We start from the raw sequence: 134991 nt of genomic DNA on the forward strand, positions 1-134991 counted from the left end.
GTCTCTTAAAACTCACTCATTCGGTGCTTAACTAACCATTAGAATCCAAGGTGGATTCTTTCTCATTACAAAACAATCTCAGCCCTTCATATAGCTTGTTGCTAGGATTACGACACCGGGCATTATTTTGCCTTACAACCATATAACTTCTCACTTGGTATTTTAACTCAGTTATAGACTTACAATTCAACACTCCCCCTTAAGTCCAAAGCCGATTTCACTCCAAGTTTTCTTCTGAGAAGATTAAAACGATCCTTTGCGAGAGGCTTTGTGAAGATATTTGCTAATTGCTCTTCTGTGGGGGCAATAAACCAGGTCAATGATACTTTCTTGCAATGCATCTTTGATAAAATGGTATCTCCTGTCAATGTACTTGGTCTTTTGATTAAACACAGAATTCTTTGTAATAGCAATGGCAGAAGTGTTATCATAGTGAAGAGGGGTTGCTTTAGCTTGCAAGTCTCCAAAATCCTCTAGTACAAACCTCAGCCATATTGCTTGAGCTGTGGCTTCTGATGCACTTATGTATCCAACCTCTACAGTTGAAATTGCAACATAATTTTGCTTGACTGAAGCCTAAGAGAACACACCATTCCCAAAGGAAAATGCATATCATGATGTACTCTTGCATTCCTCTAATTAGCCACCTCAATCACTGTCACAATAGCCAATTAAACAAGTTTTTCTTCCCTTCACATATTTCAGACCATAATCCAGAGTCCCCTTGATGTATTTGAGTACTCTCTTTGTAGTTCCATAATGTCTATTAGTAGGACAGTGCATAAACCTAGCCAATAGACTTGTTGCATACATTATGTCAGGCCTTGTGGCAGTGAGATATAGAAGACTTCCCACAATACTCCTGTACATTTCTTCATTCGCAGATCCATTTCCATCATCTTTAACTAGCTTCTCAGTTGCTACAAGAGGAGTTGTAACTGTCTTTGCTTCATTCAAACCAAATTTACTCAACAAGGAACTTGCATACTTCTTCTGGTGAATGAAGATGCTCGAGCCAGTTTGTATCACTCCCATGCTAATGAAGTGATGAAGAAGTCCCAAGTCTGTCATCTCATACTTCTTTTTCATGTCTTCCTTAAATTCTTTTAGCATTAATTTACAACTACCAATGTAGACTATATCGTCCACATAGATAGAAACAGTCAAAACATCTTCTCCCATTGCCTTTATGTACAATGTTGGTTCACTCAATCTCTTCTCAAAACCACACTGTGAGAAGTAGGTGTCTATTTCTCCATACTAGGCTCTTGGAGCCTATTTTAGACCATAAAGGGCCTTGTGAAGTTTGTACACCTTGTCCTCCTTGCCTTTGACCATAAAACCTTCAGGCTGCTCAACGTAGACGTTTACTTGTAGAACTCCATTCAAGAAGGCCCATTTCACATCTAACTGGTACAATTTCCAGCTCTTTTGTGCAGCTAGGGCTATTAAGGTTCTAATAGTATCCAACCTAGCAACTGGTGCATAGGTCTCAATGTAGTCCAAACTAGGCTTTTGTGCATAGCCCTTTGCAACCAACCTTACTTTATTCTTCAACACTGAACCATCAAGATTTAACTTGGCTTTGTAAACCCATTTAACCCCTATAATAGGTTTCTTAGTTGGTCCATCAACAAGCTTCCAGGTACCATTCTTTTCAATCATAAACAGCTCATCCTCCATTGCTTTTAACCAAGACTTATCTTGTTTGGCATCTTCATATTTCTTTAGATCCATGATACACATATTACATTGAGCCAATACTTCATCCAGTTTTCTCCATTTCAGTGGTGTATGGTCAAATGCTTGAGTGTCCATTTCATTCAGATTTAAGATGTTCACAGGTTCACTTGAGATGGGTGTCTTAGATTGAGTAGAGTCTCCAATGCTAAGAACTATCCTAGGTGAATGTGATGTTGATGATGTAGGAGTTTGCACCATCATTTCATTCCTTTATGTGCTTGTGTCACCATAAACAAAACTTCCAGTAGTAGGAATAAGTTGATCCTAGTTCTCTTCCCAATTCCAGGTAGCTTCTTCATAAAAAAACAATGTCTCTTGACAAAACTAGCTTCTTAGATATTGGATCAAACACCCTATACCATTTTTCACAGGTTGCATATCCCATCAATACACATTTGAAACTCTTAGGCTTGAGTTTGTGTTTGTGCTAACTTGGAACATGCATATAGAACAGTGCACCAAATGTCTCAAATGTGCAATGCCCAGTTTTCTTCCAGAGTATGCTTCAAAGGGTGTGATATTGTTCAAAGCCTTTGTAGGACATCTATTTAGGATATACACTGATGTATGGACTGCTTCTGCCCAGAGATAGTATGACATCCTCTTCTCATGTAACATGGATCTATCCATTTCAATCACCATTTTGTTGTGGAATATCTACAAGGGTAAACTGTCTTTGTATTCCTTCTTTTTCATAGAACAAATCGAATTCAGATGACTTGAACTCCCCTCATTTATCATTTCTCAGGCACTTAACCTTGAATCCACTTTGTAATTCTGCTATAGCTTTGAATTTTTTAAGACAGTTGAATGCTTCAGACTTATGTCTCAGGAAATAAACCCAAGTCATTCTGGTGAAATCATCTATCAAGAGCATGAAATATTTATTTTCAGCAATTGACTCATTCTTCATGGGTCCACATAGATCAACATGTATAAGTTCAAGTGGAGCATTAGCTCTTTGCACTTGATCTCTTGGAAACTATTCTCTGTGTTGTTTCCCATATTGGCAGCCTTGACATGCATTGTGTTCTTCAAAATTAGGTAAACCATGCACCATATCTTTTCCTCTCAATTGTTTTAGACCACCAAAATGTAGATCTCCAAGTCTTTTATGCCAAGTCTCAATGGAAAGAGTGACATTAGCCTTCAATGTAAACTGATTTTCAGACAACAATGTCAATGGATAGCATCTGTTCAACTTCTTCTTTACTTTCAAGATCAAACAATCTAGTGATAGACCATCAAACACACTGCACATTCCACCAAGAAATATCCATGTTCATCTATTTGACCAACACTTAGCAAGTTTTCTTTCAAACCAGGAAGGTACATTACTTTTCTAACATACTTTCTGCCTTTATTTGTATTAATCACCAATGATCCCATTCATGCAACATTCACAAGGTCTCCAATTGGCATTTGAACTTTGCCAGCTATGTTAATTCTCACATCAACAAGCAATTCCACATTTCCTATCATGTGATTGCTACAACAACTATCAATGTACCATTCTTCATTCACCTTTGACTCAGTGATTATGCTATTTGCATAAAATAGTTTCCCTGTCATCTCCATTTAATTAACACTATTTTCCTTTTGCACTGATTTAGTTGCAGTGCATTCTCTAGCCCAATGCATAAACTTATCACAATTGAAGCATTTTGGTTTTCCCTTATATCTGCACTTACCAAAATGGTACTTAGAACACACCTTGCACTGAGGCTTTGTAACCTCTTGGCTAATTGATTGAGATGCATTCATATTCTGATAAGTATTCACAGAAGATTTTTGCTGAAACTTTGGTTTTGATTCCCATTTCTTGCCTTTGGGATTCCAGTTTCTCTGAAATCTGGATGAACCACAGTGAGTACCACCCTTGTTTTGTTCTTTTGGATTCACAAAGAATGAAGCAAAAACTCTCTCAATGGTGTCAACATTGTGTAAATCAAACTGTTGCTCTTGGCTTTTCAAAATTGCCACAACCTCCTGCAATTCAACAGTCTCTAAGTATTTTGTATTCTCAATAACCAAGCATATAGGATCATACGGCTTACTAAGGCTAATTAAGACCTTTTGTACTAATATCTCATTAGAAAGAATTTTACCAAAATCAAGTCATTTAGCCTAGTAAGATATCCAGACAGAGTTTCATCATCACGCATTCTAACATATTCGAACTCACATATCAGATTTTGCAATTTCACAGACCTTACTTGATCACCATCGTGATACTCTCCATACAGCAAATCCTATGCCACCTTCGCTGATTTGGCATTGGCGATTCGTGGAAGATTTGATCTGAGACTGCATTCTGAATAATTCCTAAAGCCTTTGCGTCTTGCATCAACACAACGATCATTTCTTCATCTCCGTCACCTTTTGATGATCTTTCAACCTTCTTCTTCTTCGAATCAGAGATTTTAACTCCATTCTCCACCAGATTCCACAACCTATGTGATTTGAAAATCATCACCATCTTGATTCTCCAGAACTCGTAGTTTTCACCGGAGAAAATTGGAGTTCCCACTTCTAAGTTTCTAGATCCAGACATCTTTGGTTTGAACAAGTTGATTCCTCTTCTCAAATGGTAACTGTACTCCGGCGACTTTCACCAAGCTTCGAGTGTGCTTCAATTTAACTCAGTGAATTCACAGATCTACGCCCAGGCTCAGATGATCAAACCTAGCTCTAAGGCCATGTTGTGATTTATTTTAAATTATGGTTATAAGATTAGCAATCAAAGAAAAAGAGTGAAAGATGAACAAAGAAGAATTTTCAGAAATGGTTTCTTACTCTCTGCAAAATATTGCAGAGCATATTCAATTGCTTCTTTGTCTCTACAAAATTCACTCATTCGGTGCTTAACTAACCATTAGAATCTAAGGTGGATTCTTTCTCATTACAAAACAATCTTAGCCTTTCATCTAGCTTGTTGCTAGGATTACAACACCTGGCATTATTTTGCCTTACAACCATATAACTTCTCACTTGGTATTTTAACTCAAGTGCATACACACATTAATACAAAGCTTATTCCTAATTAGCTATGGACTTACAATTTAGCATAACTGTTGCACAATTTTCTAAAATAAGAAACTAATCTAGCCGTTGCGATTTAAGTCTAACGACTACTTCTAAAAATGGCAAGTTCTTCATTCTCTTCAACTTCTTTCTGCAGGATTGTCATATGTAGATTGGCATTAAGCTAGTATGCAACTTAATTATCATCAGCCTCTCCTAAGCAACTTACTGGCTTTACTCCAAGCCTCAATCTCAACTCATTGAATCTCTCATTTGGCAATGCTTTTGTAAATATGTCTACAAGTTTCTCTTCACTTATGCAGAACTTCAAATTGATCACACATTCTTGTAGAGCTTCCCTTATAAAGTGATACTTTATGTTTATGTGCCTAGTTTTCTGATGAAAGATTGGATTTTTGACCATAGAGATAGCTGACACATTAATTATCACAGAATAAAGAAGTTACCTTAGTTTGCATTTCTCCAAAATCATCAAGGACAACCTCAACCAAATGGACTGTGTTGTTGCCTCAGATGCTGAGACATACTTAGCCTTAACAGTTGATAGTGCAACTATGTTTTGTTTCACAAATGCCTAAGAAAATACCCCATTGCCAAAACTGAACGCATATCCTGAAGTGTTTCTGCTATCATCTTCACTTCTTGCTCAATTTACATCTTAGAATCCAATGAGAATTGCAGACTTATCTTTCACTTACTCAATGCCATAGTTGATAGTCCTTTGCACATATCTTAGTACTCTTCTTGCAACTTCTAGACGCTTCTTTGTAGGATTATTCATGAACCTGGATAACAGACTCGCAACATGCATTAAATCAGGCCCAGTTGCTGTTAAGTATAGTAAGCTTCCCACTATTTTCCTGTAAAGCCCTTCATCAACCAACTTACTCCCATATACTTTTTTAAGTTTTTCACTAGTGGGCAGTGGAATAGATACTGGTTTGCAATCTTCAAGCCTAAATTTCACAAGTAATGACTTGGCATACTTACTTTGGTGAATGAACACTCCTTGATCAGTTTGTAGTATACCCATGCATGAGAAATGATGTAGAAGATCAAGATCTAAGATTTCGTATCTCTACATTATCTCTCTTTTGAACTCACCAAGCATCTTCTCACTGCTTCCAGTATAGACAATGTTATCAACATATATTGAGACAATTATCAAACCTCATTCATTATCAGATCTTGTATACATTGTGGCTTCAATTGTGCTTCTTTTGAATTTACACAAGGAGAGATATGCATCAATCTCACTGTACCAGGCTCTAAGTGCCTGTTTAAGTCCATATAAGGCCTTTCTTAACTTGTAGACCTTGTGACTTGCATTTTTCAAGTCAAAACCTTTAGGCTACTCAACATACACTTCTTCATCAAGCACACCATTTAGGAATGTTGATTTGACATCCAATTGGAATAGTTTCTAACCCTTTTGTGTTTCAAGAGCAATAAGGGTTCGAATTGTGTCTAACCTTGCCACTAGTACAAATGTTTCATTGTAGTCTATCCCAGGTTTCTGTGCATAACCTTTCGCTACAAACCTAGCCTTGTGCCTTTGAACGATTCCATCCAAGTTGAGCTTAGTTTTAAACACCCATTTCACACCTATAACTTGTTTATCAGAAGGCCTCTCAACAAGCTCTCAAGTATTATTCTTTTCAATCATTTCCAATTCTGAATTCATGGCTTCTTACCAAGCTATATAACTTGCTACTTCTTGATAGTTCTCTGGTTCTATAATGCATATGTGGCATCTTGTGTATATGTCTTCCAGAGTTCTTAACTTGATTGGAGTGGAGCTTTGACTCTGGCTTCCACTATTGCTCTCAATAGGTTCATCGACGTTTGTGTTTGTGTAAGAACCTCCAACATCATCAAATTGAGTTACACCAGTTAATCTTTGTCTAGATTCATTTTTTGCACCACTTCATTCAAGATGGAAAGTTATTGAGAAAGTCTCCACTTGGCTGTTTTCCTAATTCCAGTACTTATCTTCACTGAATATCTTACTTCTTGAGAGTACAATCTTCTTAGACTGCAGATCATATACCTTATAGCCCTTCTCACAACTTCCATATCCCATGAAAATTCCTTTTCTAGTTCTCTCATCGAACTTGTGTCTCAATGGTGATAGGACATGCACATAACAGATATAGCCAAATACTTTGAGATGCTTGATCCTAGGCTTTCTACTTATGAAGGTTTCAAAATGTGTTTTGTCTAACACAGATGCCGCAAAACATCTATTCTGCAAATACATAGCGGAAATCATAACTTCTGCCCAAAAAATCACAGAAATTCCTTTCTCAGCCATTATGGACCTTGCCATCTCACCAATTATTCTGTTTCTTCTTTCAGCAACTCCATTTTGCTTAGGGGAGTAAGTAAAGGTCAGTTGCTTCTCCATTCTTATGCTTGCACAGTAGTCCAGAAACTCATGTGAAGTGCATTTACCACCTTTGTCACTTATTAGCTTCTTCAAACTGAAACCATTTTGCAATTCAACAAGGGCTTTGAATTTCTTGAACACATTGAAGGCACCAGATTTGTTTCTGAGAAAGTATACCTAACACATTCTTGAGAAGTCATCAATGAATGTGATGAAGTACCTATTCCCACCAATGTACTCATTTTGCATTGGTCTAAACAAATTTGTGTGTACCAACTCAAGTGGATAACTTGCTCTTCACACTTTCTCCTTGTTAAATGGTTCTCTATGGTGTTTCCCAAATACACAACCTTTACACACACCTTTCATTTCTGTCAAATTAGGTAATCCAAGTACCATTTCCTTATGCTGCATCTTCTTCATACTACCAAAACTCAAGTGGCCCAGCCTTCTATGCCAAACCCAAGAGTCCTTAATCACAGATGATTTTCTTCCTACAGGGGTTATAGATTCTAGTGAGAGGGGAAAACATCTATCTCCAGTCATTATCACTCTTGCTACAACATTGTTGAGGCTGCTACCATAAAAGATTACTGCCATATTGCCCCCAAATAGAACTTAGTATCCATGCTCCATTATTTGACCTACACTCAGTAAGTTTTCATCCAAACCTGGAACCAGCAACCCTTCATTTATATACATTTTCCCTTGTTGAGTTTCAACCACTAAGGTGCCTTTCCCAGTAGCTTGTACAAGGTCTCCAGTGCCCATTTTTACCTTACATGTCACAGTTCTATCAATGTTTATCAAAGCAGACCCCTGAGAAGTCATATAGTTGCTGCATGCACTATCCACAAACCATACAGATCTATCTTATGCAATTGAAGTTGAGTGACAGGCATAGAACGTGGTTCCTGTGGTTACTTCTTCTTCCTTTGCATAGTTGGCTACTTGCTTGTGATTATCATAGTCCTTTGCAACATGACCAAATCAATTACATTTTTCCACACTTGGCTTTTCCTTTGTATCTGCACACACCAAAATGATACTTCTCACAAACTTGGCACTCTGGTTTCACACCACTTTGACTACTACTCCCTTACTTGTTCTGAGGGTTGAACTTATTAGTCTAACTTCCTCTAGGATTATTGTTCCAGTTTGTGCCATTGTTGTTGTTCCAATTCCGACTTTGAGACCAATTATTTCCCTTCTTATGTTGTCCCTGCCATTTCTGATTTTGCTTATTTTGTGAACCTTTGTAAGCTCCAGAGGCATGGTTGTTGCCAACTCTAAGATTACTAAAGGCTCTCTCAGTTCCTGTCAACCTATCCCTCTCATCATGCAAGTCTTTTCTTTTATCGTAGACTTTGACAGATGCCATAAGTTCTTCAATTCTAATAGTGTATAGGTCTCGGGTTTCCTCTATAATGGACACAATAGACTTATATCTCCTACTTAAACTCATCAACAGATTTTGCACAATTCTTTTTTCAAGCACATCTTCACCAATTGACTTCAGGTAATTCACAATTTCAAAAAACCTAGCCAAGTTATCATCTAGGGTTTCACCTTCTGTCATTCTCAAATATTCAAATTCAGTCCTAACTGCTTGAAGTTTTACAGCCCTTACCTTTTTATCACCTCTTAACTCCCACCATTTCTCAGTAAGTATCAATGAACCAACCAAAAAAGGAACCACTTTTATCCCTTATGGGAATTTCAAAGGGAGAACCTCACTCAAAGTTTACGCCCCTTCTTGGAATCGGACCTAAAGCTCTGAAACCATGTTTAAATGGTATTAGGCATAGCTTCTTAGGTTGATTAGTAGACGAAAGGTGAAAACTTTATAGCAAAAAGTTTAGAGAAAAGGATGAACACAGAGAATAGAGAATGCTCAGTATATTCATTGATTGAAATCAAAGAAGGAATATACAAGGCTATATCACCCCAAACAGTCAATTGCTCAAATCCTATTTTTCAGGGAGCAAGGACGCATCTCTAGCCATTCAGGCTATCGTAGGCTATGATCCTTCCACTTGGGAGAGGATCGGATGACACAGTATAATCCTAAAGAGATAAGAATAACATCTACAATTTTCTAAAATTAGAAACTAGTCTAGTTGTTGTGATTTAAGTCTAACGGCTACTTCTAAAATGGCAAGTTCTTCATTCCTTCGATTTCTTCATTCTCTTCAACTCCTTTCTGCAGGATTGTCATTAAGCTAGTATGCATCTTAATTCTTAACATCAAAACTCATACTGGATGTGGTAGTCCATTATAATAGACTTCAAAATTTGGGTGTAGTCAATTATAATTTTAAAAGAAGATTTAGATTCTAAAAGCATGGTGTAGTTAAGTAAGGATTAGAGATGATTTTAAAGAATACATCCAAATCCAGCGGTAGTCTATGCACCTTAGAACTTTTTGGTTAGTTAAAGTGGCTGGTTATAGGTGGTTGTGAGCCAATGATCTTTATTTTGGTTAGTTGATTATTATTTTTAATTATAATTCAAATGGGAAAGAGAAAGGCATATTTTATTGGTTTGTATTTCTATATCAATATAGTATGTTTATGTTATGTTTAATTTTTTTTTTCTTTCTTTTTCAAATTGTGCACTGGGAAAGAAATTCATTTGATGTTGTAGAAATCAACTAAAAAATCCTAAGAAATCAATGAAAGAAGTCCATACAAATTCATAGAAATCTACATTGGAAATCCATCTAAATCTGTCAAAATCCATATAGAATTGTAGAGTCTACTAAAATTCTTTGAAATTTATCACTTAAAAAAAGTCTATTAAAATCTTCTGAAGTTCAAATTGACTACACCCCTAAGTTATTTATGTTCTTTACACTCCTTTTAGGGATGGAATCAAAACTCATAATGTTTGTGGTAGTCCGAATTGGAACTACTCTTTCAATGGAAAAGAAGAAACACACAAATGGCTATCGTCATGTGGTTTCAAATTTTCAACTTTGTCCCTTTTTCATTGATGTTATCTTAAAGAATATCCTGGTTCAGTGGTTCCGTTATTTTTCAAGCAATCATGAGTTTTAATTAATATCTTATTCTCTTGCATTGTTCTCTTTCATTGTATCTTATTTGACTTGGGAGAAACTCCACTTGCTTTCTATGGCTTGGTTGGGTAGTGAATGGAAAAAAATCAATCTTAAGAGGAAATCTCTCTTTAACGTATTGAAGGGTTTGGAGAAATGAAAATATGATATTTTTTTTAATGCTTATTGTGCTTAAGATTGATTTGATTGGATTGGACAAGATTCAAGCTCAAATGAAAGATAGAGTGAATGATTTTTCATTTTTAAGGGATTAGAAGAAACTTATCTCATTTTCGTCTTGCTATTCCTCGGGAATTGAAAGTGATGATTCTTCTTAATTAGTAACTTATCTTATAATTTCACTTTCGACTGGTTACTGCAATTTGCAAGCATTCTTGTAGAGTCGTATCTTTTATTTTCTTGAAATGAAACCAACTTAATTAATCTTAAGCACCAAATGAGCATAAAAATATATCATATTTTCATTTTTCCGCACCCTTCAATACGTCGAAGAGAGATTTCCTCTTAAGATTGATTTCTTCCGTTCCCAACTACCCAACCAAGGCATAGAAAGCAAGTGGAGCTCCTCCCAAGTCGAATAAGATGTAGGGAGGAAGAGAACAATGCAAGAGAAAAATTTCCCATCAGTTCCCCTTCACCCTAACAACTAAGCATCTAACCACAAACTCTATCACTCTCATAACCAAAAGAACAATACTTGGTTACTCAACGGATGAGTAGGAATTCATATTTAAAACTATTTGTTGCCGATTCATAGAACTGTATTTTTTATCAGAACCGTTGATATTATAAATCGCTCTATAAATATCGCCTTTGCTAATAATCAAATAAAATTAAGGTCATTTAGTTAGGTTCTGAAATCTCTTTTTAAGGTATTGAAGGGGTTCTGAAATCTCTCTTTGTATTGAAGGGTTTGGAAATCTCTCTTTTGACGTATGGAAGGGTTTGAAAATCTCTCTTTGACATGTTTCAGGGTTTGGAAAAATTTATCCTAATGTGCGGTTATGTTTGTTTGCCAGTTTTCTCAGCACACTAAGGTCTTCGCTTTTTTCTCATATATATTATAATATATGTAGACCTGTTACTGTAAGCAATATCTTTTTCTCTTGCATTGTTCTCTTCATTATATCTTATTAGACTTGGAGGAGCTCCACTTGCTTTCTATGGCTTGGTTGGGTAGTTTGGAATGGAAGAAATCAACCTTAAGAGGAAATCTCTCTTCGACGTATCGAAGGGTTCGAAAAAATGAAAAAATGATATTTTTTTAATGCTCATTTGGTGTTTAAGATTGATTAGATTGGATTGGACAAGATTCAAGCTCAAATGAAAGATAGAGTGAATGATTTTTCATTTTTAAGGGATTAGAAGAGGTTGGATTAGAAGAAACTTATCTCATTGTCGTCCTGCCATTCCTCAGGAATTGAAAGTGATGATTCTTCTTAATTAGTAATTTATCTTCTACTATCACTTTTAACTGATTACTACAATTTGCATGAATTCTATTAGGGTCGTATTTTTATTTTCTTGAAATGAAACCAACATAATTAATCTTAAGCATCAAATGAGCGTAAAAATATATTATATTTTCATTTTTCCGAACCCTTCAATACGTGGAAGAGAGATTTCCTCTTAAGATTGATTTCTTCCATTCCCAACTACCCAACCAAGGCATAGAAAGCAAGTGGAGCTCCTCCCAAGTTAAATAAGATATAATTAATGAAGAGAACAATGCAAGAGAAAATTTACCCATCAGTTCCCCTTCCCCCTAACAACTAAGTATCTAATCACTAACCGTATCACTCTTATAACCAAAAGAACAGTACTTAGGTACTCAAAGGATGAGTAGGAATTCGTATTTAAAACTATTCGTTGCTGATTTATAGAACTGTATTTTTTATCATAACAATTGATATTATAAATCGTTCTATAAAGATCGCCTTTGCTAATAATCAAATAAAATTAAGGTCATTTAGTTAGGTTCTGAAATCTCTTTTTAAGGTATTGAAGCTTTCTGAAGTCTCTTTTTGTATTGAAGGGTTTGGAAATCTGTCTTTGACATGTTTCAGGGTTTGGAAAAATTTACCCTAAGGTGCGGTTATGGTTGTTTGCCAGTCTTCTCAGCACACTAAGGTGTTCGCTTTTTGCTCATATATATAATATAATTATGTAGACCTGTTACTGTAAGCAATATCCTATTCTCTTGCATTGTTTTCTTCATTATATCTTATTTGACTTGGAGGAGCTCCACTTGCTTTCTATGGCTTGGTTGGGTAGTTGGGAATGGAAGAAATCAATCTTAAGAGGAAATCTCTCTTTGACGTATCGAAGGGTTCGGAAAAATGAAAATATGATATTTTTTTAATGCTCATTTGGTGCTTAAGATTGATTAGATTGGATTGGACAAGCTTCAAGCTCAAATGAAAGATAGAGTGAATGAATTTTCATTTTTAAGGGATTAGAAGAGGTTTGATTAGAAGAAACTTATCTCATTTTCGTCCTGCCATTCCTCGGGAAATGAAGGTGGTGATTCTTCTTAATTAGTAACTTATCTTCTACTTTCACTTTCAACTGGTTACTACAATTTGCATGCATTCTATTAGGGTCGTATTTTTATTTTCTTGAAATGAAACCAACATAATTAATCTTAAGCATCAAATGAGCATAAAAATATATCATATTTTCATTTTTCCGAACCCTTCAATACGTGGAAGAGAGATTTCCTCTTAAGATTGATTTCTTCCATTCCCAACTACCCAACCAAGGCATAGAAAGCAAGTGGAGCTCCTCCCAAGTCAAATAAGATATAATGAAGAGAACAATGCAAGAGAGAATTTTCCCATTAGTTCCCCTTCCCCCTAACAACTAAGTATCTAACCACTAACCCTATCACTCTCATAACCAAAAGAACAATACTTGGGTACTTAAAGGATGAGTAGGAATTGATATTGAAAACTATTTGTTGCTGATTCGTAGAACTGTATTTTTTATCAGAACAGTTGATATTATAAATCGCTCTATAAATATCGCCTTTGCTAATAGTCAAATAAAATTAAGGTCATTTAGTTAGGTCTTTGTATTGAAGGGGTTGGAAATCTCTCTTTAACATGTTTCAGGGTTTGGAAAAATTTACCCTAATGTGCGGTTATGGTTGTTTGCCAGTTTTCTCAGCACACTAAGGTCTTCGCTTTTTGCTCATATATTTTATAATATATGTAGACCTGTTACTGTAAGCAATATCCTATTCTCTTGCATTGTTCTCTTCATTATATCTTATTTGACTTGGAGGAGCTCCACTTGCTTTCTATGGCTTGGTTGGGTAGTTGGGAATGGAAGAAATCAATCTTAAGAGGAAATCTCTCTTCGACGTATTGAAGGGTATGGAAAAATGAAAAAAATGATATTTTTTAATGCTCATTTGGTGCTTAAGATTGATTAGATTGGATTGGACAAGATTCAAGCTCAAATGAAAGATAGAGAGAATGATTTTTCATTTTTAAGGGATTAGAAGAAACTTATCTCATTTTCATGCTGCCATTCCTCGGGAGTTGAAAGTGATGATTCTTCTTAATTAGTAACTTATCTTCAACTTTCACTTTCAACTGGTTACTACAATTTGCATGCATTCTATTTGGGTGGTATTTTTATTTTCTTGAATTGAAACCAACATAATAAATTGGTATCAATTCATAATTTACACAAGTTGAATATAAGACGTCTCACTTACAAGAAAAAATATCAATAGAATATATTTTAAAAAAAATATCAATAGAATATGTTTTATTCTTTAGTTGTGTTTAGTTGTTTTCCTTCTTATGAGTCATGACCCACGGAGGACTTCACTTTTTGGTGTCTTTCGTGCCATGAAATTCTCTTTAAGGCAAAAAATAACTAATAATGTTATACTTTCCTTAAGATTTCGTAATTGTTTTTCAAATTTGCATAAAATTAGACAATTTTAATTTAATCTTGTCATTTTCTTACCAAATGAAAATCTGAAAGAGCACTATAAAATAATTTACCTATATTTAAAAAATTCAGGTAAATTATTTGGACATGTGTATTAGTAAAAAAATTTCCCTGTATATGTAATGATTCATGCAAAATAATTTACTTAAAATAAAAAATGTTATTTGATTCAAAATAAATTTATCTATATTTTATATAATAATATAGGTAAATTATTGCACACATATATATATTAGTAGTAAAATGTGCCCAATATATATAATAATGCATGAAAATAATTCACCTACAAATGAAGGAAATTTGATTAACAAATAATATATCTACTACTTTTTTTTTTTTTAATGAATTTCAATTTTTTTTTTTACTACAAACATAATGTACCTACAATATAATTTACCTATTGTTTAATCTTATAAGAAAATAATGTATCACTGTTTTTTGTTTTGGTCGAATATCTACTGTTTTATTTTAATGGAGATAATTTGTCTTGGTTTAATTTTTACGAAATAATTTAGGCACTGTTTAACTTTACCAAAATAATGGAACTACTATTTTAATTTACCTACAAAATAAATGTTATTTGATTCAAAATTAATTTACTTATATTTTACATATAAATATAGATAAATTATTTTTAACACGCATATATAATAACAAACAAAAAATGCTTAATGTATGTAATAATCTAGGTATTACCTACAACATAAAAGAATATTAATTGTTTCTTTGTTGTTTTTATCAAACAATATTATTATTTGATGCAAAATAACTGATTGTACAAAGGATTGTTTTTTTCCATACGAAAAATGTGCCCATAATTGTTTATGAACATGGATAAATTAATATATATATATATATTCTTAATATTTATCAAACAAGAAAGGTAAAATTTGCATATGGGGTTAATTTCTAAACATAATTAGGGCGAGTAATAGTATTTATTGACATAATTAGGGTTTTGTGGCATACGTTGTAAATATGTGATAATAATTGGTTACATATTTGTCTACATGGTACTCTATTTGAAATTTGGGTTTTATTTGGATGTTTAATATTAGGTGGGTTTTTGTTTGGAAAATAGGAGTTTCAATGACCTTTTTCTAAAGAACCCTAAACTTTATACTGCAATATAACCCATTTCAATGGAGAAGAAGAAACACATACTTGGTTTTCTTTGTATGATTTCAAATTTTGAACTTTGTCCCCTTTTCATGGATGTTATCTTTAGACAATATCCTGGTTCCGTATTTTTCAAGCAATCTCGAGTTTTAATATGATATCTCACAATCCTTTGGGACGGTTGGATAACCATTTCGTTATTAGAACCCTAATGGGATATCATTTTTGTTTAATAACCATCCTTCATTGCTTTTATACGATTGTGTGGACTTTTATGCCTTGACTCGGGAGGAGCTCCACTTGTTTTCTATGGCTTGTTGGGTAGTTTGGAATGGAAGATATGAGTTGTTGTTCTGAAAATAACAAGGTCCTTTTCATTGTGGAAAACCTCTCTCACGTATTGAAGGGTTTGGAAAATGTATATTAATGTGTGTGGTCATGGTTGTTTGCAAAGAAATACTATCTTTTAAGCTCACACACACACACACCAAAAAAATTATACATAGATGCATACCTTTGGTTGCTCCTATATATATATGATATGTGCAGACCTGCTATTGTAAGTTAAAAAAAAATGGATCACGGCTTCCTCCTTGTCCTCTTATTCTCTTTCATTATATCTACACCATACATTCATGCAACCAACCAAACTGAATGCACCTGTCTCCTGGCCTTCGCCCGCACTCTATCTTCTCCTCCCATAAATTGGAGTGGTTCTGTTGGTTGTTGTCGTTGGAATGGCATCACTTGTAATCAAGAGGGTTGGGTCACCCATTTGATCTTACCCTCCAAAGGGCTCAAAGGAGGTATGTTTGTCTCATCACTTGGAAATCTCACACATCTCACCCACTTGAATCTTTCCCAAAATTCACTTTATGGCACCCTTGAAACTAAATTCTTCTCGTCTTTGAATCACCTTGAAATCCTTGATTTGAGCTATATCCAGACAATAACCTTCTTTCTGGTGAGCTACCATTTTCTTTGAATAACCGTCTTTGAATCACCTTAAATTCTTCTCGTCTTTGAATAACCTTCTTTCTGGTGAGCTACCATTTTCTTTACCACCAAAAAATATCCAGACAATAGATTTGTCAAGCAATCACTTCCATGGTGCAATTCCATCTTCTTTCTTCCAACAAGCTTGGAACTTGACTAGTTTCAATGTCAGCAACAACACCTTATCTGGATATATCCCTTCATTTATTTGTCTCCAATCATCTCCTTCCATAAGAGTATTGGATTTTTCCTCCAATGAATTTAGTGGCAACATTTCTCAAGGGCTCGGGGGGTGTTCCGAACTGCAAATTCTTCGTGCCGGTGATAATAATTTGTCAGGATCACTTCCAGAAGATATCTATAACGCTACCAAACTTGTGGAACTTGCATTACCTCTCAATTCACTAAATGAAGCCATTAGTGAAAGAATTGCCAACCTTGCCAACCTCACAATCCTTGACTTCTACTTTAATAATTTGAGTGGTGTGCTCCCTCTCAATTTTGGGAAACTCTCCAATTTGAAATTCATGAATTTTGATTTCAACAACTTAGAGGGTAATTTGCCTCCATCTTTAATGAACTGCACAAACCTCCTAGAAATACATTTGGGATTCAACTACTTGGAAGGAGACCTCACCACACCTAATTTCTCCAAACTCAGCCACCTTAGTAAACTTGACCTAGTTGGGAATAATTTTACCGGTATCTTGCCAATAAGCCTTTACTCATGCAGGTCCCTAAAAGCAATTCGGTTGAGTGAAAATCCTTATCTAGAAGGACAAATACAACCTGAGATTCTTTCATTGAAATCCTTGTCCTTCCTCTCGCTTGTTGATTTACGGTTGACCAATGCCACTGGGGCATTGAAGATATTAATGCGTTGCAAAAGTCTTCGGTCACTCTTTCTTGGCGGTTCGTTTGGTCGCGAGGCATTGTTAGCTGATGATGACATGGTTGATTTTCATGGATTCCAAAATCTTCGATTGTTGAGTTTGCAAAGGTGTGGGCTCACTGGTCAGATACCTGGTTGGTTCTCAAACCTAAAGAATCTAGAGGTGTTGGATCTGAGTAGTAATCAAATCACAGGGCCAATTCCAAGTTGGTTGGGGACTCTTCCAAAACTCTTTTATTTGGAAATGCCAGACAACCAAATTTCAGGTGAATTTCCAAAACAACTTTGTAGATTACCAATGTTGATGGTGAATGCATCTCCAGTAGACAATTATGAATTTGAACTTCCTCTCTTCAGTCGCAGCATAGAAAATCCAAAATTTTTGCCGCGTAAATTGTCTTACTTTCCAGGAGCAATAGTCCTATCAGTCAATAACAGTAGTGGTAGTATACCTACTGAGATCGGGCAATTGCAACTTATTCGTGAGTTATATCTTGACAACAACAACTTCTCTAGCGACATTCCAAACCAAATATCTAACCTAGGCTATCTAGAGTATTTGAATCTCTCCACAAATCATTTGTCCGGGAAAATTCCCTCGTCAATGACAAGCCTTAATTTTTTGAAAGAATTAGATGTCTCATACAATAATCTCGAGGGAAAAATACCAACGGGCACGCAACTTCAGAGCTTCGACGCTTCTGCATTTGAGGGGAACCTTCAACTTTGTGGCGCACCACTTCCAAATGCGTGCAGAGACATTGATGCGGATAATAAGAATAGCATCGACAAAGATACGGACAATGAACGTGATGAGCTTCTTTGGTTTTACATTTTTGCAGCCCTAGGTTTCATTGTCGGATTTTGGGGAGTTTGTAGTTCTTTAGTTCTTAACAAGACATGGAGGTACGCGTATTTTCGGTTCTGGGATAATGTACAAGATTCACTCTATGTGAAGATGGTAGTGTGCATGGCCATGATGAAAAGAAGGATTAAGGAATAGATTGTACATTTCATTATGTATTTTCAGATTAAATAAAACAATTTGGGTCCTGTTGGCCGAGGAGTAAAATTTGCTGATGTCGCTTTGAGCGCGTCGTTGACTTCTTTATCTTGCCCGACAACATCATTCCAAAGCCAATGGGCCAAGTTTTGATTTTGTTTTTTGTGGCTTTGGATTCATATATATGTGATGATGGTCTTCGGCCACTTTAAGACCTCGGCCGACAATGAAGTTCCTCGGCCACGAAACGTATCTAGCTAATGTTCCTCGGCCCACTTTACAAAACGATATGGCCGAATAAAAATGTTGACCCTAAAAATTACAAAGCCTACGTGGCGCGCAGGCCGAGTAACTAATAAGCTAACTACGTCCTTCGGTCGAATGCGGGGCGTGCCAACTCGTCGGCTGAGCTCAGCTGAGGAGTAAAATTTGTTGATGTTGCGTTGAGCGCGTTGGTGACTTCTCTATCTTGCGACTGCGGCCGAGGAAGGAACAAATCTCGGCCTTTGGATTCTCGAGCCTGAAGACAAGGCTGCTAGTTCTACGAAGTTCAATATCAAATTCGGCTCTCAAGGTGCCGAATGTAGTAACCTGGTAACACCTCACTTCGCCGGGAAGGCTAATGAGATGACCTCTGCCAATAAGGATTTGAAAATCCTTCTCGACCGAGACTTGGATAGATAACCAGTCGGCCTCGACGCAGTGCTGTTTATCCAAACTGAAGGTGCTTCGGGAACGGCTGATTCTACGGCAACAGTGCTGTTTATCCAAACTGAAGATGTTCGCCGGTTGCCTTCACAGTGTTGTTTATCCAAACTGAAGATGTGTCGGCGGAAAAAAGAAAATAAAAAATCTCAAGATGTTTGAGAGGTTTTGCGCAGGGCAGTTGGGTGTTGAATTGGAGGTCCTCTCTATGGTGTTCGCAGCCTTGTATTTATAGAAGCAGATGTGTGGTGCGGCTTCACTTGTGTAGAATTTGATTTTAATTCAAACTCATCAGCTAGAGTCTAGGTCAAAGACTTCTCAAGGTAAGCAACAACCTATCTTTTAGATATCATTTATCTTTAAACGATCCGCTGGATATAGCCAATATTAGGCTTAGATAATCCAATATATATTAAGAGATAATATTATGATTAAAACCACAATATTATTCCTTAATAATAATTGAAAATTATCTCAACCACTTTATCATCCAACGGTCTAGAACTTTACTCATCTAACGGCCTTGATTGTATGGGCCGATAGCATAAATTTAGGTCCAAACAGTCCTGTTGAAAATGCTGATGGGTAGTGAATGCCCACAGTGTTTTGGTGGAGTTTTTCAATGCCCTCACATATTGGCTTTTAACATTTGCATTGTTTATGAATAAACATATACATTGTCAATTCCCAAGACAGTTTGAAAACTGACTCTGGGAATTCAGGATGTCATTTGTCAAAAAGTGTGTTGTAAATTTCAAATGTAGTAATACGAGTTGCTCTATAAATAAAGCACTCGACTGCAATCAAAACATATACAAGAAAATATAAGAAGAAGAGAACGAGAGAAAAAGATCAGTAACATCATCTATTCCTCTGTCTTTATTTGTTATCCTCTTGTGCTATATTTTAGTGTGACATATTACATCTACCTCGCACCTACCATTAAAATGGTTATCTATCTAACTTTGACCTATTTATAACAGGTCATATCATTGTATGTGGAATGCACCTATATTAGAGAATTTTAATTTTGTATATTTAAATAGTATGACATTTTCATTTTGTGGTTGTTTATTTTATCATGATGTAAGGTTTGATTTTTAATATATATGATAGTACAATAAAACTATTCGGACACACAATATTACCATTCTTGTTGACACAATATATACTTCTAGTACATGTGAGTTCTACCATTGTATGTAGGTTTCTCTTATATTAAAGTGTGCGTCAACATTAGTGTCAATTTGTGTGTCTAAGCAGCCGGAGTAAGATTCTTTCCCCTTCTAATCTCCCTTCCTTTCCCTCCCCTCCTATTTGAACAGTTATGATTAAGTCACGTTAACATCTTATGTTAACTTTTTTATAGAAAGATATAAGACAATATGAAAGGAGGAGAGGGAAGAGGATTGAATTAGAAGGGGAGAGAATTCTGCTCCTAATAGCCTCAACAATAGTAGTATATTCTTTCAAGTTTCGTCATGGTGTAAACCAAATGTCAAATCTGAGTAGTTTTTTTATATGAACAATTAACAATGTCCATATAATGACGACAATTAACATTGTGAAGCAGTGTTTATATGAACTTTGGAAATATACAAAATTTTAGTTTTGAAATTTTTAGTAATTCTTCATTTTGAAACCAACTAAACTGAAACATACTGTTAAAATTTTATTGAAATTCATTCAAATATTCTAAAATCATTAAGACGATTGTTGCTTAACATATCTACTAATATTTTTTGAGTATTGATAGACTCACCCTATTGTCCTATTTCTCCACCCACATTATAATTTCACCCATCTTAAAAAGTTAAAAAATTAAAATGCTATTCCCCCCATCCCCCATTATTCCTAAAATGACCTTTAATATATATTTATACATTTTTTACTCTATCTCATCCTTAATCGCAACACCACATTCACGACGACAGTCGAAGCCCCAGCCCGACCGTCCACTCACCACCAGCTCGCAACCCATTCACCACCACCTCTCAATACTCAATACCTTTCTCCCCTACCCACCACCACACTCCTGACCTCTGCCTCTCTGCCACCCAAACCACTAACGCACCCACACCACTAACGCACCCACACCTATCCCCCTCTTCACTCCATAACCAAATCCTTCTCCAATTACATAGCCAACCCATAATCCTCACCTGGATTTCAATGAATCTCATCCAACCTAGACCCTAGAAACCAACAATTTTTTGGGTGCAAATCTGTGATTGTCCAGAAGCTTCTCCATTGAAGTGGTTATGGTAGTTGATGTGCTGCGGCATTTACATGTCAGCTGCCCATTTATAAACAATGGTCAAAAAAAGATATATGTGTCAATAACATTTTGATTAAAAGGTGGATGAGAAAATAAAACAATAAAGTAAGCTTAATAGTACTTTTTTTTTTAAAGAAATTATATATTATTTCTATACTAAAACTCAAACCAGCGTGCACTGTTTATGAACAGTGTGCGGACAAATGCCCTCCAAATATTTGTCTCAGAATGGCTTCTATCGGCTTTTGTACAGTGAAAGGGCGGTTTTGCCCTTTCGATTCCACGCGTCCGTCATCGCTCCATCTTCTGTTCGATATTTTTCCTCCTCTTCTTGACTCTTCTGTTCGATATTTACAGGCGGATTGCGTTTCCAAGTGCCAAAAATACAGGGCCTGCCTCTTTGGACGTTTCCAATCTTTCAAAAATGGTGTTCATGGAGGTGATCTGACACGGATTTCTCTGCAACAAAATCCTCATTTGAATTTTCCTTATCATAATTATTTATGATCTCATTTTTATGTCTTAAGATAAGGAGGGGAATTTTGAATCCAGTTTTCAATTCAAATTGTATGTGAAATGTTATTTGTTTTCTTTTTTTTTTGTTTGTTTCTTTTTCATGCAATTATCATCATTTGGTCACAGCTGCTCGAGTTTGGTTTGTGTCCAACTTTCCGATTGTATTTTCTGTCGACAATGATCTCATTGTTTCTAATGTGGGACAAGGTTTGAAGTTCAAGAGGCCAAGAACTGGGCACCCTCTACAGACTGCAGTACTACTACTTGCTGAGGTCTATTTCAGTTCCTCTCTACTCTCTCAATCTTCATAACATGCTTTTATCTATCTATCTATCTTTCTTCACATTTATATATTAGAATTGACTTAAACCATTTACTAATTGGTTATAGGGCTATTTCCTTTAGCATTTATTTGTGGGAATGATTCATGTGGTTTCACCAATGAACTTGCATCCTCGGATGACAAGAGGACTCAATGGAGAGCAGTATACAACTCAAAATCCAGTAAGCTCTTGGATGTATTCTACTTGAAATCAGTTAAAATCTTAAGATTAAAACACTGATGGAATTACCGTCTATGATATCATAGTATTGAAATCTAGCGAAGATTGTTGATGCTCATTGCTCCTCTCCGCCATATACACCTGTGATTGAATAACAAGGAGAACGTGACCCGAATTGGCTCCAATCGACTCTTCCAAGTGACAAGAAGGATTTGATTATTGGGATTTCTTAGCAGGTAATAATGTTTCAATCTTAACTTATGATTGCGTTGAAGTAAAAGATTGGATTTTATTAATGGGTTTTGGATTTTGATTTTGATCCAATTTACTTATTGATACGTAAAATGGAGCTGGATGAGGTTATATGCTTTGATTGCACTTTTTGATGGATATAGTTGTTTTGGTTTTACAATTGCGCCTTTATGTTTGTAGATCACAATTGTTTTCGTTTTATAGTAGTCCTATATCTTCAAAACTCTTGAGCAAGGATATCAGATTCTATATATATATATATATATATATATATATATATATCTATCCAATTATTCAGATTTATATTTTAATTTCATATTTATTGGTTTTATTTCAGTAGTTCTACAGGTGATACGATTACAGAGGTACTATAGGAAGTTACAAGATTTCATGCAAACGATTAAGGTTGGACTCTCTCTCTCTCTCACCCTTTTTTCTTAAATGTTGATTGGGTTTTATGTATTGTTACATAATTATTTTATTTTAGTCTTTTTCTCAATCAAACATTTTCATTGAAAAATTCAGTTTATATTCATCAATAAACAAAAATAAGTTAATGCTAGTGAGGTGTCTTTCTGTCTGCGCGTTATCTTATCTCACTTCGTATGGTCTTAACAAATAATTAAGACTCATAAGAAATTTACCCTTTTAGCCTTGCCTTTAAATGATACAGACCATCTGTTTTCCTTGCTTCAGTATGACTATAGAAATTGTTTGGCTGGTTAGGAATATGTACCCCTTTCCTTGGGGTTTTCAGTGATGTGTTTTTAATAGAATTACATATTTGAGTAATGAGTTTTTTTAATGGTGTTAAATTTATGATGCTATTTGTAAAATTTAGTCAAAATTTTTTTAGCAATTATTATATCGTTTGATTCTAATTCGTAATTACTTCTTTTGTTAAATTTAAGCTTGATTATTTTAGTAAATCTTTATGCCTTATGTCTAAACACATATACCTAATACATATACAATACTGTATACATGTAGTTTTTATAATGTTGCTAAGCATTTTGAGTGTGCATTTTGTCTGTAGAGTGTGACAAAGGCAAAACAGGAAACAACTACTTCATATAGGAAGAAGAGGTGTTTAATTGGTTTTTTTTTTTTTTTTTTTTTTTTTAATTTGGTTAAATTCAAAGTTGGTTGGCTTGCGTCTAATTCGATCATTTGCTTGCACAGGTTGAAGTCCCTGGTTTTATTGATGCTGGTGTCTGAAATCAACCCAAGTTAATGTTAAAACGTTATCTACCTTTTCGTTATGATGAGAATTGAGAACTTAGAACCCTTTTTTTATATGGTTCCCATTTTTGAAATACGAAATTGAATTACTTTTCTATACCATTTTGGTTATCATTCATTGAGAATTTGTTAATTGTTTTAATATATATGAGGTAGGATTTCTACTTTCTGCATTCATTTCTCATCTTTAGAAATTGAAGGATTTCATATTGTCGAATAGTTTATGAATTTTCATATTAATTCTGTCAATATGTTGTTGCAGTAATTCAATTAGATATGATATAAGTTGATGTGTTTATACCTTTGAAACATAATTTTTCACACAATTTTTATTCCCATAACAACGGGCAAAACTTTCTATACTAAAACTTCTACTTTCAAGTTAATTCTTTTTGTCTCCTAGCAGACTCAGAACACTGTTACTTCTACAACGTTCTTCCGTTTTTGCCCTCTTATTTTCTGTTAATTCATGCATGCCCCTGTTGTCCACGTGTTGATTGTGGATGTCTCTGGAAATCTCTCGCAGCTCCTCTGTTTTTCTCTGTTCAAATTGCAGAGACGACCCTAGAAAACTAAAACCGCTGCCGCTCTCGAGTTGGTTCCCTTCAGAACTGAAGCACCGCTGGCACTCTTCTTGCTCAAAAACAACGGACCATAATTCCATAATCCTCTCCGCCAATATTCGGGCTTTGCATGCACGAATCAGTTTCGGATAGGAAGAAAATTTAAACCCACAAAAAGTTGGGTTTCCTGGTAAGTTCTACGCATGGCCGGCCCTAGCCCAGTGCAAACAGGGCCCAGGTCCGGGGCCCAAAATTTCAAAGGGCACCAAAAGAATTTTCTTTTTACATATATATACAGATTGCTTAAGGGGAGGGATCCTATTTTTTGAAAAAAAAATGGGGACTCGCTTCTCATCGTTAGATTGGCTTTAATGAAATTATGTGGTTGAGATTAAAACACAGGTCACACAATCTCAACCACATAATTTCATTAAAATTAAATCCAACGGTGGCATCCAATCACGGATGAACACGTGTCCAAGTTTTGATTAATTCTTCAGCAGTCTGGTACAGTGAATCGGGCGCAAGACTCGGTAAACTCTCCGCTCTTTACAAATTTCAAGTTCCAATCCTGAAGTTTTTTATTTATTAAAGGATCTTAACTCAGTCACTGAACACAGAACTTGGATAATTGGTTTGAATCGTTGAAGCAATTTTTTAATTAAGACTCATCTTCAAGCCTTCAACTTCCAGTCTAGTTTCACAATTTTGAAGCAGTTTCCTTGCTTCTGTGTGCCTCCGAGTCCGAGTCTCCGACGTTCCCTGCTGTCACCACGCCAGGCGCGGCACGGCCACACCCGCAGACGGACGGCCCAAAACTGCCAAACCATTTCAGGATTTCAGGAGGTGCCGAGGTGGACTCAGGATTGGTGACCGTGGGCACTGAGCCCAAAGGGAAGAGGCCAGAGTCAGACACGACCCATAGGGCAGTGGGCCTGACCCATTTTTCTGATTTCATTGTCGTTAATCTTTGAACGCCTCATCGGATGTGTTGTCAATTGGCATTCATTTTTGTGTATATAGAGTCACTGTGCACTTTTAATATTGACTGAGTGATGAATTCGTTTTGCAGTTTGATATGATTTAGTGTTTTGCGAGGTGTGAAGGCCATGTTGTTATTCAGAGCATCAATTTAAAAGCATAAGCGAATTGAAATTGAACTGAATGGACAGAACTGAGACATTGATTAACCAAACGATTGAGTCACACAACAATTCGACGATACAGTTGCGACTGTTGTATCCTAAAGGAAACAAGTGGAGTGATCTACTGCTACACAGGTTTGAGGATTTCCCCAAATGCAGTGTACAGGCCTGTAATTTCCTTTTTTTTTTTTTTTTTTTTTTTTTTAATAATTATATTTTTTCGTAATCCAACAGCCCCTGTTTTAGATTACATTTCTTATACGTGGACCCAAAAAGGTAATAAGCGATTTTTTTTTCAGATTTTTCCTTTATTTTTTTAATTTTGTTTGTTTAAGAAATATGGACTGTAGGATAGAAAACCTATTCAAATCGCACGGTTGACGGGGTGAGTTACCTGCAGTGCGGGCCCCAGAGATGTAGATTTGGTCAGTTGACTCGGTCTCACACGTGCTTGAAGCATAATTGAGAGTTTTAACAAAACACTTCCAATACTGTTCACTTTTAACGAAAAATCATGTTTATACATTTTCCTGGTACTATTCACTATACCTTTAAAAATGATTTTTTATTAAAAGGGAAGTTTTTTGGATTTTTGGTTAGTTTTCCTTAAAATTATGATGTGGGTGATGTCATCTAACGTCACCTTGATGTCACACGACCTCAAAAGTTGGGTTGGGGGATTGTGGCACGATTGAGCAACTCTTCTTCTTTTCACTGTAGCCCGATTGAGTGGGGCTTGGGTCGAAAGGATTGTGTGGGTTTTGGGGGATTCAATCACCCAATTACCCAATTGAAAGGGGTTTGGATCCCACTTGAGGGAGTGGGTTGGGCAAACCCCCTTATACTTGAAAAGCAAGTTAAAGGCTTTATATGTTTTAAGCTCAAATTTGAGTTTTAGGCCACTAAGGATTGGTTTGCTTATATTGAGTCAGAGGCCTAACTGTAAGAGGTAAGATAAGGGGGTTCATTAGCTGCCCTTAGATCAACCTCAACTGCCTAATTGAACGGTTCTTAAAAGCCTCGATATTAGTAGTGTAATCATTCATTTATAAGTATAATATATCTTGTCAAGTTTTCGACATGAAATTGTCTTCTTCAACACTTCAACTTATGTGGTTGGACCACGTCCTTAGTAGGTCACACATGCAATCAATTCCACATCACTAACGTTTATCTTCTTTTCTTTTATTTTTTTTTTATTTTTTTTTCTTATCAAGCAGTCGAAAATTCAAAATTTGTCCTTAGGTCAAGTCAGTCAGAATCTTGTTCACAATTAGAGTGGTCAGATCGAAGTCTTATTCACAATTAGAACTATCACGCTTGGTCGGGGAACAACTTATGTTAATGTATTAGCAATATCTACCAAATATCAAAGACATATCAACAATATTTATTTTTGCCGACGCTGACGACGATGAACAAGTAGAAGATGGAAGAGCAGACAAATCGCAGCAGCATCCATCGTCGCGGTGGTGGGTTTTATTGTGGAAAGCAAGCTCATATTGCTGTTTAATTCTCTCACCGTCTCTCCACCATCTTCGATGCCCCGACCATCGAAACACATCACAACTACCATTGAAAAGTCCAAAGTTCTATATTACTTGGCTCAAGCCGTTTGTTTTCCATAAAGTTATTAGCTGTATGTTTATTATTAACATGATTTCGATATTTCAGAGAATTATTATTATTTTCTATTGTATGGGGAGAATTTTATCAATTTCATCAAATAAATATGAGGTTTCCTTGTGTTAATGCTCTAGGGTTTATTATTTTAATTTTTTTTTTTTTTTTGTCAAACGATATATTTTGTTAAGTTAGTCATCGACAGAATTTAAACCTACTCCTTCATACAATGGCTCAACATTTTTCCACCACTGTGGTACAGAATCACTTGCCTCTAGGGTTTATTGTTGAATAACCTCTATCATTTGGTTGTTTTTGTCGCAATAATCATGCAAGATAGTTGCAGAAGGTAAGTAGTCAATGAATGCACAATGCAATCGGTAGACCGGCTACCTACATCCCGTAACTATTCTGTGAGCTTTTATCCGCGGTTGGAAATTATCTGTTCAAACACACTCCTAATCCTACACACCATTCGTTGTTTTTTCTTTGAACACCATTATCACGGTGCATGATTATGATATCAGAATTTTTATGTGACATACAATTTTGTGGGATGAGCTGAAAAGCGATCGGAATAAAATCAGTCTTTATATTTTTTTCAAAGTCTGTCATGATACTTTACGATTGTTGGGGCGCATGCAGAATCATTTTCTTCTCCCCCAATGATTCAAAGATTGTTATATGATGGTTTCTGAATTTCCTGTGTTTCTCTACTTCTAATATAAATAAATAAAAATTAATTATTAATAATAATTATCCAATTTGACCCTTAAGACAACACGCAAAAAAGTAAAGTTGATGGGTAGACAGTTATATATAATGTCTGCCCTGAAAAATTCAATGGAACTATTCATGAATCTGTGACACAGGAGAGGAATTCAGGATATCAAATATGTGAGTGTAGAGTACGGTTCCTAATCTCAGGTGCCTGATCCGACAAGATAAAATTACAGTAAATTTACAGAGTAAGATTCTCTTCCTTTTAAATTTTTATCTTCCATGTCTCCTTTTGTTTGAATGTTTACGATTAAGTCACATTAATATCTTGTGTTAACTTCTTTACAGAGAAATAAAATAAAATTAAAAAATGAGAGAGAAAATTACCGAAGAAAAGAGAATTTGAAGGGAAAATAATCATACTCCAAGTTTTACTATAACAACCTTTCTTCCTGGTTGGAATGACTGCTCACCATCCCTACACAACTTTATTTGCTCAACATCTCCACATTATTGAGCTAAAAATTCATCCCACAAATACCATTTTATGCAATGTTTAATCGAATGGTTGAAATGAATGAAGGTACTTATTATGCCTTTCCCTTGAGAAAGTCTCAATTTTTACGAATTAAGTTATGAGTCTCACTTAAAGGAGAGAGGAGAGGGGAGAAAAATCTTTCAAAGGACAATCATATCTTTTCAGATAGTCTGACATGTTATGTTATCATATTGTCTATATATCTTTTTAGACAGTCAGACATGTTATGTTATCAGATTGTCTATATATCTTTTCAGAACTATATATATAAACGTTCTTTTATTAATTCAACAATTTTGATTGACAGTACCTAATTAACAACATAATATGGTGTATGTGTGACAAGAAATTTGTATGCTCTTACTAATTATATATAGCAAAGAAATACATCTTAAGGTTTTTTATTAGGTAAAAACTTCTGTTGCCAAAAAGAAATTCTTGGTGGAAGGCATACAAGACAAATACAACTTGGTGTGGTCAGCAAAATACAATTTGAGAAAACGACTGTATTTATCACACTAAACTTTTATATGATCTATGGTGTTTATACCTTTCATTGGACAAAGTGGCTTATTGCATTTGAATCTTAGTATAAGGATAGATAGGAGAGAAAATCTTCCATAGACGAATATTCATATCTTCTCAGATAGTATGACATGTTCTCAAATATTATCACTTAATATCGCACATACATTCATGATATTATTTACTTAACAAATATAACTGACAATGTAACAGCATGATATGTTGGACTGTGCAATAAGAAATTAAGTTACGAATATTCTTATTTAGGTATAACAAAGGGATAAATCATAAGGTTTGATCATTAGGTGAAATCAAACTTTTGTTTGCCAGAATAAATTCTTAATAGTAGGCGCATATACGAGACAAGTACAACGTGCTATGGTCAGCAAAATACAATTTGTGAAAAGGACTGCATTTTTATCTCAAAAGATTTTGGTCACAAATTTGACTTGGTTCATATGAGTGTGACTTTTGTTTCATCAGCATAAAGAACTAAGAGGATCTATTAAGTTCCAAGTTGGACTGATAATTTCTTACCAAACAGCAGGTTGGTCAAATTACTAGCATGGTGTTTAAGGACTCATCCATCATCATTTTGGAGCCAAAAATAATCAAGAAAAATATGGAGGCAACACGTGAATTCTAGAGTAAAAATGACAAAATTACCCTCAAGTAATACCGGAACTCCTACGCGCGAGCAGTGGACAATTATGTTAACTATTTATTTATAACCTATTTCATCCACACTCATCATATCTTCTCCACAAGGTAACCCCAAAACATTCTTTTTAAATTATGTTAATTAGCTAATTAATAGATTTATTACCTAATTAATCTATTAAATGGCTAATTAAACTACCAATTACACCCAAAAAATACACAAATGGCCGGCCATGCCCTATATATACTACCCCATTTTCTCTAAAAACCTAAGTCTTGACTCTTGCTAAACTCTCTAAATTCTCCGAACATTTTTCCCTCAAAATTCTAACTTTGGCATCGAAGGTTTTTCGGCCAAACACCCCTCCCCCCCCCCCCCCCCCGAAAATTCATCGTGGACGCATGAGACTCTTGACCTTGACCTAAGATGTTATTTGTTTTGTAGGCTAGCACTAATGGACCGGAAAATTTGGAGTTAAAGAATTATATTTGACTTTAAAAATGATTTAATTCCTCTGCATCGGATAAGTTGAGGTCATATATTATGACTTTGGAGTTATATGTGAATATAACTTTTAGAGATAAAAAAGTTATATCTAACTCTAAATTTTGACTCAGTATTTCTGTGATGTACAAAAGTTAAACTTGGCTTTGCATGCATTAGACAGAATATAACTTGCACCATCACCTTTTAGAGTCAAATATAACTTCATAATTTTTAATTTTTAATTTTAAAATTGCAGATAACTTCTTTTCAAATTATAGATAAACATCCTGGAAACTCATGTGTGTCATTGAAGGTGTCTTAGAACTTGAAGAAGAGAGATATAATTATAATAGGAAAACATTGAATATTACAAAAGAATTTGAAATTGGAATTACCACTATATTGATAAATTTTTTCACTGTGTGTCTGGAACTAAAATGAGAAGGAAGTCAATTCTCATTATTCTATTTACTAAATTCTTTATAGGGGTCTTGTTCTGATATGGGTCCAATGTATTACACAGTCATAGGTGAGGTCTAATAAGTAGAGCAATCATCCACATCAGCAATTAAAGTGTTCACACTTTGAAATCAAATTACATCAATTGCCATTGAATGTTTTATTAGGACTCTTCCAGAAATTAACTTGAACTTTAAATTACAAATCATAATTTCAACAACCCTAACCCACTCCTGTTTTGAATATTCCTTGCGATTCCTGCGGATTAGCATCCAAATTTGAATTTCGAATTCGTATGAAGCTATTAGAACTATAAGGAACATCTTTGCAGATGATGAAGGCAAACATGACAAATATCTGGTTTGGGTTTTTCTAGTATTTGCTACCTGGATAACAGGTATGGCACATCCCCACGAGATTCACGAGCTTTATATGTGATTGCGTTATATATAAGTATTGCTCCACTGGCTTTTGACATTGTTTGTGTGTTCAAGAGCTTTTGACATTACCAAGATGGAGGAATACTTATATTGTTGGAAACGAGAATCATGTAAAATTATATGTTTCTGATCAAAAAAATAAAAAATGTAAAATTACATGTTCCACCAGGATAGGTAGTTACAATACGATAGGTAGTTTAGCTTGTACAAGTACTTATATGATAGGTAGTTTAGATTGTAAAACACTTCTATGAGAGGTAGCTTAGATTGTAAAAAATTAACAAAAATTTGGGTAATGTCAATAAATAAGGAACCTGGCATAAGTAATTAAAAACCACCTTAAAATGGATTGATAAGTATTTCAAATTCAAAAAAATATTATCAAGAAATTGGAAAGTAGAAGATGAAAGAAACTAAAGAATTACTCTTTTTTATGATGGATAACTGATGATGATACAAATCTAAAACGTGGGAAATCTATGAACAAGGTTTATAAGCTGTAAAAGGGTAAAATAGTGATCACAATGTAAAAAAGTCAACTAATAACAAAAAGTGTTGACATGGTATTCTAGTCATCGAACCTAAATAATAATAAAAAAAACTAAAAATTGGACTAATCCTAATGTTGGGCCATAAAATTGAACCTATTTCAAGTTACCCTTAAAATATATTTGTTTACCAACTTATACAATCATATTGAGAATGGTTTCTCTATACGAAAATACCTTTCTCCACAAAAAATAAAATAAAAAATCATTTCATTTTAAAGTTATTATAAATATAGAGACTCGTGATCGTTTTATTTTAAGCTACAATAAGGGGCAAAACATTGTGAGTTGAAGAAAAATACATTATTTATCAGAGCAATCCATCACTTCAAATTTTACAATAAAATTAGAAAAATTGATAGATGTTACTATCGGCATTTTAAAAAAAAAAAAAAATCACTGTACACTCTAAATTTCTATACCTAAAAGAAAAAAAATACTTATGCAGAAGGGCTGGGATGAGCTATTATATTTCTAGGGGTATGCTATCCACACATCATTTTTTACTTCTAATACATTCCTTGTTAATTTCTGTTATTTGATCTTCTTCAATTCATTCGATCAGACAGCCAAAAATTAAAAAAATGTATGAGAAGTAAAAATGAGTATGTAGATATCACAACCCTATTTTTATCGTTGCAATCCCTACGTGAGGTTGCAGAGATGTAGGACATCTACAATTTTGACTCAGAAAACAAAGGCTTGCATTACGGAGATATATCTCTCCCTATAAATATAAAAATTAAAGAACAAAAGATTCCAGGTAAAGGTCCTCCTCACTTAATTAAACAATCAAAATGTTCAAGTCCTACCAAAACACTCAACCACCTGGATACTTTCCGCGTGCTTTCTTCAACGTTTCTATCCCCTCCATATTCTCCCTCTACATTGATGCATGCATGACTTGTTTGTATCTATCTCCTATGAAATCAAATTGATTATGATATGGATTTCTCTTACATGCACACATGCACACATCACATATACATTGTTTATTACAATGGAAGATAATCGTACAGTTGACTTAATCTAATCGTAGCTCATTTCGTCATCTGCATTCGCATTTCTTTGGCGACCAAAGGAAAAAGATTAGCAAGTTGTATGTTGTGTTATGCTATACCGAATTACATGATGAAAGTTGAGGTTCCATTATAAAACTAATTGACAACAAGGAAAGTAGCTTAACTTTTTATAAGCCCTTACATGATTTGGTCCATCATCGATATGAGATTTTGTCCTCACATTTTCACATTGCAATCCTAATTACTTTCTTTTTATTAACATGGAAGAAATGATCTGAACCAAGGATTTCTTCTAATATGAAAAAGAAAAATAATACTAAGCTAAGAGCTAGTTAATTATCGTCAAACCATTGATCAGACTACATAATAGTGTACCAAATACCTTTCTGAAGAGCAATAATACTTTCTCTTAATTGTAATAATATTACTCATCCAATTAGCATCCAAAGGACGTACACTTCATGTAGCTATATGAATAAAAGTTTACTTTTTCCCAGGTCATGTGGGTAATTACCTCGAATCAGTAGACAACCAGCCGAAAGAGGTCAGTTTGGGTCTTGCCTACTTTGGACAACGTCCTCTATTGTATTCATCATGTTGACTTGTCTCACCCTATCTATGCGACATATCAAATTAAGAAACTTTTGCCCTTGATTCTATGAAAAAGGAACGATATATATAACATCCATACAAACTTATATTATTAGTTGATAAACAATAATTAACATGAAATAGAAATTCATTTTACATCTTTTTTATTTTTTATACTTTTTATCAAAACACATATTTGAGCGTAACAGGAGGTGGCATTGCCTTCTCGCAAAACCCTTTTGGCCAATCCAAAGTTAAATCCTTTGATAAATTGATACCTATTATTGGGGGAAAAATATGTAACAACACCACTTGGTTGTAAGTTTGCAACTTGTAATTACTAATATATTGCGAGTTAAAATATTAAAAAGATGTTTGTAACAAGAAATCATGATACTTTGGTTCCTTCATAAATAAAGTGAGATATATGGATTAGTTATTTTGTTTTTATTTTTTCTGAAAAAAAAAAGTGAAGGTTTAAAACTGAAACCTTCTCACTGTTGCCAGAAATGAATTTTTATTTAATTGTACCAGAAATAATTGTATTCCAAGATTCTCTAGTTAGTGCAAGAAATATTTTGGAGGAAGACAACCTAGATAATGTTAGGAGAAACTTCGTTTAAATTGCACCAAAGTTTTGAGTTAATGTAAACATTTTGACTCGCCTAAAGATAATCAAGTTGAAAACAATATCGACGTAAATGATATTCATCCAACCACATATGTGTTTAATGAATTAATGAGAATAAGAGACACAGACAAATGATTTCATTTGAGATGAAATACATATAGAGGCGTTCTGATATAGACCCCTCATTTTTAGGCTTCTTAGACTAAACATATGTTCATTTTAACAATTTGACTAAACATTCTCCTACAATTTTGGTGTCATGTATCTTTTAATTAACTCATTGTAATGTACCTAAATTACATATTTTGCCAAGGCCTTTAACATATATGTATCCAGTTTCTTAACGCCAAAATGCACGCAAGGTTCCTAGATTCTTGCTAACTAATGTCTCAGAGTTTTAATTCGAAAAGAATACTCATTGTTGAATATCAGAAGGATTTGAATTTAAGGATATTAATAATGTTATTTTTCTATTGAATTTTATTTTTCTAGTGAGTTTTAATCCAAGAAGAATACTGATTGTTGAATATAAGAAGGATTTAAATTTAAGGATATTAATAATTTTATTTTCCCACGCCAAAATGCAATTTTGGCTCTCTGTTGAGAATATAAGTTGACTTTGTGCCATATTATTTATGTTTGTGTGTTGGCTTAAATGTACCAATTAACATTTTTAGTTTGGTACATTATTGGACTACAACTTTGTAATGTACCAAGAGTTTGGTATGTCATTTAATGTTATGCTAACATATATTGATCGTTTGGTACGTAAAATTTTTATTTTTGAAACGTATCTATTTGGAAAAACGTTATACAATGTGTCTTTGTGATGTACCAGGAGTTTGGTACATTAGTTAATGCTACACTGACTCATATTGATTGTTTGATTCATGAATTAATATTAAATTAGATCATTCCAAGCATTTGGAACGTAAAGTTTTTTATTTTTGAAACGTATATGTCTGGAAAAACATTATACAGTGTGTGTTTGTAATGTACCAGGAGTTTGGTACATTACTTAGTGTTACACTGACTCATATTGATTGTTTGGTTCATGTATTAATATTAAATTAGATCATTCCAGGCGTTTGGTGTCACATCCTGGCCTGGGGGGACCACTTCCCGGGCCCGCTCCACCACCGTAGCACGTTATTGTCCGCTTTGGGCCCCGACCACGTCCTCACGGTTTTGTTTCTGGGAACTCACACGAGAACTTCCCAATGGGTCACCCATCATGGGAATGCTCTCGCGCGCTACTCGCTTAACTTCGGAATTCCGATGGAACCCGAAGCCAGTGAGTTCCCAAAAGGCCTCATGCTAGGTAAGGATAGGAATATACATATAAGGATCACACAATGTGGGATGTTACAATCCACCCCCTTAGAGGCCCGACGTCCTCGTCAGCACACACACGACCAAGGTTAGGCTCTGATACCAAACTGACACACCCCGACCGAAATCAAGGCGTGTTGGCCGTCACCCTTTCATGACGGCTAGCACGCCTTGATTTCGGTCGAGGTGTGTCATTTGGTACATAAAGTTTTTTATTTTTGAAACGTATCTGTCTGGAAAAACGTTATACAGTGTGTGTTTGTAATGTACTAGGAGTTTGGTACGTTTAATGTTACATCGACTCATATTGATTATTTGGTTCATGATATAATATTAAATTAGATCATTCCAGGCGTTTGGTACATAAAGTTTTTTATTTTTGAAACATAAGGGTGCTGAGCAAATAAAAAAAATGATAGATATGATTAATAATCAAAAGGGGGGGCTGAGCAAGTGTTCATATTGTGGTGTCCAAGCTTCTTGCACCTCCCACACTTCATTGGTCTTGATTCTTCCCCATTAGACTTAATCCTCTTGACCCTTGGTCTGCCGGGTTGTTTCTTGTCACTAGAGGCTTGATGACCAAATCCTTCACAATATTAAGTGGGGGTTGATGGATGTTAGGAATCAACATCCTACAAAAAAGGCCACATACAAAAATATATCAGCCTAAAAGGATATATATGGAATTTAATAATTAACATTTTAAATTAAAAAACACAATAATGACAGGTAATCTAAATAAATATAAAAATGCTAACATGCTATCGTTTAGGCGTCCTAATCAAATTTCAAAATAGAACCAATGTTTAATCTAAAGAGTATTAGAAAAGTGCAAGGAATTCTAATTTTCCCATACATATATGTATAAGAGACCTTTAAGACCATCTCCAACATTTGGGTTAAAACCTAAAACTTTTAACCCATAAATCACTTTTCTCTTTCAACCCTTCTGGGTTAAATTTTTAGCACAAGATTATTAAAGAATGAATTTAGGATAATTTTTTTTCTTAAAGTAATATTTTTTTTTTTAAATGTAGGCTATCATAATTTAATTTTACAAACATTTTAACCAAAAAATATTTAGATTCCAATAAATATTGAAAAATCACTAAACCGACATCATGAAGCTCGTGGAACACTATGAAAGAATATGAAACACATAAAATAATTTTTTTTTGTAAGGAAAAATTAGTATCCGGTCCCTAGTTACCAATGTTTATTGACTGAAACCTTATTAGTTTTCAGATTTTGATCCAAGTCCCTAGCATTAATGTAATAATAATGAATTCACATATCAGTTACATAATTTTTTAAAATAAAAATAATAATTGATTTAGAATTTTAATACTCACACCTTTATTAAACTCCTAACTAATTTTCAATTCAAAACATTTCCAAAATAAAGGTAACATCCCACATCGACCAACGAAGAGGGGGTGATGTGCTTTATATGTACATGCCCACCTCCTATAGCACGAAGCTTTTTGGGAACTCACTGGCTTCGAGTTTCATCAGAACTCCGAAGTTAAGCGAGATCGAGCGAAAGCAATCCCATAATGGGTGACCTACTGGGAAGTTCTCGCGTGAGTTCCTAGAAACAAAAATCGTGAGGGCGTGGCCGGGGCCCAAAGCGGACAATATCATGCTACGGCAGAATCGAGACTGGGATGTGACAGAATGGTATTAGAACCACTCTGACATGTGGTGCGAGTGTGCCGATGAGGACGTCGGGCCCCTAAGGGGGTTGGATTGTAACATCCCACATTGACCAATGGAGAGGGGGTGATGTGCCTTATATGTACATGCCCACCTTCATATAGCACGAGGCCTTTTGGGAACTCACTGGGTTCGAATTCCATCAGAACTCCGAAGTTAAGCGAGTTCAGGCAAGAGCAATCCTAGGATGGGTGACCCACTAGAATGTTCTCGCGTGAGTTCCCAGAAACAAAAACCGTGAGGGCGTGGTTGGGGCCCAAAGCGGACAATATCGTGCTACGGCAGAGCCGGGACTGGGATGTGACAGAATCCCAGAAACAAAACCGTGAGGGCGTGGCCGGGGCCCAAAGCAGACAATATCGTGCTACGGCGGAGTCGAGACTGGGATGTGACAGAATGGTATTAAAGCCACTCTGCCGTTCGGTACGGATGTGCAGAGAGGACGCCGGGTTCCCCTTAAGTGGGGTGGATTGTGAGATCCCACATCGACTAACAGAAAGGGGGTAATGTGTCTTATATGTACATACTCCCCTCCCTATAGCACAAGACATTTTGGGAACTCATTGGCTTCGGATTTCATTGGAACTCTGAAGTTAAGCGAGTTTGGGCAAGAGTAATCCCAAGATGGGTGACCCACTGGGAAGTTGCTCTTGAGTTCCCAGAAACAAAACCGTGAAGGCGTGGCCCAAAGCGGACAATATCGTGCTATGGCGGAACCGGTCTAAGATGTGACAATAAATTAAAAAATTAGAATAAGTTTGTACCCATTAGCTTTTAAAAAAAAATGTTTTCAATTTTTTAATCTTATATGTACCCTTTCATGTAATTTTTTTCAAATTTTTAATCTTAAATGTACTCATTCTTAAATATACCAATTTGTTATATGTAAAATGTACCAATTTTTTTTTTTTATATAAAATCTCTTTCTTTTTTTTTTTTCTAATCCATTTTTAAACTTATATGGGTACATTCTTTTTTCTTTGATTTGAGAATGCATCCATATCAAGTTTAATCGAAGAAATTTACTAATGTTATTAAGCCTAATATCTTTTTCTTTTCTTTTTTGTGATTTTGAAGATTGTACCCATGTTTTGGCACAATAATTTTTTGGTTAATTTTGATGAATGTACCCATGTTTATATATATACACACACAAGAGTATATTTATATTTTAATATTTTTAATCCCACAAATTATGATTTTTTTTATATTTAAAATCTCATTAATATAAACAACTATAAATTTCAATTTTTAATTTAAAAAATATAGTAAAATACATAGAAACAAATTATCACATTAATTTCAGGGACTTCGATCAAAAATTGAAAAGCAACAAGGTTTCGGTCAAAGAATATTCATAGTTAATGACCGCATCCAAAGTCTTCCTTTTTTTAATTACTTTAGCTGTTGATTTAAATTTAGACCGTTAGATCTTTTTATTACCATTGGATTTGATCATATTAGATCTTAGCTGTTAGATTCAATGAATTTATAAATATAAAAAACTAAAATAAAAAAACACATATATGCTGGGCAGCCCCCTCTAACCCGGGAGGAATCCTGGGCTAAATTTACCCCAAAAATAAGTTTTGGATTAAAACTCATATTTATCCCAAGAGTTGGAGCAAGTTGGGGTAAGTTTATAACCTAAAATTTGAGTTTTACTCCAAGGGTCTAAGGGAAGGGATCCCTATTTTATTCAAAAAAATGGGGATTAGTTGTAGAGCCCACACCATATCGAACTTTAACAATCCGAACCGTCTATTTTTCAAGTTGCACTTTATATATCATCCATTATTAGCCAAATGAGAAATATTTGAGGGATCTAATTGAGTTCAAAAATTTGACAAACACTTCGTTCTAAGAAAAACATTGAAATTTTATCGTGATAATTAAATAGGTAAATAGTTTCGGATTTAATTGAATTTTTACAAAGATGATCTATGAATTGAGACTTTCAAAATAGACGGTTCGGATCATTGAAACTTAATGCGGAGTGAGTTCTACAATTGATTCTCATGTTTTAATAAAATGAGAATCCTTTTTCTTAAAGGGCTTATATATACACACACACGCTTTTAAGACTAGATATTTTTATTAAGGTCTTCCACAATTATTAAAGTGAGTTCATATATGTATGAAAATCAGGTATCTTGAGTTTTAATCACTACAATTGGTGTGATTCGGTAGAGGTGCAATCTACATATATATTACTTGTGAAACCCATCTTCTTCTTTTTTTCAAAAAGTAATTTTCAGCGAAACACAAAGTTAAGGCCAAAATCTGGCAAGCATGTGACAATTCAAACAAGAACAGACTAATATTATATTCCCCTTGACTGTCTCCAACTTGAACCAATTCAACGTGGACAAATTCTTAGTCTAACTCAATCTCATAAGGCTCATCTCATATCATACCCACAGCCTCATGCAAATTCTTTTAGTTTTGCTTTCATTTTTATTGTATTCGAGTGTATAAAAATTGTTTTTAGGATAATTAAAAATAAAAATAATGGCCGGTTCGTATTAAGAAAATTAAAAACAAAAACATGTGCCTAACATTAAGATGCACCGGCTTCGACGGTGAGGTAACAAGAAGATTACCAAAATCGTCGGACCTTACAAAGTCAGCAATGTCAAGCTATATGATTCTTCAACAAAATTGTCACCTTTCGAAGCATAAGAAATACCAAAAAATGCCACCTAATATTCACATTGTTTATGCACTTTGGTCAAGCCGGCCGACCTAATTAAGCATATTATTAATATTGTATAACAAGTTTTGAACCTAGCTATGTACTTTGCAGTTTCGATTAGTGATCTTAATTAGGGTTTCCACCGGTGAAAGTTAATCACACACTAATACTACCACATCATGGAAAAAATCATGTTGTAAAAATGTGGGAGGACCACAAGAAAAAACCAACTACTTTTCTGGGTTTTTTTAATCAGCACTCGCAAAGTGTAAGATAAGTTATATATATTGAAACGATTCTACACACTTTAATCTTTATAGATCTACATTTTGAACTTTTATAGTGAATTTGAATAAGTAGGTATGGTCAAAATAATTAAGCAAAGTTTAGTGTTAGTTACAGACCTAAGCAGTCACATTAGCTAAAGCATATGTGCATCTCCATGCACTCAAAGTTCAGATAATTTTTCTCGTGATTTAGATTAGATTAAAGCACAATATCATCATTTCAAAAGAAAAAATAAATTTGTTAGCATTAGTCCTGCTAAAATGTGTTATCAGTTGTTTAATCTAGTGGGTTTTATATATAGTAGACTTACCACACATTATTCAATAGTTAAGAATTGCATACGCACGCAAGAATTGATTGATAACAAATTAAACTTTAGATATGAAATGATTTTTAAACACCTTAGTTTATCTATGTTTATTGGTCATCCTTGATTTCTTAAAATACGAAAACGGGAAATAAACTAGGATTATAATATGAAAAAATAGTATTAAAAGTTAAAACTACTTGAAGTAAAAATTGGTCTGTAATATTTTATTTTTCTTTAAAATATTTTAAAGAAAAGTTTCAATAATATTCTCATAATCTCTCCCTTGATTTAGGATAAACCCTTTCCTCGTCTCAATGAACAAGATTCATGTCCTACCATCCATAATGAAGAGATTTTTCAATGTGTTTGAAACACAAATACATACGCTATATATGTTATTATATAAGTGACAAAATACTTAACAAATATTATTTTCACATGTATAATAACATATAACATACCATTAACTCCATGTTCTTGGCACGTTAAGAAATCTCTCCCCATAATATGAGGGGTCCATATCTCCCTTCCATTTACCATGAGCTTCTTTATCTTGTCTTTGCTCCTCAGATTCCTTTTTGTATTTGATGAACCTGTTGACATATGGATATATAAAAGGAGCAGGATTATCTCCTCTCTTTTTTTCCCTCCTTTTCCTTCCATTTTTATTTAAATGGTCACGATTAAATTATGTCAACATCTTATATTAAATTTTTATAACAAAAGAAAGACAAAATAAGAGAATATGAGAGGAGGAGATGAAATGAGATGAAAAGATGATGGGAGAGAATACTAGTCCTATATAAAAAGTCTCTTTGGATCCAGAAAATATAAAGAAAAATGGAAAACACGGTAATACAATAATAACTTTGGTACAGTGAAAGATAACTACTTATTCCACACTGCTGGTATTCGCTTATTGGTAACCGTCCCTTCGTGACCTACTTGATAATTAACTCGATCAATATGCCACTAGCTAACGCTTTTCCTTTCTTTATCAAAGAAAAAGAAATAAATTTGTGACCAAAATTTTAATCTGGGTCGAGTTTATTTTTTTCATGCAAGCGATAGAGGGAGGAAAACTTGAAGGTAGAATTATATGTTCTTAACTACAAGAGAGTTGTAAAATTCTTGCGACTTGATCGAGTTAAAATGAACAAAAATGTTGATGGCCTTTTCCACAAAACTCTATAATTCTAAAATAAAATTGACACTTAATTAGTATTCGATCTAGTGGTATTTCTCTTCAATCGTAATTGAGAGGTTTTAGGTTTGAATCTCGTGAATGGTGAGTTTCATACCAATCTATTCGCACCCCATAGTGTAAATATATCATTGTATAAAAAAACTCTAAAACAAAGTTAAATAACTCGGTCTAATTATAGCAGTTGAAAATCAGAGTATACACGCAGAAACATTACAAAATTGTCAAAATGACTACATAACTCGAAGAGACTATATTTTAAAAGAATTACATTAACTGAATATAAAACATCATATTTGTGGAGAACCAACCATAATCTTAATAGTCAAGAAATCCAAATTCTTAACATGCAAGAAAATCCTCGACACAAAATATTTGAAATACCCTTAGCTAATAATAAACCAAAAAACTAACAAATTAACTTTTCCAACAAGTTTGAACCTATTCATCCTTCAACCTTTCTCATATCCTTCTTTAACATCGCAATGGGATATTTATGTACCTTATGTTAGTTTCTTATTTATATACTAAACAAATCGTACAAGTTAATTAAGCTTAGAGTTTCAATGTTTACAAGATTAATTAATGGAGATAAGTAAAGACTAATCCACATTACATTTTCTTAGTTGTAGTTGTGTATAATGGACTTTTGGTCCCTCCCCCCACTTTTCTTGCTCTCTCCCCACCCCAACTCCGTTAAGTAAAACTTGATTCTTTTTCTTTTTAGTACTTTGCAATATTTTAAAGTGCAAACAAAATAAGAACCACAAGCTAATGTGGGCAGTGAACAGCACACTAAGAATTGGATTGGGGAAAATGAAAGTTAGAATCTAACCATTACTCTCATTGTGGAACCCGAACTGATTCATGTTCCAAGATTTACATAAAATACTAATAATCTTTGGGTTAATGGAAATAATACCATTAATTAAACATGATATAATATGGAGATTTTTTATATGTTCAAATGAGTTCAACCCAAAATTTTATGTGGCTTCTCAGTGTCCTATCTCATTTGTTGACACGCAGTCATTCATTTAAACTCCACTTAACAATATTACTCTTCGACTTATCTCTTCAATAAAAAAAAATTAAAAACTAAAGATAAATTAAGTCAAAAGAACATGTGTCACTCAAATGAAATAAATCACAGAAATCATAGAGAGTTTTAATTGCAAAAGATTTGAACTCCGTTGGAATTTTACTTTTGACATCACAAATGAGATGATGAGGTAACTAATTAAATAACTTTCGTGCATGCTGATGTAGCCTAAAAGTTGGCCATTACATCAAACTTAAAACCCAAGTTTTGTTTGTGACAAAAATAATCATAGAAAAGAACGTTTGATTGTAGTTTACAAAATTTCAACTCTCACTCCCTTCCCTCAATTTTATTCCACCTAAATGGCTCTACATTTAAGATTCACTATGCATTGGTGGAGTTATGTGTGAATTAGTGTCAAACACATTGTGCTAGTCTCGAACAAATACAAATCCAATCTATTGTGGGGAAATCTTATAAGTTTTATGAACAAATTTTTGAATGATGGCAAAGAGTACATAAATAGTTTACTATTTCTTAAGAGATTTATGAGTTTACAATTCAAGATTTAAGGTTTTTATTTTGGATATATTGGTACAATTTCAGTGTAATAGTATATCTTTTTTAATACTAGAGATGCTAGATATAAACTTGAGACATTTTTTAATATTGGAAAGAGGAGTGACGCTAAAAGCTAATTGGCTTAGTGTAATTGTACATTACGAGTATACTGTTGTGGTACATCTTTTAGTTATTATACTGATATCTTATTTGGATCGAGCCTATTTAGATTTATGTATTTTAATAGTGAAATCGGCTCATTTGGATCCGTTTGATACGGGCCGGTTGTTACAGATTGAACAAATTTATTTTCAATTATATGTCGTATAACAATATAAAATAATCTCTATGTGTTTTCGTTTAGTTTACCATGGGAAGGAAATGAAGGGACTCTCATGAATATTTGTTTGAATAAGTTTGATCATTGTTTTACTTCTTAGGGTTAGATAAATATGAGATTATGGATCATGGCTTCATTGTAGACCAATAATAAAATGACAAATGCTAAGACAATCCTTAAACTGTGGTAGAGCATTTTTGCTCACCACGCTAAACCTTGATGTATGTACACCGTACATCTAATCATTTGCAATGTGTCATTTTACTTAACTTTGGTTAATTTTTTTCAAAATTGAAAAAGTAATATTTAATGTGAAAGTTAACTAAAGTTAGTTGAAATGGCACAACAAATAATTAGATGTAAGGTAAGTATACATCATAATTATGTTGGTGAGCAAAAATGCTCTCTTAAACGATATGGGCCGGGTTACCCTCACATGAGAAATATAAACTCAATTTTCAACTCGATTTTACACAAATCGGATCTAACACGGACCGTTTTAAAAAATTAAAAATAAAACCGGCGGTTCGAATCCATCGATCCAAATACCCGTATACCCACTCTTGCAAAATACTATTTGATAATAGGAGCGGAGGAGTGTGGACAACAAACTCCCCATGGACGCGTGACGAAGTAGTGAATGTATGGGATTGGTGTATGCGATCTGATCAAGTGTTTCGATCATCTTCTCCAATCCCATCACATTGAGCAAAAGCACAGAACACAAAATGACACAACACCAAGAGTCTCTCTGCAGTCTGCAGTCTGCAGTCAGGGCTCTGAAGTCAATGCCCTCTCTCTCACTCTCTATCTCTCTCTAAAATCATCACCCATTAATATTGACACACACTCACTCCTGCACATGTCTTTGACATGATGATAAGTTTCCCATTGGTGGCACACACATGTTCGTGCCCCTCAAATTCCCAATCCAACCAATCACCTCCCACCATTTTCAAAACATCCCTAAATATTGTTTGAATGCATTTTCTCACTAGCCATTCACCTCCCTCCTCCATCCCAACCCCACTCCAAACGCCAAAAAAGAAAAATCAACAAGCCAGAGAAGAAAAAAAAAGGACATCTTTAGTTCAACTACTAAGAAAAAGAAAGAGTAGACCTAAGTTAAGTTAATCAACCAAGTTCCGTATCTACTTTCTGTGTCGAAGTTTAAATTTATTATTTACTTTAATAATTTCAAGTTTAGGTGCTAAAAATGAGTAATTAGATCAAAAGCTTCAAATAAATTAACGATCATACTTAATACAAATATTATATATATGTAGCAATCAAGTCGTTTAAACTTGAAAACTTCACATTTATAAATAAAAAAGAATGCTGCTGCTATATGCTATATACTATAAAAGAAGAAAGGGAAAGGGAAAGAGAGAGATTAAGGCACAACACAACCATAAGCAAACAAAACACAGCAAATAAGCAACAACCATTTTTTTTTTTTTTCTCCTTTTTCTTTCTTTTCCCATTTCAAAGGGCCAAAACCAAAAATCAAAAGCCTTGTTTTTCACTCTTCCAGTTCCAAATCCCGAGTCTTCTTCCAAGTTGCAACCCAAACCCCATCTTAAAGCAAGCTCTCTCTGTTTTTCTTGAGACGCAGAACGGTTTTTGGTGGCTGTGGCGGTGACAGAACACCCACCAAATCCAAATGGAATACACCACAAGCTCAAGGCCTCAAGAATTCAGAGAGAAGCCCTATTCGTATTCCCCCATAAACTCGCCGAGAACCAACAACAATGGCACGGCCACCAACGCCAGCGTCTGCAGCAGCAGCAGCAGCTCGGCGGTGGCGGCTCAAATCCCGACAACTCTGAAAGTCTCAACTCCCAGATCTGACTCCAATCCCTACCCGACAACCTTCGTCCAAGCTGATTCCTCGAACTTCAAACATGTTGTCCAAATGCTCACCGGCTCCTCGGAAACCGTCACTCACCAGTCCTCCCCTAAACCCACCACCGCCACCCACCACCACCATCATCAAGATCCAACAATTTTGCCACCTTCCAACAAAAACTTCAACATCCCACCAATCAAAACCGCCCCACCAAAAAAGCAGGGCTTCAAGCTCTACGAGCGGAGGAGCACCAATCTCAAAAACACGCTCATGATCAACACCCTCATCCCCAACTTCCAATCGGCTTCTGGGTATTCGCCACGCCACCAGGAGATCCTGTCCCCGAGCTTGCTTGACTTCCCGTCCCTCACCCTCAGCCCAGTGACGCCGTTGAACGACGACCCCTTCGACAAGTCGGCGGCGTCGCCGTCACTTGGGAACTCTTCGTCGGAGGAGGACAGGGCGATCGCGGAGAAAGGGTTTTACTTGCACCCGTCGCCGAGAGCTACGACGACTCCGAGAGACCAAGAGCCGCGGCTTCTGCCTCTGTTTCCGGTCACTTCACCGAGAGTTTCTGGGTCTTCTTCTTGATCAAATGACGAGGAGAGAGAAAGAGAAGAGAGAGAGGCATGTGTAGTAAGTATTATTTACTGTGGGTGGGTTTTGATTAAAATGATCATCAGGAGAAGTGAAGATTAATGGGTTTTGGATGAGTTTCAATGACAGGTATAGATCTTTGTTTTAATTGTGCAATTTTCATATCTCTTCCATAAAAATGCTAAAAAACTTAGCTTTGTTCTTCAACTTCCTCCTCTACTTCTTTTCTTCTTCTTTATTTTTTATTTTGCAATTTTTATTGCAGTTTTTTTATAATTTCTACCGTAACCAAATTAAGGAAGATTGAAGGTAAGTTTTATGTTGGAATCTGGGTGAGCATATATGAACGGGATAATGATTTTTAATTTTACCAACTTGCATTAGTTTAGCATTTCATTCAATTGCAGAAATGATTTTTCTTTCCTTGTGTGTGTGGGGTGGGAGAGGACTTTTAAGAAGATGAGGGTGTGGGCTTGCTGGAATGGACAATTAGGAATGAGATTAAGAAGTTTTAGGGTTAAGTTTTGCTGGTTTTTTTTTTTTTTTTTAACTTCTGGGTCGGCAGATTAATTAAGTTTTACTGACAAGTTAACTAAATTTTAATTAAGGATATATAGTTTGGAACTTATAATTGGGTACATTTGAGAGAGGGGTTGAACTTGTTGAAGGGTTGTTCTTCTTCTAGGGTCCCCCCAATTGAGGAGTGAGGAGGACCACATTTCCCATTCACTCAAAGGCCATCCATCCATGCATGAACTTCCACCTAATCATGTGGACTTGTGACTCTGAGCTGTTGAAATTGTTCAGCTAATGCGTTAGAAGCAGGTCTTCTCATTTTGTACTTCTCTTTATTTCTCCTTTGATTTATTTATTTAGAATTTGGGGAAAAATGCGGAAAGAATGCACGAGATGGAAATGAGAGTACGGAAATCATTATATTACAAGGAGGTAGATTGTCTGCCCTCCTTTTACCATGTCCTTCCCATCCCCTCCTATTTGTGTCAGGTGCGTGGATTGAGCGCATATGAGTCCTTTTTTATTTAATGCATGCTCAATAGTTAGTACGCTTCGTGAATTACTGCACTAATCCTCGAATTACATGATTTTAATTATTTGTTTTGCCTTGAATACTCATACAAAATTACAAATAACTCGAAAAGAGATGCTAAGGAGACTCTCTCAAAAGTGAGACTCTATATGGAAGGTTCCAAGATTATAAAACATTGTGCTAAAAACATGAGGCCGCTTATAGTCTATGAAGATTCTCACTTTAGAGAGTCTGCTTAGCATTTTTCTAATGCGAAACATGGCAACACCATTTATCAAATACTGTAATTCAAGGATTATTGCTCGAATCCACAGTTCATCTTATTAAGACCTTATATGAAATAGCCAATGGAGGGGTTTCTTTGTGGGAGTACTCACAAATGAAGAAGAATGTAGCTTTCATTATCGAAAACTTACATGCAACAAGGATATATTGGTCTCTCACTCCCACTCAATCTCATCATGTAATCCACGCCAAGAATGAGAGTGAGACTAAAGGGCTACATGAGCCTATATCTTGTTAGAGGGCTGATTTTAACACCATATTTAGATTTTCGCATCCTTCTTTATTTGTGTCCATTAGATTGAATAAATCAAATGTAAATAACAAATATGATCAAATATAAATATGTAGGAGAAGAAAAAGGACGTGTGTTTGTCATTTTAGGTCCTGATAACCTCGTTATAGGGAAGTTTCCCTCCAACTTTCGTTTCAGTTTTACGTGAAAGGAAAAGCATTTGGATTTTTATCGTTAGAGGCTTTTCCATTTGTGTACAACTTTACCATATGCTGAGATAAAAGATAACGAATAATATATATATATATATATATATATGCAGTGCATATACAAGGAAAGTTTAGACATTCTTCCTCTGTATTTTTATTTTTCCATGAATATATATATATAGGGAATTGTTATTGGCACTTCAAAAATCTTATTTTACAATCTAAATTTTTTATAATTAGAAAGAAAAATGTACTTGTGAAAAGTGTAGAATAAAATTTTTAAAATACTAGTAACAGTTATATATATATATATATATATAGGTTGTATTGTTTTGTTTGTGATGTGGACTCATTTGACTTGGAACACAACTTTCTCAATGTGTGGACGCAAGAAAGAAAAACAAGAAACCAAAAAGTGGGGCTTTCTTTCTGTTACCCCTTATCACACTCGAGGACGAAAGGAGAGAGAAAAAATACCAAGTACAATTTGAATTTGCAAATTAAAGCTGCAGATAAAATGTCAAGACTTGTTCTTTTCTTCCTTTTTCGACACTCAATTTCTGTCATTGTGTTGTGTGCGCGTGTGTGCCCAACAAGTTGGTGCGTTGAACTGAAAGACCGCCAAAGTTGTTTCTTATTTATTTATTTATTTGTTTTTGCAATTTGATGATGGATGAAGAAATATATTTTGTCTACTTGTTTTAGATTGACAAAGTATTCTTGCTTTTTTGGATTGTTGAACAAGTTTTGGATTTTAATGGAAATTGGATATTCTTGAAAGATATTTATCAAAGAAAAACTTGTGTGGCAGGTAGAAATTTGGAAACATGACAGCCTAAAGAAAAATGAAATGAACAAAACAATCCTCAAGTTACATACTGATATATCATTGACCCCTTGGACCGCTGACAATCAAGTTAAGTAGTACTTTTTGGGGTGAATTTTTTTTAGAGGCTTTTGGCTTGTAATGCAGCACATTAATGAAAGGGTTTATGATCATTTTGATGATAAAATGTCATTCATGCATCTCATTAATCATCTCTATTGTAACCGCTAGTGCATTTTTCTTAGGTTCATGCATTAGAGCATTCCCACCGTAGCAAATTGCTCGGGGGACAGTCTCCAAAACAAAGGCCCGAGGGCCGGTGGTAGGCCTCCAGCGTGAGGCAGCCCGGTGGAAGGGGGAGGCCCGAGCAAAGGGCCCATGAGGGATTGCCAGCCCTTGAGCCCGAGGTGGGAGTGACGCAAGGCTGACGCCAGGGTGGCGTCAGCGTATTATTTAAATTTTTTTGTGTCAGGCGCGTGCACCCCACCCGCGCGTGGGGGCGCGTCCCGACACAATAATCAGAAAAAAAAAAGGGTTTTGTCAGTTACCGTTGGGAAGCCACGTGGCTTCCCACGGTGCGTTAGATCCTAACAGTCACTTAATGTGGACCGTTAGATCTCAACGGTAAAAAAAAAAAAAAAGTGTCAGATTTAATATCCACCGTTCAATCTGAGATCAACGGTGGATATTAAAATGCTTTATAAATTAAAAAATAAATGAAAAAATAGTTTAAAAAATCTGAAAAGTTACCGTTGTGACACGTGGCACAATCTGGAGCGTTGGAATTCAAATTTTTTTATATCCAACGGCAGAGATTAATTAATTGAATAAAAATTTTAAAAAAAATTGTAAAAAATTCAAAAAAATTCAAAAAAATATCTGAAAAATCTGAAAAAAATTGTAAAAAAAATTGTTTTTACTTTTCTATAAATACCTTCTCATTATCATCTACCTTCACAACAATTTCATATTTTCTCAACTACTTTCAATCACATTCCTTTCTTTGTCTCAAAGTTTGAATCCATTTTTTTTCAACAAAATGACCACTGGTGCAGGTACGAATTGGTTGTTTATTGAAGATGTTGCGTTGTGTACTAGCTGGGTTGAAGTTACTCATAGTTCGCTTACGGGTAATGAGATGCAGTTGCGAGAAATGTGGAGTCTTATTCATACCAATTATCTTGAGAAAATTGGTGGGAAAAGAACCAAAGAATCGATGTCCAGTCGTTGGAAATTACTTAGCCAATCGTTTAGTACGTGGAGAGACGCTTTGGCACAAGCTAGTAGTAATATTCGAAGTGGGGAAAATTACTCAGATATGGTAACAAGATATTATTATTTATTGTTTGTATTATTTATTTGTTACGTACAAAATTTATTATTTATTGTTACTTATTTGTTACATTATAATTATGTTGTTTGTTACATTATAATTATGTTGTTTGTATTATTAATTTGTTTGTTACATTATAATTATGTTATTGTTACTTATTTGTTACATTTATTTGTTACATTATAATTATGTTGTTTGTATTATTTATTTGTTACTTATTTTCATTAAAATTAATGTATAATATCACTTACATTAAGAAAAAAAAATGTGTATATTTAAGGTTAAAATTATTTACTAAACTTGGAACTCTAGCCCCATGTTATGATTAACATGACATATATATATATATATATATATATATATATATATATTTGCTTGTTATGATTAACATGACATATATATATATATATATATATATTTGTTAATTATTTTCATTATTTACTAAACTTATTTGTTACTTATTTTTATTGTGTAGGAACTTCAAGCACAAGTTTGGTACGCTGCCAAAACCCAAAGCAAAAATAAATCATTCAACCGGTGGGAATGTTGGAATATTGTCAAAGATTGTCCTAAATTTAGAGTTGTGCCAGTTGGTCCAGAAGTGCACATGAACAGCACCCCTCTACACTCTACACCCGATCATGAGAGAGCAGATGATGCAGAAGAAGTGCCCGAAACGCCCCTCCCTGAACAAGCGTCGGGTTCGACCCGTTTTCCAATTAGGCCTCAAGGTAAGAAGGCTTCAAAGAGAAAAGGGAGTGCTTCCAAAAACGATTATGCAAAGTTCATGGAAGAACTTACTCGCCAAGGTGAATTGACTTTGGCGAGGGAACTGGCGAAAGATGAGGCTGATAAGGCTGATAAGGCATCAAAAGCAGCAGCTGTTGAGAGAGAATTTTATGCTAATGAGAGAGAAAGAGAGCTACTTAGGCAAGAAAGGGAACATGTTAGAGAAGAAAGACGAGCTCAACAAGATCGTGAGATTATGAACATGTCTTTAGAAGGGAAGTCTCCAAATTCTAAATTTTTTTGGAAGTCAGAGAAAGCGGACGTGGTGCGAAGGAGGCGTGCAAGAGAAACAATAGCAAGCCAAGGTGGTTCTAGCACCGCAAGAGAAGATCATCCTAGCACCACAAATTGGTTAAGTGATGATGAATAGAGTACTTTTTGTAATCGGAGCCCATAATTTTCCAATCACTTTGGGTTGTAATTTATTATTTATTGTTTGCATTATTTATGTTGTTTCCATGTTCATGAATATTTATTCAAATTAATTTGGTAAGTTATTTATATTAAGAATTAATTTGGTAAGTTATTTATGTTGTTAAAAGTCCATGACCATGACCATCGTTCTAATTAAAAGTCCTTGTATAAAATAATTAAAAGTCCATCGTTCTAATTAAAAGTCCTTTACATAAATTACATATACTAAGAATTACATAAACATAAACATAAAAAAATTACATAAACATAAACATAAACATACTAAGAATTACATAAACATAAACATAAACATAAACATACTAAGAATTACATATACTAAGAATTACATAAACATAAACATAAAAAAATTACATAAACATACCAAATAATAAAACACACCAAATAAAATAACATAAACATACCAAATTCAAAATAACACACTAAAATGAACTTAATTATCTTCAGCTTGTTTCAATGCCCACTGGTGCTCTATCAAGTCAATTTGTCGGGCATTGTGCATGTCTGGCATTTGAAATGCAGTATATCGTTGAATGAGCCTTTCATTGTAACGTCCATCCCTTTGTAATGGCTCATGTTGCACGGGCTCATCGGTGGCGTCATGAGCACAATATATACGTGTTCTTGAATTGTTCATCGGGTCTGGCTCATATTCATCAATAGCTTCATAATCGTACTCATCTTCCACAATCATGTTGTGAAGAATGATGCACGTCATCATGATGGATCGAAGCGACTCTACATCAAACAATCTGGCAGCACCCCTGACGATCGCCCAGCGAGCTTGGAGGATACCAAAACAACGCTCCACATCCTTCCTGCACCCCTCTTGACAGCTTGCAAAGTGTTTTTCTTTCGCACTCCGCGGACGTGGCACTATTTTGACAAATGTTGACCAGCGCGGGTAGATGCCGTCAGCTAGGTAGTATGGCCCGTCGTACATACGTCCGTTGACCTCATATGTAACTTTTGGTGCCTTTCCTTGCAGGACATCGTTGAACACTGGGGATTGGGCAAGGATGTTGATGTCATTTTGAGCTCCCGGGACCCCGAAAAAGGCGTGCCAAATCCATGTATCAAAAGATGCCACCGCCTCCAGAATGATACTTTTTGCCCCTTTTCTGTCCCCGTAAGCGCCTTGCCATGCACTTGGACAGTTTTTCCACGTCCAGTGCATACAATCAATGCTTCCAATCATCCCAGGAAAGCCACGCATCTCCGCCTTCTTCAACAGCCGCTCCAAGTCCATGTGTGTGGTTTGCGGAGGTACTCAGCGGTGTAGATAGATTCGATTGCTCTGCAAAACCTCATCAGGGACTCAAGAATGGTTGATTGCCCCATCCTCGTTATCTCATCCACTTGGTCTGCAGATGCTCCATATGCAAGCATCCGCAAGGCAGCAGTAATTTTTTGCTCCGGCAATAGACCCATAGCACCAAAAGCATCTTTTTTTTGCACAAAATAAGAATCATGGTTGCAAACAACAATCATGATTTTGTTGAACAAATGTCGTTCCATTCTAAAACGACGTCTAAAATACGTATCAGGGAATGCACTATTAGGAACAAAATAATCATCCAAGAGTTCCATACCTCGTCGTTGCCTGCTTCTATCAAGGTTTCCGGAACGGCTGGGCCTGCAGATCTGAGCCGCAGCTTGGATGACTCGACGGGAATGTGAGGCTCTGCCCCTTCTTACTTCGTCATCTCTCATTTGACACTCCTCATCTTCTTCCGTCTCATTTCTTACCCCCTGGTGATTGAACATTGATTCTGATTGGTTAAACAAGTCTTCCTCTTCCTGATTCAATTCCCACATCATCCTTGAGGAAGAAGAAGAAGACATTGAAAGAAAGAAACAGAAACTATGAATATTGATACTGATTTTTGTGAATAAGGAAGCAGAAATTATGAATAATGATAGAGATCTTGAGAATTTTGGTGTGAGATTTGTGAAGATGGATGGTGGATTATATAGAGGATTCAGAAAGGATTAGGTTCTGCATAATGCCACGTGGCATGCCGTCATTCGTTTAAAATCTGATGGAAATCTATCCTCAAAGATTGTGAACCGATTATGACACGTGGCGCGACGTGATTGGTTAATAATCTTATCAGAAATCCATCACCAATAATTGTATTATTTTGTATTATTTAATAATACTTAGGATAATGACACGTGGTGCAACGAGAACGATTAAAAATCTTATCCGATATTACATTTAAAATTATTTTGTATTAATTTTATAAATAAAAAAAATACTAATATTTTATTGCCTATTGCCAGGGCTATAGAAGTGTAACGGTGGAGATGCAAAATCTATTGCCAGGGCTACTTACTGTTCATTAAGGGCAATTACTGTTCATTAGGTGGATTGAATAGTGTATTGCCAGGGGGGAAGGCTCCAACGCTGGAGTTGCTCTTACAATTGTTTAGTCTTTATTTTGCATTTATGCAGCCCCTAGCCATATAAGGGAGGCTTGTTCCCTTAACTTTTCAATATTCCAATAATCAATTTACAGACTATCTTAAGTCTCTCATTGAAGAGTGCTAATTTCCTTGTGGATTCAAGGCTTCCTAGTAGAATACGAAGATATTCTTCTACTTTCCGCTTCCGTTCTACATCAGTTGGTATCAGAGCCAAGTCTTTCCTTGGGCTGATGGCCAATTCCCCTAATGGCAATGAACGTCGAGAAGAGGCTCTTACAAGAGCCGAATTTATGGCGTACCAGAATCAAACCCAGCAGACGTTGCGTGAAATCCAGACAACTCTTACTAGGTTGGTGGTGCAACCAGATGTTAACAATCAAGGTCCAAGACGAGAACGTGCTCCAACGTACCAAGATCGACGTCAGGTAGCCAATGAAGATTCTAGCGATGATGAAGAATATGCTGATGAGATATTCAGAGGGCTAGGAGAAGATAATGGTCCTCCAAGACAACATGATCATGGTGTAAACAGAGATTATCGTATGAAGATTGATTTACCAAGCTTCAATGGTCACCTTCATATCGAGGATTTCTTAGACTAGTTGAATGAAGTAGAAAGGTTCTTTGAATACATGGAGATTCCTGAAGAAGAAAAAGAAAAAAAAAAGTCTAACTTATTGCCTATAAGCTGAAAGGTGGAGCTTCTGCTTGGTGGGAGCAACTTCAGATATTGCGAACTCATCAAAGAAAGACCCATGTGCGTTCATGGATGAAAATGAAGCAGTTACTGAAGGCAAGGTTTTTACCTCCTAATTATGAACAAGTTCTTTTCCAGCAATACCAAGAGTGCAATCAGGGGAGCAAAACTGTCCAAGCCTATACAGAGGAGTTTTACAGATTAGCTTCACGCAATGATCTTATGGAAACTGAAGTGCAACAAACAGCCAGGTACATTGGTGGATTGCGACTGGCATTCAAGATAGGGTTTGTATGCAATTAGTATTCACCGTGGTAGAAGCTGTTAATTTAGCTACAAAGGTGGAAGCTCAAATGGAGAGGTCGAAGAATCAAGCAAATCAAAGTTTTACTTTTGATTCATCGCGATCTTTAGCAAGCAAAGGGAAACAAACTTTCTCATCACAGCCAACAATTGGAAATATTAGTAATGAAATTCGTGGCAATAGTAGTTCTTCACAAAAACCATAAACAACCAGAGGCCGTAAAGATGTTCCCCAAGACCCCTATGCAAAGCTTAAGGAAGATAAGTGCTACAGGTCTAGGCAACATGGGCACTTGTCCAACAATTGTCCTAAAAGGAGAACGGTGAATTTGTTAGGAATAAAATAGACAAGTGAAGAGCAACAAATAGAAGATTTGGAAGGTGTTGCACTTACTTATGAAGAAGATGAAATTATTGGAGGAGATGATGGAGAATTACTTGAGAGGTCTTTGGTTATCCAACGGCTGTTATTAGCACCAAAACGTGAAGAACCTCTTCAACTCATAACATTTTCAAAACTTGATGCACAGTAAATCAGAGGGTTTTGCGATTTGATCATTGATCATGGCAATAGTGAGAACGTTGTTTCCAAGAAAATGGTAGAAAAGCTGGGATTGAAGACAGAAAAGCATCATGCACCCTACAAACTTGGGTGGATCAAGAAAGGTGTGGAATCAAAGGTGACTAAAACTTGCCCCATTACTTTTTCAATTGGAAAAAAGTATGTTGATAAAGTAATATGTGATGTGGTTGACATGGATGCATGCCACATGTTCTTGGGAAGGCCATGGCAACGAAAGAAACCGAGAAATCAAATCTATCTAGAAAGACAGTATTTATGGTGGACAATAATGAGGAATTTTGGCATGCTGAAATGCAAATGGGTGGACAAGTTTATGCGCTTATGGTACAGGAGAACAAATCTCACAATCCACCTATTCCAAAAACAATTCAACCTTTGCTTGTGGAGTTTGATGACATCATCCCCGACGAGCTACCTTCAAATTTGCCTCTTATGCGAGATGTCCAGCATGAAATAGACTTTATTCTTAGAACTAGTCTTCCTAACCTTCCTCATTACAGGATGAGTCCTAAAGAGAGCAAAATCCTACAAGACAAGGTCGAGGACTTGATGCAAAAAGGGTTCATAAGGGAAAGCATGAGCCCTTATGCTGTTCCTGTACTTTTGGCACCTAAAGGCGAAGGAGATTGGCGCATGTGCATTGATAGTTGAGTCATTAACAAAATCACAGTCAAGTATCGCTTCCCAATTCCAAGGTTAGACGATATGCTTAACAACTTGGCTGGATCAAAGGTCTTTTCTAAGATCGATTTGCATAGTGGATACCACCAAATCCTCATTCGACCTGGTGATGAGTGAAAGACGGCTTTTAAGATGAAAGAAAGGCTATATGAATGGCTAGTAATGCCATTTGGGCTTTCAAATGCGCCAAGCACTTTTATACGGCTAATGAATCAGGTATTCAAACCTTTTACTGGAAAGTTTGTTGTTGTATATTTTGATGATATCCTAATATATAGCCGAGATAAAGATAAACACCTAGCACACTTAAAAATGGTGCTAACTGTTTTGCAAAAGAATAAATTGTATATCAACTTGAAGAAGTGTAGTTTTATGACCACTCAACTATTTTTTTTGGGATTTGTTATTAGTGGAGATGGAATACATGTTGATGAAGAAAATGTTAGAGTAATTCGTGAGTGGCCGACTCCTAAAACCGTGCATGAAGTTCGAAGCTTTCATGGTTTGGCTACCTTCTATCGGCGATTTATCAGAAACTTTAGTAGCATATGGCTCTAATAACTGAATGTTTATAGGAAGGAAAGTTCCATTAGGGTGAATAAGCTGATCAAAGCTTTGCCTTAATAAAAGAAAAACTTTCAACAGCTCCAGTTTTGGCTTTATAGATTTTGACAAGTTGTTTGAAGTGGAATGTGATGCTTCAATTGTCGGGATAGGAGCTGTTATATCACAAGAGGGAAGACCAGTTGCATTTTATAGTGAAAAGCTTAGTGAAGCACCCAAGAAATGATCTACTAATGAGCTAGAATTTTATGTTGTTGTTCGAGCTCTTAAAGTTTGGGAACATTACCTAATTCAGAGGGAATTCATTTTATATATTGATAACCAGGCCTTGAAGTTTATAAATATGCAGAGTAAAATAAATTGCATGCATGGTAGCTGGATCACCTATATACAACGATTCACCTTTTCTTTAAAGCACAAGGCAAGAACACAGAACCGTGTTGCTGATGCTTTGAGTAGGAGATCATCACTACTTGTGACCATGCGAGCCGAGGTCATCGGATTTGAATACCTCAAGGAATTATACCCTGAAGATGAAGACTTTTCTATTGTTTGGGACAAGCTACGAATGAGAAAAATTGTGGATAATATGCATATCCAAGATGGTTATTTGTTTCGAGGGAGTCAGTTGTGCATTCCTAAAGGGTTGCTAAGAAAGCATTTAATTCAAGAGCTTCATGGTGGTGGGCTTGGTGGACATTTGGGAAGAGACAAGACAGTGGCACTTGTAGAAGAAAGATACTATTGGCCACAGTTAAAGCGAGATGTTGGAAATTTTGTGGAAAGATGTCAAGTAGCAAATGGGCAATCTCAAAATACAGGTCTCTATATTCCATTGCCCATTCCAGAGGCTACATGAGAGGATTTGTCTATGGATTTCATTTTGGGATTACCTAGAACTCAAAGAGGTGCAGACTCGGTGTTTGTTGTAGTTGATCGATATTCAAAGATGGCTCATTTTGTTGCTTGTAAGAAAAATGCTGATGCTACCAATGTTGCCAATCTTTTCTTCAAGGAGATTGTTCGTCTGCATGGTGTTCCTAAATCCATCACTTCTGATCGAGACACTAAATTTTTGTCCCATTTTTGGAGGACTTTATGGCAACAGTTTGATACTTTTCTCAATTTCAGCAGCACTAGTCATCCACAATCTAATGGACAAACACAAGTTGTCAACCGAACTCTGGGAAATCTCATTTGTTGTACCTCTAGAGATAAGCCAAAACAATGGGACGTGGCATTAGCACAAGCTGAGTTTGCATATAATAGCATGGTTAATCGTTCCACCGGAAGGTCTCCATTTGCTATTGTCTATTGTCACCCACCAAAACATACCTTGGATTTGGTTCCTTTGCTAAAGCTACCAAGAAAAAGCATAGATGCTGAGAATATGGCAGAAAGAATTTCCACTATTCAAAGGGAGGTCCGTCAGAATCTTGAGGAAGCAACTCTTAAGTACAAAGAAGCTGCTGATAAGAAAAGACGTCATAAGGTGTTCGAGGAAGGGGACCTAGTCATGGTTTATTTACGGAAGGGACGGTTTCCTATGGGAACCTATAACAAATTGAAGGACAAGAAGTATGGCCCTTATCAAATCAATCTGAAAATCAATAGTAATGCTTATGGTATTGATCTTCCTGCTGACATGAACATATGTCCTACGTTCAATGTGGCTGATCTATTCGAGTATCATCCTTCTGTTGATGTGGTTTGCTATGCAGACAACTTAGGGATGAGTTTGTCTGAAGCAGGGGAGAATGATGTAGCACATTAATGAAAGGGTTTATGATCATTTTGATGATTAAATGTCATTCATGCGTCTCATTAATCATCCCTATTGTAACCGCTAGTGCATTTTTCTTAGGTTCATGCATTACAATTGTGTAGTCTTTATTTTGCATTTATGCAGCCCCTAGCCATATAAGGGAGGCTTATTCCCTTAACTTTTCAGTATTCCAATAATCAATTTACAGACTATCTTAAGTCTCTCATTGAAGAGTGCTAATTTCCTTGTGGATTCAAGGCTTCCTAGTAGAAGATATTCTTCTAGTTTCCGCTTCCATTCTGCATCAGCTTGACACTTGGTTGTGTCATGATTTTTCAACCTCGTGTTTGTGTCATGAGAAAAATTGGTCCAAAAACGACATATGGACTCGAGACTTGAGACTTGAGAGTCAGATTAATAGAGAGACGACAATGTAAAAATCCGTAACTTTAGGGTTGTTTTCATCTATTTTGAAAAAAATAGGGACTCAACCATCACATACTCACACTACACGAGTACAAAATGTAATTGACTCAAAGAGAAAAGAAAAAAGTATCATAATGCCAGCTCACTTATCTAATTTTACACTCACTTTATGACTAAAATATAGATGACAAATCAATATACAGTGAGGTGAAAAAATTATAAGACAGATCGCACTTAGCATTAAAAAAGAAGGTAGAAACCCATATTATTATCCCAAGCGTGACTGAAAGTGGGAATCTAACCTGGATAGTTGGGCCAGTGTGATTGGTACCTTGACTGAAATTTCTTCACTCGTATGCCTAATTCTTATCTGCAATTTTTGCCTGCCATATTACCAACCTACTTCTCATTTAGTAGGAAGGAAGGATTCATGTACACAAAGTAATCTGGTCAACCAAGCTAGGTACAAAAGTAAACTCTGGTACCAATTAAAACAACTATGACAGCTATAAACTGCACCATGATAAATAAAAAAAATAAAGTTACCTTTTTATACAAGCAATAGTTGGAAATGGAGAAATTGAACTTGGTATCTCGAGTGCGAAGATAAATATTTTTAACTAATTGAGCTACAAATCTTTTGCAATGACACTATAATTATGTTTACGAGACTTAACAAGCAATGATATACAACAACTGAATGAAAAAGATGAAATCCAAGATATAATTATGTTTACGGGACTTAACAAGCAATGATATACAACAACTGAATGAAAAAGATGAAATCCAAGAACCAGATTGAATCATTGATGCATCTGCATATTGAGAGAGGGGGGCAATGATCCAACAAGACTCTTTTTGTTTTGAAAATCTGGAAAACGCTGCTTATTTTATTCATGTATTTATTCATATGGTTTATATATTCCATGTTACATGTTTACAGAGAAGTACACATATTCAGACTTCCAAGAAAGAAGTGATTGTCTTGAAACCATGATTCTCTGGAAGAGCTCCATTCCCTGGTCGGATCGATACAATAACTTCCAATCCTGGAACATAAACAAAAATAAAAATGTATCTTAAACATCAACGCCGGAAAAAAAAAAATCTGAATATTAGGTGACCATATTCATTCTTCTTTTCTTTCTTTCTTTCGTTCTTTACATTTTACTTTTGTTATGTTGGAGCAACAGTGAACTAGAACGGGTAGAAAAGTGTGTAGCGACATGTAACCGGGTGTATACACCATCCTCTCCCAGTAAGTGGTCACGTGCTAGTCAAGTGACCGGATTGTCGTGAGAAGAGGGTGTATGAACCTGGTTACAGTTAACATTTCTCCAGAGGGGTGGGGGTAGATCATGGGCAACCCATTACCTGCTGCCTTTGCAGCTGCAGCTTCTTGAAAGACATCTGTCACAAATAAAACCTCTGATGGTCTATCAACTCCAACTGATTGTACAATTTCAGCATAACTGCTACTTTCTCTTTTGTTTCTGCGAGAGAGCAAGAGGGAGCGAGATTTAGCTAGCTTGAAGTGAATCGGGAAAGCTGGAAGCAGATCACGTTAATGTTAAGTGAAAGCGTTTTTAAAAAGTAGAAAGGGATTCTGAGTTAATTTACCCTACTGTGGTGTCAAAAAATCCAGACAAATATTCTCTTAGGTCCCCATAATTTGAGTTACCAAATATAAGTCTCTGTGCCAACCTGCTACCACTAGAGTATATGTAGACCTGCCATACAAAATGTCAACAATGAAGGTATGACATCGAGGAATCAACATCAACTTCACCAATGAATTAAATCCAATTTGTCTGGTTGGCACATGAGTCAAAAACATCGGAAACATTAACGCTTGCTAAGCTATATCTTGACCATGCACGCACCTTTATGCCTGAATCATGCCATTTCTTAAGAGCTTCTGGTACATCATCGAAAACTACTCCTGTCAATTCATTCTTTTCAAATCCAGTTCTCCAGATATGACCCTGCATAGCTAGAAGTCAGCTATATCCCAAAACATATGCAAACATAGCAAGCAAATTCCTTTTAAAAATCCAAATTTGCTTACTTGCAACTGTTTCAAGGCAGTGATCTTCCGATCAGCTTTTATCATCGAGTCAACATTAGCAACCAAGGCTTGAACAACCTCCTCTTTCCCTGCATCATCAGAGGGGATGGGAACAGCACCAGCAACACCTTTTTCCAGGTCTTCTTGAACCTACAGTAAGAATGTAGAACTTTAAGTATCAATTCAAAGCGTCCAGCTTACTTCTATGATCTTCCAGTTACCTTCTAAATTTAACTCTTTAAATACAATGTAATTAAACTGCTAGCCTGAGCCCACATTTATCCAAGTCAGCTCTATACAATTTCCAGTTTTACTTATAACAGGGATTAAAAGATTAAACTGTGGTTTGCTCATTTCAAACTAATAATATTCACATTCATGTCAAAAAGATTAATTAGTTAAAAAAACCATTTTTTTCATAGCACACTGAAAAGTAAGGGGACTACTATAATTCTAAAGCAATACTTTTAGCATGAAATTTTAATAAGTGGCATGGCAAAGCATCATGGTGCATTCCACATCATGTGGTGCACTACTGATCCATGATTAAGAGCTGCATACTAATGTGGTTATACAGGTGTAAGGTCAACGAAACAGTACTCTTGAACAAATAACCTGCCTGGAAGCGCAACAACTTTACGTCATCTTGAGTTTCTTCAGTGTCATATGTTGCAGACAAGTGCCTTCCAACATTATCGCGGGCATATGGAAAGAGAACATCAGTCACAAACGATATGGGAGTAGTAGTCCCCTCAATGTCAAGAACAATGCAACGCTACAAAAAAATAAAATAAAAAACAAGGAAAATCCATAAAGAGTAGGAGGAAGAATACAGTTTATACAAGAAACCGGAAAATGCTAATTATCAAATTTCTCAACCAAAAGGCAATTTTTGCACTAAACCAAAACATATGTATAAAGAAACACAAAACTAAGGCTGAGTTCAAGGCCCAAGGTTTCCAAGTAAACTAAAGGACAAAGGAATTAGACAAGAGTCTAGAACCCTGAGAAATACACTTTAAACTTACTCGTGATGGCTCAGATTTATTATCTGAAGCTGCATTCCCAGCGTTCACAGATACGTTTCTGCAAATACCACTTCCTGAAACTCCCTTGACATTTTGTTTTATAGGACCATGGTTTGGTGTAGTTGGGTCCAAACCCAACTGATGAAGTTTGATAGCAGCTTCAAAGAGATAGTGATAACATTCAGCCTGAAAAAGAAAAAGAAAAAAAATCTGAATTTGTAGAAAGCATTTAAAATGAACTTTTAGACCACTAAGAAGATAAAAGGCCCCATGCTTCAAGATCCATACATTAAACATCAGTATATATTTCGCTAGAAAGTTCAGCACTCTAAATGATTTCAAGTCTTCCTCTTCTATATTCCTATTTCCCCTTTTTGTTTCTTTTGGCAAAATCTATCCATGCTTGAAGGGGACATTGGTATATCAACAGTAACATAAGCTTTGCCTCTTTCAGCAACCAGCATGAATAATCAAGTATGATACGGCACAAAAAAGGTCCAATCCCTAATGCGATAAAGATGTAAGTGATTTACTATCTTTGACAATTACATTGAATGCCTAACCATCAGGATCGTAAGCATCACATACTGCAAAATCAACAATTATCCCTAAGATACACACCTGAGTCTTAGCATTGATCCACGAGTCTCCCCATATATAGATCCCATGGTTACGAACAAGAACAGCTGTTGTTTTCGGGTAGGCTTCAATCTGTTGAACATGAAGGCAAGCAAAATACTCATCCACATAGAAATTCAAAGTTCAATTATTGATTTTTTTCAATAACAATCAAGCAATTACTTGGGAAACAAAAAACCTTATCCATCAGCAAAGCTAACAAAATGAAATGACAAAGGATTAAGTACATATTTGTGTCAGCATGAACTGAACAACAATATGTTACTGGGATGAAGTCCATCAGAATATTAGCTTTATGTCATCAAAAGTGGATAGAATTGTCAAACCAAAACCAAATTAAGTTTAAAACATGAACGTACAGCTTTGGCAAGAGACTCTGTGAGCTCATATTCATAGGCAGTGTTCTCTATTATAGGGACCACAAGCTCATCATAATAACCATGCCCTTTGATTCCTTTGATCATCTCCATATGGGTGATCTGCATATTTGTTTACAGAAACAGGAAAACCAACTATTAAAAGAGAACCAGTTAGAGTAGGCAGGAATAATCACATAGATAAAAAGCAACACCCACCAGGGCTCCCCAAAGTTTGAAGCTACATATATCTATTAGAAGCTACAAGGTTCATTAATTTCCAAAAGATCTTCAAATAGTGAGTCAATTATATGAAGAAATATCCAACTTTTCAAGCAGGGGGAGGCAAACATTAAAAATGGGAAAAAAAATAAAGGATATTACAGCAATGAATAAAAACAAAAGGTCCCTGTGTTTATATTAATTAGCACTTGGTATATTCCTCGCTAATGGGTGCCAGGAGTAAAAACTTACTCGAAATTCTTTTGCATTAGGATTGATCATTGTTACAAGACAAGATTCCATCCCATGACTATGAATAACAGATCCAGCATTACGCATCTCATATGCCTGGAAAACAAGGGAAATAAATATCAACTATTACTTTTCATAAGAGAGGCCTTGGTTTTTCCAAAAATTAAGCAAATGGTGAGTATTCATGAACCCCCAACATCCACATTTTGGACTCGTCATCAAATGGAATGAGTAAACACAGAGATACAGGACAACGGATCGTATTACAAGGTTAAAACAAATGTTTTGGTCAAATTTGCACGTGCACAGCTGCTGAAGTGCCTTCAAGAAGCAAACCGACCTTAAAAATATAGTAAATAGTACTTACTCAATATTAGTTAGAACATGTATCCCGAACTAACAAACAAAAAAGAAAACTAATTAAAGAAGGAGCACTAGCATAAAATATGGAACACAGAAACCACAACAATGCATTGACCACATTTTTAGTTAATGATAGAAGAATAAATAGTGTGAACAAAGAGAAACAGCTTATCAGATGGTAGCTCACATGTCCGCTACAGAATCTCAACAAAATACAACTTCTCTTCCCTTTTAGATATGAAGATTTCAAATTTGGCCAATAACTAAATTCCAGACTTCTATCCCAATTGACACAAATGCAGATGAGTCTTTGTGACCCTTTACATCCAAAATCATGTAAGGTTCAAATCGATCTGCATTGTACCTTGTAACTGAGATTCCTTGACATTTCTCTTCGCAAAATCAATCGCCTCTTGGCTACATTCTGATAGGGATCCAATAGCCATAAGCAATCAAAGTCTTCAAAAGTGATTATTTTGATTGCTAATGAAATGTAGGAAAAGATTATGGATCAAATTTCTTTTACCATCTTCAATATTTGGAGGAGTTAGGAACTACAGTCTCCACCTGGTTTAGCAGCTTTAGCATGCCAAAACCAATAGCTCCGGAAAAGGTACTTTGGTTGTAAAACTAAGATTTCATATTGTATTCTGTGAGTTAAAACTTATAAATACCACCCCGTTGAGCCAACAAAGTTATTGCCCAGCTTACATAGCGTATAATATCAAAAGAACCTCAAAAGTATTCATTAATGTCATCATCACATATTCAGACATCAACAGTAATTGTACAAAACTGGATCCGAGTCATTTCAAAGTTTTAAATGTTCAGACTGACTTATCCAAATCAAACATTAGTCGGAACTACTTTATACCATCTTTCGAACAAGAACTTTATGGTATTTATAAAAGGCACAAGAATTGATACCTTCATAAAAAGTGGACCACAATCAGAACACTTGGGAGGCTTATGTGGGTAGGGTTTAGGAGATGGAGTACACAAGACAGACCCATTCGGAGATAACACATACATGTCCTCTGGTACCATTCTCTCCTTCTGAACGCCTACACATTGAAAACACATGAAGAAGTGAGCCAGAAACAACATAGAAGAACACGTATTGAAAATGAACCTAAAGTTACAATGAATAAACTATCCTGTTTAGCATTTTTTAAAAAAACCTACATAGCAAACATATTTTGCCTTTAAGCTTGAAAGATGCATATCTACAAACAACCAAATATTAACAAACACAAAACGAACCATGATAAATATGAAAAGAAATTGGATGAAATGGTGAATTTACTAATCCCAATTGCTGAAATGATCACTTTCAGTAAATGATTGATACGTCATTAATGTTTGATATGTCATTATTTCCGCCAATTTCCCAAAATGAAATCTCACTAATCAAACAGCCAACCTGTCGAGCTCATACCAGAAAAACACAGTAAGTAACTAATCAACACAAAACAAACCCCACAATTAATTTATATACCAAGCAACACAGAAGAGCCAAAAGATTCAACATTTAGCAGAAATTACATTAACCCAGAAAGCAAACAACCAAAAGAACAACACAAAACACAAACTTTAGGAAAATGAGCAAAATCCATGAATACCCAGAAACCCCAAAAACCCCAAAAACTCAAAAATGAAACTAAACGATTACAGAGAGAGGAAAGAGAGAGAAAGAGAGAGAGATACCAGATGGAGACATGACTACGAGCTGCTCGGGCTTAGGAATAGAGTCGTCGTGCACTTTGATTGTGATGCTGCCGCCGGTCCCTGAGACCCATCCGAGATTGTAGAACTGGCGGCAGAGGTCGGATATCAGAACCTTGGTGTCGCTCACTGCTTTGCCTTCCAAGTAGGCCTGCGACGTCGTACCGAGTTTCAGTCCGTTCACTCCCACTGCTGCCATTGCTGGTCCAGAGAAAGAAACTGTGAACCTGTGATTGGTGTGCTTCAATACTAGGCTAAAATAAACTGTGAACCTTTTCTTTTGTATCCGTGTGAACATATAACTCATCGAAGGTGAAACCTTTGCTTTCGTTTTAGTAGGAGTAAAACAAAGACAATTTCTTTTCGAAAGACTGTTTTTTTTGTTACGTATTACTATTTTATGAAAGAGAAATACTAAAGGGATTTTCTCAGACGTGAGATTTTTTGTGTATTTTTATACATTTAATTTTAATTTCATAATTTTCGTGTTAACGTTATAAAATAATGTGTCAAAAAGATAACGTGATGAAGAGTTCATAAAAAATCCTGCTTTGAGAGAATCTCCTTAGCATGTAGTTAAAAATGAACACAGATGGCAAATTGTAACATTATTTGAAGTTTTTGAATAAACGATAGTATCTATACTAAAGAAATAGGGAACATTGTAAGTTTGAATTGTAAATTATTAAAAGAAAAACTAATGAAAATAGCTTGAAAACTTTGAGTTTTAATAATAAAGACAAAATAAAGGGTAAACTGAATAGTACCAATATTGACTTTTTAGTGTAAAAATGTGGTTTTTCGTTTAAGTGAACAATACCGGGAGCTTTTCGTTAAAGTTCCCATTATTAAATTGTGCACAAAACTAGAAAAATTGAAGTGCCATTTGTGCAAATTTTTCTTCTTTTTTGTATAAAATTACTTTATTATACCTTATTAGAAATAGTGAACTACCAATTTAATCCCTGAATTATGATCTAAGTGAAAATTAGGTTTTTAAACTATTTTTCAGAAAAAATCAGTCATTGAATTATAAAAATTTGCCAATTACATGCCTAATATTATATTCAAATATATTATATTCAATTTTCCATTAATTTAAGTCACGTTACTTCCATGTAATACACATTGGAGAGTAGTTGGTAATTTTTCATAGTATATGAAGTTAACTTTGGACGGTAAATTAAACATTAGATTCAAAACTTATGTGAAATGTTAAGGGCTTATAGGCGAGAAAATGATGATATTACATTTTAAAGTGTGTTAATTGACTTAAGTTGACAAAAAATTGGATAAAATAGCTTTGAATAAAATAGTACGGATGAAATTAGCAATTCTTAATGAATTTAGGGACTTATTTTATCGAAAAATTAATTTAAGGACCTAATTTTCAGTGAGGTAATAATCCAATGAAGAAATCGGGACTTTGCCTTATTAAAAATTCTACTTCAATTTATAAAGGAGAATTAAAATAGGCATGGCTCATGCCATCTTTCCACATCACCACACATCTACAGTGGCTGCTATGACTTACAAGGCAACTCAAAATGAGCTCAATACTAAATTATTATCACAAGTTCATTGTGTGATTTAATTCAATTTCACTTGTAAGTAAGAGGTCTTAGGTTCGATTATCTCAAAAGGCGAGTTTAAACCACATTATTGTTAGCCCATTGTGAGACTAAGCACTCACCTTCCTCCTTAGTGTAGATAATATGGTTTGTTAAAAAAAAAGTTCAATTTCACATCCTTTAATGTAATAATTACAAATCAAAAGAGATATCACTAGATTGTTATATTAAGGCCATCTTCAACCGAAAGGTCTAGAGGGTCGAAAATAGCCCGAAAACCGTCTCCAACCGAGGGTTAGACCAGAGGGCTTGTGGAATCTGAGAGAGCCCCACAAAATCTGAAAGGGTTGAAGGGCTGGAGAGCTGGCTGCATGTAGCCAGCCAGCCAGCCCGGGGCTGGCTAGAAAAATCATTATTCCTATCAGTTATAACCGACAGGAATCCTTAAGCTAAAATTCGTGTCAACATTATAAAATAATGTGCCAAAAATATGAGGTGATGAAGAGTTCATAGAGAGTCCTGCTTTGAGAGAATCTCCTTAGTATGTAGTTAAAAATGAGCGCAGATGGCAAATTGTAACATTGTTTGAAGTTTTTGAACAAACGATAGTATCTACACTAAAGAAATAGGGAACATTGTAAGTTTGAATTGTAAATTATTAAAAGGAAAACTAAAGAAAATGACTTGAAAACTTTGAATTTTAACGATAAAGACAAAATAAAAGATAAACTGAATAATACCAGTATTGACTTTTTAGTGTAAAATGTGGTTTTTCGTTTAAGTGAATAGTACCGGGATCTTTTCGTTAAAGTTCTCATTATTAAATTGTGCACAAAACTAGAAAAATTGAAGTGCCATTTGTGCAAAATTTTCTTCTTTTTTGTATAAAATTACTTTATTATACCTTATTAGAAATAATGAACTGCCAATTTAATCCCTGAATTATTACATAAGTGAAAATTAGGTCTTTAAACTATTTTTCAGAAAAAATCAATCATTGAATTATAAAAATTTGCCAATTACATGCCTAATGTTATATTTGAATATACTATATTCAATTTTCTGTTAATTTAAGTCACGTTACTTCTATTTAATACACATTGGAGAGTAGTTGGTAATTTTTCATAAAGGCATAGTGTATGAAGTTAATTTTGGACGGTAAATTAAACATTAGATTCAAAACCTATATGAAATGTTAAGGGCTTATAGGCGAGAAAATGATGATATTACACTTTAAAGTGTGTTAATTGACTTAAGTGGACAAAAAAATTGACTTAAGTTGACAAAAAAAAATGGATAAAATAGCTTTGAATAAAATAGTACGGATGAAATTAGCAATTCTTAATGAATTTAGGGACTTATTTTATCGAAAAAATAATTTAAGGATCTAATTTTCACTAAGGTAATAATCCAATGATTTTACCTTATTAAAAATTCTACTTCAATTTATAAAGGAGAATTAAAATAGGCATGACTCATGCCATCTTTCCACATCACCACATATCTACAGTGGCTGCTATGACTTACAAGGCAACTCAAGATGAGCTCAATACTAAATTATTATCATAAGTTCATTGTGTGATTTAGTTCAATTTCACTTGTAAGTAAGAGGTCTTAAGTTCGATTCTCGCAAAAGACGAGTTTAACTTTAAACCACATTATTATTAGCCCATTGTGAGACTAAGCACCCACCCTCCTCCTTAGTGTAGATAATATCGTTTGTTAAAAAAAAAGTTCAATTTCATATCCCTTTAACGTAATAATTACAAATCAAAAGAGATATCATTAGATTGTTATACTAAGGTCATCTCCAACCGAAGGGTCAAGAGGGTCGAAAATAGCCTGAAAACCATCTCCAACCAAGGGCTAGGCCAAAGGGCTCATGGAATCTGAGAAGGCCCCATGAAATCTGAAATGGTTAGAGGGTTGGAGAGCTGGCTGCATGTAGCCAGCCAACCCGGGGCTGGCCCAAAAAATCATTATTCCTGTCGGTTATAACCGATAGGAATCCTTAAGCTAAAATTCAAATGCAACGGCTAGCTGACGTCAGCTAGTCGTTGCATCTGATTTTTTTTTTTTATAGTTTTATTATTATTTTTTTATTTACAAAATTTTTTCCTATAACTTCTATTTCACAAAATTTGTTTCATATTTTTTTAAAATTATATTTTTTTCCTATAAATTCCTAAGCCATTATACAACATTAAATTAAATTAAGTAACATGAAATAACATTAAACAATATGAAACAGCATTAAATAATGAGCCCTATGGCCCTCGGTTAGAGACGGTTTTTTGTGACAGGGCTAAAACGAGTCCTATGACCCTTTGGCCCTCTGTTGGAGACGGAGACAAATTTGACCATGTACTGTTCATTAAAATATTAATTTCTTGGAGAGCCAGAGGGCTAAAACGAGCCATCTGGCCAGCCCTCAGTTGGAGATGGCCTAAGTGGATTGTATAGTCATATTATTAGGAGCAAATCAATTTATAATTGTAAGGAGGTTATTACTTAATAAAGGCGCCACTGAAACTTATTTTTTGACTCAGTAGTGAAGTATGTCAATTTTCAAGATGTACACATTGGCAAAAGAGAGAACCTAGTCTCTAAAGTAGCTAAATACATGTATGCAGTGTTCTCTTTAATGCGTCAAGTTTCATGCCAATAAACTATAGACATGCTTACTGGTGAAAAAAAAAAAAAACCCCTAGACATGCTTGAAAAAATTTGGCATTTAAGAACAAGATGTTCGTTTTATGTCAATTTTCAAGATGTACAAATTGGCAAAAGAGAGAACCTAGTCTCTAAAGTAGCTAAATACATGTATGTAGTGTTCTCGTTAATGCGTCAAGTTTCATGCCAATAAACTATAGACATGCTTATTGGTAAAAAAAAAAAGCCCCCTAGACATGCTTGAAAAAATTTGGCATTTAAGAACAAGATGTTCGTTTTGACGAGTTGTTACCTACTTACAAGCTCAAGGAAGTAGTATCAACTCCAAGGAATAAACCACTGTCTCATACCACTCTAGATAAATATTTCACTTCATCTCAAATTTTAGGGTGTGATATCCACACGCCGTTACTACTTCTCACACATCATTTTAATTTTCGGCCATCGTAACGGATAAATTAGAGAATATCAAATGACAAAAATTAACAAAGAGTGTATGAAGAGTAAAAAGTGATGTGTGGACACACCCCTAAATTTTAATTTGTGACAACATATTTTTGAACTTGTTGACAATTATTACTATGTGAATGAAGTTTCTTAAGACGAGACCTAAAAAAATTATAAATAACTAGTCAAAGTTGGGTCCAAAACTTATTATGACTAGATGAAGGTTATTCCTATATAGGGTATCATTTTTATATAATATTTACAATATTGTTGTATTCAAAATTAAGAGATCTTCAGTGAAATTCTTGTAAATGACTAATTCAAAATTAATTACTACGGTTAACACATTATTCGACTTAACCTAATTTCATACTTCCTCAGTGTAAATAATATGTCTTTGGTTCAACCTTTATGCATTAACAAGTTTAAAACTAAATTATTATTCCCTAATTGTGTGACTTAACCCCCTTTTTTTTTTTTATTTTTTTTATTTTTATTATCAAAAAGTAATGGTGGGGCGTTTGGCTGTGGACATTGGCCGCAGTGCTTACTCCTATCCCGGATAACATCCCATTCTGTGTTTCTAGTATACAGTACATTATCCAATTCCAACCCAAAAATCACCTCTCGAAATTACAAAGCCAAAAGTCCCTCCGTCCCTCCGTCCCTCCCCTCATCCAACCATGTCAGGCAAAGACCGTATGCTGAAGAGCCTCAAGAAGTTCGCTGACTTTCATTACAAAATCTTCACGGATAAATATGGCCAGCAGCTCACTGACATTTTCGAGTTCCCTATCAAGCTTGTCCTTTCTCCTTTCACTCTTGCTTTCGACATTGCCGGCTCTGCTCAACGTGGGTTTGGCGTTCCCGAGTTGGTGTCCAAGCTATCTTACATGTCAATCTTTGTGAGTTCTTGCAATTCACGAAGTTTTATCACTTGGGAATTTTTCTGTCTCTGCAGAGTTTGAGAATTTAGCTGCTTTTTTTACTTTTCAGTGGGAGTTTTCGCTGTTACTAGGTATCTGCAAATGGGTCAATGGTGTTTTCTGAGTTTAGGGGATATAAAGACTGGATTTTTTTAGAAATTAACAGTTGTTTTGGGAGGTTTGTGTCATTTGGGAAATTGGGTCGATGGGTTTTTGTTCAATTGTTATTGGGGTTTGTGTGGATTTTTGTGGCGATGAATGTAGAATCAATTGGTGAATGTATAATTTGATGGAAAAGTTGAATTACATTTGTAGTTTAGTCAAATAGGTTGTGAGGTGATGCTGCTACTCTTGGGAACTTGCATAATACTGAATGGTTTTGTTCTGTTTTGGTTTCCTTTACGTTTCAGGCAGTTGCTACTTTAGGAACTTATGACATAGCATTAGAGATGGGAAAGAAGGTGATATGTCAAAGGTAATTTTCATTATCTGTTCAATTTTCCTGGCAGTCCTTATCGTTACTTATCTTTATTTTCTATGCTTGATATTGTAGTACCTAGCACCTTTATGGTTTATAGTTTCACTATATATATACATGTACATATGCATATGTGTGTGTGTGTGTGTGTGTGTGTGTGTGTGTAGATTGATCATCTGGCAAAAAATATGCTAAACTATAAAGAAAATGAAAATTATCATGCATTGATGTACAAAGGTGCTTCCTTTCTATCATTTTATAGTGTACTACTGTTATTGTACTAGTCACCATTCTCTATCATTGAGAAGCAATTCGCACACAACAATTTAGAACATTTTATGGGAAAATTTCAAAACCATGGTAGTATTCATGGTTGCTCTCTAAGCTGCCATATTTGGTGTAAAGGGATCTGGCTGTGAATCTCCTTGGTGAACTTGATGATGTTACTACGTTCATAGTTCATTGAACTTGGATGATTTCTTAACTGCTGTCTTGAAGTGCAGGAACTGTGGAACCTGCAATGGTTGGCAGGCATTGCGGTGTACCATGTGCAGAGGATCAGGGAGGGTGCAATACCAAGTGAAGAATTACACCTTGAGAAGGTAGACTTCCATCCATTTAGATTTTGGTCCCTATGTCTGGAAAACATGGTAACTCTATGAGTTATAATGTGCTCTCATTTGCCACAAAGTGGAAAGACTTTTAGCAAAAATGGAGGGAGATTTACCAAATATGTAGGATACATGATTCGACAACCATTTTCTTGAAGTTTTAACTAGCCAAATATGATGGGAAAAATTCTAAGTTGTGCTATAATGTTTGAATAGCATATGCCTAGTGAGTCCCACAAATGGGCTAGAAAGTCTCCAGTCTTGCCAAAATCTGTACTGGGAATATGAACTTGATTAGAAAATTTGACTCTGTTAAGAGCTTCTTATGGGTCTCCTGGTGTAGTCCTTCAAAACCAAACTATGGCTATCATTCTTAAAAATGGGAATCCATTGGATTGCTGGAATTTATATATTTCTAGTCAAATATTTGAGATGTTACTAGCATGTCAGAAACAAACGTCTTGCAATGTGATTTCTGAAACTAAATATAGCTCTGCTGTACTGTTTCTCCTTGTTACCGTAGTTTCAACTTTCAGACAATCAAGATTGGTAGTTAATGCTGGATTAGTTGAAAATATTCTTTTTATCTTTGGTTTGCAGTATGTTTCGTCTACTTTATGGTTATGGTTTATAAATATTATCAAGCAGTGAGTTCTTTATCCAACCATACCAATATGATATTATCTTCATGAATTTTATTTCTCATATGAATCTTTATGCAGTGGAGAGAAGGCAACAGCTCAATGTGTTGCAGATGCCATTGCTGATAATCGGGCTGAGTTGGTTCATCTTCCATCCGCCATAAATCTTGATGCACCATTGCCATCTAAAGAGTGCCCAACCTGTGATGGCACGGTAAACCTTTTGGTCCCACGTAATTTGACTTAGTTACATATATTTCCCACTGTATCAAACTCATAATCAGTATTTATATCCAAAGCATGCGGGTTACCTTCTCACAAAACTGAAGATCTGAAGTCATAAACTTGACACGAAATATTTACTTTATTTCAGGGTGTGATGGGCTGTCCTGAGTGCAAGGACAAATTACAAGTCAGAATCTCTGCAGATGATGTAAGCTATTTTTTGTTACATTGATCTGAGACTCATAATGTTCCAACTTGATCTTCACTTTGTGCGATGCATAATTCAACACTAATTTGTGAACTTGCCTCTTGTTTCCTAAGACTAGAACTTAGCAATTGATAGTTCCAATTACTTGTAGAGTTCTCAGTACATTAGTTGATTTACTGTTAGAATATTTGGAATTGGTTTAATATGTTTCAGAGGGGCAGTGTGTTATTTCAAGCAAACTGTGTCAATCATTCAAAAGGAATTGTTTGACTACAATGATACAAATCATACAGTCCATACCCATTCAACTGGTTAAGAATAAAAAAGCTCTAGTCAATAGTCATGTTACTTTTATTTTGTTTTATCTTCTCAAAGTTGAGTTTAAAGAAATTGTGGTATTATTTAATCACGTTCTCGTATCTCATTGATTCATTCTTAATGATGCTTCCATCCTCATAGGTTCATGTTTTTTTTTTTCCTCACAGATCATGGAGCCTCCATGGAAGGCCTACAATGTTCTGAGGAAGATGGACTACCCCTATGAGGCTAGTATCAATTTTTGTCCTATGCGACATGCTTTTACTTTTAGTGGGTTTTATTTTGACAAGTATAATTACTTAGCAAGAGTAATTTATAACAAGCTCCCATCTAAGTTTATGACACCATGAAGCAATTTTTCTCCCACCACTCCTTAACTCTCTCTGAAATACCGACATTTAGACCACGTGCAACATGAGGGGGCCTTTCCCTTCTGCAGTCCTCCCTAATTCAACAGAAGAGGCCCCTGATGAACACAGAATGAACTTATTTATTTTCAACATTGAAGACAAAGTTTGATTATTAAAGTACAGTATCTCTGAATTCGTTTTGGTTGCCAAACGATTTTAGGAATATCTTCTTGAATCTGAATACAGTAAATATAGTAAACTTATTTCAAGTACAGGCTCTCTGGCTGCAGCGATAAAAGTATCGCTTATAGTTTATTCTGCGAAATAGTCAAATTTGGTGACTGTTGTGGGCTTAGCCTTGCTAGAGAAGATACTTTGTGTCTGAAGATAGTCAATCTTGTATTGGATCTTTTAACTTTTGAATATCATGATTTCATTGTCAAGTAACTATCAAGGAATTAGAGCTCCATATTATCAAGCATGTTTAGTCTTCAGATATGGTATTCATTTTTGTTGTTAGGTCAGCTGCTAGAGGCTTCGTTCTGCTCATTATATAAACATAGATCCACAAACTAAGGAAAGTTTAGATACTAGTTTTTATCTAATTTTTTATTAACGATTTTGTTAATTGTTTCAGCATATAGTTCACAGCATGAAAGATCCCAGCATCGCTGCATTTTGGCTGTTTACCTTGCCTCAGGTTGTGGGGGGTTTCGACTTCGATGATGATATCAAGAAAAAAATTTGGTGGCAATACAAGGTTTACAATTTATAAATACTGTATCAAAAGTTATACACATCCTTACTTTTATGTTGTTTCTTATCATATTGTGATGGCAACATTCCCATGTATTGTACTTTAAAGATATTAGACCAGTACAAGAAAAATGTGAGCTTTACCTTTGTTTTTGTGAAAGATGCGACTTTTTTCTTAAAAAAAAATTCCTACACATCCTTGTTACCTTATTGCTCAATATCCCACTTTACATTAACATTTATTATTTACAATACTTTATTAAGCAAGACTGCAGCAGTACCTTACTATAATTATCTATTCATCTATTTCCTTGTTTCCTGGTTCTTTTTGGTTTAGGAATCTATGCGGTATGATCAACTTCGTGATGTGGTGGCCAAGCGAAAACCTGGCTGGGAGCAGTTGCAGGAAGTAAGAAAATTTGTGCATATAACCAGTTCAGTTAACGGGCTTGGTTTTTTTGTATTTATATTGTTTATTGACAAAACATCTCTTGAAAAGTTTATAGGAAACAAGTTTAGGATTCTTCTATTGGCCTTTTGGTCTCCCTTTAACAACTCTTCTTTTCTTATTTTTAGAAGAAAAAAAAAATCGTAATGAAGCCTCAGCTGTTAATGTCGTATAACAGTGATTAGTCTATTGTAAATTTTGTTCTTACTGAGGGAACATCGTAGTTCCATCTGCTTCATACTATTTCCATTTGTTCAAAGATGGATTCATATGTTGATAATTGAACTCTCGTACATTTTAAGAGTGCATTGTTTCTGCAATTTTCTGTAATTTGTTTATTGAGAAAGATATTTGATATGAATTTGTTCATCATTGATAGGCCTTGATCTCCATAGATCCTGCTCGAGCCAAGGAAGATCCTGTTATTGTGAAAAATATCCCTTACTATAAAGCAAAAAAGGCCCTTGAAACAGAAGTCATGAAACTTGATCCTCCACCAAGGCCGCAAAATTGGGGTGTAAGCAATCTATCTCAATCAATATAGTAGTTTAAGTATTGAATGGTACCAGGCAGAAAAAGGAAGATGCTCATCATACTTCGGATAATTATGATCTAACAGTGGAGCAATGGCAGGAACTGGACCTTCCACTGAATGCATCTTCTTGGAGCAAGGAGGACCTCAAAAATCCTGAAAAGTTCTATGAAATGACTGTCCTTCTAAATGCTCAAAGAGAATTGGCTGACAAAATTTTGGATGCGCAGTGGGAGACTAGATGGCGACAAGAAAGGGTTAGTAACTTATAATGTTATGTAGCTAAAAATGAAGTCTGCTTTGCGCTTTCTATTTCTTAATGAGTTTAGTAAATCTATAGGAAATGAAGCACATAGAATGTATCAATATAACGATCTCATAGACTAAAATTTTATACGAGGCACACAACTATGGAGGCCATCTTTTCCTGCGATCACTTTTAGTTTTTGCCACGAACCATTGTTTTCTGTGCAATGACTTAATATATCCATTTTGATGGTCAGTTGAATGAGATGTTGGAGGAGAAGGTACGGCCGTACATGCAGAGTATTGACAGTGGGACCCTCTCCCAGCCTATTATATTACAATTACAAGATCAGAATCAGAAGGTTTTACTACTTTTCCCTTTTCACTCTTTTATTAGCTCTTGGCGAGCATTGAATCTGAGTGTAAATTACAGAAGTGCTTATTTGATGAATCCTAGTATCCTATTACCCAATCAAGAAAGGACATGCCTTATATTTCCCTTTCCGTTCCACTTAAGCTACAATCCGACTCTCAAATTAACATCAAATTAGACTAGATTGTAATAGAAGTGTTGAAATTGACTGACATGTAGTACTGGAATTGCATACTAAGCTTAACGGTCTTGCGTGTCCAAATTTTGTGTTATTTGGATGATCTCCATTATTGAACGTCCATTAGGCTTCTTTTCATTATTGAACGTCCATTAGAGAGCTCCATTTAGTACTTTATGGTTCGGCTGTTTAAATACAGGTGAAAAACTATTTTGCCTCAACTAATCACAGTTCCGGTACCCCTTACTATCAAGTCCGTTGGTATCCCAACTGTAAAATGAAAGTTCTAAGATTTTTTTTGAGTCCTACTTGGGTTTCCATACAAATTCAAGAAAGTGCCTTCTAGCTTTTGTCAACCTTAGTTCACGGGTGGTGAACCTTAGGACCACATGTTTCACTTTCAACACATTGTTTTCATGCTGCATTGGTTCTGATCTATGAAAATCCTGCTTTATTAGTTTTGAAAATTGAGGTTTCACCTTGTGCTGATGTGTAAATTTATGTAATCCAACAATGCTATAACTCTGTCTCATGCCTTGCAGAGGACCCGACAACGGAGATGGTGGTTCTTTTGACGATACTTTCAGCCATTTTTGTACCCAGAAAGCACCACAGATCACAGCTTGTTCTTTTCGTTATGTATGATTTTGTGGCTACACTGCCTTCTTCTATATTAGTTTACTTCCCCTTATAACTCAGCTGTTTAATCTCATCTATTTTTGAGCCTATTGGGACATCACTTGATGTAAATGAGGAGAAAATGGCTATCTACGAGGAGCAAAAGTTCAGTTTTTTTTTTTCTTTTCCTATTGTCCATGAGATTGAACTCGAGACCTCCTCGGAGATTGAGTGTCATTTGGGCCAAAAGGTGATTGACAATGTTTAATTCTTAATCTTCCATCATATTGTGAATAAACGGAAACAATAGACCAATTATGAGAGTGAGCCTGTTGTAGCGGACGTCTCTCAAACAAAAAGTGAGCCTTCTGCATGAACGCCCCACCATGCAAGCCCACATATTGTTTGAGAGCTATTGTATATGGTTTTCCGTACTCTGTATGCAAGAATTATCTCGTTCTTGTTGGAAATCAACTTTCATATACGAGTATACTGTGACGTTTCGTCTCAATGAGACAATACTCTTAAGTCTTCATGCACATAATTTTTGTGTCATCGATACGAAATTGCAGTGGCGGTCTATTATGCAAGACTGGACGGACAGGACACGCACGATTCAGCGGTTTCTCGTTTTTTGTCGGTCTTCCCCCCTCCCGTAATTGTCAAGAGCAGGACAAGTCACCGTATTGACGTGTTGTGTGCGTTAGACGTCGACTTGTATTGCTTAAGATATAAGCAATTGAAACACATCAAGTTCTGTCCTAACATTTTGTCAAGGCGTTCAGAAAGAATATGTCGACGGACTCACTCAAAACCAAATTTGATTTGACAATGCTATTTGCTACCATGCAGCTAACAAATGAAAAAAATAATAAAAAAATTGACCATTTTTACATTGTTATTGAGAAGATTTATCCCAGAAATTTAAGTTGTTAGGGAATTGACCAATAATGTATATCAAGCTTACGCCCTTGATGCTCATTTTCTGATCCACTTTGCATTGAAGAGGCACACCGACGAGTGAGAGTTAAACAAATACAAAGAAATGAGAGATAGAGATCAAACTCAAGATATCACGTAAAAAATGTTATGATACTATGTTAGACAACTGCTAGGATCAAAAGCTCAAACGTCAGGAAAGGGTTGCTGTATCAAGGGTCTGATCAAACTATATTGGTCATACATCGTATGTAGTGAAAGAAATTATCTAAATCAAGGTCTCCAAAGCTCAAACGTCAGGAAAGGGTTGCTATATCAAAGGGTCTGATCAAACTATATTTGGTCATACATCGTATGTAGTGAAAGATATTATCTAAATCAAGGTTTCCATTCATTTGCATGGGCTATGTTAACACCGATCCAATCAGTCCCATCTCTTAATGACAAGAAAATTCCACACAGATTGACTAGGAATTGGATCTTCTTCTCAGCATAAGTTCATGATCCTCCTGATTAGCCTACATGAGCTGTTGAATTTTGATCCAACCGCTACAATTATTATAAATTTTAAAAGGATCTTCTGTTCATAACCGTTAGATCAAAATCCAACGACTTACGTAAACTGGTTAGGAGGATCCTAAGCACAAACTCAGGAAAGGATCCAATTCCGATTGACTACTAATATGTGGTTTTGAATAGAAATTTAAGGAGTCAGTCATAGTTGTATGCTCTTGATTAGTCTAAGTCTCTTGTAACATCCTCTCTTCGGGCAAAGTTCACATCAACATTAAGCTCCTAATACTAATCTAATTTCAACAAAAGGACAACTAAACTCTCTTCTTCCATGATGAATTATTATGCTCGAAATAGACCACTCGACTAATCTCATCCACGTGAAATTTCATGTACAGTTTCCTTCATACTTTAACATACTTTAAATTTGTGCTCTACCTTCAGTTTGAAAAAAGTGTAAAAAGTCGACATATATTTCTTTTTTCAACATACATTAACCTAGTGAAATATTTTCAATTTAATTCAATACTAAGCATCAAACAAGACCTAATAAGGTCTTTTACCAGAATCCGATTCCTCTTTGGATCCTCTTTGTGTGGACTCTGAGGATCCATCAATCATGTCCATTAATCGGTATATCATGCGGTTATAAATTATTTTATATAAAAAATTAAACATAAAGAGTACTTGACAAAAATTGACAGCATAATATACGATAAACATACATAATTTACGAATCTCTAGAATCTTCACCAAAAGAATCCGAAGAGGATCCGGATTCCTTTTACTAATCCAATTTCACGAAAGGACAAATGGATTCTCTCAAAGGATCCTCTTGATCAATGTTAGTGGACCGTTGAATTTTTATTCAACGGTTACAAATAGGAGACCCTCTAAAAATTATAATAATTGTAATCGTTGGTTAAAAATATAATAATCTACTAACACTGATCAGGAGTATCCGACCGGTTGCCTCGGAGAGGATTCAAATCCTCTCTCAAATACACAATTTTGAAGCTTTATCAATATTGGTTGGAAGAAACATTTCACATCACTTAATTGATAAAGTTAGTCCCATCGTCCCAGGTGTCATATGCATTGAGGTACATGTCATCAGTTGTCATCTCTACAGATGGACTAGTCTGTGGACATATGTAGTAGCACTCGACTCCCCATCACATCTTTCTTGTATTTTTCTTGCCGACAAAAGCAAATCGATCACACTTGTCCGCAGATTCATCACCTCTCTATTCCATGAAAATGAAGGCCTAAGTTAGGATAATCTATGTTTTAAGGCCTCAAGCACAAGGATAATCTAGAAGGCTTATTTTTCTAAATTATTGATTTAAATTACATAATAAATAAGATTTTCTTTTTTCTTTTTTCTGATTAGCGATTTAGTTTAAAAGTAATGCTACACTTTTGTATTTTTTATATTATATTTGTATTATCATCCTAACGGAAGCATGACTCATTGACACATATGGATTACATTTTTTTTAGAAAGAGTAATACAAATATAGTATGAAAAAATTGGATATACTAGCCTTTTTATTAGCGTAATGAGACCGTGTATATAACATGCTAAAGTATTTATCGAAAAAATATTGCAAACGACAGATATGACTAGTCATGTAATGAATCTAAATCACACAAGCTACAAATTTCTTGCAATAACATCATGTTTTATATAAAATCGTGTATTCAATCGGATTGTAAAGAATTTTTATGGAGTTATAAATTCATATAGACTTTGAGTTGTATATCCCATGAAATCAAATTGCGACCACATATTCCTAAACTTTTAAAGAAAATTAATGAAAAATATTTGAAAATTTTAAGTTTTAATGATAAGGATAAAATAAAGGGTAAAGTGAATAGTACCATAATTAATTTTTTTAATGTAAAAATATAATTTTTCATTAAAATGAACAGTATCGTGAACTTTTCGTTAAAACTCTCAAAATTTTATAGACTCATTTGAATTCATGATTAAATATATCCGAGTTTTTGGTGGACTTTTATTAACTCCTTCGGATTGAATTCACTATCATCTTGTCAGACTTCAATTATATCGAAGAAAGAAAGTGTCAAACTTCAATCCATTTGTGCAGTTCCATTTATTGATTTTCCACGAACGAAGGGTCGGTCGCTCACTGCTTTAAATCAATTTATAATATAATACTCGACCATTTTTAGTTTTAAAAATAAAAAATTAAAATCTTGTTTGGTAAATAATTTTTTTTTTTTTTTCAAATTAAAAATTAAAAAAGTGAAAACTCTCAATTCAAATTGTTATCATTAGACAAATTTTTAATTTTTATAAATAGAAAAATAAAACTTAAAAACAAAATAATTATCGAATTGCGACTTAATAACAAATTAGCTTCCAGTCAATGGGTGAGGTTCAGTAGTCCCGACATCCAGAGCCACACATATAAATTTGAATGCCCTCACAAACACGGAGGCAGATTGTTTGCCCTCTTGTTTGGGTGTATTTTCTATCTCTTCCTAGATGTGCGGTCACGGTTAAACCACGTCAATATTTTATATTTCTATTATTTTTTGTCTTATTATCTCAATAAAAAAAATCAATATAAAATGTTGACGTGGCTTAACGTGACCGTATAAAATAGGAAGGGATAAAAATGACACCCAAATAGGAGGGCAAACAATCTACCTCCCACAAACAATTGTAGGGACGAAAATCAAATATGAAATGAGTACTGCTCATTATATTTGATAGGTCCCCCTCCCTCCCCTTGGTTAGACAAGTCCCTGAGGCTATTCGTCTGAGGTTTAATTAATTGCAGATAGACACATAACAAAGATTTTATTTTGTTTCAGTATAGAAATTCTGAATTTTTTAACTGTTAAATATTTGATTTTTTATTGTGATTTTGACAAAAAATTTCACGGTTAAAAAGTTCAAGTTCAAAGTATCAAATACTCCGAAGCATTATAAAAAATTAAACATAATACCCAGCAAAAAGAAATGAAGAGAAAACTAAGAGATATAAACCCTAAACCCTAGTTCAAGCAATTGTGACTCTTAAATATTTAGAAAACTAGTATATAATTAAGAAACAAAGTTGAAAAATCAACCAAACCAACTTTTGATTTTTGTTTTTGGTCAATTCTTGACCGACTCATGCTTTCTTGTGAAGATTAGTATCTCAAGTGCTGTACACGTGTACTTGGTCAATGTGTATGGTCAAAATTGCGATCCATTTTTTGTTAAAAAAAATAAAATAAAATAAAAATTTCGTGATCCATTTTATTTATATTCTTCAATTAGAACTACTATTTATGCATGTGGCGCGGAAGGTTGAATGACTTTAGTAGATAATTACAAATTTACCACTTAAAATGCATGTAGCGAGTATTCATGCAGCTTTACCCACCGACTTAAATCTAATCGAAAACCAAAATTACAACGTGATTGGCTAGCATTAGTATGTATTTAGCAAATCATCGTGTGCTTGTGGTTACAGGTAAGGTAAGGTAAAATTCTTCATAACTTTTCCAGACTCAGAAAGGGTGGATAACCATACCAATTGTTCCTTTTTTTTTTTGAACTTAAAAGAAAAATTTAAAACAAAAACACAAATCATCATCTAACAGGGGAGATGATCATAATTATATTGAATAAAATAATGTAAGTATAGCAGTCAAATTTCAGTTACAACAGCACTAAGAATAAAATAAAGAATAATAATTGCATTCCTTTTGGAGAAATGAACTTGTTTCTCTATTCACAACCAACAAATCTTCACTGTATAATTTCCGAACTTTTCAATTTTATAAGAATAAAATAAAAAATAATACTTGCATTTCTTTTGGAGAAATGAACTTTCTCTATTCACAAATAACGAATCTTCACCATACCGTATAATTTCATAATCGAAACTCTTCAATTTTATAATCTTGATTTGAAGATCATTCTTATGAAAATTATTCACATCAGAGATGATAACTATCTAAATGTATCAAATAAATCTATAATGTAAATACCAAATAATATATTTATGATTAACAGTTAATCTATTTGATACATATAAATAATTAAATGATATATGACTCAAATAATTTTTGTAAAGATGATTCTTAAATGAAGAATAAAAAATTAAACTGTTCTGATAATAAAATTTTTATCGTAAAGATACGTAAATCACAATTAAACGATTCTAATAATGAAATTTTTACTATGAAGATACGTAAATGGTCCTTTTCAAATTTAAATCACGAAGTCATTGCATCACAGGAGTCGAAGAAAATATTGAATATGGAAAACAACAAAAGGGTTTTACGGAAAATGAATTGATCAAGTTTTACTTTGAAGGGTTAAAAAAAAAAAAAACCAAAATTATATCGATAATTCTATAATAAATCATATTATTAAACTAGGATATACAAATACGAATTAACCCGACCGAAACAAATTCTCTGTTGAGTTCTAAGGTATAAAATGAAAAATGATGGAAAATTAACTAATTAACAAAACATCCCCCAATAAATCATCAAATTAAATAAACCCCTCACACCAACTTTATTTTTTTATTCCCCCATAATTTCAGCCCTGCACAAATCCATTTCATGAGAGCGCCACACTGACCAGAACAACAGCCAAAGACACCAACACAATCGAAGGAGCCGCTACTCCACGTAACGCTCCAGACGGGGCAGTCGCTTCCTGGGACCCTGGTGGCGGAGAAGTAACAGTTCCCGGCGGGCCCGCAGGCTGGCCGGATGGAGTAGGTGTAGCGCCCCCAGGCACGCCAGATGGGGTAGGTGCGGCCCCCTCCGGAGGCGGTGCGGGTGGAGAAGTAGTTGGAGTATAGCCTGACGCCGGAGCTGGCACCGGAGATGATGTTGGAGTGTTGGTTGACGGAGCTGGAACCGGAGAGGTTGACGGCGATGGCGACGGTTGTGATGACCCTGGCCCTGGTGAAGCAGATGGAGGAGTTGTAATCACTGGTGATGGAGATAGAGAGACCGGGCCCCCAGCAGCTGGGGGTAGCCCGGGCCCTTGTGGTGGGGACGCAGCAGGAGGGTGGTAGGGCTGCGGAGGAGCGGTAGGGCTAGTAGTAGGAGGAGGGAGGACTGGTGGCTTGGGGTGCCTCGGGGCCAAGACAATAACAAGAAGCTTCTGACCCTTTTGACAATTACCATTTTGGCCACTAATAAAGTAGAAAGGTCCAGACCTATCGAGGGTGAAGTCTGAGTCGCCACCGTCGAGTTTCTGAATAGGGTTTTGGGTGTTGCAGCTGAAGTAGTCGTCTTTGTTCACGACGAGCACCGAGTCTGACCCCTTCTTGTACTTGAAATCTGTATGTGTACACGTGGCATGAGGAAACAAAACTTAGCAACAATACCGACCTGAAATATAGCTAGGTGGATAAAAACTGAAATTTAGGATCTCTTGGATAATTTATTTTTCTCCTTTATTTAAATCTTTTTGTTTGTTTGTGAATAATCCATTTATTTTATTTAATCAGCTAACTAGAAAAAATTGATGTATGACCCAAGATTTTTCATGTATTATGTGTTGATGTTGTGAAACCAAAGTGATTAGATTTTTCATGTTTAATGTGTTCCTATTACGATGTTCTTTTAAGGTTAGATGATTAGAAACGCGATATAACTTTTGTACAATTCTATTCCGTTTTTGAATTCTCAATCTAGATGACGAAAATAAACAGCGTTATGTATAAGAAAAATGCGTGCGGAAATTATTTTTCTTATGATAAAAAGTAATGTTATTCATATCATGTTTTTATATCACATTTTTATAACTTTTTATATGGTATCTCACTTGAACAGTTCAGACCAAATATCATCTAGGTTGTATGAAAATATGGTATAATCATGATATGAATACTATTATTCAAAACAAAAACATCAGCAATGATCCAAACTAAAAGATACACAAATCATAAATGAAAATATTTAGAGAGAGAGAGAGAGAGAGAGAGAGAGAGAGAGAGAGAGAGAGAGTGAGAGATCTTACGTAGTGTGTCATTGATATTGAACCTGTTTCTCTCAGCCCAGAGGCTGTAGCTCTGAGAAGGGTTCACAACCCACCCATCTTTCCCACCAACATAGAATTTGTATCCTTCTATGGATGACAAACACAAGCAAAAGAACACCAACAAGATTTGAAGACAAACAAATCTCCCAAACTCCATGAGAGAAATTAAGAATTGATCAACAAGATCAAAACAAAACAAAACACACAGGTCAAACAGTAACAATATAAACTGTGACTCAATATATGTATTTTGTTTCCAAATATATAGGGACCGAAGGCGATGGAAATCGAGATGCACAAACAGCAAAGATGATCTGCAATTTAGGAAGAAAAAGGCAGAGACGTTCTAGAGAGAGAGAGAGAGAGAGAGAGAGAGAGAAGCTGGGAAGGGGATGAGTTAGAGAAAGAGTGGCATGCTTATAAGGGCAAATGAGGGATTATATTACCGTTGCAGGAGCAAGGCTCTTTATGCGTGGCAATATGATATGGCTACGTACGTTTAACGTGTTCGCTGCCGTTGATTTTTCTCCCTTAATTGGTTTACGCGTGGCATAATCCTACCGACTTAACGGTTTTATTCGGGGGAATTTAATGTAATGGGTTGCCTAGGCCCAAGGGTGATGACTGATGAGGATTACTGTAATTTGATTTGTAATTTGCTACGCAACTTTCCTTTAAAAACCCTAAAAATACAAAAGGTTCCAATGTCAAATTGGCAATCTAATTAAGTATATTCTTAATTGCGAATTGACAATCTAGCAATGTAACATGACAGACTGTCGACAACGAAAAAATTATTACTCTTTTTTTTTTTTTTTTGATGAACCATTTTACTCGTTTTATATAAGTATCGATGTATACAAAATTCGAATATAGACATAAATAAATATATTTTGACAACCATATGTTTCCTTAAATTGTATCCCGGAGGTTGAAACTTTCCCTAATTTCCTCCAATTTTTCAATTTGGAATCTATCAAATATAAAAAGCTACAAGTGTCAAAGGTGAGGTGGTAGTTCAATATTTGTGTATAATTATAAATAGAAATAAAGGTAAATGTGTTGTGTGTTTAACATTTTTGTTTAAATTAGCATCCCTAACCTCCAGACGGTGCACACACACAAAGCAAATGACAAAGAAAAAGATAATTAGTGTAGGGTTGGAAGTGAGCTAGATGCAATTTTGTTAATTACCTAAATTACCTCAAAGAGTATGATTTATGAGGGCTCGTTTGGAAAGTGATTCTAAGACAGTCAGAATCACTTTTGGGATGAGGTGCTTCTCCATAAAATCACATAAATCACTTCGATTTTATCTATATGGGAGGTGCTTCCCCTCAAAAGTGATTCTAGCCCTTCCATAATCACTCCCAAACGAGCCCTGAGTACCTTCGGAGCTCAGGTAGCAAAGAACCAATGTTTCCCTCAGCTCCATCCAATAAAATAAAATCATACAAAGTGATTCATCCTTCTTCCTCCACTGCTCAAATGCAAAATCTACAGACACCTGATACATAATACGAGCAACGGTCGACACCATAGGAGAAAACAATTGTAGAAACCCACATTAAGAACAAAGAAACGGAAAACTACGATAAAAGAAAATTCCAGAGTCGTCGATAGATGGTGGAATATTACATTTGTGTTCAGCTGGCCAAATGTCTGGGAGAGCTTTTGAACATACTGTGCCACATGAAAGCTCTTGAAAGCACCATCTCGAGTTCTTGGTGAGTCCAGTTATGCGTCGGAAGGTGTTGAAGAAACATTACCAACTCTTGGAAATCAAGCTTCTGAAGCTCTTCTGACCACTGTATATCAGATCATAGAGGATTTCAGTTACTGACTTCAACTCCTTTACAGAAGAACAATTTAAGCTGAAAATATAACCAACGAACACAGAAAATAGTCTTTCTGATTATCTGCTGTCAAATTTACACAAGCACAAGAACATAGTAAACAGTGTAACAAATTGCGCATTTAATTTGAATCCCAATTTATTAAGGTTTTTAATGACATGGCATTTTTGTCGCCAATCAAATCTTTTTACGTTTTTCAAACTCCGAAAAACAATTTAAAAAGTAAAAAAGAAAAACCACCACAGCCAGTTGGCGATGACGCTAGAAAAAACACAATGGAAGGCAGTTTCCATGCAAAGTAATCGACATTTAAACTTAAACGGCAAGCAAGGCTGCAAGAATGCATTTATGTTTATTATATGTGTTAAATGAAGAGCAATCGACAGTCTATTTCTTCAGTGTTGAACATGCTGCATGAAAAAGATCTTTACCCTTATATAAAGAGTCAAGGTTATCACAAACGGTGATTTGCTTCCATAAGTAGAGCTATCAAACATGGTAGCCTTCCGACCCCCCAACATTTACCAAACGGAGAGAGATATTGTTAACGACAAATAAATCAATACGAACATTTCCTTATCACAGGCTCGCAGCTACTACATCCAAACACGTAACCAAGGAAACAGATTCTTACCGTTAGAAGAAAACTGGCAAATATATACACAAGGAAATCTGGCAATGCATCTCCTTCGGCTAGGTATGTATCCCACAGACGAGAAATAAGATTGAAAGGAATCTAAAAGGAGAAAGGAAAAAAAATTCCATTAGCCATGCAATAAATTACAGTAGGTTCGCATTGTCCCTTGCACAAAAACAGAGGAAACACACATCAAGTACATAGAAGAGATCTGTAGAAGCAAACCTCGCGTATTAGAAGACAGTTGAACCACCGAAAAGCAAATTGAAGAAATTCGAGGCCTTGCTCCTCCACATGTCTAGATACAGGTTCTAATGCAGAAGAAAGAAAACTAAGGAATATACACACGAAGTTTGAAAAAAAAAAAAAAAAGAATATACACATGAAGGATAGCAGAATTTTGAAATGTTTCTTGCATCCCAGAGCATAGGCATATGCCATCTTCTGAAGATATTACATGGAAGTTTGTAAAGTATACAAGCAAAAAGTATGCAAGCAAAAGTTGGTCTGTCCTTCAGCAAAACAAACCACATAAAATATATTCTTTCAACAACTCACATTTAACAACCTTTCACTACAATATGATGTGCAAATGTGCAACACCATTTTATTGCAACAGATGGAGATTTAAAAGAACTGAAATGCAATACACACCACCTTCTTCATAGAATTATAATATATAGTCGTGGAATTATAATATATAGGAAGTCCAAATATACATAAAGACCCATATATCAGCCAGCAAGCATCTCTAGGTTGCTATATGCAAGTCCAAATATGCATAAAGAAAAGCAAAGAGACTTCCATATTGAAAATGATGCCAGAGAAGAATTTCCGAATCGAAGAAGAGGCAGATCAAAATATGGTGTGGAAAAACCCAAATCGAGATGAATGGAAGATGCCTCTGGAACTAACTTGTTTTTCTAGATCAGTCGAGGTATTCATTGAAAAGTCTCAATGCTATCTTCGAATATTAAAATGGGTCTAGCAAAATTTAAATCAGTTTAAGGCCTTAAGCACACTGCACATATTTGATTCAGTTCATCCAGGGAAAAGCGTGTAAGAATCAGAAAACAGAAGCAAAAAAGTGGGGGTTACCATCAATCCGCCTGACCACTTCCTTTAGTTTAAACACAAGCCTCTGGATTCCCGGCTGAGCAAAAGTGTAATGATCTTGCATACCTTCAAGTAAATTTGATAGGCACCAATAGCAGTCAGCCTCTATATTAGATATTTTATCAGGAGACAGATCAGAGATCGACCAATTATCCACACTCCCCTCCAAGTATTCTGACAAGAAAACAACTAGAAAAGGAGTAACAAGATCATTTATTCCCTGAACATATCCACTTGCAGGATGTCGAATGGCCCTGAAAGACACAAGGAGAAGTACCTTAAGAAGATATAACTAATAACCATACGAATTACATAATTAAAAATTAAAATAAAATGATGGCATCTTGATATCATACTCCATATCTACATGATTTGTCCCTCTTTTTAAATCTAAACTGTTGGAATCCAACAACAGCTAAGAAAATTAAATAGAAACAATTCACTTAACCAATATACCATGAATTGTTGTCTGCATTTGATAGTCTAAACTTCTCAGTTGGAGGAAACAACAGGAAACATGTTTCACATAAATGAGGCCTAATCTCAGTAGGGACTTACCATGGAGGACACAAGTTTCACATAGTCTAAACTTCTCAGTTAGAGGAAACAACTGGAAAACAAGTTTCACATAAACAACGGTATAGAAGAGCTTTATCACTATTCTCTATTTCTCCCTGCATGGTCCAAATCTCAGTAGAGACCTACCATCAAAATACCATGAAATGAACGTGGACACTTGAATCATTCTGATCAACATTACTAAATAACAGTGAAGGTGTAGCTATGTATGTATAGCTAAGTGACAATAACAATTTGAGATTCATGCCCATGCCAGCCCTCTTAATGCACAAATGTTAAGAACACCAAACCTACCAGGTTATTGCAGAGAACATGTACATATGAACTTAAACAAGTCGCTATCAACTTGACACCACTATCCCAAACAGTTTAGAGCTATAACTACTTTGGTAAAACCAATAGAGCAATCACAAATGTTTTCAAGTCTGACTGGTACTAAAAGCCTCTAAACTTAGAGCTGTTAAAGCATTATTGGTATGGACATGGGCTGGTTTTTGAGACTGATGCACGGCACTAAACAGCACGATAATTTAGAGACATATCATATCTCACTGTTCCATATTGTGAGCTACTACATAATCAGCGAGGGTCTAATGAGCCAAAGCCTTTTTTATGAACCCTACAACTAAGACAATTGCTCTGGAATTCCTAGATCAATAAACCTATTAAATTTTACACTTTTGTTTTTAGGAACCAGCAGGTCCAGTAGATGCAACTTAGAACAGCCAGTAAGAGTTTGCATGAGAGCATTTGATGTAAAAAACAAGCCAACAACGACTAGTAATTTAAGATATAGTATTTAACCAGGTATAAAGGATGCGCTCCAAGGATTTCTGGACTTGCTCCTGCTGAAAAAAAGATACATCTGGCACAGTTCTTGGGCAATCAACAGCAATCTAACATGGTCAAAAAAGATAATAGTCAAATCCAAGAACAAGGTATTAGCACTAAGTTGGCAATTGTTTAACATATAAAACACCTGACGAAGCATGTTTATCTCATCATCTGAACGCTCAGTATCCGGAATATCATAGTACTGAGAAACACAGTCAAGATACTCAAGGCGCTTCCTTCTTAGAACTCCCTCCCTTCTATCTGAATTAGATGGTGCATATCCCTGTTGTCAGTTCATATTTTAATTTCAAACAAGCCACAACATTTACAAGATAAACGCAATCCAGTTTATCAAAATAGCAAATAAAACAAGACCTTTTTCTAAGGTGATGGTATCTTCAAATGCATGCTTTAGGACTTCCACTCCAATTACAGAAAACAAACACCATAACTCACAAGGAAAAAAGTGGATTGATAAGCTTAATGACACAGTAACACAAGCATAAGACCCTAGGTACCAAGCCTGGGATGCACATTGGACACCATGGACACCACTGAAAGAACTAGGCACCCTTGACCAGCTAAAGGCAGCAATGGTTTTAAACTTGCGGTGAACAAAACGTGTAGAATACAAAAAGAAAAGACAGTAAATAATCTACAGGGACATATGGAGAGAACCTAGCTGCTTCCCTCTCACAAGGTGAGCACAAAACCAATGGCTTCTGTCTGATTCCACTTTAGGCAGCTTTGGAAGCAATTTCAATCAGGCCTTTTACAAGCCCATTATACAAAATTGAAGCCAAAGTACTGTACATAGTAATGGACTAACCCCACCCAAAACTTCTCCTTCCTCTAATAGGCAAACAGGCAATAATTCTATATTTGCAGCAACTACCATAGTTAAATATCTTATTCTAAAAAAAAAAAACATGGTTAAATATCTGTGGTTGATTATTAGTGCATTGGATAACAAATCCAAAAAATGTAATAGTGCTTTTAGAAGAAGAATCGAAACATAGAGCTTACCAAAAGAAGCCTCCATATGTCGGGCCGCATATATGGCGGTATGCCACTCCAAGCCAACTCACGCAACTTCTCTACATAACAATTCAAGATTCAATTTGAAAGGAAATGAAAAGAAAGGAAAGATCCAAAATTCAATTAGTGCAAAAGAGAAACTTGGGGTGGTAACAGATTTATCAGAGTGACCTAGGCTACAAGAATGAAATGCCTGATCATAGCAGTAACAATAACACGTGTGAAAGTTTAGATTTCAAATCACTGAGGATGCCCACTAAATGATGAAAGGACTACACAAAATTTTGACGCGAAAAGCAACAAACAATACCCCAGGGTAATGTTTATTTCTCTCCTTATGATAGTTGTGAAGAACAGGGATCAGATTAGGTTTTCGGAGCACTGGTCGATAGAGGGGAATCTCCTTTGTGTGCACATTTTCCACATCTGTATGGACTGCCCAACTCTCATAGTACCAATTGCCAATAAGTCTTATATCTCCCTTCCGGACTCTCTTTGGCATGCAGCTGTTTCTTAAGTCTCTGCTTCATTTAAATGTTTTGCAATATCAATTTGAGATGCTATATGACATTGCATGAATTCCTAGGAGCTATAGTTTAGAGTCTGTATAGATCACTTCAATTTTCAGGTTGATAGCTTGTCACTATGTTTCTTTCTGTGCTTAAATCGTTTCAGAAAACACTTTTGTTTTTCATAATAAAAAGATTAAATTTAATTAGAATAACAGATTCTAACTAGTAATCTGAGCACCACCCAGAACATACTCAGAAAAGAAACATTTTAGCTTTACATAATCAGACTTTGATGAATATAGTGGAAGGGGAGAAGAAAAGCAGGGGAGGGGAATTTAAAGAGAAACAAAGTCCTTAAGTACCTAATATCACTGTTGTCCCTGAAAGAACCTTTGTGAACTTCATAACTCTTGCAGAATCAGTAGCTCTAGCTCCCATGGTGGATTTCTGAGCTCCTTTGGAAATATTCTCAACGTTCGAGGTTGATGATGTTAACTTATTTGAATTTGCATTATTGCTGGGCTTGCCTAGACCCTCACCGTCTTCCTATTGTAGAAGTAAAAGTACTAGTTACATTTCAGTTAACCAATTATTGCAAATGGATTTATATGTTTACTTTTCAAGCTCATTAGACTAAAGGGAGATAAAAAGAAACCTCCAAGGCTCTGCGATCACTTGTTTCAGCATCATTGAATGATAAGCTCCTTTCGTAATTTGGTAAGGGCACTTGTAATTTTGAAGGATCCAGCAGGTTTGACCTCCTAGTCAGTAAGACTTTACCGGGAATACTACGACCTTTGAGCAACCTAGATATCAGGACAATATGATCAAAGCAAAAAATAATCAGATGTTGAACTTATATTATAAACAACAGATCTTATTTAGATCAACATTTAGTAACTGAAGTACACAACAGAATCTAAAGAATTGTGGACAAGCTACCAGAAGAGACATAGGTTACTTCAGTTTGCGACCTTAAACAACACATAACCCAGTATTTATCATAACTGTTGACAAGAACATTGAACTGAAAGGAGTCGTTTTGTCATAACTGTTGACACGGACATTGAACTCCAAACAATGGAGATATCTGATAGAACATTATATAATGCAACGACGGAAAGGAGTCATTTTGTCAGATAGCTCGGATAATCTAACGCAAAGTGGATCTTATCAAGATTGGGACAGTGCCAGACTGGGACAGGGTTAATGAATAATACGCAAGAACTTTCATCACACTTACCGTTATAAGTTTATTGACATATAACGAATCACTATCTTCCACACTGAACCATGGCAGTATTGGTTCAATCTAAGTAGCCTAGAGAACATGCTTGCTAGTCTTTCACAAACATCCAGTAAAAACCAAATCTAGCGTCACCAATTTTCAGCTAAATGACATTAACTTGAGGTTAACACATAACAAAATCGCCAGCCAAATGAACTAAAAAGAAAGGTAAGAAACAGATATAAAATGTGAATCACATATTCCCTCAAAATTCAACAAGTCACTTCTGTTTTCCTACATTTTCCAATCTAAGCACAGAGATCTCCAAATCACACTAATTTTCTCACTGATTTCGCATCGAACACATCGAAATGAACAAAACCCACATTGATTTTTTCAACCAACTCTCAGAATTTGAGAAATCAAAATTCAAAAGCTATGCTTTTTACATGTTGGGACCAATTCCAATCCCCAATGCAATGCATCAGAGTCATTAGTGTGAAAAATTGCCTCCTAATTATTACAATTCAATATTTAATCTTCAAAGACGATGCTTTCTGCAAATGGGTATCAAATCTGAGGAAAATCACAACCAAAAATCATCAAGAAGTTAATAAAAATACGAAAAAATTACCCTTGAACATTTCTGAGGGTTTGGTTGAATCTGGAATCTGGGGTTGAGATGGCGCTTTCTTTCCTGGAGGGGTTTTCTTCTCTGTCGGAGCTCTGATTGCTCTTCTTGTTCATGGCTGTTGCTCTACAACGACCATGCTGTTTTCTTCCTCTTGTTTTTTTCGGTGCTTGTTTTTGTTGCTTCTCTGTCTCTCTCCACAGAAGAACAGGTAGGAAAACAACAAAAAAATTGCAAAAATACAAGAAATAGAAGTCTCTAACCTTTTTTTTCCCTTTATTTTTCTGTGTGCTGTGCTATAATAATGGTTTTAAGATTATTATAACACCTTACTTGAATTTCTGATAAGTGTTCTCTGAGTTTGTCTATTGTAAATAACATTTAGTTCTTCGTGAAAAATGTGACATCCCACATCGCTCAGGGGAGTGATTCTTATATGTATATTTTTATCCCTACCTAGCACGAGGCTTTTTGGAAGCTCACTGGCTTCGAATTCCATGGGAACTCCGAAGTTAAGCGAGTAGCGCGTGAGAGCACTCCCAGAATGGGTGATCCATCGGGAAGTTCTCGTGTGAGTTCCCAGAAACAAAACCGTGACGGTGTGCTGGGGCGCAAAGCGGATAATATCGTGCTACAGTGGAGTCGGGCCAGGAAAGTGGTCCCACTGGGCCGGGATGTGACAATTTGGTATCAGAGCCTAACCTTGGTCGTGGTGTGCCGACGAGGAAGTCGGGCCCCTAAGGGGGGTGGATTGTGACACCCTACATCGCCCAAGGGAGTGATCCTTATATGTATATTCTCATCCCTACCTAGCACGAGGCCTTTTGGGAGCTCACTGGCTTCGGGTTCCATAGGAACTCCGAAGTTAAGCGAGTAGCGCGCGAGAGCACTCCCAGGATGGGTGACCCATCGGGAAGTTCTCGTGTGAGTGCTACAGTATCTGTCATATCCTCGTTAAATTTCATATGAACGACCACATAACTATCTAAGAAATCACTTATATCAATATTCATTGTCAGAAACCAATGTGAAAAGTTATACTAATCTCAAAAAACAATTTAGGTAAAAAGACTATCTTTTGGAATCAAACATTTTATCTTTCAAAATATTATGTATATTCAACGGCTTTGGGTTACAATAAAATTTTACAGAAATGATCTTCAAGTGATAATTTAATAAATTATTAGTTAAATTATTAAAGAATATTGTGAAGTGACCTAGGCAAGTAAAGTGATAATTTAATAACCTATATAATTTCCTTAAGATAATATAACAAATGACTTTTCTACTTTCGAAATAAAAAATAATATTAAATCAAAGGTTTAGTTGATTTTTAACAGACGAAACTCGTACCATCTAATTTAATTTCTTTTAGAATTAAAGGTATTCTCATGGGGTTGGATCTGTTTTTCTATTAAAGCCTAATTTTGGTGTTTAATATCAACTGGAAATAGCTCACTAGATTTAATCTGTTTAGAGAAGAACTGAACATCAATTTCCAAATATCGTCAAAGTTTAATGCAAAAGATAATTCATTATGAAAGAAATTTATCCCTCACACTCATACTATTTTTTCAGAGATTAATGAGAGAATTTTCCAATACGGCCAATCTACCACCTTCAACTAAATAATATTTGCAATTTGTTATTTATTTCTTTTCTCCGACACAATTTGAATCCAGTCTTCAACACCAAACGAGACCTCATTTTCTCGTATCGTTTTCTCATCCACGTACGCAATAATGGATGAATGAATGAATTTATTAGGGTTGTATTCATAAACTTGCAAAATTGACCAAAGAGGGTTGGTGAAGATACAAATGCTAAGCAAAATGATACAAATGTCAAACGTCTGACAGAAAAGGTATTGATTGGTTAACAATGGTGGAAAAACAAGATGCCATTATTATCAATTTATCACCACCAAAGCAGAGACCCACACAAAATTTTCACCAACTACAAAATATACTTGAAAACAACACCTGACTCAATAACAAAAGACCTTCATCATCACGGAAGGATCTTGCGCCGGCGGCGGGGTGTTTCTCGCTTCACGTACATTTTCTCCGTTTCATTCAGCGGTCGGCTTGAACCATCTGGCTGGCTGACAAACTTCCAGCCGCCGCCACCTCCACGCTTTCCTCTTGGTCCTAGTTTTTCCACGGTGAAGTTCCACCCGTTTGAAGTCCGGCGACGACTATGCTTGTGGCAGAAAACCTCTCCTTTTATCTGCACACAAATGAAACCATCACTTAAAGGGATAACAAAAGCATTGACAGATGATACAAATGGTATTATCAAAATACTGAATAGTCAATCTATAGTGAAATAGTGCCTCGAATCACCCTATACATAGTCGTCATCGTCATTCTCTAATAACAAAGAAACCATCTTTTACTTTTCAATGAAAGTATTTACCTCTCTATATCATTGTAGCATGGAAGACAAACCTCTTTTACTCGACAAGTCAATACAATTCGAGTGCCCGAAAATTCCCATCTTATTGCCCTACCAATCCCCCCATGCTGACTTGATAATGGATATCCCACAAAATTTCAACTGCTAAGCTTTAAGAACCAGAAATTGGAACCATAAACAAATTCATGGTGAAAACAATCAAAACCTACATACACCACAATTGGATATGGCACTTAATTTCAGTCACCAAATTTATCAGCCCACATTTACTTATTAAGACTCGCCTAATCTGTCACCCTGTCTTATAGAAACGCACTTAAGACTCCTAACCCCTTAAGACTCGCCTAATAATAATGAGCAGATGTAACAGCAACACCAACTATAGCACTAATACTTTGTAGTACAGATGTATGCTTTTTTCCTTGATATTATAAATGTTTAGATTTCTTTCTTTTCTCATGGCAAAGTCAGGATTATGGAACTTACCTTCATTTTGTTGAAGTTCATTCTCTGGACAAACTCTTGATAGAGCATTTCATCTTCTTTCTTCGAGATTTCATAATGAACTTCATCCAAATCTCTGGTGGTACCATCCCAACCCTCTGGCATAACCTTGAAATCAGGTTTGTAGGGAAGGGATGCCACATGGAATTCGCGGTCATGAGAATTAAAAAATCTGAAAAGAGGAAAGGAGTTATGCACTATGAGAAATACAATCTGGCTATTACATCAGCTAAGCACCACTAGACCTATAATTTTGCAATTAAAATTAACGCAGCAGGAAACCTATACCATCCGTATGAAGTATGCACAGAATGATTGATATCATTACAAAATTATTGGAACTACAGAACCCCTTGTATATATGTGAAGTAATGCTCGTGAATTGGTGTCTTACTCTGGGCAGGTGTCAAGAAGAAGCTCAACAGAATCATCTAAAGGACGACCAAGTTTTTTCTCCTCTTCCTCCTCAAGCTCTTTGAGCCAAAGAATAGCATGCACTCTCTGCCTCATAATCCTATAATCCTTAGCCAGCCGCTCAACAGTATAAACCTCAGGGTTTTCCTTGTGCTTCTTATACATCTCAGCCTTCTCCGAGTCCTTGAGATAAGATCCTCTCGCACCTGGCTCGCGCACTTGCTTCAGAAGCACACTTATCTCCTGCAATCTCTCTCCCCACCCATCCACAAACGTTTTACTTTTCCTGTTCTCTTCTTCCAGTTCCCTTATTCTATCCTCAATTTCTTGCAAACCAGATACCACTGAAGACTGAGATGGGTTGAGCCCACTTGTACGTCGGCCTACCACCTCCCCATCAAAATGCTCCTTGGTCAGTCCAGTCGACCATGCTGATGCAGTATCCCACCCCAAATTATCTGATGCATTATTGGTGAATGTTCCAGATGAAGGTTTATCCCACCCCAAATCATCTGATGCATTATTGCTAAATGTCCCAGACGGGGGTTTATCCCACTCATCTTTACCATCATTTTCACCGTCACCTCCAGAGCTGAAAGAAAAGAATCGGGAAGTGATAAACTGACAAGATACGATATCATTCTTCAATGGAAGCACACCATTGCTTCCCAAAGTCGGTTTGCTTTTCTCTCTCAGAAACTTTGTTGTGCTTGTGCCAATTGAAGTTGAGGAAAGACGGGATATAAAGCGGTGCATATTCTGCATTGCTGCAGTATTTTGCCCAGGAAGCAATCTACCAAGTCACACCACAGGTACTGAATATCCTAAACTCACCAAAAAGAGAAAAGAAATTTCTTAAGCATCCACAAGTCACCTGAAGTAACCCCATAAATTAATACAGCTCAGTGCATAACTGCATATACTGTAACACTACACAGTAACACAAACACAGAGATCAAATATGGACACTTTACGAACCATAACCCAAAGTACTGATCTTATGGCGGAAAAAGAATTCCAGAAAGAAAGAGCAACCGAAATGTTATCTTAAAAGTTTCTACTGTAAGTTAAAAGAAAGTTCCCATCTTTGCTTAAAGAAAATTGAAATACATTTATCTGAAGGACATTCGCTGTTCAGTTTACAACCAATGAATCCAAATTCCCAGAGATCAAACAAAGCATTATAACCTAGCACTGAAAAGACAAGTTACATTCAGATACAAGAACAAATTGGGAACTTTACTATCTTAAAGTTCATAACTCCTAAACCAAAACAGCAACCAAATTAGTTGATGCAGATTGGGGAAAAAAAAAAAAACCAAATCCCCAACTTTAATTTAAAAATTTATATCCATAATTTCTGTTTATATGAGCCACAGCCAATAATTCCATTTTCGAATTCCAACCAACAGCAGAAACACACAAACATATAAATTAAATTGCAGTTCGTGTGAAATGAGAAATTCGATAAAATTCAAAAGATTTATATGTATTAACACTTTCTCAGCAGCCAAACAGAAGAAATCGAAATACAAAATACAAAATACAAAATACAAAATACAAAATATGTACACGCGCGTGTTCAAAAATGTCAGAAAAGCGAAAGGAAATACCTTGAAGTTGCAGGATTCAATTCATTGGCAAAACCCTAAATCTAAACCAAATCATTTCGTGGCTCACTGCATTGATCGGAAGCGAGACGCACAGTGTTGAAGATGCTCTGGAAATATGTAAACCCCAAAACCCTCGGATGTTATGTGCTCACAAAATTCAGCTTTTTCATTGTCCTGGGCCTTGAACAGTATAGCTTGATGGGCCCAGCCCATATCTAACTAAGGGATGAAGTTGCAACTTTCAATGTGCCCGTAAGCAAAGAGTCATTTCATATTCTCGTTCTCTATCTGCACTCTTTGATTCATTCTAAAAAGAGAGTGCGGCAATCACTTTCAGTAATTTAAAGTAAGTATTTTTATATGAATTACATTGTAGTCAATTGTAATTTCTTATCAAGTAAATTGTTACGTGTCTTGTGCACAACTCGACAATCTGACTCGAAACCGACGCACACAAAAAAATAGTTCGAATTGTCCATAATCAAGTTCATGTCATGTAAGAGAGGGTTGAAGATTACTTGTGGATAATAGCAATCAATGTCCAAAACAAAAACAAAGCTTTGTACATGTTCACTTCTTTCACGAGAGAGGATAGCTTGTGGTTCATAACAATCAACAACCAAAATCAAAACAAAATTATGACTCGTAAAAAAATTAATGTAAATTTTTACTTTGTTACCTTGAAGTATCTTAGTTTTCAAACTTTCATACATCAAGTTTTTTTCATTCTAATCTCACACATAAGGTAAGAATTATTGGGCACTTTCATACTTCTATTAGGTGGGTGTCACGTATCATTGTGGGTCACAATACTGTAGATAGTAAAGTTTTAAAAACTGGAACTAATCCACTTTTTCTAGGAAAATCTGCCCCTGTTTTTCCTATTTGATATTTGTCCAATTTCTTATGAATCATTGACACGTAACGTGATTCTCGTAATAACTAACGAAACAATAGACATAAAATATGCAGAATCGACGAGACTAGAAAACATATCTCTAGATCTAGATTCAAGAGTTACGTAGACTTCACTATAAATCAACCAAATCCAATCCCAAAAACCCATAATTTTCCTTGTTGTAAAAGATGCTATTGTTATTTAATAATTAATTAAATTAAATGAAAATTTCTGTATTATTCAGGTGGGATGGTAAATGGACTGTGAAAAACCGTAGAAGTCAAATAAAGGGCCAAAAGGTTAGACCCCTGTCGTCCACTATATCCACCACCCCAAAAGCACAAAAGCACTTTTACTAAACACACACACACCCCCCCAACTGACCGCTCCACCACCATTTCAGCTCACCTCAGCTCAGATTCCGGGTATCCAAATCGACCCGTTTTCCAACCCCATCGACCCGCAAGCCATGCCTGCTTGCTAAGCTTCACGATCCCGAACCCGGAAGGCCTTTCAATTTCTCACCAAAACTATGTTCAATGGCTTCAATGTCTTCAGGTACTTTTCTGTTTCTTTTTTGCTGGAATATCTGCAATTATCTGCTGTTTAATGGCCGAGAAAGTCTGGGAAATACAGGGAAAACGATGCAACTTTATTGATGTTAATTAAAGTTTTTAGTTTATTTTTGGATTAAAAAGTGGGGAATTTTAAGATTTGCTACACTCTGTCAGTGGTATCTCCAGATTTATCAATTTATGAGTCATTTCAATCTTCAGCTGTTCGTGGATTTTCAGTTTTCTAGCTTCATAAATTTCCGTTTGATTATTTCTCATCGGGTTCTTTTTTCCAAAGAAAGAAAATTTAGGTAAATTGTTTGTGTGCTTTGATTTCTAAAGAGTGAAAGAATTCACCTTGAATGCTCACACTAGATACACCGATATTCGGCCTAGTTGCGAGTGCAAGCTTCCATCTATTTAGGGTTGTGATTGTGTGTTATATATCAGGTGGATTATGTGCTATACTTGTGTATATTGTAAGCATATTATTAATCTAAAAGAGCGTATATTTGGAGCACATTTATGTCCTTTTATCTGCACTCGAGAGGAGTTAATGAGTTTCCCTTCCGGGTTTTTGTTGGTGCTTGAAGGTGGCAAAGGTATTGCTGCATGGATGTGAGCTATTTTTGGGCCTGTCACGAACTAAAGTACCACTTACTAACGTAAATCTCAATGGTACCCGAGGGCTTTGGGAGATATGGGTTGTTCAAGGGCTGTTATTCATCATAAAGGTAAGTTTGTATTTATTCTAAATAGCTTGTTTTGGGATTCTTGGTAGGAGCAAGACAGATATAAAGATGGTTACGATATTGCTTAATATGCGGTGAAATATTAAGGTCTCGTCCCTTAGTGTAGGGTTTGTATGACCACAAGATAGGTATCTGTAAGCTATCGATGAAATTGATTATGTTGGTAGCCTTATTTTTATTGGAAGTAAATATAAACTTGAAATATATACTTTGTATAGTTAATTTTTGGTCAAGCAATGTCATTGCTACTTATTCTGAAGACAGGCTTATATATCACTGCAGGTTCTTTGTGCTGCCAGTTATTATTATTCTTTATCTGGTTATCCAGTTTCCAAGATGTCATGGCAGTGCAGACAGTATTTGACCGAAGTCATGCTTCTTCCGTGGCAGAGCTAGGCCTAGCTAATCCACCTACTACAGAGTTCTTTGATCCCATTGAAATATCACCGGCTGTTATTCCTAATTACCCAAATCCTGCGGATGAACCTTCGCAACCATTGTACCCGAATTTTCCAACAAGATATGAGCCTGTTTTAACTGGGAAGTGTCCGGTGAATTTTTCTACTATATCAAGTTTAATGGATAAGACGGCTACTGATTGCTTTCAACCTTTGGCAGCAATAGTAGGCAATGTAATATGTTGCCCGCAGTTTAGTAGTTTGATCCGCATCTTCCAGGGTCTCTATAGCTTCAACTCTGATAAGTTGGTTTTGCAAAATTCAGTTGCGAATGATTGTTTTAAGGATATCATTAGTATCTTAGCCAGTAGAGGTGCAAACAGTTCAATACCTACACTTTGCTCCATAAATTCGTCGAATCTTACGGGTGGGTCCTGTCCAGTGAAGGACATTAATACCTTTGAGAAAACAGTAAATACAAGTACATTACTGGAGGCCTGCACAACTGTTGACCCTCTCAAAGAGTGCTGCAGACCAATTTGCCAGCATGCAATCATGGATGCTGCACTGAGGATCTCAGGAAAACAATTGATGATGAACGAGAACAAAAATTTAGCGGGTGGGCTTAATTATACTGATACTCTAAGTGATTGTAAAGATGTGGTTTTTTCATATCTTTCAAGGAAACTCTCGTCAGATGCTGCCAATACTGCATTTCGGATATTATCTGCCTGCAAAGTTAACAAAGGTATCTGCCTACAAAGTTTTAAAGTATGCATATGACTAATTTATTTAGACTTTAGAAACTGTGGTTTGAGCATCTAATCTATTGTTAAGTTATTTGTCTTGCCTGAAGAACAGAAAAAAGCAATGAATGCAGTAAGAAGGTTCCTCCATTTATGAAATATGAAAAACAATTTGTTTTTGATAAGAAAAAGTAAACTTGAAAGATCAGCATTTTTTTACTTTCGTTTCATTTCGTGAATCATACTGTTCATCTCACGTGTAGCCTTTCCTGGCCCATGAAGGATTCGCATCTCTAGTATTACCATTTTTATTTGGTTCTTTATAGGAGGAAGTGTTTAAGTTAATTTTATTTTCACTGTCTTTTAGGGTAACTTAATCATTGGTTCTTCTTCACTAATATTTATTTATCCTATTTAATTAATATGTATATCTGCAGTGATTAGTATTCACTCATGAAATTCTAGAAGTTGGTTGTCTTTAATAATCAACAGTGCAAAACAGTTTCAGAACCTTGTGTTGGGTAACATAAGGACAAGTGAAGCTGAATTAGGAGGCATATTGATTCACTAATTACCAAATTCAGTCATGAAATGAGTGAAGCATCCAAATTATGTTTGCCCACTTTGCGCTGGCTTTGTGAACGGGAAAATGATAAACCTTTTTGTTTTTTTACCCACATTTGCTATGTAGATTTTAAGTTTTAGATTTTGCTTGCTTAACTTTTTAGGGAACGATATGCGTTTTACTTTGGTTTTAGTTGCTTGTGGTTACATCTTTATGTGCTGTGTATGTTTGGACTTGTTATGTACCATACCATCTTTTCTCATGAAAATGATTTTCACTTGTGCAGTCTGCCCTCTGGAATTTAAGCAGCCTTCAGAAGTAGTCAAAGCATGTCGCAATGTTGCTGCCCCAAGTCCTTCCTGCTGTAGCTCATTAAACACTTACATGTTGGGAATACAAAAGCAAATGTTAATTACAAATAGACAAGCCATAATCTGTGCTTCAGTGTTTGGGTCCATGTTGAGAAAAGGCGGGGTGTTGGAAAATGTTTATGAGCTTTGTGATATTGACTTGAAAGACTTTAGCGTTCAAGGTGCTTGTCCTGCCACACCATTCGTTTAATTTTCTTCCTCTTTTCTTTCATTATATCTGATATTTTACCTTTTTATCCCTGGATCCCTGTGGGCACTGCAGCTGAATACATGCAACAAGGTATGACATTTTCAGTCGTTGCCCTGTTTCTTTATTGATTGATTATTTTCATTCTGAAAGTTTGATATCCAATTTTATGCTTTAGCAGTGGGAATATTCTTTGTACAGTGTTGTGGGTGCTTTATAAAAATGTTAGTTGCAACGCTAATAGTGTAACTGAAGTTGATGACAAATTAGAGCAAATGCAGGGGTTTTTTTATATTTTTTTATTGGAAACTAAATACAGGGTTTTTTAGCCATGGTATCCAAAATGTACATTTCCTGGGTGTTGTAGAGTGTGATGTCGAATTCATGTTCCCTCGTATGTACTTGGCGGAGATCAAGTAATTCCCTAAGCATTATTCTTGTAAGATTGATAATTTTCATTTTTGCTCAAATGCAGGGTGTTTACTTCGAAACTTGCCTGCAGATGGGATATTTGACAATTCAACAGGTTTCAGCTTTACGTGTGATTTGAGTGACAACATTGCAGCACCATGGCCTTCATCTTCCTCAGTTTCTTCGCTGTCCCTTTGTGCGCCTGGTAACTGATCGATCAAAGAATAACTTTTGTTGTCCTTTTCCATCATAATATCTACTACTTTGTTTTGCATGTTTTCCTTTTTTATTGAAGTCCATGATCTCACGGATACTACTTTGTTTGCAGAGATGTCATTGCCTGCACTACCAACATCGGAGACTTTTAAAAATCCTGGTATGTATCTCTGCATTATCCAATTTCTGTGCATTTGTGAAGTTGCTTCGTTTCTTTTGTTTTAATGTGCTAAACAAAGTCATAAAGCGAAATGGACAAACTTAATGACATTGTGAGATAAAATAAAAAATTGGAAACTGCCGTGTTTAGTGAAGTTGGCACAATGCGCTAATCATTAAATCAGGGTATTATTCCATTGAAAAAAATGTTAGCCAAACCACGGAAAATCGATTCAATTTTCGTAAGAAACCAGTTGTGCTGTGAAAAATGTATTCAGTGGTAGGTGTTTAACATACTAGCATTCAAATTTCACACGAGAGCTTAACGTCTACCAGTTGGCAATTCTGGAATCTGCATTTCTTCTTTGCCCTTTCTTTAGTAGTGTCTTCTGACGCAGGGGAAATGTCTAACACCGTAAAACAATGTGTTGGTGATGCAGGCAGTCGTGGTGGTGAGCTGGAATTTATGGTACCCGTTTTTTCATTTTTGGTTTTGGGTACTCTGTTGTACTGAGGAGATGGCTGAGGGTTGGGGTGGTTTGAATTTAGGGACATTTGGAGATTTTATGTGTGGATTTTGCTGTATATTTGAGTAGTAGTTTCCATGTATAGCAGTTTTTTCTCTGTTCCTGGCAATTATGATACACTGATCCGATTGGGTTCGAAAACAGCCGATTTTTAGTGCTTTCGGGCTCTGACTCCGGCCATCATCCCTCACTGCTTGTTGGGCATTTACAGTTGTAAATTGTTTCGAAAAGGGTTAATTTCACTGCTTGTTGGGCATTTACAGTTGTAAATTGTTTGCAAAAGGGAAAATTAACCGTCGTATCATTATAGACCGGTGCCATGTATCAGGCAGCCGTCGCCTCAACCTGCTCTGCCGGGGTTAGAAAAAAAAATGGCCGGCGAGTTCAGGGACCTTTTTGTTTGCACAATTAAACATAAATCAACAAACACGAGAGGAGAATGGATGTGACACGATTCTACGTCAGATGCTAATCGAAAGGTTGTTTGGGTCAACAAGTTTACCGAATTTGGAGTTCTTACATTGAGTCACCAATTCCTTTATAGTGCGACCACAGTGTGGCGATACCTAAAAGCTTAGGAACCGAGGTTTCGTTGAGTCATCCAAGCACATTGAAAAACATTCTATTATTTTAGTGATAGGGTGTTGGGTTTCTACCCTTGGGTCCCGGGGTCGATTGGGTTTCTACCCTTGGGTCCAGGGGTCGAAACTACTCCCCCCCCCCCCCCCCCAATTTCCCAATTATTATGATAGTTTCGAATTCTCCTCATCCCCTTAGTAATAATAATAAGATTAAATTTTTTTTTTCAAAAAAAAAAAAAAAAAAGAAAAAGAAAAGAGTTAAGCACTGCAAAAAAACGTAGTGTCATTTAAGTGGTTCACCCCTTAAATATGGGCCATGTCCACTGTAGTGGTCTCGTATATATATATATATATATATATATATATATATATATATATATATATTTCATGTGGATTACAATAGCTCTCTAAACAAGATAGTGTATTTACTCTTAAAAATTTGATTGCTTATAAAAGGTACTCGGCACCTTTTATAGGCCTTCAATGAGCTTTCAAAAGTCTTGGGCTCTTAATTCTATCACCACCCCACCATTAAATTGGCCAAATATGTAGCCACGACCTATAAGCTACTTCTCCCACTGCCCATTCAACACGTGGCATATGAGTGACATTTACACAAGCCTATTTGCATGGTTTCCTAGATTGACACCATTGAGCACAACACTCGTCCAAGAGTGGTTGAAAGTGGAGCGCTATGCCTGACAACGTTTACATCCTTTCAAAGACTTTTGTTCTTGTCGATTGCCAACGCGTGGCCCGAAGTTGACGTCTGGGTAGTCCTCTCCTTGGAGCCTGTACTAAAAAGTTGTCAGGCTTACCGACTGTCTTCAGTGGTCAAAAAGTACTATAACTTATGCATCCGTTTTTTCTTGTCCGTAGACTATCTAGTACTATGAGAGATCGTCTTTTTCGTTCGTATAGTGCTCTGTCATCTGAATTCCTTGGGCTGGCTTGCAGGCATAATGTCTTGATTTTCTCATCCTTTAGTAGGCTCTCTATTCAAGCCCATATACTAGGCCCAAAGACAACTATATATTATTTTAATGGGTCTAAAAGGACCCCATGTTAACAAAAGTAGAATCCCAATACTATTTGGAGATCAAATACTTAAGGAGGAGGATTCTCTATCCTCTTATTCCCATACCCTTCCATCCCCTCCTCTCCCACATTGCTTTTTGTTTTATTATCTCTATAAAAAAATCAATATAAGATGTTGACATGGCTTAACCGTGACCGTTCAAATAGGAGGGCATGGAAGGGTAGAGAGATTAGGAGGGTAGAGAATCCTCCTCCAATACTTATAGGCTTTATGTTGCTTGTAAGACAAGAAACTCAGCATGATTAGTATAAATAAAAGCACGAGATCAGGAAAGAAAGACAAGAGAATACACCTTAGCTTCTCTCATCTTTGTATCCCTCATATTTTGCCCAATCTTGTTTGGATTTCTTTGGTTTCAAAAACACAAAATTTTGTTTCGGATTATTAATATACAAACATGTGATCCTTTGTTCTTCGAACTTGTTAGGAAACATCTTAATACCAACAGCAATTCCCAGCATCTGAAATTTTGAGTGGAAACAACCGACTAATAGCCCATTTGGTAAGTGGTTTTAGACGACTGAAAGCGCTTTTACATAAAATGTTTTTGGAATCAAAGCCTTAGTAAAAATGCAAGTTAATTATAGAAAAGCACTTGAAGTGGCTCCAGCGAGAAGCACATAACAAGCACTTTTGGAACCCAAAAATATTTTTTCTAAAAGCACTTTCCATCACATCCCAGCCCGAGATGTGGTAGGGGCCCGGGCCTAGTTATTCGCATTTTCATATCATTACCACTTCCGCACAGCGCAAATGGTTACGTCACCCTCACGTGACGACCAGCATGCCTCGATTGAGGTCGGGATGTGTCACTTTCAGTCATTTAAAAGCACATGCCAAACGAGCCATAAGCTCGCATTGTGGATGTGTTACGTGTTGTAAAAATATCTTTAAAACTGTCAATGTTTTGTAATGAGTTTGTGGAGATTTTGCCTTTCACATCTTGCTTTGTATTTGAACTTAAGCATTAGAACTAAACTTACCTTTAAATTATCAAGACGCGACAGTTGGGATAAGAGACGATCAAGTATATATGTCGCGAACCTAGGCATTGCAAGTCTATAAATCCAATTTGTATTACTACTAAACTATGTATACCAAATGTAGTTAGGAATTAATGTAAGTACAAACTACATGGGTATGGAGAATGCTATATAGGGAGAGCCGAAAAATACTTGGAGACAATCAAATACTGCACAAATTTGTGACAAGTTGACGAGGAAAGATACTACCTTTTGTCAAGCAGTTTTTTATTTTTTTGCGTTCTTTTATATAGTTGTTTTCTTTATTATTTTTTTTTTTCCAGATTAGATAGGTATGGACACGTAGTGCCTATGATAAAAAGAAAGGTCTCTTGCATGCACGTGAGCACGTGCAGAGACGTTAGTATCTATTTTTATAAGGTGAGAAGCCCAAATAGGTAAAACACTCAATAAACCCAATATTACCTTTTGTTTCCTTCACAATAAAAAACCAAAAGTTTAGAAAATGAGGATAAAATGGTAAAATCAATATTAATTCACAGGAGAAAAAATGAACGTGGTTTGGTTTGGAACTGCTCTAAGCAATTGCGTTTGGTTTTCTCTTTCTTCCACGAAGCAAAAACTCAATCATCTCGGTCTCTCATGTATTTTTCTTTATTTATTTTTTTCTCTTCTCTTGCACTTTTTGGCGTTGATTTCTTTTTCCATCATGTCTTATCAAGGTTGAATTTGAAGTCTAAATTATGGCTAAAAACATAGAGGAAAAATCTGGAAGAAATCCATAGACGCGAGTCTTGCTAACCTCTCTGCAGAGAAAGAGAACCAGTGATTGTCTAGAATTCTGGAGGAGGAGAAACCCCATGAGACAATCCAAAATGAATTACTTCAATTACGTTGCTGTTCCATTTTGGGTGAATTGCCAATTTAGTCCTTGAATTATCACCCGAGTGAAAATTAGGTCTCTAAACTATTTTTTTTTTCAGAAAAATCAGTCATTGAATTATTAAAATCTGTCAATTACATCCCTATTATTATATTTGAAGCTATTATATTCAATTTTTCGTTAATTTAAGTCACATTACTTGCATATGATTTACATTGGAGGATAGATTGGTAATTTTTCATAAATAAATAATGTATGAGTTAACTTTGGATGGTAAATTAGACGTTAGATTCACAATCTATATGAAATGTTAAGGGCTTATAGGCGAGAAAAATACAGTATTACACTCTAAAGTGTGACAAGTGATTTAAGTTGAAATTGGATAAAATAGCTTTGAATATAATAGTAAGGATGAAATTAGCAATTTTTAATGAACATAGGAACTTATTTTACCGAAAAAATAATTTAGAGACCTAATTATCTATTCTAAAACTAGGGAGCAATTGACTGTTCATTGGGCTACAGTCAATTGTTTGCCTCTTGATTTCAACTTATTTACAAAAAAACCATGAGAATTGGGCTGGGTTTGAAGGATATTATTTGAACTGATAAGGGTGATTTTGTCCGGACGATTTGGGACGAATTACCCCTTCATTTCACCTTATTTACAATAAACCCATCAGATTTGGGCTGTGTTGGAAGGGTAATTATTAGAACTTATCAGGGTAATTTTGTCTGTAGGGTTTCTTCGACTTCTTCTTCCTCTCTCTTCATTTCTCTTAACCTCTAGCCCCAGCGCCGCTCACCCCCGTTCTTCTTTTCTAAAAGAAAACCCTAGCCACTCAATTTCTCTCAACTCTACCCGTACCTCAACCAATTTCTCTCAACCACGGCCTCCATTTTAGCGGCTCGACCTCGATTCCATCCGCCTTCCTCCCGGCGAAGACTTTGGCATTATCAGGTAATCCTAGCTCCGACCCAAACCCTAACATTACAGAAATTTGATAGCAAGAATCGTTCTTTCCCAAACCCTATCGTGTTTCCATAAGTTTGATAATGAAAGTTCGTTTTTTGGAATTTATAAATTTTGTGTTTTTGCTCTGTAGAAGCATGATTTGAGTTTTTTTATTTATTTATAAATTAATTATAAGGTTGGTTTTTATGGTTGCGTAGCTCATATTCATTGCAGTCTAGATCCCAACAACCCAAGGATGATATTTCCATGCTAGGGCTCTAGGATCGTCAACCCATCGATGATATTTCGCTCAAACTCGCAGATCCATGTTCGATCCTCCAGTTTCAGAGCAAAACATTGATCCATTTCCCAGATACACAAGAAGCAAAGGTAAAGACTCGGTTTGTGCCTCAAAAAATATACTCTCTTCTCTGTTGTGTGCTTGAATGCCTCGGATCTGGGACCCTGGATTGCTGAAAATTAATTTCTTTGCACCCCAACTATGAATTTTAGCATTTTTTTTTCTTTCGGATTAATGCAATCACAATGTTATTTTATTGATTTTATTTACCATTTGTTGTTGAATTTATTTCTGTAGGAAAGGTACTAATTACCGAAGTGTAAAGGATAAGATTTTATTGTACTACCTGCGCTCAGCAGCTCAGTCTTTCCCCTCCTACTCCAGTTGTCTTACGTTTTCTGTTATGCATTTCACATTTCTTGGAATGGATAATAGATAACTACATATTCGAAGTTGGGGATAATTAGGTTTTTATTTATTTGCTTTTTGTCATGGTTACTCATAATTTTGCTTTAGTTTGGTTTTTGATTGGATAATATTTTGATTTGCTTTAAGAGTTCTGATCTTCCACTATAATTGTGATTTGATTTATGAACTGCTATTCACACATTTGAAACTGATGTGCAAACCATCATGAGGATCACCACACCCATGATCATGTTCATGATCCTGGTGTTTCTTCTGTCAGCATAGTTTGTGAAGGGAACTTAGAACTTGGAAAGGTAGGATCTCTGTTTTGTCGTATTTTGCAATATATTTGATAATTTCTTCTGTGTCTTCCATGTGGACCTGTTGCCTTTGAATGAGACAAGTACACATTTGAGGGCCAGTTGCATCCAGAGTCTTTGTCCAGGCATGTATGAAAGAAAACCTGACAAAAACTACTGATTTCGTTTTTATTTTTTCAGGCTAACATATGGCTTGGTACACTGTTGTTGAAACGAAGTGAGGACATTGTGAACACGAAAGATTCCTTGAAACAAGAAACCAGAATAACGTGTACAAAATAATATTTTTGTGTTTATGATTTTGGGGTTACGATCTCTCTCAAATTTGGTCCTCTGATTCTATCTTCGTAGGGTGTAGGTTTGTGGATGAGTTGTTGATCCAAAGGGCCGTCGAGGCTTGATTTAAGGATGAACAATTGATGAACGGTTGAACACTTTCTTCAAGGGCCGTCGGGGCTTGATCTTGAATAATGGTTGTGTGGATTTCTTTAAGGGCTTTTGGGCTTGATCTTGAAGGTTGATGGATGAGCGGATCTTCAAGGGCTTTTGGGCTTAATCTTGAAGAACGATTGGATGTGTGGATTTGTTGAGGTTGTTGATCCAAAGGGCCGTTGGGGCTTGATCTTAGGATGAACAGTTGATGAACAAATGAACACTTTCTTCAAGGGCCGTCGGGGCTTGATCTTGAATAATGGTTGGTGGAAGTTCTTCAAGGGCCGTTGGGGCTTGATCTTGAAGGAGGATTTGACGAAGAAACGAAGAGTGCTTTCTTGATCCTTCGGGATTTTCTTGAGAGCTTTAGAACTTTAAGGCTTCAAGGTTTTGGTGTGTAGAGAAATGTATTTGTGAATTGGTTTTGGTGTGTGTTGGCTTTTCTTGGGAATTTGGATGGTTGAAAGCTTTGGAGTTTCAAGGCTTCAAGGATTTGGGGAATTCTCTTCCAATTTGGGAGTAGAGAAATGTATTTGTGAATTGGTTGATGCTTGATACCTTGATGGAGAAGCCTATTTATAGGCTTTGAGAATGAATCACCACCACAAAATATTTTTTTCCTTTCCAAGCACCATTGCCTAATTTTCCCACTTAATGCAATATTGAAATTGAAGTGGTGTAACTTATGGCCTAATTTCCCACTTAATACCATTTTAAACTTGAAGTGGTGTAACTTATGGCCTAATTTCCCACTTAATGCAATATTGAAATTGAAGTGGTGTAACTTATGGCCTAATTTCCCACTTAATACCATTTTAAACTTGAAGTGGTCTAACTTATGGCCTAATTTCCCACTTAACACCATTTTAAACTTGAAATGTGTATGCTTTGTCATTGCCCAAAATGAGAAGAACTTGCTTTGATCCGTAATGGATTGAAGTGTGCTTGCCTTGTCATTGCCCAACATGAGAAGAAAAACTTGTTTTGATCCTCAATGGATTGAAATGTACTTGCCTTGTCATTGCCCAAAATGAGAAGAAAAACTTGTTTAGTCCTTCAAGGGTATTTCTTCCTATTTTGTTGAGTCACACGCCATGTGTACAATTTGTACAACACGTGGCGTATGCCATGTATGCCTTGACACGTCAAAACTTTAATGCATTGGTGAACATTTGTTTTACTGAAATTTCGATGTCTACAAATGCCCCCACTTCAAGGCGCGTCGTAGACATGTGTTTGTCACGTGTAGAAGATGCGTTTTGAAGTCCCTTAATGTAGATGTCAACCCAAGAGCCGTCGAGGCTTGATCTTGAATTGGGCTGGAAATTTCTTCAAGGGCCATTGAGGCTTGATCTTGAGTTCGACTGGAAGATTTTCTGGTTTCCTCCAATCGTTGATTTTCCACAGGCTTAGTCTTGAACTGGGCTGGAGGATTTCTTCAAGGGCCATTGAGGCTTGATCTTGAGTTCGACTGGAAGATTTTCTGGTTTCCTCCAATCGTTGATTTTCCATAGGCTTAGTCTTGAACTGGGCTGGAAATTTCTTCAAGGGCCATCGAGGCTTGATCTTGAGTTCGACTGGAAGATTTTCTGGTTTCCTCCAATCGTTGATTTTCCTTTGTGCTACTCTTGAACTGGGCAGTAGGAAATTTCTTAAAGGGCCATCGAGGCTTGATCTTGAGTTCGACTGGAAGATTTTCTGGTTTCCTCCAATCGTTGATTTTCCTTTGTGCTACTCTTGAACTGGGCAGCAGGAAATTTCTTCAAGGGCCATCGAGGCTTGATCTTGAGTTCAACTGGAAGATTTTCTGGTTTCCTCCAATCGTTGATTTTCCTTTGTGCTACTCTTGAACTGGGCAGCAGGAAATTTCTTCAAGGGCCATCGAGGCTTGATCGTGAGTTCGACTGGAAGATTTTCTGGTTTCCTCCAATCGTTGATTTTCCTTTGTGCTACTCTTGAACTGGGCAGCAGGAAATTTCTTCAAGGGCCATCGAGGCTTGATCTTGAGTTCGACTGGAAGATTTTCTGGTTTCCTCCAATCGTTGATTTTCCTTTGTGCTACTCTTGAACTGGGCAGCAGGAAATTTCTTCAAGGGCCATCGAGGCTTGATCTTGAAGAATAGATGTGTTGAGCGCTAGCGTTTTTCGCTTTGCTTGAAATCTTCACGAGTGCATTTGGTGTGAAGCCAAGTCCAGCTTTGTTGTTGTCAACTCCGTAATCATGCTCCTTCAACTTCTTTTGAGTCTCGGTGAGGTCACGATCTTTGTCATTGACGGTGTTTGAAACCTTCTTTCCAAGATTTGAAGAGGAAGCAAAGTCATGCCTAGCCTTTGACATAAATTCGTAGGCATTTGGGTTAAAGCCTTCTTCGGTCTTCTTAGTTGGAAGAGAGCTTGGTTTCACTTTGACGCCATGCTGTGCCTCCAGACGGTTGATGAGTCCGGCGGTTTGCAAGTTTTTCTCCTCTGCAGTCTTTATCAGCCTTGCAACTGTTTCCTTCATCTGAACCAGCTGTTTTTCAATGGAGGTAGTGTCGATAGTCATGACTTGTTCTTTGTTTGAAGCCATGGACTGTGCTTGAATATCTTGAACGGAGACAGAGATGAGAGGTAGAGATTGTCCCACTGGGCGTGCCAAATTTGTGAACACGAAAGATTCCTTGAAACAAGAAACCAGAATAACGTGTACAAAATAATATTTTTGTGTTTATGATTTTGGGGTTACGATCTCTCTCAAATTTGGTCCTCTGATTCTATCTTCGTAGGGTGTAGGTTTGTGGATGAGTTGTTGATCCAAAGGGCCGTCGAGGCTTGATTTAAGGATGAACAATTGATGAACGGTTGAACACTTTCTTCAAGGGCTGTCGGGGCTTGATCTTGAATAATGGTTGTGTGGATTTCTTTAAGGGCTTTTGGGCTTGATCTTGAAGGTTGATGGATGAGCGGATCTTCAAGGGCTTTTGGGCTTAATCTTGAAGAACGATTGGATGTGTGGATTTGTTGAGGTTGTTGATCCAAAGGGCCGTTGGGGCTTGATCTTAGGATGAACAGTTGATGAACAAATGAACACTTTCTTCAAGGGCCGTCGGGGCTTGATCTTGAATAATGGTTGGTGGAAGTTCTTCAAGGGCCGTTGGGGCTTGATCTTGAAGGAGGATTTGACGAAGAAACGAAGAGTGCTTTCTTGATCCTTCGGGATTTTCTTGAGAGCTTTAGAACTTTAAGGCTTCAAGGTTTTGGTGTGTAGAGAAATGTATTTGTGAATTGGTTTTGGTGTGTGTTGGCTTTTCTTGGGAATTTGGATGGTTGAAAGCTTTGGAGTTTCAAGGCTTCAAGGATTTGGGGAATTCTCTTCCAATTTGGGAGTAGAGAAATGTATTTGTGAATTGGTTGATGCTTGATACCTTGATGGAGAAGCCTATTTATAGGCTTTGAGAATGAATCACCACCACAAAATATTTTTTTCCTTTCCAAGCACCATTGCCTAATTTTCCCACTTAATGCAATATTGAAATTGAAGTGGTGTAACTTATGGCCTAATTTCCCACTTAATACCATTTTAAACTTGAAGTGGTGTAACTTATGGCCTAATTTCCCACTTAATGCAATATTGAAATTGAAGTGGTGTAACTTATGGCCTAATTTCCCACTTAATACCATTTTAAACTTGAAGTGGTCTAACTTATGGCCTAATTTCCCACTTAACACCATTTTAAACTTGAAATGTGTATGCTTTGTCATTGCCCAAAATGAGAAGAACTTGCTTTGATCCGTAATGGATTGAAGTGTGCTTGCCTTGTCATTGCCCAACATGAGAAGAAAAACTTGTTTTGATCCTCAATGGATTGAAATGTACTTGCCTTGTCATTGCCCAAAATGAGAAGAAAAACTTGTTTAGTCCTTCAAGGGTATTTCTTCCTATTTTGTTGAGTCACACGCCATGTGTACAATTTGTACAACACGTGGCGTATGCCATGTATGCCTTGACACGTCAAAACTTTAATGCATTGGTGAACATTTGTTTTACTGAAATTTCGATGTCTACAGACATATATCGTATGAAAGGTCTTCTATCAGTTCAAGGAATGAAAAAGAGATTTGTCTTCCAGGTGAGAAACTTGCTGCTAATGGACATTGACATCTTTTTTATGTTAATGGATTTTTGGATCGTGTCTTTACTTTCTGATAGAGAAGTTTCATTTTAGCTTATTTGTTTCTACGGATTAATGCATTCAAAATATTATTTTGTATGATTTTTTACATACGTTTGTGGATGAAGGGTTTAGGTGCTCTGAAAATGCCCACCCTTATTTTTTTTACACCAAGTGTATATGGCAACCCAGGCATTCCAACTTGCTCAGGTACTTCAATCTTTTCAGTTTTTGGTAATTTTTGCCCCTGTTTGGTTGCTGGGAAGGAGAGGGAAAATAAGGGAAATCATCAAAGTTGATACATATCATTTGTTTTTAGTCACATTGATTTTTATTGTGAGAAATTATGTGATTAATTTTTTATAATTACCTGTGGAATTGAATAGTATTAGCTAAAGCTCTCCCACTGCTCAGTTGTATCTATATTAAGAAATTGCTGAGTAGATGGACTACAAAACTCAAATTCCCTCCTTCTGTATATTTGTAGTTGCTTTTCCGTGTAAATCTTCTCTTGCAAAGAAATTCAAAGGCCTCTAATTGTATTCATGGACTATAACTATAATTATACAATGTACATTATTATTTAAATATAAAAAGGTATAATTTATATATAGTCAATTTAGACTCATTAAAATATACAATCTTTAAATAAAAAAGTAAATTTTAAAGAAGTTGAAGTAATATATGAATGCTATGTGATTTATTATGTTCAAAATTGAAATTGGAATCATGCTGTTCTTTGATATGAATGAAGTGTGGTGTTCTCCTTCAAAAAGTTGAAATTAGGTCTCTCCATCCCCTTAATTTCATTTTCTATTAGCAAAGAACTGGGATACCAATGTACTTATGTGTATTGTTTCAATTTCTATGTTTGCTAATCTTTTCCCAGGGAAATACTTCATTTAAGGAAAAACCTGAAATAATGTTGTCAAGTGCTATACTGAAGCTATCAGATTGAACATGATGTGTGCAACTTAGATTGCAACCATGCAATTGCTTACTTGAAGGTAATAGTCATTCTATTGCATGCATATCTTTAGAATCTTTGTTTTTTATAACTATTGGTGAAAGCACTGCAGACCAAATCATGTTATATATGCTTATTGTAAACAGTTATGTTTGTAAATTTGAAGCCCAAATTAACATAATTTTCTCCCCTGTTTGACCACGCATTTATGAATGTTGGATTAAAATGTGTTTATTTTTGGGAAGAAATGAGACGGTTGGTTTGAGTTTTAGAAGCCTTTGTTTTTCTGCCTTTTATGGCAATGAAAAAAAAGGGGGAAAACATTGGTCTTAATTGTAATTTCCAATTCTTTACGCTGTTAGTAGTTAAAATTAGGGGAATGGCTATTAATATAATTTTTGGTGTATTTCAAGCTTCTAATTCACAAACTGAGTGAAGGTCACAATAAGTATTAGTCACTACGAGAGTGTTGGACTATCCTCATTTTGGAACCAGGTTTAAGAGGCCCCTGACAATGACATTGAAACGGGTATATAACCCTCTTCTTTTCGTCTTTTAGTCTTTCGCTTACTTGAGCATATGCTGTCATTTAAAATTAGTGGTCTGGTTAATGTACCTGCAGTATCAGTAGTTCCTCTCTTTTTAATGAAGTGATTCCCTTTCTTGGGCATGTAAAATCTTGGTGTCTGTAAATGCACACATCACATGACTTTTAACACAAGTCTTGCTTCTATCATTTGATGTTGCAGTGGGTAAGCTCTGAATTTAATGAATTGTTCAACTTTGAATTTAATGAATTGTGGTGTTTTATCTTCTGAATTTCTAACCTATTAATATTGGAAGACCTAAAAGATTATTCCAATGTATTGTTTCTGGATTTATTCAAATTAGTAGTGAAATGATGGTATTTATAAATTTTAATTTTTTTTCTATGATTTACATGTTGATGCAGATTTATTCTCTACGATTCTCTGGTTAGGGTAAGCATTTTGGTGAGCTTTGATTTTGTGAGGGTAAGCTCTTAATCTTTCCTCTATCGTTTTGTAGTTCATCCTATTGTTTTAATTTAGAGCTATTTCAATGCTTTTATGTTTGTCGTTCTGTGCTGGGAAATTGGAAAGCTCTGGAAACAATATAGTTCTTGAGCTAATGTGAAGATTTTGGGTTGAACATTGTGCTGTGAAGATATTGGGTTTAATATTTGATTCCGTTTTTCATTCTGCACTTACAAAAACAGAGGATTGTGGTTAATTATTGTGATGTGAAGCTTCTATTTGATGTCGACTTAATGAGTAGCGATGTAAATTAAACTACGTATTCTATGGATCAATTCACATATCTCTTGCTTTTTCTTTCATTTGGAGATAATTGTGTAAATGTGTGGTTTTGTGAGCGTTACTCATGTAAAACATGCGTTCTCTAAATTGTTACATTTAAGAATGCGATTATATCGCTGTAGCATTTTCAGTTAAATTTTCTATGAATATTATTCATGATTTGAAAACCCGCAGCAAAGCGCGGGCAGTCCTGCTAGTTTTCACTAAAGTCATTCATACACTAAATTGGCTCTTTCATCTTTACATTTTTGCTAGGAGGGAAGCATGTAAAAGGTGTTGTGCGGCGATCATGCGCACGACTTCACTTTTATGTTGGCAGACATTTTTTTCTTTCATAGGTGTGTTGTTGGATCCTATTTTAGCTTCATATTTGTCGGGAAAATTTGGTTTGAGTTACAACAAAATGAAATTAAGAAGAAAGTATTGTGATATAACTTTTCTGTGTCCAGTTAATTGCTACAAACCACATGGAGAGAGAGAGAGAGAGAGAGAGAGAGAGAGAGAGAGAGCAAAAATATTCTTGCAAACAATCAATTCGTATGAAATTTTGAAAATAATTTTGTTCTATTCTGTTTTGGTTGTTTTAACTTTTTGTGGTAATTAAACTATTTGTTAACATTTATTTAGTTCCTCTTGCCACAAAATATTTTCATATGAAGATATCCAGCGAGAATGATTTTGAGGAGTGTTTTTCTTTACAAACCCGAGTTTATTTATTTTTTCATGGTAGAGAGTAAGTCTTGGCTATGTAGGTAATTAGAGAGCATGTGATAGTTTGTAACACAATTGTAGAAGAACTTATCACAACATGATTGAAAAAGGAAAGCATACGAAATTTTTTAATGCCAAATATGATAAGGAAAGGGCCTCACATGCACACTTCATAAAATAATTTCTTACAAAATAATAACGTTCACAATTAGAAAAATAACTAAAGCAAACATATTCTTAAGGGAAGGCGCATAGCCTCCGTGATTAAAAAAGACTTCTCGCGTGCACAACGAAGAGGCTAGTTTTTGTTTTATGAGAAGCAGAAGTGAAAAGAACAGCCAAGGATGAATCACACTCAATCCAAAGAGAACGTCAACCCTTCTCCCAAGCTAAGTTTACCGCATGAATTACATCATGCAATTCAGCTTCAATAGAGTTGGCCACCCCTAAAGAAGTAGCAAAACACCCTACGCATGAACCAAAATGATCACGAAAGATACCACCAGTACCAGCCAATCCTGGTGATCCACGAGCTGCACCATCGGTATTCACTTTGACCCAATGTAGAGAAGGTGGTTTCCATAAAACTTCAATAACACGAGGTGACTTGGCATGACGACCAGACAAACCAATAGCGCGAAGAATACAAAGTTCTTCCACATAGTTTTTCATGTTTCCCTTGCTCAGCGAATCAATTTCAAGGAGCTGAAAATTAATTGAGTGAGCAATAGTAGTAATGGAAGGTCGAATTCCGTCAAAACAAAGCTTATTACGTGTTGTCCATAGACAATATAAACAGGCTCCAATTAAACCCCACCATAGAAGTTGAATCTGAGAGCCATAGCCTATGCGAATAGGATAAGTGAAGAAGGTCATAATGTCATCAAAGTTAGAGATCACCCCAAACCAATTTAAACATAAAGACCAAACCTGACATGAGAAAGAACATTCAAAAAACAAATGTCTCGGAGTTTCCACATTTGAGCCACAAAGGGAACACATGGAGGCAAGAGCAAAACCTTTATCCTGTAATAAAGAATCTGTAACAATTTTCCCATGCATGAATTTCCATAGAAAAAGAGAATTTCTAGGACGAAAACAAGAATTCCAAACCCAACGGTCCCAAACCACCAAAGGTTGCTTGCTTTGTTTAATATCATACGCACGAGAAAGCGTGAGATAACCATCAGAAGAATCAGTCCAAATCAAAGTATCATCAATTTCAGTAGTCTTAGGTAAACAAATAGAACAAATTTGACCCCAAATAAGATGTAAACTATCATGGAGAGAGGCAGAACATATATAATTCCCATCAATAATAAAATTGGAGACCGTGCATGCAAAGTTTTACCCAAAGCATTTGGAATGTTTAAAACTTGAATTAAGGATTTATCCAACAAATTGGCATGCCAAAAAGAAACGTTTTTACCTGAACCAATAATCCAACGTGAGTTTTGTTGTAATTCAGAGAAAAGAGGATGAAGACCAGGCCATATAGAAGAAGTCTTATACGAGGAGGAGGGCAAACCATGATTATTGAAAACCGACTGCGAAAAAATGAAGAAGCCAAAGTAGAAAAATTTTCAGCAGAAAAGCTTGATTCAAAGAAGCGAAATTCCGAATGCCAAGACCACCCTCATTCAGTGGAGCACAACACCTCTTCCATGAAACCGTCGAAAAACCACTAGAGTCCGCACAACTTGTCCAGATAAAATTACGAGCCCAATTTCTGACTTGCACCAAAACAGTAGAAGGCCATCGGTAAACTGAAAAACTATGAAAAAGCATACTAATAACAATCGATTTAATTAGAGCAACACGTCCATCCATAGACAACGAACGTCCTTGCCATTGAGACATCCGTTGACGCACTCTATCAGCCAATGATTGGAAATAAACCCTTTTTGGACGACCGCGAAAATGAGGAACACCAAGATAAATAAAAGAAGGTTCCCCAAATTTACACCAAGTCAAGAAACAATTTGGGAACGACGATGAAATGCAGCTTTCCCAATATACACTCTAGATTTTTGCTTATTGATATGTTGCCCAGAATTCAAGCCATATTCATCCATGAAAGCCATGAGATTCCTCAAACTACGCTTATCTCCTTTACAAAAAACTATGATATCATCAGCATATAGAACATGAGATGGAGCTTGAACACGAAGAGATAGGATGAATGCAACCTGAATGCACCAATTTAGAAATACCTCTACTAAGAACTTCTTGAGCAATACAGAAAAGAAGAGGCGAAAGTGGATCACCCTGACGAACACCACGACTGCAACTAAAAAAGCCCACCGGAAAGCCATTAAAAAGGATTGATAAACGCACTGAATGAAGAGTAGAGCTAATCCACTGAACAAAAGAAGAATGAAAACCAAAAGCCTGAAGCACTCGAGTCAGGAAATCCCAACTAAGAGTGTCAAAAGCTTTAGCAACATCAAACTTAATTGCGACATTGCCCTCATAACATTTATTGCAAGCAAATTAATACATTCCGAAGCAAGAAGTATGCAGTCGGAAATATAACGACCTTTGAGAAAAGCAAACTAATTTGGAAGAATGATCCGAGCTGCAATAGGAGCAAGACGATATGCCAAATTTTGGTAATCACTTTAAACATAAAATTAGTCATGGCAATGGGGCGAAACTGTGAAATAGAATCAGCTTCTTGAGTTTTTGGAATCAGCGTTACAAAACTACAATTGAGATTGGGAAGGATATAACCTGATATAAAGAAAGATCTAACTGCTTGGACCACATCACCGCTAATAAAATCCCATGTGGTCCGGCAAAAATGACCATCGTAACCGTCAGGACCGGAGCGCTATCAGGGTCCATTGAAAAAATGGATTTTTTACCTCTTCAAATGTAGGAATAGTAAGCAGAGAAGCATTTTCAGAGTCGGTCACCAAGGACGGAATAAGTCGAGAAATTAAACCAGTATCCATTATGCTGCCATCATCAGTAAAAGCAATGGAGAAGTGCTCAACAACATGAGTGCGTAAAACATGAACATCATCCTCCAAACTGGGACCAACTCGTAAAGAAGAGATAAAATTCTTAGCACGTCGAATTTTAGCAAGATTCTGAAAATAATTTGTGTTCCGTTCAACATCACGCAACCAATGGACACGAGCTTTGTCACTCCAGAATTTTTCTTGAACTATAAGAGCTTGAGAAAGACAAGAATGAGCTTGTATCTCTGCAGCATAACGATCCTCAGAAAACCCCCCAGTTGATATTTCAAGTTGTATTGCCTCAAGAGAAGCACGAGCCGCATCCACCTTTGCGTTGACATTCCCAAACACATTCAAATTCCAAGATTTGAGAATAGGCTTCAACAATTTAAGCTTAGCTTGCAAAATAAACATTGGGCAGCCATAAATAGAAAAAGAATCCCAAGCAGCACGCACCATTGTTAAGAAATCTGGATGATCCAACCAAGCTTTTTGAAATCGGAATGGTGTTGGAAACTGAGCAACAAACTTCTGAAATGAAATTAGCAGAGGATTATGATCAGAAGTATGACGGACCAACGTAGAGCATGTAGTCACAGGCCAGGAGTCTAACCATGGAAAAGAGCAGAAGCATCTGTCTAAAAGCATTTCGATGTGGGAAGAAATACCCCTTCCATTTGTCCAAGTAAAAGGAGAGCCCTTGGTGTCAACTGGAATTAGATTACAGATGTCAACCATAGCTTGAAATTCTGTACAAGCAATATGGCGAGGGAGAGTACCACCCATCTTCTCATGAGCACCAAGAACCGCGTTGAAGTCACCCAAAACTAAATGAGGGCCGGAGAAAATAGAACAATCATACGCCAAAGACAACCACAATGGCCTCCTTTCCACCACCGTTGTTGCCGCATAAACAAAAGAAAGACCATTAAGAACACCATTATTAAAAAACTGAATGAAAATATGTTGGTTAGAAATTGAAACCACAGTAGGAGAAGAAACATTAATTGAACAAAAAACCCAAAGACTTGGAAGGCAAGACGCAAGATCGTTGACACCCACCAAATGCATACCAATAGAACGCCAATAAGTTTGTTTGATTCGAGAAAAATAAGTCATTGGTTCAGCCAAGCAAAGAAAATCTGGAGAGTACTTCCGAACGATACTACGTAAACTTCTACGTGTTAGCTGTGATTTTCTCTCTCAACCATGATCGAAGCAGGTAAATCACCAGAGAGATCAACATCAACCAAAATTTGAGCATAGTACCCATACAGACGTTCACGAGTGGCCTTGTCAAGATGCAGAGGAGTGCCAATGGCACGAGCAATTTCCATTAAATGACGTGGGTGCCAGTACTCTTGGCTTAAGCCATATATTTTAACCCAAACCTGGGCATGCGATTGTGGGAGCACATTACTAGGTTTAAAATCTGGTTGCCATTGAGATAGACGAAAAATTCCTTGTGCTAACGTACAAGTGCCTCCACCCCAAACGCGTCTCATGTCGTCTTCAGTAGAAAAATGAATGTACCATTCAAAAATATATTCTATCATTTTTTCCAAATTTTCTAAATTTAATTTAATACACACACACATAATTGTTATAGTATAGAATATTATATATAAAATATAATTGTGTGTGTGTGTGTATATATATATATAATTATTATAGTATTTTTAGGGTATAAAATTATTAAATTAATATTTTACTTATCATGTATCGGGTTATCCATGTGTATACCCGGACCAACCTATTATCTTAATAAGTGCTTATTGAGTTACCCGATAACTTGTTAATTTCGTGTCATGTCGTGTCAAGTTAACGAGTTGTGTCAGAAATTGTCAAACCTACTCACAATGACAGCCATATAATGTGGTTCAAATTCGCCTTTGGCGAGAATCGAACCTAAGACCTTTCACTTACAAGTGGGGAGGAATACCACTAGACCATAGTACTAAGTGGCGCCTCTTAAATTTTATTTTATTTCGTCACTCAGCTATTTTTGTCAAAAGAGAAATATCATAAATTCGAATTGATACGTTTACATCATAATCCAAAGTATTAAACAACTACTCTGACTCAAAACAATCCCATGTATATAAACCACCCAATCGTGAGACAAAAGAAGCCACCGTATGCGCTGCCCTGTTACATACACAAGGAGAAAAAAATAAACTCAACTGACCTCAATTGCTTTTGCACACACTGAATATCAAAGAGAAGGCTTTCAATAACAACGTTAGGTTAAGTAATCTCATTGATCATATCCACGAGACATTTATAATCCATTTCCACCTGAACCACATCAAAACCTCTCCACACAAGCTAACAAAGCCGCCCGTACCGCTACCGCCTCCGCCATTAGACTAGACTCGCAAGAGAAATTCCCCAGGCCACCTGCCCCCTTGAAAATACCTGCAAAGTCCCGTGCCACCTGCCTGCTATTAGTTCAAGAAAAAAAAAATCCATCCATTTGTTTTCTTCCTTTTTTTTTTTTTTCCCTTTGTAATCTATTTTTTTTATCCAACGATATATTTATAGTAAAGTGTGGAAAATAAATTGGTTACAAACTCGTTATTCTTGAGATCTGAACTTAAGATTTCTTATTTATAAGAAAAAAAGAATATCACTAGACTATAACATTAAGTCGCTACTTAAATCTAATTTCTTAACTTAATGATTTAGCTCTAAGTTAATTGGTTTTGAAAAAATATATGGGTTTTTATTAATTTTTTGGGGCACATAGTGTCCATGTGGCAGACAGTTAAGCAAAAGTTGGTCCATTTGTGCCACATTTGTAGTTTAACAGATTTGTTAACGGACTTAGACGGCGAGGGGCAAAGTGGAACACAAACAAGTTTTAAGGGGTTAGGCCTTCCACAGTGGTTTAAAATGAGTTCGATGTCATACGACGTTGGTGTAAGTTTGATAAGCGTGCGTGTTATACAGTAAAACCTATGAGCTCATCTTGCAATGTTTTACGAAGACTGAAATTGTCTATTTTTTTATTTTTCTATTATCTGTATCACGCCTCGGTATTTATTCTAGTCCCTCACTTTTCAACGAATGGATGTATGGATTTAAGAACAGCCTTACCTTCAACGGAAACATTAACAAGTTACAGGCCAAAGTTCATTGTCTATATATGATGTGCAACTCGAACTCATTTATCTCGTTTCGATTTCGTAAGAGAGAACGCGGAGCGCTATCCCCGGCCGCCGATACAGTTGCAAACAACCAGTTCTTACCATTGCTAGATATACATGGGAGCAGTGGCGAAACCACGTGAGGGCGAGGAGTGGCGGCCGCCACTCCCCTCGCCGGAAATGAAGCCCAGGAGCGAGTACCCGCCCCTCCTCTCGCCGGAAATGAAGCCCTGTTTTTTGCTGCAGCTGCACAAACGCTGCGCACGCAGTGGCAAGCCACAAAGACGCAAGTAGGTGTGGTCCCACCTCTGGTCATCGGAACTCTACTATAAGAGTGATAAGCCACCCCTCAGGACTGGACGTCATTCCTCTGAACCTGCACTAAAACAGTGAAATTTTCACACGTCTCTCGCGAGGAAGAAGAACTGTAGCATATTTCAGTTTATTGGCTTTAAGAGGAACGGTGCCGTTACGTATATTGGCATTAACAGGAGCTGTGCCGTTATGTTTATAGGCTTTAATGGAACGGTGCCGTTACGGGTATAGGCTTTTGACTTAGTTATATCTACAACCCACAAGAAACTGGTTCGGCCCAATTTTTGGGCTCTTTTTCTTTTTTCTTTTTATTTCATTTAATGTTTTATTTATAATGAAGGCATTTTGGTGCTGTGATTATCCCTCAATTTCATTTTTTTAGTTGTTTTAATTTTGTCAAGTTGCTACTTAGTATTACAGTCTAATAGTATTCCTCTTCACTTGTAAGTGATAGGTTTTAGGTTCAATTCACACCAAAGGCGAATTTGAACGATATTATTGTTAACTCATTGTGAGGCTTATCTCACACCCCCACCCCTTAATGATAATATCGTTTGTTAAAAAAAAAAAAATTCAAGTTGGTTATTGTGTCTTTTGTTAGACATCTCTAATCTACTTTATGAATTTAATGACAGTATATAATTCAGTTAAGAACCATCATTTTGAGAATGTTAATCAAATGAATATATTAATTAGTACGCACATCGTCGATATACATGCCACTAAAAAGTATACATGTTAACTTTTTATCAGAATACCACACTTAACAAAAATGATATTCTTTTCATCTATTTGTACTATCTCTTTAATAGATATGAGACTCACATGTATTGGCGAACTCCACCTCTATTAAAAAGTTTCCCTTAAACACCAACACACTGCCCCCATCAACTTGCATGACCAACACCACACCACAAGTAACACGACCACCATCACTCACAAACGGATCACCTGCTAGGACACATCTAAAATTGGCTAATTGCATTCATATTCATATTTGGATGAGGATTTTCTAAGTTCCAAGGGAATGATGCCAAATTATTAGGGAAAGTACCACAAAATATGAACGACATTGTAACTTATTTATATTGACAAATTATGAACAACATTAATATTATTTACAATCTAAAATGATGTGGGTATCAATATTTTTTTGGACCTCTTACGCTTTGAAATTTCGCCCCTCCCCCCGAAAATTCCTCGTTTTGCCACTGCATGGGAGGTAGGCGAAGCTAGCTTGCTTCTCTTCTCCTTTTATGTATAAAAGACTTCAATGTCATGAATTTATCCCTAACGATGGAACCGTGATTAGTATTATCTTGCGCATTTAAAACATGTAATAAAAATTTGGGGGCCTTTTCAAATCAGAAGCCATGTGCGGTGACACCTTTTATAAACCCTTAAGGTTGGCTATGAACATAGGCTAAGTAATTTTTAGGGCCAACAGGTTGACAACAGTTGGTCTTGTATGTGAATCTGACCTCATATTTGAATGGGATGATTATTTCAGGCCTTGTTGGTTTTGGGGGTTGTGGATAGGATTATTTGTGGCAGCATACTTTTGCTAACTGTATTATGCAAGAATTGGACCCATCGATCGGAAAATTCATCATCAGCTGCAGTTTGAAGTATGACAGCCGAATGGTGAAGTTCTTGTATATAGAAGCTGGCAACTAGTTGAACAACAGCTCAGTTTGTATTCTTTCTACTTTTGACAGTCTCTTTTTTGGAGTAACTAGTTAATTAATCATGTATAATTTGAAAGCAAATTTGGAACACTTGAGATTTATTTGAGAAATATGGTTTCTTGTTTCTGCAAATCCATGTATTATTACGGTATTAATTGGACATAAGCATCAACTAGATTTTCCCAAGTGGTCTATGTTTGTATTTCTTTCGGTATTATCAATTGAGACCAAAACTGGTGCTTCCTGCTCTGGATTTTTAAGTAAATCTGATTGAGTCCATTTCTTGAGCACTGTAATCAACAAAAGCGTGCTTGCTTGGCAGGAGAGACCACAGATTATACCAATCCACAAGCCCTGTACCAAAATAAAAACACGAAAACCGAATTAATTGAACTATTTAACAAAATAAATCAAGTTAAATTCTGCTTGCTGATAGATAAATCAAGAACTACAAGGTTGTCTCACCTTGGCATAAAGTTTGAACTTAAATCCAAGTAGACCAGCAATTGTCATACCAACGAAATAAAACGTTGCCAAGTTTACATACACAACTAAGTGTTGCCACCCACATCCTCTAGCCACACCTGAAAACCAGATAACCGAATTAACGGACTCCAAGAAAAAACGCAGGAAAAAAGTGAAGATTCAAATCAAATAGAACTATCCCTACTAGAAAAAGTGGGGAATTTCAACCTGAAAAGACACCTTGAACAGAATCAACTATTATTGAAATTGCAAGCAATGGCGTCATTGATGCAAAGTCCTCTTTCAGTACTGCGTAATTCGCGTTGCTGTCAATGAAGAAGCCAGCCCAAATGTTGTGACCACACACAAGAGCCAGAATAATTGCAAAAGAAAGAAGCACAGAGAGCTTAAGATTGACAACCATTGCATTCTTAGCTCTGTCCGGATTGCCTGCTCCTAATTCATTTGAAACTCTTGTGCTGCCACAATGTGGACGCTTTGTTTCAATCCATGCAATAGAAAGAGGATATCGAAAAACTTATAATAAAGGAATAGAAGAAAGTACTAACCTGGCAGCGGCACTGAGGCCATATGTAACCATGTAACCAATTTCTTGCGTATTCACACTGAATTATATTGAACGAAGGCATGCAGCTTGAGTAAGCCAGAAATAACCGGTACATTTGAGGAGAGAAATCTAAGAAGAAATATATGAAGCTTACCACATTGCAAGCAGTGAAGTGTTTCTTGCTGGGTTTGGCATCAATCCTCCCATGAACACCAGAATCTCAAAAGCCCATTCCTCCAAACTAGAAACAATGAAAGAAGCAAATACAAATTTGGGCTTTAAACTTTAAACATAAACATAAAAGATAAACTTTTGCGTGTCATTGGCTTTCGTGTTGTTAGGCTATGAATCTGATACAATGTTAATCATATAGGATTTTCTCTAAATGCGTGTCTCAGTATATTGGCATGAGAAAATTACTTGACATAACAGTAGTGAAAATTTCCAGAGGATTGTACACTTACCATTCCATTGTTCCAGAGGGAAGGGCCAGTTTCAAGCCTGTGAGGACATAATCGAAAGATTCGAATGAAAATCCTTCCCATGTGCTCTCAAAGCTCTTTGTACAAGTAACAGTGAAAGCCAGCATGAGAACAGATATCCATAGAGAAACTGAAGCTGCTAGTGGAGCTCCCTTAAAACCAAGAGTTGTCCAGTGCACAAAACCATATGTGATGCCAATATGAATAACAATGGCAATCACTGAGAAGACCATTGGCATTACATATATAGATTGTGTCTGAAGAAATCTCAACATGTTTTGCAGGAAAGCAAAAGCGAATAATCCGGGGATCAAAAATTTCAAAAAAAGTGCTGCAGATTTTGAAATTTGAGGATCTTGGTGAAGTAAAATTAGTATAGGCTCTGTATAGAGCCAGATTATAGATATCAAGAAACAGAAGAGGGTCGATATGATGCAAGAAGCTTGTAGATAAATTCCCAACATTCTATACAATTTTGCACCAAAGCCTTGCCCGCAAAGTGTTTCAAGAGCTCCACTCAGCCCAACCTAAGATAAAAAATGAAAAAGAAGAAGACGAGAATCTTATTAGATTAATGTCATGAAATTATCTTGTCACCACAGTGTGACAAACGTTTTATGTTCGTTGCTAAACCACATGATGATATATATTGTTTGATTGTCTGATTGTCTGGCAATAGAACATTTTATATCCATTTTAAAAGCAAACGCTATATATACACTATCCGTTATTAAATCACAACATGTTACATACTCTCCATAATAGAACAGCTTAATGACCGAGAAATTACCACGAACGCAAAACCAGTAACATTGGCCCATGAATTGGCTAGGGTTGCGCCGGCTAACTGAAGCTCACCAAGGTGGCCAGCAAACATGACCGAGACCAATGGGATCAAGGAAAAGAACACATTGGTGAGGATTGTTGGCAATGAAAAGAAAATCTGCTTTTTAGCCTCCTCAACGTCTACCAGTTTGTTCCACCACCTTCCCTTTGATCCTTCTTCTCCATTCCCACCTGCCTAGCTATAATATGGGCGCATTAGTAATATCTTCAAGTTGAAGATCTTACACAAGTTTTGATCTTTTAATTTCCAGAATAATAATTGCACTCTGAAGTTACACTCAAGGACATAAACAGAATTTCTGAAGAGAGTGTAATGTACTTTATTTATTTTTCTATAAACTATTATTCATTTTTGGGAGTCAATTTTTTACAAACAAATACATAAATAAATAACAATAAGGCAACGCAATAATAAATAAATTGATAGATTTGCACTTGAAAGTTGAAACATGTAACTAATAGGATTGGAACTAGTAAAGTATGGATTTTGAGTAAAGAGGTTGGAATTGTGATATTATAAATAGTTTTGCAATTGAGTTATTGTTCTAAATTGTTAAATATAGCTAAGTTTATATGCTGTAAAATTTTGTTTTGTAGTTAAGTTAGGCTGGCTATAGTCTAGGGGAGTTGGACCTCCACTTTTGGTTACACTTAGTTGACAATAATTTTATTTACATGCACATAAACTAATACATTCTAATAAACATACGTAAAATCAAATTGTAGTAGAAAGTGTGTATGCAAATACGTCAATTTTTGAGTCTAAATGACATTACTCTCTCGTAGTTTGCACTACAACGAATTCTCGAGAAACGAAGCAATAAGAAGGAAAGGTTCAATGTCTCACCTTCAGCAATCATTTTTTCCGCAACCTAGAAGATCAATGATAGATATCTATTATAAAGTTAAAACTAGTAAATTAAACTGCTGAGTTGTGAGGAGGAGGAGGTCAATGACACAACGACAAGGTCCGAGAAATTTATATGGCAAATGAGGCATATATATAGTCTGAATATTGTCGTAGAAATTAAGTAGACTAACGACAGACTTCTGTTTTCTTTTCTGATCTGTTGAATGCAATCATAATCCTTGATTTTAAGAACTTCAATTATAGACTTTTTTCCTGGTATATTTTCTTTTTTCGGTCCAACCTTTTTGGTATATTCTTCAGTCGTAGACTTTTGGATCCCCTTCTTTACATATGAAATTGGTACAGTACTTATCCTTAATGTTTGGCAAAATTCCTAACTCAAAAAGTCGATGGGGCTGGGGAACAGATTCGAACCTAACCCTAATGTAAACATCCCCATCCCCTAACATACAACTAAAATCTAAAGATTGTATTTGGCAGAAAAAAAAAAACAAAATCATATTTATGAGGATCTTTGTAGGGGTCGCTCCATATTGTATTTTAACAATCCAACCGTGTATTTTTTAAGCTTTTTCTTAAAGATCATCTCTACAAAACATTTCTCAAATCCAACTACTTGACCATTAGATTATAGGGAGTTTTAAGAAAAATGGCTCATACGTGCATAATTTTTCTTAAACAAAAGCGTCTTAATAACTTTATTTAATAAATAGGATAAAAAATAATACACGCCAACTCACATTTGTTTTAAAGGTTGTTTAAAGTGTGGCCGTAGGATGGAGGTGGCAAAAGCTCATCTTGTATGTGAATCTAGCCACATGTATGAATGAGGTGATTATTTCAGGCATTCTTGGTTTCAAGACCAAGCTTCATGCCAAGGTGAGACTGAGGCATTTGTAGATAAGTTGATTTGATTCGTTGTACTGAGTTACCCAATCGATCTAATATGGTTTTAGGGCCCGTGGATTGTATTAATCTGTGGAATCTCCTGCCAAATGCGCATACTTTTGCTAATTGTACCATGCAAGAATTGGACTCCTCGATCAAGTATTACCTGAAAGAAAATTCATGAGGGCTCCTATGCAATGTGAAATTCAAGAGCTGCAGTTTCAAGTACAACTACTGAATGGTGAATTTCTTGTATTCTTTCTACTTTTTACAATCTTTTGTTTGGAGTAACTAGTTAATTAATCATTTTCAAATGGAACACATGCCATATGATACGTAAGTTTATTATTATGAGTTTACAATAATGACGATTATGGAAAATCCTGATTAAAAAGTCTCTTTTTATTTTTTCTTTCCTTACCTGCTATACATTTGACAATAAAGCTGTCAAACGGGCCGGCACATACCACTTATAAAACAAATTATGCTTGGGCCGACCCACTTAATAAAACATTAAACCCTGTGGAGTGATGTTACAGTTCAATTAATATAATATATAATGAGCGCTGATAAACTCATTCCACTGTCTTATTTTTTTACCCACATTTATAATAAATTTTAATGTCAATTTTACACTCTTGTAAAATGACATGTAAGGACCAATTACAACTCTATTAATACTTCAAATTAATTGACTTTTTCAGTCATGTTAATACTAATTCTGCTAAATTTATGTTTTTTTAAGAGAAAACGAGAAAATTTCAGTAGTCCTCAAACTTAATGCCAATATCTCTATTTGTCCTGAATGTCTGTACCCTTACTTACTGCATTATGTTAACATTGACTACATGGTATATTATTGTGGCAGCACGTGAGTTTCAAATGAACTTGGAGCAGGCAATCCGGAGATATACAGCTAAAAGTGCCATGGTTGTGCCTCTTAAGCTCTCCCGTTTCGTTGCTTTCGTTCTTGGTCTGGCTCTTATACTTGGCCAACGAAGAAATTCTAAAAAAATTGCATCTATGACACCTCTAGTTGTGTTTTCAGTGATCTTTGAGTGGAGGGGTTGTTTTAGGTAAACAAAAGTCGACATTTTCCACTAAACTTTGTTCCCCATTTTCCTTTTTTTTTTTTTTTTTTGAACATTTTTGTTTGCATACATGATAATAATTTACGGTTCATTCAGGCGTGGCCTTCTTGGCCTGAAGACAAGCTACATGCCAAGGTGAGATTGAGACATTTATAATTAAGATTCTAATTTTTTTTCTTTGATTTCGTTACTCAATGTATTTTGGTTTTAGGGGTTGTGGATTTGATTATTTGTGGCATCTCCCGACAGACGTGCATACTTTTGCTAACTGTACCATGCAAGAATTGGACTCATCGATCGCCTATCACCTGATAGAAAATTCAAGAGGAGGGCTCCTGTGCAATGTGAAATTCATCTGCAGTTTCAAGCACAACTGCCGAATCGTGAAGTTCTAGTTTTCTTTCTACTTTTGACAGTCTATTGTTTGGAGTAACTAGTTAATTAATCAGGTACAAGTAGACAGAAAATTTGGAACATTTGAGATTTATTTGAGAAGTATGGTTTCTTATTTCTGGAAATTCATGTGTTAATACGATATTATGGATATAAGCATCAACTAGGTTTTCCCAAGTGGTCTATGTTGCTAAATTTTTAATATTACTTTCTCTAACATCAATTTAGACCAAAACTGGTGTTTCCTGCTCTTGTTTTTTACTTAAATCTGATTGACTCCATTTCTTCAGCACTGTAATCAACAAAAGTGTGCTTGCTTGGCAGGAGAGGCCACAGATTATACCAATCCACAATCCCTGCACCAAAATAAAAACACCAAAAACCGACTTAATTCAACTATTTAACAAAATAATCAACATAAGTTCTGCTTCAATCAAGAACTACAAGATTCTCACCTTGGCGAAAAGTTTGAACTTAAATCTATTGACAGTATGGACAGTATGGAAGGGAATATTGCACGTGAAAAGGAATGTTGTATATTCCTTGACAGCTAGACACCACATGGTTTGCTGCTTATTTTTCTCTAGTTGCTGCATCATGGACAGCAAGCACAACACCCTGTATTGCATTTGTTTATTGCATGCGTATGTGTGCATGCGTGTATGTAAAATGTGTATAAACCATGCTGCCGTTGCAGCAGTTTCGTAAGAAAACAACAACAAGTTGAAACCAAAACTTCAAGATGGTATCAGAGCAGGAACCATAGGGTCCTGCCTCTGTTGTTTATCCTTCTAGCTTGTTCTTCTTCCTCTGTTCATCATTTGTTGTGATGGCAGAAGATATCTCATTTAGTTCTGAGACTACAAGTTCCTCAACCCTAACACCAGCCAACATGATACACGGGGAGAGCAACCCACGACTGTGCTCCGTGTTGTTGAATGAGTTCAACTACTTGCCATGGTCACGAGCTATATCTCTTGCTCTAGGAGGAAGATCGAAACTAGGGTACGTAAATGGAACCATCAAGCCTCCAGATTCTTCCTCAGCTACCTTTGATGCATGGCACTCAAATGACCAGCTTGTTATGTCCTGGATACTTAACTCGATGGAGCCCAAGTTGTCCGAGATCTTCAGCTACTCAGATTCTTCACACATCTTATGGGAATCGATCAAGGAAATGTACGGCAGTCAACACAATGCTGCCCGTGTGTTTGAACTGAAGAAAAGCCTCGCTGGACTTAAGCAAGGTAATCAAACTTTCATTCAGCATCTTGGAAGCATGAAATCTATGTGGAATGAACTTGATCTATACCGTCCACACACCACTGAATCCGCTGCACTCTTGAAAAGGGCTGATGAAGATAAAGTGTTCCAACTATTGGCAAGCTTGGGAGTTGAGTATGAAGACTTGCGTAGCCACTTACTAATGACTCCTGAGCTACCATCGTTCGTCAACGTGTGTCATGCAGTCCAAAGAGAGGAAACTCGAAGGAAAGTAATGCATGTTGAGCCCCGGTCTAGCCCAGAAGCTAGGGCTTTCACCAGTAACCACAACTTCACTAGTGAAAGGCTTTTTAATGGAAAGAAAGCTGACTGGAAATGCACATACTGCAACACCAAGGGGCACGTACGGGAAAAATGCTGGATTTTACACCCTGAGTTAAAACCTAAGTTTAACAAGGAAGGAAAAATGATCAGGGATGGGAAAGGGTTTGCGCCTAAAGCCTTCCAATCTAAAGAGATGTCAAACTTCACCTCAAGCCCTATCTCCCTGATCAATGAGTTTGCCGCCTTTCTCCAAAAGAAGAGTGATATCGCTGAGGGTAACAATGTCACCACAGAAATGCTTGGAAAATTTGCTGGTTTTTTGGCAAATTCAAACACCACTACATCCGGCAATATCCCAGGTATCATTTGTGCACTTTCCACGGCTCTCAATCTCACACACGATTTTTGGATTGTAGACTCAGGTGCCACTGACCATATAACCAACAACCAAGCTTGTCTACATGAGTTTCAAAAATTACCTAATCCTACTCATGTGTCTGTAGCGAATGGGAAAGGGGAACCAGTCCTAGGAAAAGGAAAAATTAAATTGATGGGGAGTGATGTAGAGTCTACGGCACTATATGTACCCTCATTTCCATTTCAGCTTCTGTCCATAGGAAACATCACACATACTTTGAACTGTCTTGCTATTTTTTCTCCTCACACAGTTGTGTTTCAGGATCGAGTCACTCAGAAGAAGATTGGTGAGGGTTTTTTCTTAAATGGTCTGTACTACATCTCAAAGGAGTTCAATCAAATTAAGGAACCCATTGCCACCCTAAGCCATGTCCAGAAGCATCAACTTTGGCACCAACGCCTCGCTCATCCCTCCGAACCAGTAATGTCTAAATTATTTCCAAATTATTGTACCAACACACATGAGTGTGAGATCTGTCAAATGTCAAAAGCCACTAGGCTACCTTTTGTACCCTCTAAATCTAGAACCAGTAAACTCTTTGAAGTTGTACACTCAGATATTTGGGGACCTTCCCGTGTTGAGTCATTTGATGGGTACAAGTATTTTGTTACATTCATAGATGACTACTCTAGGGTTACCTGGTTATATCTCTTAAAGTCTAAAAGTGAATTTTTTACAGCTTTTCAAGACTTTCATAAGCTAATAACCAACCAATTCTCCTCAAAAATATATACCTTATGGTCAGATAATGGCACCGAGTATACCTCCAATAATCTGTCAAACTACTTGAGCAGTCATGGTATCTTGCATCAAACTAGTTGTGTGGGTACACCACAACAAAATGGTGTTGCCGAACGCAAGAATAGGGATTTATTGGAGAAAACTAGGTCTCTTATGTTTCAGATGCAAGTTCCCAAGAGATTCTGGTCCCAAGCACTCCTCACTGCAGCCTATATCATTAACAGACTTCCCACTCGTGTCCTGAATTCCAAATCACCTTTTGAAGTTATGAAGGGAAGAACTGCTGATTTAACTCATTTCAGGATTTTTGGATGCACTTGTTATGTTCACGTTCAAGCAAATCATCGTGATAAACTCGAACCTCGAGCTATCAAGTGTGTGTTTATGGGGTACTCAAGTTCTCAAAAGGGATACAAATGTTATAACCCACATACTGGGAAGTTGGTTGTCTCTAGGGATGTACGGTTTGATGAACTCGTTCCTTTCTTCAACAATCACTCCCCGAATAGTTCTCAGGGGGAGAGTCTAATGGATATTTTTCCACTACCAACTCTTGCTGAAATCCATACAGACACCCCCCCATACCACCCTATAAGTGATTCCCCAGTTGATGAGATGGTCAGTGAAGATATACCTCGTGCCCCAGCACCAGTTGTTGCCACACAACCAATTGTAGCAGCACCAAAAAGGAACCCAACTCGCGATAGCAATCCTCCTCTACGGCTACAAGAGTACATCACTTACAGTGCAAGGCATCCCATTTCTGAAGCTCTTACTTATCACAAACTGTCAGCATCTCATGCATCCTTCCTAAGTCAGGTGACAAATAATGTTAAGCCTAAAAACTTTCAAGAAGCAGTATGTATGCCCGTGTGGAGAGAAGCCATGCATAATGAGCTCAAAGCACTGAACGAAAATCAAACCTGGAGTGTGGTAGACCTTCCCAAAGGGAAGAAAGCCGTAGGGAGTAGATGGATTTACAAGACCAAATTCAATTCCAATGGTACCATTGAAAGACACAAGGCCTCGGTGTTAATTAGAGAGGGGTATTTCTATTTAAAGCACTCTTCTCTTCTCCCTCTGTCCGATGTGGGACTGGGGGTTCCAACACTCCCCCGCACGTGAGACCCCACTTATGGGTCACACGTGAATTTCCACACATCGGCAACCACGTGGAGCCATGTCGGGACTCACCCAATCACGATTGGTTGCACGGGGGTTCACTCAAACCTACGGTATTGATTACAAGGAGACTTTTGCTCCCGTCGCCAAAATGAACACAGTAAGGGTGTTGTTATCAGTAGCAGTCAACCACGACTGGCCCTTGTTTCAAATGGATGTTAAAAACGCATTTCTTCACGGTGAGCTTCAAGAAGAGGTGTACATGAAGCTATCTCCAGGACACCCTCAAGAACAAGAACCTACCAAAGTCTGCAAGCTTCATAAAGCTATATGGACTTAAACAGTCTCCTCGAGCTTGGTACGCCAAACTGAGCTCCGTTCTTGAAGTGGCAGGGTTCAAAAGGAGTCATGCTGACTCCTCTCTCTTTGTTCGAAGTGGTGTCCAAGGGAAGCTCATAGTTCTTATATATGTTGACGACCTTATCATCATGGGGGACAACATGGATGAACTCGAGGCTCTTAAAAGGTCGCTTCACCAACAGTTTGCCATTAAAGACTTGGGAACCTTGAAATATTTTCTGGGAATTGAGATGGCTACCTCTTCCAAGGGTTTATTCTTGAATCAAAGGAGGTATGTTCTTGACCTTCTTAAAGAAGCACATATGGTCAACTGCAAACCTGCTCGCACCCCACTTGCTAGCAAACTTCAATTGGATGCTCCAGGTAAACCCCTATCAAATCCTAATGTGTATCAACGCATGGTTGGGAAACTCATTTACCTCACTATCACAAGGCCTGATATTGCTTACTCCGTTAGCCTTATCAGTCAGTTTATGCATTCTCCTACATTGGTTCATTGGGAAATTGTCAAGAGAATACTCCGATATCTCAAGGGTTCGATCGGCAGAGGCATACTCATGCAGAAAAATGAGTCTAATAACATTCTGGCCTATACCGATGCTGACTGGGCTGGTAATTCCTTTGATCGAAAATCCACCACAGGTTTTTGTACCTTTGTAGGTGGAAACCTTGTCACCTGGAAAAGTAAAAAACAAACAGTGGTTGCATGGTCCAGTGCTGAAGCTGAATATCGGGCCATGGCAGCAACAGCTTCTGAACTCATCTGGTTGAAGAGTCTCCTTGATCTTGGCTTCACCAGCAAGGAACCCATGTCCTTATTCTGTGACAACCAG

General features: G+C 36.1%; 10 protein-coding genes, 3 long non-coding RNA genes and 1 pseudogene across 23 annotated transcripts; 9 read left to right on the forward strand and 5 right to left on the reverse strand.

The window, feature by feature from the left end:
- The first annotated feature begins 15915 nt into the window (after positions 1–15915).
- Positions 15916–18258, forward strand: LOC137743815 (uncharacterized). Its single transcript, XM_068483750.2, has 2 exons — positions 15916–16279; positions 16368–18258. The coding sequence occupies exons 1-2, from the start codon at positions 15916–15918 to the stop codon at positions 18230–18232; spliced, it is 2229 nt and encodes a 742-aa protein (XP_068339851.2). The 3' UTR covers positions 18233–18258.
- Positions 18259–21576: 3318 nt separating this feature from the next.
- Positions 21577–23905, forward strand: LOC137743898 (uncharacterized). Of its 3 annotated transcripts, none has more exons than XR_015953003.1 (5): positions 21577–22235; positions 22394–22470; positions 22824–22891; positions 23523–23572; positions 23669–23905. It is a non-coding gene; the product is annotated as an uncharacterized LOC137743898 (long non-coding RNA). The 3 variants fall into 3 exon arrangements; XR_015953002.1 differs by lacking the exon at positions 23523–23572 and having other exon boundaries at positions 21577–22003; positions 22122–22235; XR_015953001.1 differs by lacking the exon at positions 23523–23572.
- Positions 23906–44522: 20617 nt separating this feature from the next.
- On the forward strand, positions 44523–46700 carry LOC137742483 (VQ motif-containing protein 4 pseudogene; annotated as a pseudogene). Its single transcript, XR_015953623.1, has 2 exons — positions 44523–45746; positions 46303–46700. The product of XR_015953623.1 is annotated as a VQ motif-containing protein 4 pseudogene (transcript).
- Positions 46701–46841: 141 nt separating this feature from the next.
- Positions 46842–50743, forward strand: LOC148693222 (uncharacterized). The gene is made up of 2 exons (XM_088680368.1): positions 46842–49538; positions 50026–50743. The coding sequence occupies exons 1-2, from the start codon at positions 49257–49259 to the stop codon at positions 50707–50709; spliced, it is 966 nt and encodes a 321-aa protein (XP_088536494.1). The 5' UTR covers positions 46842–49256; the 3' UTR covers positions 50710–50743.
- A 5767-nt stretch (positions 50744–56510) lies between these two features.
- LOC148693223 (uncharacterized) lies at positions 56511–56888 on the forward strand. The gene has a single exon (XM_088680335.1). The coding sequence runs from the start codon at positions 56511–56513 to the stop codon at positions 56886–56888; it is 378 nt and encodes a 125-aa protein (XP_088536461.1).
- Positions 56889–59075: 2187 nt separating this feature from the next.
- LOC137742752 (putative bifunctional methylthioribulose-1-phosphate dehydratase/enolase-phosphatase E1 1) lies at positions 59076–65237 on the reverse strand. 2 transcript variants are annotated; one of them, XM_068482694.2, is made up of 13 exons: positions 64856–65237; positions 64076–64212; positions 63513–63572; positions 62786–62881; positions 62315–62434; positions 61938–62027; positions 61317–61502; positions 60908–61063; positions 60289–60438; positions 60104–60205; positions 59841–59950; positions 59595–59713; positions 59076–59269 (listed from the first exon to the last, which is right to left on the reverse strand). In XM_068482694.2, exons 1-13 carry the CDS (start codon positions 65178–65180, stop codon positions 59178–59180), a joined length of 1743 nt encoding a protein of 580 aa, XP_068338795.2. In that variant the 5' UTR covers positions 65181–65237; the 3' UTR covers positions 59076–59177. The 2 variants fall into 2 exon arrangements, with proteins under 2 accessions (XP_068338795.2, XP_068338796.2); XM_068482695.2 differs by lacking the exon at positions 63513–63572 and having other exon boundaries at positions 64856–65182.
- Positions 65238–70129: 4892 nt separating this feature from the next.
- Positions 70130–76787, forward strand: EMB2737 (embryo defective 2737). The gene is made up of 12 exons (XM_068482130.2): positions 70130–70469; positions 70901–70965; positions 71472–71570; positions 72302–72434; positions 72594–72653; positions 73139–73198; positions 73959–74081; positions 74415–74486; positions 74905–75042; positions 75159–75314; positions 75561–75665; positions 76397–76787. Exons 1-12 carry the CDS (start codon positions 70248–70250, stop codon positions 76427–76429), a joined length of 1266 nt encoding a protein of 421 aa, XP_068338231.2. The 5' UTR covers positions 70130–70247; the 3' UTR covers positions 76430–76787.
- A 5515-nt stretch (positions 76788–82302) lies between these two features.
- On the reverse strand, positions 82303–84962 carry LOC137742168 (uncharacterized). The gene is made up of 2 exons (XM_068481954.2): positions 83935–84962; positions 82303–83252 (listed from the first exon to the last, which is right to left on the reverse strand). Exons 1-2 carry the CDS (start codon positions 84110–84112, stop codon positions 82519–82521), a joined length of 912 nt encoding a protein of 303 aa, XP_068338055.2. The 5' UTR covers positions 84113–84962; the 3' UTR covers positions 82303–82518.
- Positions 84963–85358: 396 nt separating this feature from the next.
- LOC137742167 (uncharacterized) lies at positions 85359–92721 on the reverse strand. 2 transcript variants are annotated; one of them, XM_068481953.2, is made up of 11 exons: positions 92390–92721; positions 91183–91333; positions 90890–91073; positions 90004–90074; positions 89123–89260; positions 88948–89039; positions 87547–87818; positions 86674–86759; positions 86446–86547; positions 85594–85763; positions 85359–85462 (listed from the first exon to the last, which is right to left on the reverse strand). In XM_068481953.2, exons 1-10 carry the CDS (start codon positions 92500–92502, stop codon positions 85602–85604), a joined length of 1371 nt encoding a protein of 456 aa, XP_068338054.2. In that variant the 5' UTR covers positions 92503–92721; the 3' UTR covers positions 85359–85462; positions 85594–85601. The 2 variants fall into 2 exon arrangements, with proteins under 2 accessions (XP_068338054.2, XP_068338053.2); XM_068481952.2 differs by having other exon boundaries at positions 85359–85763.
- Positions 92722–94191: 1470 nt separating this feature from the next.
- LOC137742484 (protein GAMETE CELL DEFECTIVE 1, mitochondrial) lies at positions 94192–97487 on the reverse strand. The gene is made up of 4 exons (XM_068482366.2): positions 97336–97487; positions 95703–96546; positions 95291–95480; positions 94192–94615 (listed from the first exon to the last, which is right to left on the reverse strand). Exons 2-4 carry the CDS (start codon positions 96485–96487, stop codon positions 94397–94399), a joined length of 1194 nt encoding a protein of 397 aa, XP_068338467.2. The 5' UTR covers positions 96488–96546; positions 97336–97487; the 3' UTR covers positions 94192–94396.
- A 1056-nt stretch (positions 97488–98543) lies between these two features.
- On the forward strand, positions 98544–103375 carry LOC137742181 (putative GPI-anchored protein At1g61900). Its single transcript, XM_068481968.2, has 8 exons — positions 98544–98791; positions 99381–99521; positions 99822–100685; positions 101535–101780; positions 101882–101899; positions 102282–102422; positions 102546–102593; positions 103033–103375. The coding sequence occupies exons 2-8, from the start codon at positions 99488–99490 to the stop codon at positions 103104–103106; spliced, it is 1425 nt and encodes a 474-aa protein (XP_068338069.2). The 5' UTR covers positions 98544–98791; positions 99381–99487; the 3' UTR covers positions 103107–103375.
- A 3966-nt stretch (positions 103376–107341) lies between these two features.
- LOC148693224 (uncharacterized) lies at positions 107342–108876 on the forward strand. Of its 2 annotated transcripts, XR_015953630.1 has the most exons (4): positions 107351–107626; positions 107839–108010; positions 108219–108643; positions 108830–108876. It is a non-coding gene; the product is annotated as an uncharacterized LOC148693224 (long non-coding RNA). The 2 variants fall into 2 exon arrangements; XR_015953628.1 differs by having other exon boundaries at positions 107342–107626; positions 107839–108643.
- Positions 108877–113126: 4250 nt separating this feature from the next.
- Positions 113127–115735, forward strand: LOC137708334 (uncharacterized). 3 transcript variants are annotated; one of them, XR_015953633.1, is made up of 5 exons: positions 113127–113190; positions 113361–113442; positions 114122–114239; positions 115152–115212; positions 115711–115735. It is a non-coding gene; the product is annotated as an uncharacterized LOC137708334 (long non-coding RNA). The 3 variants fall into 3 exon arrangements; XR_015953632.1 differs by lacking the exon at positions 115711–115735 and adding an exon at positions 115321–115647; XR_015953631.1 differs by lacking the exon at positions 115711–115735 and having other exon boundaries at positions 115152–115288.
- An 8711-nt stretch (positions 115736–124446) lies between these two features.
- On the reverse strand, positions 124447–127808 carry LOC137743453 (protein DETOXIFICATION 19-like). Of its 3 annotated transcripts, none has more exons than XM_068483345.2 (8): positions 127574–127808; positions 126671–126905; positions 125863–126407; positions 125553–125639; positions 125400–125456; positions 125059–125309; positions 124831–124949; positions 124447–124719 (listed from the first exon to the last, which is right to left on the reverse strand). In XM_068483345.2, the coding sequence occupies exons 2-8, from the start codon at positions 126755–126757 to the stop codon at positions 124534–124536; spliced, it is 1332 nt and encodes a 443-aa protein (XP_068339446.2). In that variant the 5' UTR covers positions 126758–126905; positions 127574–127808; the 3' UTR covers positions 124447–124533. The 3 variants fall into 3 exon arrangements, with proteins under 3 accessions (XP_068339446.2, XP_068339445.2, XP_068339447.2); XM_068483344.2 differs by having other exon boundaries at positions 126671–126897; positions 127574–127798; XM_068483346.2 differs by having other exon boundaries at positions 126671–126901; positions 127574–127715.
- Positions 127809–134991: the final 7183 nt, after the last annotated feature.

Source organism: Pyrus communis, chromosome 11, assembly GCF_041283825.1.
Source record: "Pyrus communis isolate YQ-2024b chromosome 11, ASM4128382v1, whole genome shotgun sequence".
Classification (NCBI taxonomy): domain Eukaryota; kingdom Viridiplantae; phylum Streptophyta; class Magnoliopsida; order Rosales; family Rosaceae; genus Pyrus; species Pyrus communis.

Coding starts and splice junctions, on each gene's coding strand:
- LOC137743815 (XM_068483750.2), top strand. CDS start 15,916: ATGGATCACGGCTTCCTCCTTGTCCTCTTATTCTCTTTCATTATATCT. Junction 16,280..16,367: donor TGAAATCCTTGATTTGAGCT/ATATCCAGACAA, acceptor TCTCGTCTTTGA/ATAACCTTCTTTCTGGTGAG.
- LOC148693222 (XM_088680368.1), top strand. CDS start 49,257: ATGACCACTGGTGCAGGTACGAATTGGTTGTTTATTGAAGATGTTGCG. Junction 49,539..50,025: donor GGGAAAATTACTCAGATATG/GTAACAAGATAT, acceptor TTTATTGTGTAG/GAACTTCAAGCACAAGTTTG.
- LOC148693223 (XM_088680335.1), top strand. CDS start 56,511: ATGCGAGCCGAGGTCATCGGATTTGAATACCTCAAGGAATTATACCCT.
- LOC137742752 (XM_068482694.2), bottom strand. CDS start 65,180: ATGAGTTATATGTTCACACGGATACAAAAGAAAAGGTTCACAGTTTAT. Junction 60,439..60,907: donor TAAAGTTGTTGCGCTTCCAG/GCAGGTTATTTG, acceptor TTCTTACTGTAG/GTTCAAGAAGACCTGGAAAA. Junction 60,206..60,288: donor CTGCCTTGAAACAGTTGCAA/GTAAGCAAATTT, acceptor CTAGCTATGCAG/GGTCATATCTGGAGAACTGG.
- EMB2737 (XM_068482130.2), top strand. CDS start 70,248: ATGTCAGGCAAAGACCGTATGCTGAAGAGCCTCAAGAAGTTCGCTGAC. Junction 72,654..73,138: donor TCAGAATCTCTGCAGATGAT/GTAAGCTATTTT, acceptor TTTTCCTCACAG/ATCATGGAGCCTCCATGGAA. Junction 75,315..75,560: donor CTAGATGGCGACAAGAAAGG/GTTAGTAACTTA, acceptor TTTGATGGTCAG/TTGAATGAGATGTTGGAGGA.
- LOC137742168 (XM_068481954.2), bottom strand. CDS start 84,112: ATGGAGTTTGGGAGATTTGTTTGTCTTCAAATCTTGTTGGTGTTCTTT. Junction 83,253..83,934: donor CAATATCAATGACACACTAC/GTAAGATCTCTC, acceptor GTACACATACAG/ATTTCAAGTACAAGAAGGGG.
- LOC137742167 (XM_068481953.2), bottom strand. CDS start 92,502: ATGAACAAGAAGAGCAATCAGAGCTCCGACAGAGAAGAAAACCCCTCC. Junction 89,040..89,122: donor AGATAAACATGCTTCGTCAG/GTGTTTTATATG, acceptor TGACCATGTTAG/ATTGCTGTTGATTGCCCAAG. Junction 87,819..88,947: donor GAGCGCATCCTTTATACCTG/GTTAAATACTAT, acceptor TGTGTCTTTCAG/GGCCATTCGACATCCTGCAA.
- LOC137742484 (XM_068482366.2), bottom strand. CDS start 96,487: ATGCAGAATATGCACCGCTTTATATCCCGTCTTTCCTCAACTTCAATT. Junction 95,481..95,702: donor CTTCTTGACACCTGCCCAGA/GTAAGACACCAA, acceptor TCCTCTTTTCAG/ATTTTTTAATTCTCATGACC. Junction 94,616..95,290: donor TGAACTTCAACAAAATGAAG/GTAAGTTCCATA, acceptor ATTTGTGTGCAG/ATAAAAGGAGAGGTTTTCTG.
- LOC137742181 (XM_068481968.2), top strand. CDS start 99,488: ATGGGTTGTTCAAGGGCTGTTATTCATCATAAAG. Junction 99,522..99,821: donor GGCTGTTATTCATCATAAAG/GTAAGTTTGTAT, acceptor ATATCACTGCAG/GTTCTTTGTGCTGCCAGTTA. Junction 102,423..102,545: donor GCTGTCCCTTTGTGCGCCTG/GTAACTGATCGA, acceptor CTTTGTTTGCAG/AGATGTCATTGCCTGCACTA.
- LOC137743453 (XM_068483344.2), bottom strand. Junction 125,457..125,552: donor ACTTCACTGCTTGCAATGTG/GTAAGCTTCATA, acceptor AATATAATTCAG/TGTGAATACGCAAGAAATTG. Junction 124,720..124,830: donor AGTTCAAACTTTATGCCAAG/GTGAGACAACCT, acceptor ATTTTGGTACAG/GGCTTGTGGATTGGTATAAT.